Below are 132243 nucleotides of genomic sequence, written 5' to 3' on the forward strand. Positions count from 1 at the left end.
CTGAGGAGGCCAATTCTATGGGATCGCACTGGACGGTGGGAGGCTACCGGTGGCAGTAGATGGTCTCGCAGGTATCCTGGGCCTAAGCAATGGAGCTCTTTAAAGGTCATAATTAGTACCTTGAATCGCACCTGGAAGACAACCAGTGCAGTCCGCCTAAAAGGGGCGCAACATGGGAGCACCTAGGTGACCCCATGATAACACGTGCAGCCACATTCTGGACCAGTTGAAGCCTCCGGGTGCTCTTCAAGGGCAGCCCCATGTAGAGAGCATTACAGTAGATGAAGTTTGTGTATGCGCACGCAACACTTCTGCACATGTCCAGAAGTGTCCAGGTGGGTGGGCGGGGTCTCCCGCTGCCACTACTGCCAGTTCAGCTGAATCAGGCCGAACCAGGAGCAACCCACCACTGATCCTATTGCTTTTTAAATTATCCACGGACAAGTTACTGCTGAAAGAAAGAAATACAGAGCACAACAAAGTGGAATATGGATATCAACAGAAGTGAATGGGGTGTCCCATTGGGTAGTAACCTTTGGCAGGACACTTCATTTATACAAGATTAGAATATCTACCACAGTGATGTTCGGTGAAGTTTATGGCTGGTGAAGCACTGACACAGGGGTTTCAACTTTTTTTAGACTTGTGGACTTCAACTCCCAGAATTCCACAGCCAGGCATGCTCAGTTCTGATTTAAAATGACAGCATTTGTTTTTCTCCTTTGCGAAAAAGTTTTCCTTCATTCTTTTCTTCTCCCTCCCTCTCCTTCCTCCCTCTCTCAAACAGGCACCTCAAACCTCCCCCCTCTCTCACTTACTCAATCAATCAATCTCAAACAAACACAAACACAGAAGTTGGATTGGATATATTTTCCAATGGCTTGAAAGCAGCTCCTCTTCCATACCCCCGCCCCCATTCTCCTGCTGTCTTCCGATCCGAACCTTTGATTGCAGGTGGAGCCACGTTGCCTTTTCAAACTTGTAATCAGTGAAGCTGGGCTTATATACTTTTATCCAGGTGTGTGTTTGTTTGTGTGTGTGTGTGTGTGTGTGTGTGTGAGAGAGAGAGAGAGAGAGAGAGAGAGAGAGAGAGAGACAGAGAGAGAGAGAGAGAGAGAAGGCAATGTAGCTCTGCATGCAATCAAACTACACTTGGGGAGGGATCTACACCTGAGGATGAAGTTTGAATTCCTCCCCCTCCCTCCGACCCACACACATACCTTTTCCAGCTGTTTCAGAGAGGATTTCAACTCTGCTCTTGCCTGCCATGATGAAAAGAAAAAAAATGTAAAAGGAAAAAGGCAAGAACTGAGATCAGGCTGAGCTAGTTGCTGCCAGAGTCACCATGTGGATGACTCGGCTTAACTGTTTAAAAAAGCCTCTTAAAATGCCCTCTACAGGAGGCAGGAGAATGATGTGCCTCATTACGTCAGGAATTTTTCGGTTTTTAACCCTTGCTTAGCTCTGCTTGAGTGATCATAAAGTCAGATTAGATGAGGCACCTCGTTCTCCCGCCTCCTCCTGTAGAGGGCACTTTTTTAGAGGCTTTTTTAAACAGTTAAGTACTAAGCAGAGTCATCCACTGTGACTCTGGCAGCAACTAGCTCAGCCTTTTTCCTTTTACATTTTTTTTTCTTTTCGTGATGACAGTGGGAGGCTCTGTCTCCCCTGCCTCCCTTGACTGCACATCCCTGATCTACCAATTGATTGTGCAGGTTTTTACAGGGATATCTACCTTTTTTTTTTAATGCAATATGGTCTTCAGGAATAATGAAGAGGCCTTAAGTCATACTGGAGTTTCTCCTGGTTCAATGTGTCTTGCAAAAATAGCTCCTTGGGTTCACTCAGGCATTATTTGCTTTAAAAAAACTCACTTGAAAATCACTGCAAGCATATAACTACATTGGTAGCTGAAAATCCCAATGCTGTCTTGGTAATAAGTTTCTCTGGTGGGGCTAAGTGACCAACCCTATATTACATAAGGAAATTACAGGAAAACTTGAAAAGTGCAGGTTACTTCTATACACATACATCTGGTTTTCTTTAGTTTTAATATTATGAAATCCCTTCTCATATGAATGTATTAACATAACATTCACTGAAGGCAGAGCATGCTTATCATGATTTATTGGACAGTTGGGGCCCAGCTTAAGAGGAAAAGTAAATAAGAGCAAAAATCTTTTCTAGGACATTTATTAGCTAGTCCTCCCTCCTGTCCACCCCTCCCCACCCCACAGTTGATTTGTCATTATTTTTCTTTTCTATGCTTTTAGCAGATTATCTTCAAGATATGTGCAATATAACCTTATACCTTTCCCAAACTGGAATGTGAAGCAACAAGATCAGCCTGTTTGTTCAGATTGGCGTATCAGGGATTGAAATCTCTCTCTCTCTCTCTCTCTCTCTCTCTCTCTCTCTCTCTCTCTCTCTCCCTCCCTCCCTCCCTCCCTCCCTCCCTCGCTCCCTCTCCCCCTCCCCATCCCTCTCCCCCTCCCTCTCTCTCCCTCCTCCCTCCTATATTGCATTTTCTTTTTTCATTTATTTACTATTTTTATTACCTTTATTTTATTTTACTTGCCTAAAATTTCTTCAATGAAAATGATATACCTGTATTTTGCGGACTATAAGATGCATCTTTTTCCCTCAAAAAAGAGGCTGAAAATCTGGGTGCGTCTTATACAATAAATGCAGCATTTTTTGCCTCCCGAAGTCCAGCCCCATTTTTTGCCTCCCGAAGTCCAGGCCCCTTCACCAAAATGGCTATGCATATCCTTATGGAGGCTTTCAGAGAGCTCCTGGGGGATGGGGAGGGCAGAAATGAGCAAAAACGGACTGTGAGCCCCCCTTGCAACCCCCAGCAGCACTCTATAAGCCTCCATAAGGCTAGGCATGCAATTTTTTTTGACAAAAAATGGCCCTGTTTTTGTGAAAAACGGGCTGTTTTTTTGCTCGTTTTTGGCCTCCCTCACCCCATAGGAGCATTCTGCAAGTGCTCCCAAGGCTATTCATGCTTTTTTAAAAAAAAAACAGACCCGTTTTCATGGAAAATGGGCCGTTTTGGGGAGGTTTGCAGAGTGAAAACACTTTTTTTTTCCTTTTGGGAAGCTCTTTAACTGATTGATGAGAATTAGATTGATCAAGTGCTGTGCCAGCAGAAACAAAGTCTTAGGTGCTGCAGATCGTCAGCGATTTCATTCTCCAGCACATGGATAAATGCACTTGGAAACATTTACCTACCTACCTACCCACTCTCTCTCCCTACCTACCTACTGTATTTCTCTCTCTCTCTATTTCTCTCTCTATCCCTCTACCTACCAACCTCCCTACTCTCTCTCTCCCCCTATCTATCTACTGTATTTTTCTCTCTCTCTTTATTTCTCTCTCTCTATCCCTCTCCTACCTACCTATCTACCTACCTACAGTCTTTCCCCCCTACCTACCTACTGTATTTCTCTCTCTCTCCCTTTATCTACCTACCTACCGACTGTATTTCTCTCTATTTCTCTCTCTCTCTCTCTCTATCCCTCTATCTATCTACCTACCTACTTTTTTTAAAAAATTGCCTCTTCAAAACCTTGGTGCATCTTAAACTCTGAAAAATACGGTACATATAAAAAGAAAAGCCAACAACTTTGTAACAGTGTAAGCCACCCAGAGTTGCCTAGTGTTAAAATGGGCAACCAATAACTTTCCTAAGTAGAAATAAACTTCAGGAATAATTGGATTTCCAGAAGGCTATTGCATCGAACAAGCATAGTCACAGAGAAACACTACTCCACAAGCCTGCAAAAATGGGGAACCAATAGTAGTTTCCCTTAGGATTTTCAAATTGTGTGGGTAAAATCCAATTGGAGAATATGGTCCTGTAGCTACCTTTTAAACTCTGTCCCAAAGGTGCTTTTTCAAGAGGCAACTGGGCTTTCTGGTTTTTCTTTGAGACATTTCACTTCTCATCCAAGAAGCTTCTTCAGCTCTGACTGGATGATGGGCATAAAACTACAAGTGTCAGGTGCTGCTTCATTTAATAATCAGGAAAGAAACCACTCAGCTCCATTATTGAAATTAAGTGTACTTTTACTAATTACACACGATAAGTAGCAAAGCAAAGCTGAGTCTGGGTAAATTGGTGCGAAAGCAATAGATATCATGTATAGTTCAATCCCCTCCCCTTGGCACCCCATTCCATAGTCCAATAATAATTCACCCAGCTGTCAGGTGGGAGATATCTTCAAAAAGCATCATCAGGGTGGAATGCTGGAGAGTTAGCCTTGGCAGGAAACTCCCTTTCTCCACATGCGCAAAGAGATGGTCAGGACAGCTTCTAGAACACTCCTCCAGGACATCATGATTCCCCTACCAAATACCATGCTCCCTCCTCCCTGTATCAATGGCAGCCGAAGCAGCAGCAAAGCAGAGGCTGACAAGTTTGTGTCAGCGTCTCTGATTACATTTGAACAGTTGCTGTGTAATTGCCTGACAACCTCGTACCTTTCTGAGACAGCTCCATGTAAAACATGGTGCAGTAGTCCAGATAAGTGGTGATGAGGGTATGAATCACCATTCTGAGGTCCTTCTGTTCCATTTAGGCTCACAATTAGTGCACTGGCTGTTGATAAGCAAAGACCCATTAACCATGGCTTCTACTTGTCCATTCAGCCAACGAGAGGCTTGCAAGGAAGGAATCTGCTGTCTCGTGAGTAGTGCCATCCCATCAAGAAACAATTACCAAAGCTGTCAGAGCATCCTGTTGAATGTACAATTTCCATCTTACTTGGGTTCAACTTCATTTTCTTTTATTCCTATCCAAACTCTTATATAGCCTTCAGACATTGGGTAGAGACATCAACAGCTTTGCCTGTCCAGTCTGAGGTAATAATGTGCAATTGGGTATCATCAGTATACTAATGATTCTACACCCCCACCTCCATTCTGCAGTTTCATGTAAATGTTATACAGGATATGAGATAGAACTGAACTCTGCAGCTCCTCAAAGTAACAGCCATTGAGCTAGATAATTTCTCTCTTTTCCCCCACTTCCCAGGAGTTTGAACCACTCTACAACAATGCCTTCAGTCCCAAAACTCTGCAGGATGCCCAAAATGACATCATGATGAATGGGACTGAAGGCTGCCTATTTACAGTACGAGGATGCATAACACTATCCTAATATAGGTGCCAACAAAATTCTTCCACAAGAATGACCAATATTATCTCTACTATTCCATGTCCAGGTTTAAACTCTGTCTGAAAAGGGACCAGAAAACCCAGTTATTCCAGGGTATAAGTGAATCTGAAGCCATATTGAAAAAATGGCATCTAAAATAGAATTATTGCTCAACACTGTCCATATATGTAACCAAAATACTGTAATGGAATTTGGACTGAGTAAATGTGCCACTTTTACCATTACAAAGGTAAATGAAGTGAAAACTGAAGGAATCAAATCTAAACATCTGACTGAGTGTGCAACCAACAACAGCAATACTAATGTCACTGCAGTGCCTGGAGAAACCAAAATAGAAGAAAAAGAACTGGGGAAAAAAATCAGAAAATATATGCTGCAAATAAAGATAGAACAGAGGTGGGTTGCTCTCCGTTCGGCCTGAATTGGGCAAACCAGTAGTAGGGGTGGCGGGAGGCTCCGCCCACCCACCTAGAGGCTTCTGCGCATGCGCGCCTCAACCGTTACTAAAAAAATTGGCAACCCACCGCTGAGGTAAAACAACTATAGGAAAAAAAGTAAAAATAGTACTAATAGCAATAGGCACCTTGGGTGTAGTTCCAAAAATTTGAAGCACCTCTTGAACATCAACAATGGCAAAATCACCTTCAGTCAATTGTAAAAGATAGGCTTACTGTCAGACTTAACCATGAACTGCATAAACAATCAAACTAAAGTACAGTTCTTTATTTGGGTGCACCATATAAACAGAATCTTGCTAGACTAAATCTATACTACCCTAACCTAAAGGATATATCCTGGGAGATTTTATGAGTGGCTATCCTAAATCACTTCCACAATCCAGTTCTGGACAATTGCTGTGTCTTGTCTCGTTCCTTTCCTTGAAATATGTTTCCTCCTTCCTATGAGCCTTCTGCATTACCCTAATCAATCACACTTATTTGGAACAACTTACTTCCTGTAAGTTGTTCCAAATAATATTATTAAGCAACAACGTCTTCCTGTCCTATATCCTTGGGAAGGACTATCTAAAGACAAAAATGCTAAATCCAGCCTAAACATCCGTCTGACTGTGCAACCAACCATAATAATAAAAATAAGGAAAAGCCAGACAATATTTTATTTTAGGGATATGATGGAGGACACAAGACAAAAACATTGGCAACAGTGGACCACTAGTGACCCTATGCATGTAGAAATAGGATGTAGGCATTGAAGTTTTGTCACAGGCTTTAAACTGTGGGCAAACTTTATGTACCTAAAACCATCAAAGAGGTGATTGTGTGGGAATAAATGATATCATTCTAGTCCAGGAGAGGGGTAATTGGGCCAACATTTAAGAATGAATGACCATATCAGGTTCTAATATGTATTCAAGTTTACCTTCTCAAGTTTTCTTAATTCTCATTTGGTATGTACGTTGCATTGTGACTTAGAGTGATTCCCCCTCCCACCTTTTCCAATGTATTCTTCATGTTACAGGTAAAGTAAGGTATGTCAATCTATGCCACCAAATGTGCTGATGCAAGGAGTGAGCCTTGCATGAGGAACATGTTTTTACATATAAGGAGAACTAAAAGGTAAAGGGTCCCCTTGCACATATGTGCTAGTCATTCCTGACTCTAGGGGGCAAGCTGAAGAGCCAGCACTGCGTGAAGATGCCTCAGTGGTCATGTGGCCGGCATCCCACCAAAATGGTCCCTATTTTTCTATTTGCATTTTTTACATGCTTTTGAACTGCTAGGTTGGCAGAAACTAGGACAAGAAACGGGAGCTCACTCCGTTATGCGGGGCTAGGGATTTGAACCCCCAACCTGCCAACGTTTCTGATCGACAAGCTCAGCGTCTTAGCCACTGAGCCACCGCATCCTTCTATAAGAAGAACTAAAAGAGGCTACATCAGAACGAAAGTAGGGGGAAGGCAGTTCCCTATAGACAGAGCTTGGGACTCAATCCTCCACTATCTGGAGGAAGTGCAGTTCAGAGAGCAGCGAGGGGCAGAGACCTCGGCCCCCTTTCAATGATCAAAAACAAAACCCGCCAAGGCTGTGCAATCCCAACCGGGAGGCTCTTGACCCCTTGTCCGCAAGCTTCCTTCTGTCTTAGCTTGACAGCGCCTGCCCCTCCGAGGGGTGATGGAGGGTTTAGGGATGGAAGGAGGGAGCTGGTGGCCCACGAATCCCCCGTTGCCATGGGAACCCATTCAGGGAACTGCAAGCCGCGAAGACAGGAGGGGAGGAGAAGCCGGTCATGTGGCGAGGCAAGATGGCTACCAGAGCTTGAAGGCTGCAGCCTGAGTGGGTGGGAGCAGCAGCGCCGTCCGAAAGGGAGCAAGGCGCCTTTCAGCGCGGCAACAGCTGTCCGCTGCTCTTGAAGTTTTCTCCCTCCGGGCCTCCCGGGCGCAGACCCTCTCTCCGCCCCGACCTTTCCCCCAACGGTTTCCTCCCCCCACGCCCCCCTCGGTCAGCAGGCAAAAGGCGATCGCGGCGATAACTTTTATTGCAAGCGGCTGCTCCGGCTCTTTTGTTGCTTTTCTGCGCGCCGCTAATGGGAGCGCCGCAGAGCTCCGGTCCGTCCGCCGCTCTGGCTCAGTGAAACCTCCGAGGCGACCCCGCTCATAGCGGAGCCGAGACGATGGCTCTCACCTTGTTCGGTGAGTAAGCGCTGCCTCTCTCTCTGTCTCTCACACACACCCTTCTTCCCTCCCTCCCTCCACAGGTAGATAAATAGAAAGGGAGGCAACCCCGAAGGGAGGATGGAAGCGGCTGGAGGGAGCGCTCCCTCCCTCTCTCTCTTTTGCTGGATTCTTTTTTTGGGTTGGCCATTAAGCAAGAGAAAGACTTCCTTCCCTCCTTCCTTCCTTCTTTCTTTTCCTCACCCATTGTTTCTACTCCAAACAGAGCCTGTGGGTGTGTACTTGCTTCTTCAGTCACTGTCGGGGTTTGGTGCTTGATTGGCATTTGCACTATGAAGTGCTAGAGTTCTCAGGCAATCTCTTTCATCTCTTTCATACAGTCCTTCTCCCCATTCCCCAAATCTAGCTTGCAGGGCGTCCATTCTCTTTCTCAAAGCAATAGTAAAACAACACCAGCTAGCTTATAGTTCATTCTCTGCTCTTTCTGGGAAGTCAGAGAGAAGTTGCCCCTGCAGCAAAAAAAGCTGGGTCTTTTTTTTAAAAAAAATGTGTTTCTTCCGGAACAAATGATAATCGATGTGATAAATGGCAAGCGAAGATGCAAATATTAGTATATGATTTATTTTAAAAAATGATTCAAAAAGCATCTCTCAAAAACTAATGGTAAAAACACACTGTTTATTTTTGTGTGCATGCAGACACAGGATGTGGGTTTTCTATCATTTGTTTTTGATTATGTGTGTTTTGAGCAGCGCAAAAATGTTCCTATAAATAAAATATTAATTTGGGCAAGTTTTATATATTGGCACATTAATTTATTTAAATTAATTATTAAGCTTAATGGCACACATCTCTAACTTAGTACAGTAATTAAAAAGCACTTTGTAACAGTAAAGTGAAGCAAAATAATCTTGACACTAACATATCATTTGTGGAAGCAAATTTCATTACATAAATAACTCACAGTATTCTTAACTTGGGATTGCTTCCCACTGATTTATTTTGTGTAATTATAATTTATATTAAATGTGTCTTTATATAAAGTTGTAAAAATACTGTTTGCTATATTTTTAAAATGGATGTGATCAGTTTGATACCATAGTAATGAAGAATTTAATAACAAAGTGTTTTCTTAATCTTTTATTTTCAAACTCTTAACTGCTGCAACAGTTTTTATACATGTACCTTTGCTCTTTATAAGAGTGTCTAGCCTTTTAATTTCACTGTTTACAGAAAGTTTCCAGCAAACTGGGAGATTCCAAATATAACCAAGGAAGTATATTTTAAAATTGTTAACATATTTGGAAATAATTTAGCCTAGGTCTAAGATGGTTATATTAAATTTATTTCATCAAACTTGTATTGTGAATTGATTCTTCAGAGTATAAAGTAATGACCCTGGGTAAGTTTTTTTGTGATTGTAATAAAAGTTTTGTAATAGGTTTATATTGTTACCATAGTAAAGATATTTGTGACACCTTTTTATTGTGGAGTAGTGTCTATTTCATCTAACAACTGGCAAAGACTATGTTTTCTGGACAAAAATGCAGTTGAAAAGGAGAGGAATAGAGGTGAGTTATAGAAATAATTGTTTATAGATAGTGATTATTAATAAAACAATGCAGGTGACTTCTTCCAATCAAGTTTGACATATTCATGCAATTTCCTTGGCAACAGCACAGAAGTATTGTCATTGTTTTTATCCATTATGCTTTTATTTTTTAGTGTAACACACAGCCCCAGTATTCTCTGGTAGTTCTTACACTCAGGTAGGTCTTAGCTTCCAGCCAGGTGCTGCCACCTGTTGAGGCAACAAAATAGCATTGCTTTAATAATGGTCACTAAAGCTTTGAATATTCTTCAATGTTTGAAATATATGGGAGAACATTTTGAATATTGTCCCTGGTTAATTCCCAGTGTGACTTGTGACTATAAAAGCTTAAGTATCGTAAATGTGATGGCATATTATGGTGGCATAATGTTATGCATTGTTATCTTTGCTGGAATAGCCTTCGTATGATTACTGGAAATCTCATTGCTAATGAAAGATCACTGGATTCTTTTCTTTTCTTTTCTTTTCTTCTCCATACCAGTCAGTGGCTTCTTACTGCCTCATAAATCCTGATTGACAATTGTCTCTTGTAAGTGGTGCAAGAAGACAAAGATTGAGATTCAAGCACTATGCTCAATTCAATTTTTTTTATTACGGTCATAGAACACCATTCACTATGCTCAATTTTTAAATCTTGGTTAGTTCCTACCTGTTGCATAAATGGAAAGAGCCAAGCAGAAATGAACCAATAGAGTATTTCAACACATACCAAGGATTTTCTTTCTTCTGGCCTGAAAATTATATATACATTATTTTTACAGGATCCCTGTTATTCTTTTAAATAGTAATCTGTTTAATAACTAAAAAAACAGAAATCATATGCTTCAACTTTGAGAGTCAGACATGAAATCGTAATAATCTTCCAGGGCTTTATTATTTCTGGCCTTCATTCTTGAATTTACAGTTGGGTTACTAAAAGATCTGTAAAGTTTACTGCTGTTCTCTGCTGGATGTGTTACATAAAGCTCTGGGGAGCAGTAAATATTTTAAAAGAAGCAATCATTAACAAAATGTAAGGAAAAAGTTTTTCAGGTGGCAAAAAAGAAATTTAGGCATTACCAAATATATTTAATTGCACTTAGACGTATATATTTATATACTCCCCCATAAAGCTTTACAGCACTCGCTGAGCAATTTGCAATGTCAGCCTATTTCCCCCAACAATCTGGTTGGTCATTTTACTGACCTCGGAAAGATGGAAGGCTGAGTCAACCTTAAGCCCCGTCAGAATCAAACTCCAAGCTGTGGTCAGAGTTTGCCTGCAATACAACATTTTAATCCCTGCGCCACCATGGCTCAACAAATTCTTAAAACTATTACATAGCATTTCTGCCATGGAATAGGACAGTGTTTCTACTATTGAATATGTTGTTCAGAGACACATAAAAGAAAACATGAACAGATGTGGCACAGCAGGCATTGTGCATGAAAACCAGAATAACAAAGGATTTTTCATACATTTTTTACCTTCAGATGGTTTGTTAGGAAAAGTTGAATGTTCTCGAATTGGAATTCCAGACAATTTTGAAAATATTGATGAACATTCTGTAGAAGGTCAAGAGTCTGAATTTCTTTTGCAGTGGGCATGAGGAGAAATGGATATACAGTAGTTGGTTGTGTGACAGACTTCATTTCACTTTTACATTGTTAAATCACATACTTTTTCCGCATCAACCAACGTAACACCTCTAGATATTACCTTTATACCTGTGGCTATCATTCTAGGAAGTGTTACTCTTAGTAAAGTGTCTGATATCAGTTATAAATCAGATGATAGAAAACAAACACTAGATAACAGTGGTGGTCTTGGTCACTTAAAAACAGCTCAAGGAATTGCTGGCTTTCTTAAATCCATTTTGGAGGGGAAATTAAGATATAGATTTAATAATTAAATATATGTAGCTTTATCCAAACATACAGAAGTAATCCTTAGCTTATGTCCATTCATTCAATGATCGATGGTGCTGTAAAAATGGACATGATCAGTCCTTGAAATTCTGACTGTTGCAACACCTCCACAATCAAGGGATTGTGACAGGTGCTCGGACGCCAAGCTCATGATTACAACATTGCAGCAAGCCATGATTATGTGATTGCCATTTGTGACTTTCCCTACCGCCTTCCTACAAAGTAAAGTCAATGGGGAAGCTGGCAGGGAAGGTTTCAAGTCACTCCCAACAAGTCGCTCCTGCTGCTTTTTCTCCTGAGGAACCTGCTAGAGATTTTGAGAGCCCAGGATGGTGATGATTATCTTAGTGCTTGAAGAACTGTGAAAGTATTCTTTCCTAGAACTTGATCATTAATGAAAAGCAATCATAGCAGGGCTATTGCACTGTGAGCAAAGCCTTGTGGTGAAGATAATGGGATGGGAAGATTGGTACTTATTCTAGAATTCTGGAAAGTGTAGTCCCAGTATGTTCAGAAAAGTTAAATTGAAAGAGGCTATCATCAATATTTTCTTAGCAGGTTTGCTTTGGGATGATTGTGCAATGGGACAGTGGTTATGGACACTGTACAGAACAGAAAACTGGTATGAACTTCAAGAGAAGATTATAGCTTAGAAGAAAAGCCAATGTATCAGTGCTTCTTTTCAATTGCCCAGTGCTATAATTGACAGACTCTTTAAACATCCTCACCAATTGCTAACAGAAAGAGCTAACTGATACTGGTATCACTTTTCTTGGCAACATAGTTTTGCATTGGAATTGCTTGTTGAATAGAGGTAGTCCTCAAGTTATTAATATAATGGAGTCTGCAAATTACATTGGTAACCCAAGGATCCGTTGGAGTGAATCACATAAAATGAATGTGAATACGCAGGTCTTTAAGTGCACATAAGGTATCTTAGGATGGGGAAGGCCAAGGGGAGGGAGCTAGTGACGGAACAGGCCATCTGCTTAAGACCACCCAAGGCTTCCCCAACCCATTGAGATACCTCATGGAATTGCTCCCCCCACCACCACAATCCTTCTGTGTGAGGTCACTTACCTTTCAAAGATCTAGTGAGCTGTCTCCTCTCCAGCCTCTTTGCCACACAAGATCATGGCCCTCAGACACTTTCAGTCTCCATGCAAAATGTTTGCAAGCCGACAGCACTCTTTGTTGGAGTGAAATCAGGCTGTCTCAAAGCATCCCGTTGGCTTGCAAATGTTGTGCATGGAGACTGGAAGCTTCTGGGGACCGTGATCTCGCAGCCTGAAGGCCTGCAAGATCACTGTGCCCAGAAGCTTCCAGTTTCTTCCAGTTTCTGCTCTAAATGTTTGTAAGCTGATGGAATGCTTTGAGGCAGTGCGATTTCTCAAGAGAGGAAACATCTTCACATGGTAAGTGAGTCACAGCAGGATAGGAGGGAGTAGGAATTGTGAGGAGTGGGGTGGGCATAGGCAGGGTGAATGTTGCAGGACCTCTGCGGTCATTCATAAGGGTGAACAACTGCTGTGATGCTACAACATTCATAATTTCAGGACTATGTCATAAATACTTGGAGGCTTATCACATAACTTTGAATGGTCACTAAGTGAACTGTTGTAACTAGAGCATTATTTGGTTAGAAGGAGCATGCCAAATTCTGCATCCTTAAAAAGCTTTGTTGTTTTGGATTAAATTTCTCAAGTATGCAGGTAGGCAACTTAATAACTAAATGATAATTTCCATCATTATTAATGGGCATACTGAAATTATGTTCTAAAGGTTCATATCTAAAGCCTCATATCTCTTTAAGCCATGAATTTTAAGCATAAAGGTAAAGGTTCCCCTCGCACATATGTGCTAGTGTTCCTGACTCTAGAGGGCAGTGCTCATCTCCATTTCAAAGGCGAAGAGCCAGTGCTGTCTGAAGACGTCTCCGTGGTCATGTGGCCGGCATGACTAAATGCCGAAGGGGCACGGAACGCTGTTACTTTCCCACCAAAAGTGGTTCCTATTTTTCTACTTGCATTTTACATGCTTTTGAACTGCTAGATTGGCAGATGCTGGGACAAGTAATGGGAGTTCACTCCATTATGCGGCACTAGGGATTTGAATTGCTGAACTGCCGACCTTTCTGATCGACAAGCTCAGTGTTTTAGTCACTGAGCCACCACGTCCCTTTTAAGCATAGGGCAATGGTGGGTTATGACCATTACAGGCGTACCGGTGCCTGCCGGGACCACGGGATACCGTTCTGATACGGTGCTCCGGAGAGCCCACCCCCCATCTTTACCTGTATTTGAACTCTTTGAGCTTACATGCATGGAGCGGACAGCACCTGTGCAACGCTCCGCCAAGCAGCTGGAGTGTCACAGAGGTGTCATGGAGCATCGCAGATGTTAAGTACGCATGCGTGCGCTGCGCATGTGTGCACACGTGCTACACGCATTTGTGTGGTAGATACTGGGCCCCGTTGCACCATACCGGTTGCAACGGGATCCGGAACCCACCACTGGCATAGGGTCATCCTTTAATAGAACAAGAAATGTTACATTTTGCATGGTTGCAAAGTATTTTTTTAAATAGATGTTAGGAATGAGTGCCAAGAAGCAGTAACATTGGCAGTCACTTTTAAATTCATTGGTTGAAATGTTATGCCTATGTTAAGTATTCTGTACTTAATCCTATTATTTTTCAAGTATGAAACTTTTTTCATGAGAGTAGTTTTTTATTATTTTAAAGAATAAAAATAATTCTGTTGGTGCTTCTTTTAATCAGAATCACAGAACTAGAAATTTTATTAGGACTAACAAATTTAAATGAAATGATTCTGAAAATGTATACCTCTCACCAATTATCTCCTTAGAAGAAAAATATAACAATTATTTACAGTTATGTTCAGGTAGCCATTATGGGCATTTTCTTTTGGATTTTGTATAAAACATGTAATGTTGACACATATGAAATTTTATTTACAAGTTGGGGTAAATTTCCCTTGTCCTGTTTCCCTTGTCCCTATGAACTGTTAACATCTTTAAAAGCAATTTTGAAAGATGTTCAGAGATCTTCAGTTAAAATTGTGTTAAGAGCTAGGAAGTAGTTGGCCATTTCTAGCCAAACAGCCAGAGGCTATCCAGAGGGTATAGTTTATAATTTAATGTAATAATTATTATGTACTGTGAGCATATGGAAGTCAATCAAGAGCTCTGTCTTCTACTGTAAACAGTATATCTTAGCACTTGAACTATCTGTGTAACCTTGAGAATTGAATTTGCTCTTCACTTGATGCAGTGAAATGTTTATCTAATTTGAAAAACCTAATGAAGCAAATAAAGAGAGTAACCCTGAACTGCTTTGTTTTGCTAGTGGTGCATTTTCTTGACCAAAATTGAAAGGAAAGCCTTCCTGGTATTGGATACCAAGATCATCCACACCCACAAAACTGTTTCCTTCGTGGTGTGGGGTAGAAATGGGGACACTGTTGTCCTGCTTTCCACTTCTATTCTGCTGCTATTGTGTACACAAAAGCATTAAAGCTGAAATATCAGAAGACCTCTCTTGTACTGCTTCATGCTAATTACTCACAGTATTATTTCCAGTGGCCCTGGAAAATCTGGCACTTTTTGAGATAGATACATAATATAGACTATTGGTGCATCTCTTTATATCTGTTATAAGTATGAGCCTGTTATTCAGGTGTCTTTCCCTTCTCTTGCATGCTTTTTATCTTTTTTGTTGTTAACTGTTGTGAAGTTTGTTGCTGTTTAATAAACATTAAGGAGTGTTGCATTTTTGCTACCTGAAGTGAGTAATATGTGTAAAGTAGAAAATTCAGAGGTACAGAACACACCACTGAGGAAAAGGAACCATGTTCATTGCAGTGTTGGATGCCTGAGGGAACCATGGCAAAGTAAATATTTAGGCTACAAGGCAGAAAATCCTAGGGATGTGATGACTGGCCAGTTTGGGAAAGCTACGCAGGTCTTTGTCCCTATAGCTGGAGATGTTAAGTCAAAAGGCTCTTTCAGGAGGGAAAACAGAGCTGGGAAAGTCCATTGTGAAGGAGAAAGAATATCAAGACCATCAACTGATGGATGATGGAAGGTTGGAGCTTCTCTATATTGCAGTTTGTTTGTTTGTTTGTTTATTGGATTTATATGCCGCCCATCTCCCAAAGGATACATATTACAAAAGTTAAAAAGGAAATTAGATAGAGTATCCAAAAACAAATCCAATTAATATTAACAAAACATTTTAAATTTAGATTAAAATTAACAATTTAATCAATCATTTATTTTATGTTGTTCAGGCCAGACCGGCTTGCTGGAAAAGTCAACTTTTTAGGGTGCGTCAGAAGGACCAGAGGTCAGGGATTATGTGAAGCTCTGGGGGCAGCTCTGGGGGACCCCTCCTAAAGAAGCCATCTTTGGATCCAGCTGTCCTTAATAACTATCGTCCAGTCTCCAACCTTCCCTTTCTTGGGAAGGTTGTTGAGAAGGTGGTGGCCTTTCAGCTCCAGCGGTCCTTGGAGGAAGCAAACTATCTCGACCCCTTCCAGTCAGGCTTCAGACCCGGTTACAGCACAGAAACCGCTTTGGTTGCATTGACTGATGATCTCTGGAGAGCCAGAGATGGAGGATTTCCCTCCATCCTGGTTCTCCTTGACCTCTCAGCGGCTTTCGATACCATCGACCATGGTATCCTTCTGCGACGACTGCGAGAGGTGGGAGTGGGAGGCACCGTGCTGCGGTGGTTCTCTTCCTACCTCTCAGACAGGTCGCAGTCGGTGTTAGTGGGGGGGCAGAGATCGTCCCCTAGGCCCCTAACATATGGGGTGCCTCAGGGTTCGGTCTTATCCCCCCTACTATTCAACATCTACATGAAACCGCTGGGAGAGATCATCCGCAGGCACGGGATCAGATACCATCAATATGCGGACGATACTCAACTGTATCTGTCCGCCCCGTGCCAACTCAATGAAGCGGCAGACGTGATGAACCGGGGCCTGGAGGCGGTTATGGACTGGATGAGGGCTAACAAGCTTGTGCTCAACCCAGAAAAGACCGAGTGGCTGTTGTGTTTCCCTCCCAAGGATTCCACCAATATTCCATCTCTCAGGCTGGGGGGTCAAATTCTATACCCCTCAGAGAGGGTTCGCAACTTGGGAGTCCTCCTAGATCCACAGCTATCGTTCGACCACCATTTGACGGCTGTAGCTAGGGGGGCATTCGCCCAGGTTCGCCTGGTGCGCCAGTTGCGACCCTACCTGAATCGGGAGGCACTCACAACAGTCACTCGGGCCCTCGTGACCTCTAGGCTGGAATACTGCAATGTGCTCTACATGGGGCTGCCCTTGAAGAGCATCCGGCGTCTTCAGCTGGTACAGAACGCAGCCGCGCGAGCGATTGTGGGTGCACCGCGGTTCACCCACATTACACCTATCCTCCGCGAGCTGCGCTGGCTACCTGTCGATTTCCGGATGCGCTTCAAGGTGCTGTTAATCACCCATAAAGCCCTACATGGTAGTGGATCTGGATACTTGAGAGACCGCCTTCTGCCAATCACCTCCCTGCGACCAATAAGATCACACAGATTGGGCCTCCTCCGTATTCCATCGGCCAGCCAGTGTCGGCTGGCAACTACAAGGAGGAGGGCCTTCTCAGTAGTCGCCCCGACCCTTTGGAACGAACTCCCCGTGGAGATTCGTACCCTCACCACCGTCCAGGCCTTCCGCATAGCCTTGAAGAACTGGCTAGCCCGTCAGGCCTGGGGATGAAGATAGTTGCCCCTCCCGAATGATGAATGCATGTTGGTTACTGTTTTTATTATATGTGTCTTTGTTATTGTCTGCATTTCCCCTTCCCTGATTTTATGTGAGCCGCCCTGAGTCCCCTCAGGGAAAAGGGTGGCCTACAAATGTCAATAAAATCTCAAAATCTCAAATCTCAATTCCAGAGGGAAGGCGCTCCCACAGAGAAGGCTCTCCCCCTGGGGATCGCTAGCTGACACTGTCTGGCCGACGGCACCCTGAGGAGGCCAACTCTGTGGGATCGCACTGGACAGTGGGAGGCTACCGGTGGCAGTAGGTGGTCTCGCAGGTACCCTGGGCCTAAGCCATGGAGCGCTTTAAAGATCATAAGTAGTACCTTGAATCGCACCCAGAAAACAACCAGCCACCAGTGCAGGCTGCCTAAAAGGGGCATAACATGGGAGCACCTAGGTACCCCCATGATAACGCGCGTGGCCGCATTCTGGACCAGCCGAAGCCTCCGGGTGCTCTTCAAGGGCAGCCCCATGTAGAGAGCGTTGCAGTAGTCCAGGCGAGAAAGGACGAGGGCATGAGTGACTGTGCACAGAGCATCCCGATCCAGGAAGGGGCGCAACTGACGTACCAGGTGAACCTGGTAAAAGGCCCCCCTGGTCACGGCCATCAGGTGTTCTTCTAAACTAAGCCGCGTATCCATGAGGACTCCCAGATTGCGGGCCCTCTCTGAGGGGACTAAAATTTCTCCCCCTGTCATCAAAGATGGAACAAGGTGCACAAATTGGGATGATGGAAACCCCAGCCACTCAGTCTTGGAGGAACTGGGTATTGACTCCTGGGGGTGCCTGGACTAAGAGCAGCATTGGCACCCAGAGCACGCACCAATGCACTCTGGCACAATGTATTACAGTACATACATAGTTTGATGCTTGGAGCATGGTTGCATCCCTCCATCCATGAAATTATTTCTTCAATGGTGCAGAATAGTGGGGAGATCAGCTGATGTCCCGCTTTTCTTTTCTTTTTTGTAATTTTTATTTTGAAAATAGTAACATAAAAGCAGTTCAAATTTTAGAAAGAAAGTAAAGAAAAATAGTGAATAAAAAAGAAAATAGAAAAAAGGTTTAGGAAGAAGTGGCTTCTGATCTTAACATTGATTATAAATGCATTTATATTTTACTTCCAAATCCAAGATTACAATACAATTTCCTTTGTTCCATAGTCTGTCCTTTCTAATAATCAAAGCTATAACTGAAGTAGGCAAAAACCCTTTCAGAAGTGTCCATGATAATTATCCATAGTAGAATTTCCAGTGGCTAAAGAAAATTCTCTGCCTTTTGATATAAAGAAATACAGCTAAAATAAATTCTTGCCTGTTGGTACTGCATTTTTTGTCCCATTTTGCCAAGTAACTGTTTTTGATGTTTGCCAATCTTTGCTGATGTTTGACAATTTGGTTACAAAAGCTAAATGACTAGAGATCTGAAGAATGAAGCCCATATGTGGTGATAAGAAAATTCAGTAAGGACTGATCAATTTAGTTTTTTGCAAAAGCAGTAAATACAGCTGCTGAGGTCAGGGTAATGCGGCACTGAGAATATTGGAGGGTATGCTAACCTTGTCAGCAATTTACCTCTCAAAATTATCTTCCCATGATATTACTTTCTCTTCATATAAATTTTGATGCTTCCAATAAATCTGCTGTGAGAGAGAAGGGGAGGTTTTTCAAGGGGGTGGAGAGGGAAACAGCAGGTATGAGAAGAGTTCATCACCCTTCTATCTCTTTTGCAGTTTAAAAAAAGTATCTTGACCTTGCACAGTAATCTAAATGTAAAAAGACAAGATTGTTCCATCTAGCTCTCTTATTTACTTTGATAACATAAAGTTTACGAAGAAGTTCTTTACAAAGTGGTAGGACTTGTGAGGACATCACAGACCTATTTTCCTAATCCCCTTGATCCATGGGCTTACAGATGTCTCTCCTTCCCTTTGAAGCAGTTGCAGAAATTTAGCTGTATCAGTTACAGGACTGGTAAAGCTAGTAGATCTGAATTGTGTCCTCTTCAAGGAAAAGAATGGGTTTTAACTCCAAGATCACAAATGACCAGGTTGCTGTTTGTAGAACATCTATCCAGATATAAACTCTGCCCCACCCTCTTCCCCACCTCAGGTAGACTTTCCAAGGTCTCCCTCACCCCTGAGACACCCCATGCTCTGCTTAACGATCCACGTGGTTGTTAATGACCACATCAGGGAGAGCAGGTGGTTAAACAAAATGATTGTGTGAGTGACAATCATGTCTTGCAACACTAAAGAGCAAGCTCCATTACAGTTATAAATCAAGGACTGTCTGTAGTGAGGCTACTCTCTTCATTTTAATCTTTAATTCTTTATGTTGCCTGTAGTGGCCAGTCTTCAAGGTCTCTTATCAAAAGATGTGGTGGTGCAATGGTTAGAATGCAGTATTGCAGGTTAACTCTGCTGACTGCCAGGGGTTCAATCCTCACCAGCTCAAGGTTGACTCAGCCTTCCATCCTTCCAAGGTTGGTAAAATGGGATCCAAATTGTTGGGGGCAATATGCCGATTCTGTAAACTGATTGGGGCTATAAAACACTATGAAGCAGTATATAAGTCTAAGTACTGTTGCTATTGCTGTCATTTTTTTTCTCTCATCAAGGACATTTTCCCAAGAAAAATATTATAATATGTAAACTCAAAATCTTTATATATTTTAATAAGACTTTAAGCAAATCACAGGAAGTATTCTTATAATTATTTCAAAATCTTATTTCCAGTTTATTTGACCTCTTGTTCGGTTTAAAAGCTTTCCAAAATCAACATTCTAATCACCTTGCTACTTATTTCCAAGTAAAAAAGTTTTGCTTTTAAGTTCTAAACATACTGTATATACTCGAGTATAAGCCTAGTTTTTCAGCCCACTTTTTGGGCTGAAAAAAGCCGCCTCGGCTTATACTCGAGTCAGTGAAAAATTTGCCCGAAATGGAGGAGAAAAAGGGGCGGGGCCATGCCGCTGGGTGACACTCGTGAATGGCCCAGCGCCCCTGTGAGTTTCCCCTCCCTCTGTGTCAGTTTGCCGTGCAGCGCGCACCGCACCATCCCCCCTCCTCACGTTCTAATGTAATGCAGGGCTGTCTTATGATTCCCCTTCCTCCCCCTCCTGCCGCTCTGCAACGATGTCCCACCTCCTCCTTGTTATGGCAAGCAGCCACATAGCGATGTCCCACCTCCTCTGGTACAGTGATCCAATGATAGGAATCACTGTGCCGTGTGTCATAGGAGGCGGGACATCGCTCCCGCGGCTGCACGGGACATCATCATCACAGCGGGACATCAGCATCATGAGCTGAGTGAAGTATTTCATTGAATACACCGCTAGTTTACTGTTTTTCTTTGAAATAAATATTCAAAAACATTATTGGTATCTATTTTTATTTTTGAAATTTACCGGTAGCTGCTGCATTTCCCACCCTAGGCTTATACTCGAGTCAATAACTTTTCCAGTTTTTTGTGGTAAAATTAGGTGCCTCGGCTTATATTCGGGTCGGCCTATACTCGAGTATATACGGTATATAAAGCTTGTTTTGTTCATATTGAAAGAAAACCATTCAATGTAATAAATGTTTATCCTTCTGAAAGTTCTTAATATCCAAAAAGCAATCCACAAGCCATTTCCAATTAATGATTAAGAAAGGAAATGGGTGAACCCAGTGTCCATTTGAACACTTCAAACCAAAACTTCAATTAGAGACCATTATTTTACAGTCTCATCATAGGGAGCATCACATTGTTACATGTCAAGGCAATCTGGATGTTTCATATTCATCTCTGCCCATGTCCTCTTCTTGTGGAAGGAGATGATAAGGAACAGACTTGGAGGAAAGGTATGAAAGAGAAACCCAATACACGGATATAACAATTTTTGGAGTGTATAGCAAATCTAAAGGGTAATGGATGTGGGAGAAGAAATCTTATGCCTTGATTTGGCTATTTTTCATTCTTCCATGTTTTTTTCTGTAGAATTCCATCTGTAAAACAGCACAAATACATGTACATTCAGTAAAGTAACTGAATGAGAAGGTTAAATAAACTTGGAAATATTCTTACCTGTCTCTGCATGGAGCTAATGTAGCCAAGAGATTTCAGTATACCTCTCCTAGATTATTGTAGTTTATCTTCATTATGTGATCTGTCCTGGAAGCTCAACTGCAGCCTTGATGCTCAGCATTTTAGATTAATCCATGAGCCCCGGGCTCTGCTTGTTTAAATCTGCTTGTTTAAAATAAGGACATGCAGTATTGAACCCCACAGATGTTTTGGATAATATGTCAGTGATCTCTGCTTCCTGGCAACGCTGCTTGCAGCCATTAGTCACTGTACTCCATTATATCTGGGGACCATTGAGTTACCTACTGCTGAGAATGGAGGATATGTTCCCTACAGGCATCCCAAATATTCCATATTATTTCTGGTCACTGCTGGTCAGAAGCCAACAGTTTTTTGCAATTTACAAAGGAGCATTCTTTATTTGTTTCTCTATCTTGCAGAGACCCTAATTGGAATTTGAAATCACAATTCTAATCAAACAAAATCTTAACACCAAAAAAGTTTGTGCTGAACAGTTTGTGGTGTGCCATATCTTGAGGGATTTCCCGAGAAGTGCAGTATTTTTTTATCTTCCATGCTTTATGTATTTTATGTATTACTATTATTATTATTATTATTATTATTATTATTATTATTATTATCCTTCCTATTACCTATCTCTTCCCACTTATGACTATAGCCTTGTTGTTTCCTAGTATGATTTGATTGCTTATTTAGTATCCTATGACTATCATTATGTGTTTTATCTTATGATTCTTGATGAATGTGGTTTTTTTAATGTACACTGAGAGCATATGCACCAAAGACAAATTTCTTGTGTGTCGAATCACACTTGACCAATAAAGAATTCTATTTGTTTATTTTAGGGAGGGAGTCCTTTTCTCCACACTTTGATGATTAGGTGGGAAAATTCCAAACATCCAGGATTTTCCATCCCTTAAGCCAGGGGTGTCAAACTCAATTTCATTGAGGGCCACATCTGGGTTATATTTGAACTTGGGGGTGTGAGGGGCATGGCCATGGTGGCCATGGCCACTCGTGTCAGGGGTTCCTGTGGTGGCCCAAGCGCTCTGCCAGTGAAAACGGGCCCCCAATCTCCTTTTTGGCTTGAACAGCTTACTGCAACCCTTTGCCAGCGAAAACGGAGCTTGGGAGGCACCGTGGTCCAGTCTTTCGTTGTTTCCAGGACAGTCCTGCAGGTCAGATCTAAGCACCCCGAGGGCTGGATCCAACCATGGGCCTTGAGTTTGACACCCCTGCCTTAAGCCATCACCATCCAGCAAAGAATCTTCCATTCTTCCAGGCAAGAATCTGTAGAGTGAAATGAAATGGTACTAAATATTATTGTAGCAAGAGAGGTGTTGTTTTTCTTAACTCCCCGCCATTGGAATTAAGCAGCTACTTATTGGTTTCTTATAGGCCACTGGAGGGGAGTAGAATTTATCATCTGCTTCTGGCAGGAAGAAACCTTAGGTGTTGCTTGCCTTGGGCCTCTCTGGATGGTTTTTTGCCCAAAGGCCATGATGCCAACTATTTTGTTACTGTGATAACTTTTTTACTACCTTATTTAATTGGACATTATACCTGCTCACATTTGTTGTTGGAGTAAAAAGTATCCTGTCGTACAGGCGTCCCCAAAGCCACAGCCCACTACTGGGCCGTGGCCTGTTTGGAAATGGGCCCACATTAGGCCTCTTAGGGCTTCCCCCACTTCTGAGGCACCCTTGCTCCTCTGAACAACCTGTGTGGTACTTAATAACTGCAACGAGGAGAGCAGGGTTTGTAGCTATTAAGTGAGGCAATTACATCGCCACCTTGCTGAACAACTCCACAGCTGAACCGTAATGGGCTGGCTCCATTACTATCATAAGTTCCTGTAACTTGCAAGTTAGCAGGAAAGCTCTGCCCTCTGGCCAGTTCCACCACTTCTTTGTGATGTTTTTATTTGGGGGCATACAACTTTTTAAAGTTTGTGTGTGGGAGAGACATCTTTCCCCTTTACCTTTCACTAGTAGATCATCAGAAAAATAAACATGTCTGTATTTTTCACTTTTTCTTTAGCAAGTAGAAGAAATAAAATAAAACTGACGGTCGGAAAATGTTTGGCAGCTTTCCATATAGTTGGCCTGGTGATAATATCAAGAGTGCATCTAACATGGAAGCCAGCAGAAAAGTAAATAGCTGATGTAATCATGCTCTTCAGTAAAGAATGGCTTTATAAAAAAAAAAAAATTGAAAAATCTCAAAACAGAGCACTAATTATCTTTTGTAATCTGAAAGTAGAAGCATTCTTGGTTCTCTGTAAATTCAGTAAATTTTGAAACATTAGGCAGCTACTCCATCTTGTGGCCACAAATCTTATAGTGATTATCTTAAACAGAGAAAACCTGGCAGCTTTGAATTATTGGGAGATAACAGCTTTTGTATTCTTCAGCAGATCATGGTACACGATAATGTTCAACACATGTGCTCCAGATAGATGTCTGCTTTCTGAATAGCCTACGTGTAGCTTTTAAAATCTCTTCCGAGACAGCTGACTAATTAGACAGTCGCCTAATACTAGATGTACCAATTTTGATATCAGGAAGATGCACCAGATAATTCTGGAATATCCCAGCATAATTTAACTTGCAGTGGTGTGTAATTGTGCACCTCTTCAGGAATAGAAGCAATTAAATAAAAGAAGAGAGCTAGCACTTTCCATGCAGAAAGCATCACATCCAGTTCCTGGTATCTCCAGATTCAGGTTCCAAGGCTCCAGGTTTACAGGTGGGCTGCTACGGGTTTGCCCGGGTTCAGGAAGACCTGTAGCTAATGTTATGGCCGGTTCGGAGAACCTCCAAATCCCACTCCTGGATGACCCTGCCCTGCCCACCCCTCCCAGGAGTCTCCACACTACTTGTTTTGGTTGTGACGTAAGTACAGGTCCTGTGTGGCGGCTCGGAGAGGGAGAAAAATGGCTCTCCTGGAAACAGACTCATTTCCGGCCTCCAGAGGGCCTTTGGAGCCTGGGGGGAGACATTTTCACCCCCCCCCCAGAGGCTCAAGGAAAGCCTTGGGAGTCTGGGGAGGGCAAAAATGCCCCCCCCCCACCGGGGTACAGGAGGCCAACTAGGCCATGCCCACCATGGCCATACCCACCCAGCAACCAGGCAGAGAACCTGTTGCTAAAATTTTTGAAGCCCACTCCTGTCCAAGTTCCAAGAGTCAGAAGGATCTCTGCCTGTGGTGGAAAGCTGCTGCCTTACCACTGGGAACAATATTGAGTTAGGTGCACCCAAACCAGGTGATTTCTTTTTCTTCTGCTTATATCTGTGGATTGGGGTAAATGAGGTTTTTGTGTTTCCTTAGGATCCTTAGGATCAATACTGCTTTTCAAGGATTTAATTCCTCCTTCCATCTAGACCTCCAAAATATTTTAAACTTTGATTCTTAATTCCTAACATGTTGCACTGTTACATATACAACACTGACCACATGACAGCTGAGCTGCTTTTAGGGAATTATGAAGCATCTTACATTAGGAAATGGTGAATTGTATGAATTTGAAAAATGAGGGAATAATCAAGGGTCTGTGCTATGTTTCTTTTAAATTTGTGGCTGCTGTACGCAAACTTGCCCACAAATGTTGAACCATAAATCCAGACAGGTATTTGTGACAGTTTGTAAAGATTTTAGGAGGAATTTCTGAAAATACTATTAAAATACTATCACAGCAGAAGGTTTCAGTATGCTTACTGCCTTAAGCATGTTTTTGATCCATTTGGCTTTTGGAGTTTTTCATATAGACAGACTACTTTGCATAATTACATTTATACAGTATTGGCTTGCATTTGTTTTAGCGTAGCCAGCAGAGGGATGCAGAGATCTTTAAGAACTCTTGTTTTATACTTAAAAAACAACAACACCCTAAATCTAAGAAAAGAACTGCCAGAGTGCACTCATCCTTATCTAGACTAATGAACACACATTCTGGGGTTGCCACGTAAGGCTTAGTTCCCAGTGTGGCATTGTTCAGCCAGACCCCCAGATACTGCTCACTGCTTTGTGTTAATAACCTGGCTTGTTATATAGCAAAGCAAACAAACTGCAGCAGAATAATAAGCAAACAGGAATTTTAAGTAAGAAACAGTGAGGAAACTTTTATAAACAAAGGCCAGAGTTACATTTTTGTATACAGTATAAATATTGCTGGAGAGGGCAGTTATTTATGTTTAAAGTTTACTCCTGTCTTTAATATGAATTGTTCCGCCGTGAAGCACAATCTGCACTATTGTTGAAAAGGCATTTAATGGTTTGTGTTTTGGCGGGGAAGAGAAACTGTGTAAGATGTTAGAAAAATAAGAGTGGGTTACGAATGGAAGACGATCTAAGCTTTCTCCTGTTATTTGCCTTTCATAATTGTGGGCAGTCAGATTACACGATAGAAGCTTTGCTTAGAATTTCCCATGCTTTTTACAGCTTGTGCTGCCCCACAAGTAAAGGTACCATTGAAGGGTCTTTGAGGATTTTTGATGATCTTTACTGTAGCTTCTTCTCCATTCTTGTCAAAATTCTAGACCTGGTCATTGCTCAGATATAATCTTCCCCTGACAGTTAAGCAGGGAAACACAATTAACTAAGCATTTTTTAAAGTAGTACTTCTAACTAGTATTATATAGGACAAGGTCATTCAACAGCGTGGAATGCAGTATCATCAGTACACTAATGATGCACAGCTATACATCTCCATCCTTGGCTGGAAAGGTGATGCTGTTACAAGGCTGGCTGAGTGCCTGGAAGCTGTGAGGACATGGATGGAGAGGAACCAACTTTGACTCAACCTTGAAAAATAGAGTAGCTTTGAGTTTTGTTCCCACTAACACACACAACACACAACACACACAACACACAACACACACACACACACACACTTCCAAATCTGATAATATGACATCTTGCACTCTGGATAGGGTTGCATTTTCCCACATTGAACTAATGCACAATTTGGGAGTCCTCCTGGACTCACAGCTCCAGTTCAGTGAGTAGGCATTCACCATGGCTTAGTGGGATCCTTTCCATATATTCATCTGCATGAATTTTACCCTTTCCTTTACTGGGAGGCCTTGCTCATAGTCACTCATGCCTTAGTCTCTTGCCATTCAGATTATTGCAATGTGCTTGCGTCTGAATGCGCAACTGATCCAGAATGCGCACAAGAGCTGGAGACTTCCAGATTCACCCACATTATACCACTCCTGCATTAATCCCAGTTTCCTTCTGGGTGCAATTCATGGTGCTGATTATCACATTTAAAGCCCTACATGGTACAGAACCTTATTAGACAGGGTAAATACGCTCTGGGTCACTGGTTGCCATCTGTAGTGAGACTTTACAAGGTGCTTTTTCCATGACTGTACCTATTTTATTGAACATCCTTCTCCTGTCAAGACTTGGCTCTTTCTCCAGGTTCTGGGACAGAGTACGAGTATTCTGGGGGCATTCCAGACAGATGACTAAGGCACTAAGGATTTGGTTGTGTTTTACAGTTTTATGGCTTTTATAGTTTGAAGTTTTTATTGTTCTGAGCCTCTCAGCTGTGTTTCAAGATGGGCAGCCATACAATTCCTTTAAATAAAACAAACAAATAAGTACTCCATCCATGCATAGTAAATTAAAAGGGAATGCCTTGATGCAAAATTAACAGTTGTGATAAGTTAACGTGAATACAGCTGTTCATTAGTATTGCTTTTAAAATCAACACAGATGGATGATTTACAGTATTAAAATCTAAATAAATGGTTCGCAAAATAACAGGATGCTGTGTTGCCACAGGAATTAGTGAAAGGATGAAAGGGGTTGCTTGTATTTCCCAGTTTAGAAAAGTTCTGTTCTGTCAGAGTTGTGTAATTTTCAAGAGGCCAAATTATATATACCCAGAAATTATGAAACAACATTCAAGTGCAAAAATAGAATTGTGAAGACATCTTTTTTTATTAAGAATGTTACAAATGCCCAAATATAGTATTTATCTATAATTTTTGTTTATTTATTAATTAATTTTTATGTCTCCCTTCTCACTATCAAGGGAAATGATGAATATTCACAATTTTATAACTAATGGACTAGTCATATATGAATCCTTTGGGTCCAAAGGGGCTTTTATGTCTAGATTAATTTAAATGTGGATCTTGAATTATTTTCCTACAAATGGAAATGCCTTCTGATCCAACTGGCAAAAAGGGGAAATTGAATTTATTATTTCCTTTCCTTTGTAGTTTTCTTTGCAATCAAATCAATCTGACTGGAGGATCCCCTGTAACAACACAAGCGGAATAGCAAATGGGAGAAAGAATTAGCTTTCATATGGCTGTATTCTAATTGCTGGCTAGGCGCTTGAACCAAACTGTGCTCAGGAAGTGTTTCTGCTAATGCAGCAAAATGATATTCTGCTGCAAATATTTTAGAAACTATGGAATCCTAAAGAAAGTTTAAGTTAAAAAAAAGCCATGCACAATTATCATGCTGACCAGTTAAATGTCCCATTCCAAAAATGTTAGTTAACTATTTGATGATTGTGAAGAAAGAGAAGTTATTAAGATCTGCAAAAACTCCTAAGATTAAACTATTCATTCATTTGCCACTCATCATAGGGTAACTCTAGGCATCTTATATTTACATATACAGTTAAAACATAAAAATCAGACGTTAAAACCAAAGATATATGGGGAGGGCAGGAGCAGTGGTGGGGAGGTGGGATCTGTTATTATTCAATCTGCCATCTCCGTTGCGCTGTTCCCCCACTGGGGGCCCAAGCCAATTGACTAATATAGCTAAAATCAGCACAGCAACCCTATCAAATTGTACTAGAAAGGTGTAGAAGCACCAACTTAGTCCAAATCTTGGATGAACAGGGGATAACTAAAGTGTCATGAAAGCTTAGAAGTGTCATTGACTAACTTAGAAGAGTATAACCGGGCCTGGATGGAATGGCATGCCTCTTTTTGAATTCCCACATAGCATATCCCTGACAGATGCAGCATCCATTAAGTTTTAGCTGACAGCATGGTACATAAGGGAGGAGTCACTTTGTCAGATATTAAAATCCTAAAATTATAAGTTATTAATAAGAGCCAATTAGGTGTAGCAGTTAAAGCATCGGTAGAAAGTGGGAGACCTTGAGTCCTAGCCCCTCCCCCTGGGAATAATATTGTCAGCTGGGTGACCTTGGGCCACTCATTCTCTGTCAGCCCTAGGACGGAAGCAGTGGCAAACCACTTCTGAAAATCTTGCCAAGAGAACTGCAGAGACTAGTTGAAGCAGTTCCAAGGAGTCAATATTGAATTTTAGGGTGCGCGTGCACACACGCGCGCGCACACACACACACACACACACACACACACACACACACCCCAGAGGTGGTATTCAGCAGGCTCTGACCAGTTCTGGAGAACCGGTAGTGGAAATTTTGGGTAATTCAGAGAACTGGTAAATGCCTCCTCTGACTGGAACATACAGTAACAGAGATGGAAGGGACCTTGGATGTCATCTAGTCCAACCCCCTGCTCACGCCAGAGACTCGTCCTGCTCCCATCTATTTGCCTCCCGAGTCCCAGCTGATCGGGAGGGAATGAGGATTTTGCAGCAACTTTCCCCTGGAGTGGGGTGGGAATGGAGATTTACAGTATCCTCCCCCTGCCACACCTGCCAAGCCATGCCCACCAAGCCATGCCCACAGAACCATAGTAAAAAAATTGTATCACACACACACACTTTTTGACTTCCTCTCTGAGGCAAACTGGCAAATCAAACAAGTACCTTTGGAGGAGTACCTACACCTCCCTACCTGAATCGGGAGGCCCTCACAACAGTCACTCGAGCCCTTGTGATCTCCAGGCTGGAATACTGTAATGTGCTCTACATGGGGCTGCCCTTGAAGAGCATCCGGAGACTTCAGCTAGTCCAGAATGCGGCCGCGCGAGTGATCGTGGGCACACCACGGTTCGCCCACATAACACCGATCCTCCGTGAGCTGCACTGGCTACCTGTCGATCTCCGGGTGCACTTCAAGGTCCTACTCACCACCTATAAAGCGCTCCATGGTAGTGGATCTGGCTATTTGAGAGACCGCCTTCTGCCAATTACCTCCCTGCGTCCCATCAGATCGCATAGAGTTGGCCTCCTCTGTATTCCATCCGCCAGTCAGTGCCGACTGGCGACTACTCGGAGGAGAGCCTTCTCTGTTGCGGCTCCGACACTATGGAACAATCTCCCCGCGGAGATTCGTACCCTCACCACCGTCCAGGCCTTCCGCACAGCCCTCAAGAACTGGCTAGCCCGTCAGGCCTGGGGATAAGTTTATTTTTGCCCCTCCCGAATGCTGAGTGAATGTTGAGTTTTACTGTTTAATTTACTTTTGTGCACATTTCTTTTTGTATTGTCCTACACTCCCTTTCCTTTTTGATTGTAAGCCGCCCTGAGTCCCCTCAGGGAAAAGGGCGGCCTATAAATGTCTAATAAATACCAAATACCAAAATACACACACACACAAACACACAACACATGCATAAATATGTATATACACAAACACAGAGAGTATGTGTTGCTTGTGTATTAATTCTTTCTGCAACAAGACAAGTCCGGATACAGACCATGGGCTTCATGCAAAACATAGCAAAGAACATTTTATTTACTCAGTTCCTTTCAAAGTGCTTAAAATATTTCCTCTTTTTAACAATCCTGAGGCAACAGGTAGCTTAGTTTAAGAATGTCTTAATCAAAATCTCAAAGTGATCTGTCTGACAACTGAATCCAGTTTTCCCCGAGTCAACACTTTCCCATTGATAACTTATTGGAGAACGATAATGAAAGACATAAAATTACTCATATTTTGAGTAATTTTATTTTCTCTCCTTGGGTGACAGATTGGAGGAGATCTCAGTGCTCATTTTTGTTTATGCTCAGTGAGTTTTCTGTTGTCTCCTGATACAATTCCAGATAATTTCCTTAAGTGAAAAGAAGAATATAAGAAATCCTGAATTTCCATACAAAAAGCTAGTTCAGACATCACTATAGATTTAAAGTTCCACAAGATGGCGCTTTTCATCTTCCAAGCTTATGAATTTTCACCAGAAATATTCCATAAAGTAGATTAATATGTGTGAATAAGATTGGCTAATCATATATGCACAATACAAACATACACACCTACCTACATACATTACATTCCATATAGACACAAACACAGAGCTAAATGAAACAGAAATGATCCTGCTTAATATTTTTTAATTTTTTCTAATGTCATGAGAATATAAGAGTATTATATGCTAATGGTATGGTATTGTTTATTACTGAACTATATACTTTAATGTTGACCTTATTGCATTTTAAAAATGTGTTTTGATAAATTGCAAGATTCTGTTAATCGGTCTATGTCAAAATTAATGACAATCAATAATTATTTTTATTTTTATATTAAGGATCATGTTTCTATGTATGCTGAAAGCATTACACATTTAGGTATTTCCAATCTATGTAATATTTCCTAAATAATTAAATCTGAATTAAATAGTGATAGTTTGTTATAGATAGAAAATTCAGCTTTTGAGGTAAGGTAAATATTTGTAAAGTGAATGTTATTTCCAAAGTACTTTAATTTTTAAATGGAATTCCCATTCATATTTAAATGACAAATATTTTCAAAAATTATGTACATTTCTATCAGCTATTTCATATTGCTGGTCAAGATTTAAGTATCAATTAAAACAAGAATTTTTTTTTCAAATTTTGAATTATGCAGTTCTAATTTTGGTACTTCTATTAATACCAAATTTTGGAATGCTTCAATTCTCTGTCCTAGGCCCTTTTGGAAGAGTAATTCCATTGCATATTTAGTTAACTTGGTTATTGAGGTTCAGAATATAATAGATTAGATATAAGGCATTTCATAATTACATTAATTTGAATTTTCTATTATACTATTTTTGGAAAACCATTCCAATCCTTTTTTCCTTCCTAAATTGAAGTTATGGGGTAATAATAGACCTTATTAAAAATAGCAGTTATATGCAAGATTTGGATGCTGACATTTTTTACTTTATACTAATTACTGAAGGGCAATGATGACTATTTATTAAAGGTCAAATATCCTTTTGCTGCTTACAGGTAATTTGTAACATCTATTGACATCTTGATTTAGTTAGTGGGATTTTTTAGATTCAGAAGTACTTACAATTATTAGAAGTGTTATCTTATAAGACTAAACATATCACAATGTTTATATACTTGATATCAATAAATCAATTTGATTTGCAATTTCAAAGACTGGATGAAATAAGCAATTGAAAATCTGCATTACCTCTAGACAATGGGAGACTTTTAAAAATTCTGAATCACAAATTTCAATTGTTCTTGTTCTATGGCTTCTTCTATAAAATACTCTTTTGAACTTACTGAGTCCAAATTGTACAAAGAAGAATTGTACAAAGAAGAAATGATTACATTGCATTATTGGAAATGCCATGAGAATAATACATCATTCAAATGCATGATTTTTATAAGATACTCTGAGAAGAAAGCATATGTATTAATTTGATATATTCAGATATCTACTGTCTGAAAATTCATAGCTGGACAGAGGAAATGGATTGTCTGCACTCTTCTTGCTGTTCTTTAACATTGAAAATATGTATTTATGGCCTCAGTGATATTGCTTTATTTGCAACTTATGAATAACTTGTTGATACATAGACTACGAATGGAAACCATTACATTTTACTGGTTATCAGCTTAGAATGTATGTGCGAATTTATATGTGTGTGCATGTGTGCATGCATGGATGAGTTATGAAATCTTTTGTTATTCAAGGCATATAATTTGTTCTTCTTAGTGTAATTAATCATTTGGATAATCTCCAATGTGCAAAGGTGATAGAGACATTTTAATAGGTTTGACTAGATTGCCTTTTGTGGCCTGTGACCTGGCCACAAGTGAGTGAGTGATCTGGTTTTCCAAGCTAACTGCTGTAGTTGGAATTTATAATAATTGGACTGTAATAGTAATCAGATGGAAAGCTACTGAGAAATCCTAGGGCCATATAGGCTAGACTAGGAAATTCAAAATATATATTGGAAGAGATGTCTCTTCTGTATTTTTTTTCAAGAAAACATCATGGATATGACATCACCAAGACTAGGGCTTCATTTGAAGTAGTATTTACTTGTTATTAGGTAAAGAGTATACACATGTTTAGGGTTTTTAAAAAAATACTTGTTCCTTGAGTCAGTGTTGACTCCCAGACAAGTCCTTGAGCATTTAATGATAAGAATTCAGAAGTGGTTTGCCATTTCCTCTTTCCTAGGGCTGAGAGAGTGACTGGCCCAAGGTCACTCAATTGGATTCACATCCAAGGCAGGACTAAATTCATGGTCTCGCGGTTCTACCTTGGTGTCTTAACCAACATACCAAACTGGCTGTTTGTGAGGACAATAGAACATTAAGACAATAGACTCTAGAAAGAGTGCAGAGAAGAGCAACAAAGATGATTAGGGGACTGGAGACTAAAACGTATGAAGAACGGTTGCAGGAACTGTGTAGGTCTAGTTTAATGAAAAGAAGGACTAGGGGAGACATGATAGCAGTGTTCCAATATCTCAGGGGTTGCCACAAAGAAGACGGAGTCAAACTATTTTCCAAGGCACCTGAGGGTAGAACAAGAAGCAATGGGTGGAAACTAATCAAGGAGAGAAGCAACTTAAAATTGAGGAGAAATTTCCTGACAGTTAGAACAATTAATCAGTGGAACAGCTTGCCTCCAGATGTTGTGAATGCCACAACATTGGAAGTCTTTCAGAAGATGTTGTATAACCATCTGTCTGAAATGGTATAGGGTTTCCTGCCTAGGCAAGGGATTGGACTAGAAGACCTCCAAGGTCCCTTCCAACTCTGCTCTTGTATTGTAATTATTATATGGCTTTGCTACAAAATTATTTTCTATATTTGACAAGAAATAATCTTGTTCTTTCATTTACAATAAATATGGTAATATGTAAATTCTAATCTAGAACCTCTTGTTGTATCTTTTAAGATAATTACCTTGCACTCCTAAATCCAGTTTGCACTCCTACTGTAAATAGAATCCCCTGAGTTCTAAATCTATGCTCAATACAGATTAATTTTGATTTTAATTACTATTTAGTTGGAATTGCATTTTAATTGTTAGATGCCTTGAGAGAGGGTTCAGTTCTGGTGGGTAGAATGTAGGAGAACATATTTGATACTACATTTCAGTGTCTTAAAATTTTGTCCCCCCAAGTTGCTTTTTTCTGTAATTAGAATGCATTATTGTTTTAAATTAAAGTATATTCTAAAGAGACGTGTTTATTTTTAATCACTTTGGAAAAAAATTGAAGAGATTATGTGTCTATTTTATACTCTAGCCAATAAAAGTATAGCAAAGCCTTTACAGTTTAAATGCTAATGCTGTATGACATTGCATGAGTTTATTAGCACAGAACTTTCCAATGTTTTAAAAGAAAATTACATATTTATTCCTTAAGATAGGGGTCCCCAGCCCCTGGGCCATGACCCATTACCTGGCCACAGCCTGTTCAAAACTGAGCTATGGGAGAAATGGGCAATTGTAAAGCTCCATTTGTTCGAGCAGCAGACAAGCACACAGACATGCACGACGCTCCACTCAAGTGAACAGAAGGTGCTTGCACTTAGGCGCGAAGCTCCTTTTGTGCGAATGGAGCTTTGCACATGAGCTTCTAATGGAGCTTCATGCACAAGCGCAAGTACCTGCCACATGCATGAAGCTCCATTCATCTGAGTGGAGGGCACATATGCATGCTGCTCAGACAAATGTAGCTGTGCACATTCGCATGTGTCTGCCACTTATACCCTCCCTGTGCTGGGCCAGGCCACCAAACTGGAAAGTCTGGGGACTGCTGCCTTAAGATGCAGGCAGGCAGGCAGGCAGGCAGGCAGGCAGGCAGGCAGGAAGGAAGGAAGGAAGGAAGGAAGGAAGGAATTCTATATTATTGCATAGTTAGAGCCCTAGTGGTTCATATGCCATATTGCAGGCTGACTCTGCCCACAGCCTGGAGTGTGATTCTGACCAGCTCAAGGTTGATTCAGCCTTCCATCCTTCCGAGGTCGGTAAAATGAGCATCCAGATTGTTGGAGGCAATATGATGATATTGCAAATCACTCAGAGAGTGCTGTAAAGCATTATGAGGCAGTATACAAATATATGTCTTAAGTGCATTTGAATAAATTTGGTAATGCCTAAATTTCTTTTTTGCCACCTGAAAAATATTTTCCTGATATTTTGTTAATCATTGCTTCTTTTAATATAGAAATAAAGAAATAAAAATAAAAATTGTTGTCATAAAGTCTTTTAAGCCCTATCTGTGCATTGATTTGAGGCTTTGGAGATCCCCTTATCCATTTCTTTTCAGGATCACAAGGAAACACATGAGATGATCTACCTCAAGGTCTATCAGCAGAATGGGGAGCTCCTTTTGTGCAAATGGAGCTTTGCACATGAGCTTCTCTTTGTTTCCCTAGAATTAGTGGACTTTACAAAACAGAGAGAAGAAAAATCAAAAGCAGAGAGGCAGCCTGGTCATCTAATGTTGGACTTTATATAACCAATCTCTGGTTAGGTGTTTACTACTTTGCTGACTACAGTATCTTATGATTTACAGCAGGGGTGTCAAACTCACAGCATCACATTGTTGTCACGAGGCATATCACGACTTTTCCCCCCTTCGCTGAAATGGGGGTGAGCATGGCCAGCGCGTGACGTATCTGGCCTGTGGGCCTCCAGTTTGACACCCCTGATTTTCAGTGTTTCATGATGAGCAAATGGTTTTGTCTCCTTTGCTGTTTTCATTATTACCATCACTACAAGAAGTAACACTGTTTCTTCAGATCTAGTACAATAGGGTTTTTTTCTCCATAGCTGGCGCTTCATTGTTTTTAGCTAAAGGGGGGGGGGGGAAATTGGTCTAATAACAAGGGCCTAACACCCAATCTTATCTTTCATCTTTTGCTTTGCATCAGAGTATAACATTAGTATAACATTAAAACAAAATTCAAAAATTGTATTGTTATCATCTAATCCTTTAGAAGACAGTGTAAAAGCAATACAGTGCAGCTTTTTCACTTAACTGTCATTGATATATGTTTACTAGATAATGTTTGGTATTTTGTTCCCTAATGTGGATGGCCCAAGGTTACATATACATACAACAGTAAGGCAGTAAAGTATACAGGGAGTATTATAAAACAAAACATTTCTGAACACCTGCATAGCATAAATCATGGCTTCCAGCAGCTGAATTTTAAATATTACATTATATGAAAAGTTTCCAATTTCTTTGTTGAGATTTAATCAAGATGTTTTGACTTTAGTGAAAAATAGTCTTGTTTTTCAGTCAAGTCATCTTCATTTCTTTTAATGAAGATGCATCTATAGTGTTACCCGTCCAGTCAAAAACTATTTGTAATTTTACTGTATATTTATTTAGATGAAGGCATGGCTCTCCCCTGCAATAATTTACTTGAAAATGAATTTCAGTATGCATGTGCTACTGATAAAGAAGAAAACTGTTGTCTATGGAAGTTTAATTAGTAACCATTCAAGTTTCATTAGGTATAAAGCTTGGTTGATATGTGCATACATTTTTCTTGATGATCTTTGGGTTAGATTCACACATTGTGCAAAGTAATGGTTAGTTTAAACCATGATTAGAATGTCCTATATAGCAAAAATTATACTAATACATTATTTATCAACTACACTAGCTGTATTCATATAACACTCTAAATGGAAACTTGGTAAACTGTACCAATAAAGGAGAATATTTGTAGCTCGGGGTTGACATGAGGGGTCCTTGGTGCTCTTTGAGTTGGGTTGTTTTCTTGCAGATGTTTCATTACCCAAACTAGGTAACATCATCAGTGCTAGTCAAACTACCAGGTATAGTGTATCGTGTAAATCCAGCAATAGAATAAAGACTATCCCATTGAAAAATATTGCATCCGATATCGAATGAATATGCCAATCATACAATATCTGCAGTGGTACTTTCTACATATTAAACAACCCACGTCACTGCATTCAGTGAATGGTGAAGAGATCTGTGAGATCTGATCCTGGGATCAACAGGTATTTCCCTTGAAATAAGGGAATACATATCAAAGATGAACAGCATCCTATTTTAGGCTGAATTATGGATTAAAACAGCAAAACACAGAGAGAGCATTTTAACGTTTAATTTTATCTATGGCCCGAGAAATACATAGAGACGTAATTGACAAGTTGCTCCAGATGTTGAGTTTCAGGCAAGGAAAGGTTAGTCTACTAGGGACATCTATCAGGTACTATAAGTATATAAGTATAAATAAGTATAAGTATAATCTTTATTGTCATTGTACTTCAATACAACGAAATTGGTTGCTGTATGTACTAAGCGCTTAAGATCCAGTAACACCCAGTTACATTGGATAGGTTAGATCAGGGGTGTCAATCTGGATTTCTTTGAGGGCTGGATCAGCCTTGTAGTCCGTGAGCTGGCCAGGTGGGGGCCTGGTCTGGATACCTCCTGCAGTACCCTGCCAGCCAAAATGGGGCAAAGGAGGCTTTAAGACAAGAACCAATGAGTGGAAGCCTTAAAGAGGCTTCGGTAAAACATCTCAAAATATAGAGGAATTTCCTAACTATGACAGATATTAAGCAACGGAGTAGCTTGCCTCCTGAGGTTTGGGGTATGTCACCACCGAAACACCCACTGGGGGTTTCCAAGCGAAGATTGGATAGGCGGTTGTCTGAAATAGGCCTTGGCTGTTTGGAACATCTTTCCTGTTGAAATGTGATTGGCTCTCATTCTCCTTACTTTCCATAAAAGCCTAAAGATCTGGCTCTGCCAGTTTGCTTGGGGCCTCTGTGTGGAGACTTTGACACTTGAGGTGGTGGCTTGACTAATAGCCATTCTCCCGCTCTCCTATGTATATTCTCCTCCCTTTCTCCCCATCTTTAGTTTTAACTCATGTCTTATTGTAATTTTAATGTGATTCAGAGGTGGTATTCAGCCAGGTAGTAGAAATTTTGAGAGTGGGGAGAGAATGGGGATTTTGCAGTATCCTTCCCCTGCCACGCCCACAAAGCCACACCCACAGAACTGGTAGTAAAAAAATTTGAATCCCACCACTGATGTGATTGTATATATTAATTTATATTTGTATGGTTTTTTTTAATGTTGTAAGACCAAGGGAGGGACTGAGGAAGATGGATGAATGGATGAATAGAATAAGTATTCCTGCCTGGACAAGCATTAAAAGACCTCCAAAATCCCTTTCAACCTTATAATTCCAAACTAGCCAGAAATTTGCTTCTCAAAGGAACTTTCTGTTGGGGAAGAAAAGGCATTTTGGCACTACCTTTTGATACTCAATCCAATACCAGCACCATTTATGCACTGGTAAATCTGAATCAGCATGATTGCCGGAAGACAATAAGATGGTTCAGGAAACTTCTAACACTTTGCTGCTATCTATACATCATCAAATGTAAGATTAGGCCAAAAATATTCAGATGATGCAGAAGTACGAAGAGGGGTCAGACAGGACTGTATTCTGTCTCCACTGTTGTTTAATATCTACTCTGAGACAATTTTCAACGAAGCACCGGAAAACGTAGATACTGGTCTCAAAGTAAACGGATCAACAATGTAAGATATGCTGATGATACAGTTCTGTTCGCCAGTAAACAGAGTCACAGCAATATCTGAAAAATACGGCTTGAAACTTAACACCTCAAAAACCAAGATCATAGTCGTCAGCAAACAACCCATTGATTTACCACTGATAAATTCGGAAGGAATACCACTAGAAAAAGTTGAAAGGATCACGTACCTCTGTTCTAATTTACATGAAAGCTGGGACATGACCACTGAAGTAAAGACAAGGATAGAGAAAGCTCGAACAGCATACTTTAAAATGAAAAAGGTCTTCTGCAGTCACAACATAAGCCTAAGACTGTAAATGAGGCTTGTCAGATATTACATCTTTTCTATCCTTCTCTACAGAGTAGAGAGTTGGTATCTGACAGAAAGCCACTTGAAGAGACTAGAAGCATTTGAAATGTGGATTTACAGACGGCTGTTATGTATAAGCTGGGTTGACAAAATCAGAAATGAGGAGGTGATAAGCCGCCTGGGAAAGCCAAGGGAGACCATCAAAACCATTAAAAAGTGAAAGTTAGAATGTTTCAGACATGTGATGCGACACCCGGGAAAATATGCCACACTTCACTTATTCCTCCAGGGAAAGATTGAAGGCAAGCAAGATCCAGGCAGAAGAAGAACATCATGACTTCAAAACCGAAGGGACTGGTTTGGACAAAACTCAGCAGCACTTTTTCATGCAGCAATCAATAAAAATTGAATCGCCAGCATGATTGACGGATATGGCACAAGAAGAATAAGAATGTATCATCTAGTGCCATTCCACTACTGGGAAGCAGAGACCAAGAAAGCATAATGAAACAAAATTTATTTTGCTCAATATAAATGATATTACACGCTTAAAATTTCTTAAGGGAAAATTTTTTAAAGTCCCAGATTAAAGTAAAACAAGCAATAATTGAGAAGTCAATGGACGGATGAGAATGAACTATAGTAGTACTATACCTACCTACCTACATACATACATACGTACATACGTACATACGTACATATGAATTTGTGAGGGCCTGCATCTGATCAAGGGACTTTTAATCACCTTCATAAAAGAAGCTATAGGTAGGGCCATAGTTGAAGGGACAGGTATTCCTCAGTTAATGTCAGAAATTGGGACCAGAATTTCCAAAGCTGAGCAATGTGGTGGTAAAATGCAGCGCTATATGACCACCTTGCTTAACATCACTTTCACATTTATTACCATTGTTTAGCAAGTCTTGGGCTGTTGTTAAGTGCACCGTGACATGGTCGCCCCTTGCCACCTCCTATCGATGACTTATCCATTGACTTTGCTTGTCGGAAACTGTCAGTGAAGGCCACAAATAGTGATCAGACGATCAAGGGATGCTCCAATGTCATAGTTGGAAGCTGATTACCAAGCATCCAGATTGCAGTCTCGTGACTATGAGGATGCCAAGGTGGCCATCCCTTCAAACATTGGTCATAAGTACTATTTGTTCAGTGCTGCCGTGAGTTTAAATGGTTGCTAAACGGGTGGTTGTAAAGCAGTGGCCCCCAACCTTTTGGGCACCAGAGACCGGTTCTGTGGAGAGAGGTTTTTCCGCAGACCGCAGGGGTGGCGTGATTTCATATGCTGTCTGCATCCCACGGATGGGACTTCTCTTGTTTGTGTGGACTGGTTTCTGGCATGACTGGTGCTGGTCCATGGACCGGGGATTGGGGACCCCCATTGTAAAGGACTGACTGTATTAGTGAATAATGTCACTTGTAAAGGTAACTTTGGCAAAGCAGCTGCACAAAGTCTGTTACAATTCCATTCAGTAAAATGTTTTGTATTTTTGCATTTTATTATATAATTCAATAAAATGTTGAGAAACACACACATACACACACAAAGGAAAACATTTTGTAGTAGCATGTAAGATAAAAGTATTATGAGTGTTTCCCATTCAGGTGTGAAAAAAACATTCAAGTTGTCTGTTATTACATTTATTTCAGCCAATGTATGAATAAGGTAAATGCTGCGTTTTTTAAAAAAATCTTTTATTTTAAATTTTATTTTTATGCCTTTAAGTCAATGTTGATTCCTGGTGACTCCCTGGAAAAGTTTCTGCCATAGTGCTGTCATAATGATAGTTTCCCTTTTTCTTCTTCTCCCATTTGAACTCTCAGATTTAGGATTTTCTTTAAATGGGAAAAAATAGATGACTTTACATAATCAGTTTTTAAAATGAAGCTGTTAAATGAATCTAAATATTTATTCTACATATAAATCTGCTGAATGTTAATTTTCATTCTGTTTCATATTTTATACAAACTGACTGCTTTCCTGCTGTTTTTTTTCTCCCCAGATACTGATGAATACAGGCCACCAGTTTGGAAATCTTATTGTGAGTATTTGATTAGATATTATCACTGTCTACCCCATTCATAAATCTACCACCCATGATATGGGGAATGTGGGGTGGGTGGGTTCGCTTTTTTTTAAACTCCATTTCTCACATATCAAACCTAAGTTTGTTTCATCCAGTTTCACCTGAACTTGTAACAGTTTTTCAAGCCTCGCTCAATTGTTTATGTGCATTTCTTTGACTACATAGGTAGTCCTCAACTTACAACCACAATTGAGTCCAAAATTTATGTCGCTAAGTGAGAAATTTGTTAAGTGAGTTTTGCCCCATTTTATGACTTTTCTTGCCATATTTATTTAGTAGCACAGTTGTTAAGTGAAAATCTGGTTTTCCCATTGACTTTGCTTGTCAAAAGGCAATCATATGAATCCTGCAACCGTCATAAATGTGAGTCAATTGTCAAGCCTCTGAATGTAAATCACATGATCATGAGGATGCTGCAATGGTTATAAGTGTGAAAAATGGTAATGAGTCACTTTATTCAATGCCGTTGTAACTTCAAACAGTCACTAAGTGAACTGTTGTAAGTCGAGGACTACCTGTAATACATTTTTGCACATATGGTTCTATGAAAAAAATAATTGGACTTTTTGGTTTTTCTTAATATTTGCATTTTTGCCACCATATGTTGCTGTAGCTTCCTGTAGGTCCTAGTGATATATAAGGGGTCAGTGTGGGCAAATATCATCAAATTTTAATGCATGTTTCATTTATTTCATATAAATGTGTCATGAACCAATGTAAATACATTTTTTTGAAGAGGGAGAGAAAAGAGCCTGGGAAATATGTTATAAACTAAGTAATTCAAAAAAGTGACCTACATTGTTTGAAAATCTTTTTGCTTGCCATTTATAAAAAATGTGGATAATCAGCAATATTAAAAATTCATTGCTGCAAAAAAAAAAGTATAGGTATAGTTTTCTTTATTGTATAATAATTATTAGTCAATCCCATGGTCAGACAACTGACAATCCTTTGATTTGATGAGTTATGTGTAGTGGGTACATGTGTAACCAGAATCATATCCATAAACTAATTGACCTCATCTCCAAATGCAATTATAGAACATTAAATGCATTTTAGACCACATGTGGGTTTATGATCAATTCCTGAATTGCATATCTAACAATAGAGTTGTTATAAATAACTGAACAATCTCTGAGGTATGCACAAAAAATTACTTTGTTATTGTATTAACCTTTCTTGAGGATCAGTTTGAAGTTGTTTAATTCTCCCTTGATTTATCAGAACAGAAGCTTTAAACTCATTACCATGGTCATATAGGCAACTTGTGAAATTCTTTCATACAACTAAGTTACTGGCTAAGGAGCCATTGATAATTCTCTCAGAAATTCTTTGTGGAACCTCAAAAGCAGCAGTTGTATCTGGACCAAAGAATCAAAATAACAAAAGTTTAGGTTGAATACACTGTTAATAAAGCCTCTGGGGTAAATCAAATTCATTTTTTTTCCATTTTGAGTTTTAGCTCCCTTAGAACAACGTTGATGCAAAATACTGAACTTGTGAGGAGCTCAGGGTACCCCAAACACATATTTAGGTATATGGACTGAGATAGCTGAAAAACCCTGAGTTGTGTTTACTCACTGCCCTGTCCCATGAAGGCCCAATATTAACTCTACCTCTCCTTGCTCTATAAGTCTTGCTTCTTGGTGGATTTTGTGGGGAAGGATGATACTAAGTATGCATCTTTTTTATATAGTGGTATGATTTGTTGTATATGAATATTAGCCCAAACTAATTTTTGATTTGTTCCTGGCCCTATTACATAGAATAGAATAGAATAGAATAGAATAGAATAGAATAGAATAGAATAGAATAGAATTCTTTATTGGCCAAGTGTGATTGGACACACAAGGAATTTGTCTTTGCCTGAGGTAATAGAAATAAAAAGAAAATTTGGGGCTTGAAGAGGAAGACTATGATCTGATAACTTCAAGACAACTGTGTGAAAAAATAAAAATCCTCAGAAACTGTGCTACACAATCCAGGTTTTTATAATTACATGAAGGCAAAACTCAGAACAATTAAAAATGAAAGCACGGTCATTCTTATTAACTGAGAAATGATAGTTATGTAACAAAGAATGCATTTATTCTGTTTGAAGAAGTAAATGTGGTGGTACATTTTTGTTTTTTTTCATTCTAGGGCATTTGTTTCAACCCAGTACCAAAATCCTAAGATTGATCTATCATCATCAGAGTTGAATTAAACTCAAGTTATGTCAGTTGGGCACCAACATTTATGCAGTGCCAACTTTCATTTTATTTCATTTTCACTCGGTTTCCTTTTGCTGGAGTCTCAAAGGAACAGCCGTACCTTTAAGAATCTTCTGCCCACAGCTGCTCTTTCATAATTGCTATTGTCAGAACCTTTGTCTGCTTCAGAGCTTAAGGGCTCCAGTGTGCAGGTTTTAAGTCATAACTTACTCGATCAGTCACTTGTCATATGCCAAGCCAGTTATTTAATATAAAACCATTAACACACAAAATGACTCGAAGCAGGCTTTTGTCTTCAAAACGATGATTAAAGGATAAAAATTGGCACTCATTGTGTAGCTTATATTAAAGCTCATTAATCACAACAGTCACACATCCTGCAGTTGTCACTTAGAAATGCATGCCCGCTGTCTCCAGTTGCAAATAAGAATAATAAATGGCTGAAAAATAACCTTTTGCAAAGGAAGTGCATGTATGTTCATATTAGGCTATATACCACCTATACTCTAAGGATGTTCGGTTTTTATTATCATGACATCTTGCTGGCAGCTAAAAGATGCTATTCCTTTGTATGTGACTATTTCTAAATCTTCATCATACTAAAGTATGACACACAGTCATACTAAATCAAATGAAATCAAATCAAATCAAATCTTTATTATAGTCAAAAACCATCCTAAGGAAGGAGGGTACAGTCAATTATAAAACATCAAAATACACACACACACACTCACTCACTCACTCACTCACTCACTCACTCACACATATTGGAATAATGAACTAGATGCTCATTATAATTAATTTACGGCCCAGGCCTTCATCTGATGGATTTTAAGCCTGTTGTGCAGATCCTGGAGACACTGTATGTTGTACCAGGGTTGGTATCTGAAAGCAGCAGGGAAGTGTATAATTGTCCTGTGTGCCCTGGATATTTATGTAATAATGGTGAGATGAGCCTAGTATGAATGTCTCTTAATACGGGTGCTGGAGAAACACATGTTCTGTTGTTTCTATCTAGAGTCACGTGCATTGTTTCACTGGGTGTGGAATCTTCCTGTATCAATCTTCAAGGATACCTGAAGGGAGGGCATGGACATTATGCCAAAATAATGGTTCTCCTGTGGTTGGGTACCTTGAGTTTGTCATAGGGGAGGCAGAATACCTGTTGGATTCACTGGCAATAAAGATAGGGGACTATCTGCTAGATCCTGTTGGCACTGCATGTCCACTGCCCGCTGTTAAATGAGTATTTTGGCCAAGTCATATCTCATGCTGACTAGAAGACCTGGAGAGAAGCCCAAGGATGAGATGTTGCTACTGTCTTTTTCTATGCGGCCTGAAAACCATCCCTCATAGTTTGTGGGACAAAGCCAAAGGAGTGAAAAGAATCATTGAATCAATAGTTTAGTTTGATCACCCATACTCTAGGATATATCTAGTCCCTGGGTGGCATGAACGACACGAGATTTGAAGGGCCAACCTCTTGAAAAAATCTAATGGTCCAAAATTAGCGAAGAGGCCCAGTGGGCACCATAAAGAAGTTGTATTATTGGCTTGGTTTAGAATAATTTCAGTGCTATGGGTAAATAGTGGCCACCCCTTGTTGAGGGTTAGGGTTATTTCCTCTGTGTATTTTCAGCAACGTAGTCCCCATTGGGTTTTCTATTGTTGGCAGAATGGAGGAATACTCCCAGATATTTGAAATAAGAGAGTTGCTCAATCTTAAGAGGATTTATGATGTATGCTCTTGGGACTTTTAGCAAATCCCTTGATTGTAGTTTTCTGAGTTCTAGCTTGTCTTGTATTAGTGCTCTGAGAGCTCTTTTATGGCCAATAGGTGTTCTTGAAAGAGTTGCTGCATTGTCTGCATAGACTAGACTCTAAATGTGTCTTCCAGCAAGTTTTGTAAAGTAAAAGTTCATATTGAGCAAATGGCCTACCATGGACTTGATATAGAAATTGAATAAGAGTGGGACCAATATGCAGTTTTGTTTGATGCCTTTTTCAGTTCCAGTGTCACTGCTGAGATGGCCTGGTGGTTACATCTTACTTCAAGTGACGTCCCTTCATGAAGTATAGGTATTAGATAAAATAAATGTTGATCAATCAGGCAGGTCTCTAGTTTTTCTCATAGTTTAGTTTGAGAAATGGAATTAAAAGCTGCTTTTAATTCCATTTCCATTTACCAAAAGGTAAAAAGTGAGGGCAGTGGAGGTCCGGAAGCCTACGTTGTTTTCAATGGTTTTTGGAGAGATTAGGCATTCTCCTGGGAACTTTCCATGGTCATACAGATATTGTAGGATAACTGTTTCTGTTATATTTTATTATTTAATAAATTGATAAAATGTGTATTTATTTCAAAATATGTATCTTATGTATCTTAGCAAATTTCAAAATATGTATCTTAGCTCAGTCTCAGATTCTATGTGTTCCCCTCCCTCATCCTCTCCTTTCCATAGCAGTATCCAAAATACAGAGCAAATTGCTCAGAGGCCTCATTTTCTCCTCATCTAGTAAAAGAGAGACAACTTCTCAGGCAAGGTAGCCATCATCATCAAGAGAAAGCATCATCATCCAACATGAAATGTACAATCATGGTGTCATCTGACAGAATATCGGAGCCATTTTAAAGTGTCTTAACAGGAATTAATTATTTAGATAAGACAAGATTCTTAATGTTCCTTTTTTTCCTCTAAAACAACAATAATGTGAGGTTGATTAGCCCAAATGTTAAGTATTATGAATTGGGATAATAAGACACCTTGCCCAGCCAACCTGGAAGTTTTGGGTTGGTCCTCAGATGTTCTTTTTCAATGTTTGTTAAATTGGTTTCCAAAAGTGTATCTGTGGATTCGTTACACATTTAACTGTAACATATTGTGGTCCCATTAATGGTATCCAATTTTCCCAATATGTTAGCCATTCTTTTTCCAAAACTGAACTTATCTCCCCTCATCCTCAGTTTGGAAATGAATTTACCTTATGCCTCTGACATTTCATATTATTCATTTAGTACCATGAAAAATAGCATTTGTATTTGTTATTGGGAATAGGGAACTTTGTTCTCTAAAGATTCACTCTTATATGATCTGTCAGAAAGGGAATATTGTGAGGTGTGAAAGATGAGATCCATATATGAAAGTCCAATTGTTGCTAATCATGCCTAGCCACAAGAATAGCCTGCTTGGGGTTAGATAAGGGCTAAGGGAACTTAAGTGAGGCTGGACTTAGTTCACTTGTGGCTACGTAGGGATTCTAGGCCAATCTCTCTTTTGACTCCACCTCCAGGTTTTGCCATTCCTTCTCCTACAAATATGATTTGATATCCAGGTATTATGCTTTCATGTAAAGAGATCTGTTTATCCTATGTGTTAGGATATGTCTGGAGGACTTTAACATTTTACTTGAAAAGAACAGAATGATTTTATTTGTATGTCATGATAGACCAAAGAAAGAAAGGCCTGTCCTCAATATTTGTCAGCTGGTGATACCTATTATCCAGGTGTGATATCAAATACTTTTCCACAAATTTGAAGCCAAACTACCATGGCATTGATGACATTTGCTGCATCCCTAAGAGGAGAATTCTATAAAGCTCCAGCATGGACATTGGGTTTGTTTTATTTGAAAGTGTACTCTGTCTCTAGTCATCTCTTAACAATAAGCTGTCACATGCTAGGAAATGTTTTACTGTCCCATTAGTGTGAGGAAAAGCTGGTTACTTATTACTAAGATTCTCTGAAAATTTTTAGTGCACTTGTGCTTTGCTTCTCTGCTAAATCTCAGCAGACCTCTGTGTTACGATGTCCAAAGTGTTAGTCTCAGGAAAACTAAGAGGAATACGTGCTACACAGTAGGGAATAGGGATTCAATTCTGGGAAAGGCTTCCAACAAAATTTTCGGCTCTAAAAAGTTGCAGCAAAGGCACTGCACAGATGCAGAATTCCATCTGTTCCAGTGGTGGGTTGCAGGCAGTATGCCTCAGTACGGGCATACCGGAGCCTGCCCGGCGCACCGGATACAGTTCCAGTATGGTGCTCCAGAGGGCCCGCCCACCCGCCCGAGCTCCTTACCGGTCTTTTTAAGTCTTCGGCACTTAAGCACATAGCGCTTATAGCGCCTGCACAACGTTCCGCTGAGCAGCTGGAGCGTCACGGAGGTGGTAAGACGCATGCGCACACCACATGTGTCCATGTGGACAACACCGGGCCCATTCCAACACCAGGCCCAACCCACCACTGATCTGTTCATTTACACAGATCACTTGAAAAATCTCATGGTAAGGAACAACTTCTTTGGTTATTGTGTGTCTTAGACAGAGAGGTTCTTCTTCATTAAATAAAGAAAAAAGAAACCTACCCCGAAACAAGTCCTTGATTTAAGCTCCTATCTGTGTTAAGACATAAAGTGAAATCTCTTTACTTTTTTTTAGTGTATCAGCTGCAGCAAGAAGCACCACATCCTAGAAGAATTACCTGTACGTCTGAGGTGGGTACCAAGAAAATAAGATATTGCAGGCTCATTGCTGTGATGGTTATTATCTTCGTTTGTTTATCTTTTTGTTTTCAGTCAGAGTTCTATCAGATCTTACGAAGACTGACTCCTTTTTCTCCCCAATTTTTCCCTGTACCCATTTTATTTTCCAATTTTTCATAGTAAGATTCTATTGGTCATATTGTGAGAAATTGAAATAGTGATTGCCCAGTGTAATTTGAAAAAGAACCAGTGGTACCACAGCTAGATGAACTTGCCATCCTGGAGTACAGGTAGTTCTTAACTTACAACCAAATTGGGCCCAACATTTCTGTTACTAAGCGAAACATTAAGTGAATTTGCCCCATTTTATGACCTTTCTTGCCACAGTTGTTAAGTGAATGATTGCAGTTGTTGAGTTAATAACATAGTTGTTAAGTGAATCTGGTTTCCCCAGTGACTCTGCATATAAGAAGGTCACAAAAGGGGATCACCTGACCCCAGGATACTGAAACTGTCATAAAGATGAGTCAGTTGCCAAAGGTCTGAATTTTGATCGCATGATCATTCAACAGTTGTAAGTGTGAAAAAAGGTATAAGTCACTCTTTTCAGTGCCGTTGTAATTTTGAACAGTCACTAAATAAACTGTTGTCAGCCAAGAAGTACCAATACTAATATCAAGGAACTCCCTCACAATCATCCTTAAGGGTCTGATGCATAGCAAGATTGCTGTAAGAGAAGCAGCAAATGATCCTCCTTCTAATCCTGAGTGCTTGTTTTCAGAAACCAGTCTTTTTCCTCTGATATCTTCAAGATATATGGGAAAGTGAATAAGAATAATGCTTCTTATTGTGTTGATTCCCATATAAATATCTATCAATTTTGTGTGGTTTTGTTATGTTTGTTTAATTGTTGTTAACTGCCCAGAGTCACTTGTTTGAGATGGGCAGCTTTATGCAATGAATGAATGAATATAATATTTTTTTAGTCTCATCTCCTTAGATCTAAATTTACTGCAGAAAAAGTTAATTATACATCTATTTGTGGGTTTATGCCAACAGCCTCCTTTACTGTTTAATATTATCACTTTACCTTTTGTTAGATGTCATACACCAGTTTCGACCCACAAATTTGTTATATAGTAAGCAGCTTAATCAGAAAGTTAACATCAATTTTAATTTTCAGCATGTTATACGGCAGGTTTGGACTTGTTATAATGCGGCTCCTGTTCATATTATTAGGTACTGAAAATGATTGAAGTTTTAATTTTATTGCAATGCCTCCATCATACACCCAAGAGAAGAGGAAATTAATCTTTGCAATGCGACTTAAATCCTGAGTGCAGAGACCTGTTATGGTTTTAATAGCTTATATCACTTAGATACCAAACAGGATTAATTTATTGAATTAAATAGGAGCTTCTTTGTGCAATTCTTCCAAATATACCTTAAGCCTTTAGAATGAAGAATAAAACACGAGTAAATATGGAATGCTTTTAAAGAAAGCCCAGGTTGCTGCCAGCATTGCAAGCAGCTCGGATCGGTTCGGGTGAACTGGTAGCTCCGACCATCAGCTGGGAGTAAACCGGTTCACTCCAATGAACCCCTGCGCTTATATCTTTTCAGCTGGGGCGCACGGCAAAGCAGATTGCCGCCCCTCAACTGTTTTCCTCCCCAGGAGTAATGCGGAAGGTACTTTTTCTCAAAATTGTGCATGTGCGTGCAGTGCGCATCAGGCGTGTACGCAATCACTGAACAGGTTATTAAACTGGTAGAATCCCACCACTGATTGCAAGCAGTTTTAATATTTCTCTAACAAACATTTATTCCCATCCATAAAGGTTAAAAGTGATAAGAACAAATTAGCAATAATATTTTGCTCTGCAAGATACTAAGCTTCACATATAACATACTATCTTGTTCATTCCAATTCCCGAATTTCCCACATTAGTAACAATTTAATAGGAATTCATCACAGTAAGTGGTTTGTATTCATTACTCTCAATTCAGGTTAGCAAAAGTGTAGGCTTCCGTGTATATGTTTCTTAACTATAATTAGAATGATATATACTCCTAGATGTAGTGTTCTAGTTTCCTTATTTCAGAGGTTCTACTGAGATGGTATTTGACTCTGCTCAGTTCATTAGGAATTACATCAATAGCCTCTTCAAGGCAGTGATGGGTTTCAAAAATTTTTGGTACCTCTTCTGTAGGTGTGGCCTACTTTATGGGTCCACTGGTGGAACCTCTTCTAACCGATTTGGTAGATTTGACGAACCGGTTCTACCAAATAGATGCGAACTGGTAAGAACCCACCTCTGCTTCAAGGGGAAAGAAGATTCTGTCTGCCAAATGAATGGCCAGTGGTCAATGCACAGACCAATTCCTGGCCAGAAATACATCTGCAAGAATTATATTTTTGCACACTACTGCATAAATAGAAGCTAAATGAGTTACATGTATATCTTATGTGCTGTTAGCGCTTCAGTGACTAGGAATTGCAATCATCTTATGATCAGTTATGGTTGTTAAGGCCTCTATCCATAACTAAAAGGTAGTATCTTTAAATATGTAACCAGAGAGAGAAAGAGAAATGTGGGAATGCAGCAAAAGCACAGGTATATTTTTAGCATATAACAGAAAGCTTTGATAATAGAGTTGGTGATGCTGTTTTCATGGGCAATAGTGATAAAGATAGCTTTTTAATCAGTATATGAATGTTTACTTATCCTTCCTTGTCTATCTGCCATTTTCCTTTCGAGTATTCCAAACATCTTTGCTGTTATCCTACGTCTTTCAACATCAGTTTTACTTATCTTTTGTAGAGACTTTCTGTGAGATCAGTTTCTTGGTGTCTTCTGGTTCCTGTACATATACTTCTGCCTCTTTTTTTATCATAGTGGTAATAGACATCTAACATGGCAACATGAAGACCAGTAATTATTTGATTTTTGTTTTAAACGATAGGACTAATTTTAAAAACACTTGAAGTTTGTACTGGTGGAAGCTGATCACCATTCATAATACATCTCAGAGTCACAGTATCAATTGCACTGAAATTATACAGTTGTTTTATGATGATTTACAGTATGTGTGACATCTGCTGATACCTTGGAGTAAAATGAAACAAAAATCAGTTCTTATTTGGGTATTTACCAGGGGATTTAATGTTCATTCCTATCATAGTGTAAAGTAATACAACTGAACAACTGAGGTGCCCCTAAGTTATGGACCTTTATTGTAACAATGTCTACTATAGTTGTAGAAAAAGATACAAAAAGGATGTTCAAAATGTGCTAAGATGCAGATTAGACTAGCTTCAAAAACCAGAGCTTCATTTTATTTCTGGTTCATGTACAGTCAGTCCCATAGGATTGAAGTCAGGAAAGCAATTAAATGCATACTTATGCAGAAATTGGATTTCTGTAAGCATTAATCTGGAGCGGCCTCTAAATGTGCTCAAAAGCTTAGCAAAGCAAATTTGGAAAGATACCACTTGTTTTGGATATGTAACCTCTAAATGTTAAATATTGGGGTGGTCTCATAAAAACAGTTCAGATGCTTCCTGTTTTCTGCTTTTAAAACATCAGATTGTCACAAGTGAAAGAAAGCCATTTTAAAACGACAATTCCATATCTGTCAGTATAATTCTTTTCATTTATATTATATTTGTTGGAATATTTCAGGAGCTTTAGTGCTGTGGGACTAAATATTCTAATTTAATCCAATAGTTCCATGAAAAGAGCTTTTATGAACAGTATGTAAGGCTAAAACCATATCCCAGTCTTTTTTTTTTTTGACAAAGGACATTTGTAATACAAATCAATATCTAGAATATTTTGCATTAAATAATTTGCATTAAACTCCAGGAAGGAAATAGAATTTGTATATGTACATTTGAATTTGGCTGTTATTAAAAAAAAAAACTTTACAACCCTGAGTCATTCTGGGCAAAGATAAAATAACAATAAGCTTTCTTCAGTTTCTGTTGTAAACACATTTGACCTTTTTGCTTAGTTTTTTTGACCCTTTGCCTAGCAATTAACATTCTTCTTAGAAAGGGGCGAGTTAGCACTGTCTTCTCAAAGAAATGGAATAGTTCCACTCTGTAAATACACTATATTGCCAAAAGTATTCACTCACCCATCCACATAATCAGAAGCAGTTGTGAGCCAATACTTTTGGCAATATAGTGTATATTGGACTAATAATTGAACCTAAGTCAGGGGAAAAAAAACCCAACCCTGGCTCCTTTTTATCCAGAATGAAATCTGTTAATGTGGTGTTGGGGCTATGCAAAGTATTTGAAGCTGTGCTTCCGAAATGACTAAGGTACCCTTCCTTCAGGAAGGTTCTGCATGCCAGGTCACCTCTGCGTTCACCTGCTTCTCTGACAGGGAAGTGTTCACTGTGCATGCAGACACACACATGCAAATGACCTGTTGAAGCCCTCAGAGCTGCTGCAGGACTTCCACTAAATGCTCACCTCAGAGACACCTGTGTGCTGTTTCCAGTGCTGAGAATTCAGAAGGAACATTTGTTGGGCCTGGAGAGACAAGGAAAAAAAATATGATTGCATTTTTAGGGATTGAGTGTACAGTATGTCGTGACTGACTACAGAGGTATGAGTAGAATTTAATCTCTGGCATAAAAAATTATCACAGCAGAGAAGACCTATAAGAGGTAAAGCTGTCACTTAAAGGGAGATAACAGCAAATTTGGGAGTGAATTATATAATGGCTAAATCTTCAAAGTAGCGAAGATATTTTTGTCTCTGGGGGAGATGGGCGGTTCAGAAATGTCAAAAAATAAATAAATAAATCTGTAGGTTATTTCCAGCTTGTCTTTTGGGAGAATGAGGTTATTTTCTAATCAAGATAATTAGGCTATGAGCATCCTCTTGCACGATGCCCAAGGCATTAAATCAGATCACTGGGCAATTCCAGAACATTGGTAAACGTTGAGTTTTAATCCAATTATGCTGTTTCGTTATCAAACATAGCTATGAAAACTGGGCTGTAATGATCATCTGGATTTTTCCAACCCAGATGAAATAGTGCTATCTCAGGAGAAAGAGAATAGAAAATACATAGTATAAAAGTGATAAAAATGGACAGCAGCCGACATTTCCTAAACAACTAATGACCTGATTGTAGTTACAACTGTTTTCATTGCTTTTTAGGGTTTTGTTGTTGTGGTTGTTCTTTAGCTACATACTTCATTGTAGTTGACTTCCCTATATATTTGTCTTCTATATATTCTGCTTCTTACTCACTGCAGTTGTGACTGGAAAGGCATACTTCAGCATTGTTTGGTGTTAATTTTGCCACCGTCTCTTCATACATATATGTGTACACCAGTGGTGGGTTCCTACTGGTTTGAACCAGTTCGGCCGAACCAGTAGTGGTTATGCGGCTTGGGTTGTTGGAACCGGCAGCGACCCAGGACTGCCATACCTCTGAACAAATTCTCCTACGGCAGCACCATCTTGATTTCCAGTTCTGTGCATGCGCAGAACAATTTTCATTGCACAAATTTAATTTTTTCCCCCATTTTTTAAATGTTTTATGTATGCACAGATCTATTTATGAGCCAATGTGCATGCACACAGAGCAAAATTTTTGCGTGTACCGAACCGGCAGTAATGCTTGGAGCAATCCACCCCTGGTGTACACATCAGTGGTAGGATTTTTTTTACTACTGGTTCTGTGGGCGTGGCTTGGTGGCCATGGCAGGGGAAAGATATTGTAAAATCTCCATTCCCACTCATTCTAGGGGAAGGTTACTGCAAAATCCCAATTTCCTCTCAATCAGCTGGGACTCAGGAGGCAGAGAATAGATGTGGACGGGGCCAGTCAGAGGTGGTATTTACCAGTTCTCCGAACTACTCAAAATTTCTGCTACCGATTCTCCAGAACTGGTCAGAACCTGCTGGTACACATACCACCTCTGATACATATGAAAAAAGTTTACTGTTCATCTGCTCACTCTAGTGAGTTACTCCTCAGTTGGAAGCTGTTCAGGTCTGTCAAAGTCAGAGGACAATCCTGGCTTACATAGTTTACCTCTTCATGATCCTTTGTGAAGAGGTAAACTACATGGTGTCCACCGTCAACAATTCCCATGGCTTAATCAGTTTTAGCACAAATGTCTGGAACATCACAGTTATCAGGGAAGATACAATGAATGTCTGAGAAAAATGGATTTGTTTTTGTTATTTAAATAGATTTTATCACTAGAGACATTTCTCTCCCTGTTTACTTGCATCTCTATTTTATTCTTTATCAACACCATTTTGGTTCAGACTTAAATTTGATAGGCTCCCCGCTATGTTCAGTGTGCTTCTGAATGCCGTATATTGTAGGGAGTGGGAGGTGGGAAAGACTTCTTGCCTTTATGTCTTTGCTGGCTTTCAGGAGGTTGGACTAAGTTGTCATTTGATCTGTTTAAAAAAACACTTTTTACCTTCTTCATTGTTTAGAATTAAATGTACTGACTTCATTCCTTTATAACAGGACCACTGCTAGGATTCTTTAAAATCATGATTTGATGAACAAGCCATACAGTCTTGGCTCATATCTGAGTTGAACCATAATGTGGATATACATGTTGGGAGAAACTCAGAGCAAATATTTTTTCATGTGAACCAAGGGAGAAAAGAGGACTCTTCTATTTATTTATGAAAATTATTGGCCATCCATCCTACCACAGAGTAACTCTGAGTGGCCTTCAGTAATAAAAATGTATTTATACAGTATATTAAAACATAAGTTAAAATAAAATATTAAAATATAATGATACATAGGGAGAGTGGGGATGAAATGGAAGAAGGTGGGATCTATTCTTACTTGATCAACCATCTCCACTACATTCTTGCTGCCTTGGAGCCCTAGCCAACTGGTAGAGTCAGGTCTTGAGGCTCTTATGAAAGGATTGGAGAGTTGGGGAACCAATTATCTTACTAGTTTGATTCTTTTCCCCATCTTGTTTCATCTATTGTTTTATCATAACCCACTGGGATGGCATTGCAATAGTTCATATTCACTGTGTCATGCATACAAATAATATGGTTATACAGTGGTAGAATGTGGCTTCTATAGAATTTTCTAAGCACAGATCAGATATGAAATTACTCTTTCATGTTGGTATACTTTTGTGAATAAAGTTGTAGCATTCAGCTTTAGTCAAAGCTTTAATGTATTAGAAATTACCCTACATTTGCCTTTACAGTTGAAATTAACAGCATTAAATAAAACAAGAATTCTTAACATTAATGGTTGGAGAAATTCAGCAAATCACATAACAAATAGAGTTGATTTTTTAAAATATCTGTATATTCAAGTAAAATATTTATTTCCTTTCTTTTTCAATAGGTGGAGAACCGGCCTAAATACTATGGGCGGGAGTAAGTAGTGTGATTCTCTCAATTCTTTGTCTTGAACTGCAAAGCAAATATAAAAAATATGACCAATGGCTACTTTTCCTGTTCTTTCTTTTGTCCGCTTGCTCATAATGTCTCAATTTATCTTAGGCTATTGAGAGAGAGAGAGATGGGATTATTTTATAATTTATTTATGGTTTCAGCATATGCAGTCTTATTCAACCATCAGTAGCTCACAGGATAAAATGTTGACATGTACAATCTCAGTAATCAAATCAGATTTCTTTCCAGTCTGGCTGAAATGTTCCCTGTTTTGGACTTGGAACAATTTTTTTTTACTGAACCCATTTAATTGGCCCCCCAAAAATGAATGTGCTATTTTTAAGAACAAAAGCGGAGCGGGGAGGGGAAACTGTCATTTTTGTTGCTTTATTTTAGAAAAGTATATATAGCAAGCTTGATTTCACACTTACTTTATTCAGCATGTTTGGAAATAAGGCTTCAATTTTCCTATCACCCTGAAGTTAACACTTTTTAATTTTTCATTATTAAAATATAAACAAACTAATATTTTTAAAAACAAAATAGTTTGTGGTACTACCGTGTTTCCCCAAAAATAAGACAGGGTCTTATTTTCTTTTGACCTCCGAAACAACCACTTGGCCTTATTTTCAGGGAGGTCTTATTATTTTTGAGGTGCAGGAGGCAGCAAGTGTGGTCACCTCATGGCTGCTGCTCTATTGCAATATTTTCGGGGAGCGCTTATTTTACCACATGCGCTTAAAAGCCCGATTGGACTTATTATTTGGGAAGGTATTATTTTCGGGACAACAGGATATATATAAATTGAATAGCAAATTAAATGTACATTGATGTTATATATAATGCACTGCAGTTTTATATCTAACCTTTTATTGTAAGAAAGAAAGAGAAAGAAATAATAGCCAAAGAAGGGGGGGGGACTTTTAATTTTTCTCTCTTTTTCAGTTTTTCTTTAAATTCTTGAATTACCACAAGAAAACAAGAACACTCCTAATTTAGATATATTTTCAGCAATAAAAATCAGTATTTTAAAAAATTAAAACCTCCTTGAATGAGAAAATGAATTAGCTCCCAGTTCCTCCAAAAACCTGTTTAGTGTACTTTGTTCCTAACCTTTTTTATTTACTACCAGTATGTTTTTTAACTCAAATCATTTATTTATCTGATTTATTTATATACCACTCTTTTTAAAAAATAAATGTATTTTATAAATGCAATGAAATATTAATTACCAATGTTTAAGCCAATGTATGTGTTCCATTTCTATTTATTTTGTTTCAATGTTTATACATAAATACATATTTATATTTATATTTATATTTATATTTATATTTATATTTATATTTATATTTATATTTATATTTATATTTATATTTATATTTATATTATTTATATTTATATTTATATTTATATTTATATTTATATTTATATTTATATTTATATTTATATTTATATTTATATTTATATTTATATTTATATTTATATTTATATTTTTTATATTATTTATATTTATATTTATTTATATTTGAAATTGTAAGCTGTCCAGAGTCACTTGGTTGAGTTTCGGCTATAGAAAATGAATGAATGAATGAATGAAGTCAAGGTGGCAAACAAACTTAATACTTCTTCTATTTTCCCACAAAAACAATCCTATGAGGTGAATTGGGCTGAGAGAAAGTGACTGGCCAGAGATCACCCAGCTGACTTTCATGCCTAAGGCTGAAATAGAAAATCCTGGTTTATAGGACAGCACCTAGGAATTCTTAATTTTTGTATGTGAATTTTCACATTTACAACATTATATTCACTCCCTTGGCATTTATTATAGTGGTATTTATAAACTTGGAGAAATGTGCTACAAGATTAATTTGCTTTTATGAGTTAAATGCTATCAAACATAAACAGAAGAAATTGTTCATGGATAAAACAAAAAGTCTTATTTGTGTGAAAGAGCAACTATCTAAACCAGGGGTATCAAACTCGCGTAGTCAGGGCAGCGTCATGTCCCTTTGCTAAAATGGGTGGGCGTGGCCAGTGCGTGATGCATAAAACCCATGGGCCGCGAGTTTGACACCCCTGATCTAAATTAAGGGTCTGTGAAGTATTTGAAGGAGGTGCTTTGCAATATGCAGCAGTACATGCAAAGTACTCCTTTTCAAAGCATCTGCATCTTTCACAAAAGTTAAACCGTTGTTTGGAGGACACTCCTTAGTCTCTACATACATACACAAGACTGTTCATTTGCTGGGACTCACAGCGAAGTGGCTCTGCCTCCACATATGTGTAGAATCTGCTGAGGACAGCTTTTGAAGCAGCAGACAAGCCTTGCAAAAGATGCAACTGTTTTAAGAATTTAAAGACAAGTGCTTCATTCCTGCCTCCTAAAGCACATTTTCAGTAACTTTGCATATTACTGGAAAATATATATATGTACATTATGTTACTGAGATAATTTTTAGATTGAACACTTGCCCTTAGGTTCCATTCAGAGATTTTTAAATTTTGAGAAATATATGTAGCCTTGATGTTGGTGTTAAGATTGATGAGAATCAAAGAGAAAATGGACAAGTATAAATCAAGATGATCAGAAGTACCATATTTTTCGGAGTATAAGACGTACCTTTTTCCCTGAAAAAGAGGCTGAAAATCTGGGTGCGCCTTATACACTAAATACAACAATTTTTGCCTCCCCCCCCCCTTTCACCAAAATGACCGTGCATAGCCTCTAGGAAGTTTTTAGAGTCCTCCTGGGGGCTAAGGAGAGCAGAAATGAGCAAAAAACGGCCTGTTTTTTGCTCAATTCCCTCCCCCAGCCCCCAGGAGCACTCTATAAGCTTCCTAAAGGCTATCCATGCCCTTTTTTAACTAAAAACTGGAGTTTTTTGCTCGTTTTTGGCCCTCCCAACCCCTCCCCAGGAGCACTCTGCAAGCCCCCTAAAGGCTATTCATGACTTTGGGGGGGGGGGCATTTTCATGAAAAACAGGTCGTTTTTGGGAGGTTTGCAGAGTGCAAAAACTTTTTTTATTTGCCTCTTTAAAACCTTGGTGTGTCTTATACTCCTGATATAAACAGAATTTACTTAGTCTGTAGGGTGAAAATAAGCAACACATTTTCAGGCTAAGAAAAGAAATTAACATGAATTTGAAAGAACTTTAGTTTTTTTATGCTTTAAAAAAAATCAAGTACAGGTAGTCCTCAACTTACAACCACAATTGAGCCTAAAATCTCTGTTGGTAATTGAGATGTTTGTTAAGTGACTTTTGCCCCATTTTACCACCTTTCTTGCCACGGTTGTTAAGTGAATCACTGCAGTGGATAAATTAGTAATCCAGTTGTTAAGTAAATCTGACTTCCCCATTGACTTTGCTTGTGAGAAGGTGGCAAAGGGGGATCACATGACCCCCTGGACACCACAATTGTCATACATATGAGTCAGTTGCCCAAGCATGGGGATGCTGCAAAGGTCATAATTCTGAAAAATGGTCATAAGTCACATTTTTTCAGTGCTGTCGTAACTTTCAACAGTCACTGAATGAACTATTGTAAGTGGAGGACTATTTATAAGGTGTGTTTTAATGAAAAAATAAGACTTTACTTTTTTTTTCTTATATGGTTTTTTTAAAGAAACATTCTATGGAATTATGCTGATATAGATGGACTTCCCCCCCCCCCCCCCAGGTTTCATGGGATGATATCGAGAGAAGAAGCGGATCAGTTTATGAGCGTAGCAGAGGGAAGTTACCTTATTCGTGAAAGCCAACGGCAACCTGGAACATATACTTTGGCTTTAAGGTTGGTAATTAATATTTCATTTCTACAGTATAAGAATATTTATGAATTCATCTGCAAGGGATAAAATTAAAATTACGGCTTTCTAATTTTATTTATGAAACTGTTTGAAATGGTCAAGATTTAACCAAATTCACTTATTAATACTTAATTCTAATGCATGCTTAAAGTGTTTTAAACTTAATAGGCAGTTGAAACACTGGTGTATTAAAAAATAATCAAGAGGTTAACTTACATCAGACTTTCCCAACTTGGTGCTCTCCAGATCTGAGAAGAGTCACCTAAACTTCTGGAAGGCATCTGTTTGGAAAGCTTTTTTAAATCTTCCTGTCATACAAAAATAACAAAGAGAACTTAACGGCTGAAAAATTAGTGTGTTAGTCTTCAAGGTGCTGCAAGAGTCTTTCTTGTTTTTTGCTGGAAAAGTCTAACATGGCTACCCCTTTGAAAAAAATCTTATTCAATTTCCTCCTCTAATGCTGCTGCTTTTTCTGCTCTTGTCTTTCATCGCTTAAGCTCATTTTGATGCAGGCACCCTTCTTTTTTCTTCTTGTGTTTTCCAGTGAAAAATAATATGCATTAATAGTACAGTCAAAAGGAAAATAAAATAGCACTGGCACTCTAAAATAGCACTCTTTTAAAAAAAGAGGAAAAATTGGTCCTTCCGTGCTGTGTGTATTGTCAGCATAATAACCTTTCAGTTGTCTTTTGATACAATATCTGATTATTTGTGGAGCAGGTTATATGGCTTGTTAGCTTCCCAGTGTTTTGATCCTGAAAATTTAATCTCCTTCCCCTTTCCTAGTAGATATATGCTGGTACTGGGGAAAATTCACACTGATTCTTCCTGAGATTACAAAAGGGAATCCATTATGCTGGGGTTTTTATTCAGTTGCAATGCAGTTACAAAAAATGTAAGGACTGAAATTTTAAATATTAATTAAATGAATTGCATTAGAAAGTTTTAAAATTAAAGGCCAGATTTGTATGCAGCTTTGTTAAATTCAAATAAATGAATTAATAAACATAATAAACTAGATTGGACCTATTTACTTCTGATCTACAATTGTTCAGGGCAGCCATACAATCCCACAAAAAATTATAAATGTCACCTTTGTTCTCCTGTATCTTCTCTTCAAGGCACTTTTTTGGAGCTGAATCTGAACTGCTGCAGAATTCTACTTATTAGTACAGGTAGTCCTTGATTTACGGCCACAACTGACCTCAAATTTTCTGCTGTTAAGTGAAAAATGTGTTAAGGGGGTTTTGCCCCATTTTACAACCTTTCTTGCCACAATTATTAAGTGAATCACTGAAGTTGATAAATTAGTAATCTGGTTAAGTGAAACTGGCTTCCTCCTGGACTTTCTTTGTCAGAAGATTACAAAAGGGGATCATGTGACTCTGGGACACTGCAATGGTCATAACTATGAACCAGTTGCCAAGCATCTGAATATTGGTCACGGGATGATGGGGATGCTGCAAAGGTTATAACTGTGAAAAATTGTCCTAAGTCATTTTTTCAGTGCCGTTGTAATTTTGAACAGTCATTAAATGAACTGTTGTACATCCAGGACTACCTGCACTTGAATATTTGCCTAGAAGACCATTAATGACTAAAGGGATGTTTTTAAAAAATTCCTGAAGGTGGGGGTGGCACACCATTTTTGTATTGTTGCCGCAAGACTTTATATTTTTTGTTTGTTTTAAATAACTAGTCCAATTTTCCATGGGTGAAAGCCAGAAATCTTAATTATGCCCACTTCTTTTAGAACATCCATGTGTGATGTTTAATGTTTTGGTATGCATGCTAAAGAGTCTTGAATAAGTCATTCAGCTGTGTTCAAGTTAAAGTTTTTGGCTTTAGAATTCTTTTCAGTCATCGTTGTTTTGTTTTGTTTTAAACTTGCTTGTCACTGAAATTCGACTCTTGTTTACTGATAGAACTGCCATCTTAAATGAGTCTCATCCTGCTGCATAATCCTGTAATACATTATTTTTCATAACTTACTGTAACTATCTTTGTGCACAGTCTGCCAGGCAATATACGTAGTATTTTTATTTAATTGGCAATATCATATTATTTCTGACACCAAGAGCTGAAAGGAAGATCGGGGGCGGGGGGGGGGGAGAGATTCTATTTGCATTTACCAGAATTCAGTTAAATTTTTCATGGGATTACCAACCCTAATAATGCAAGATTCCTAACTGCTATCAAACATTTACTCTCACTTGAATGATCATAAGTAGGAAATCCATTTTAAACTTGGCAAGGGCAAGAACAGTGAAAGAATAGACAGACTTGTATTCCCTTTCCCCTGTACTTATTTGTCTATCTTGCCCAGTCCTACATTCAAACTGGTCTCTGAGGATAAATTTGTTTCATGATTACCCTGTTTCTTTTCCTGTCTTTCTAAGGTTGTGGGAAAGGGTCTTCTCAAAAGAACCTTCTGAATTTCAGTTGTTTGTCCTGTTATTTTGTCACACCTTTCTATATATAAGAGTGTGTGTGTGTGTGTGTGTGTGTGTGTGTGTGTGTGTTCCAGCATAACTCTTGAACGCCTTGAGCAATTTCAACCCAACTTGGTACACAGATGACTTACTGTCTGGAAACAAATACTGTGGGGGTAAGACACCCCTAACACCCCTCGGGGGGGGGTGTTCTGTTAAGATATAGTCTGTTGTTCCTTAAAATGGCTTCTACTGTACTGCCGTAAAATGGCTTTAATGTACAGCCCAGTGGAATTGCCACAGTACTCCCCAAGGGGGCTTCCTCTGGTAAGGGAGAAAATCCAACATTAGAAATTATGTTTGGTCCAGACATTTCCCCCCTATAAATAAATACCCAGACAACACAGGGTTATCAACTAGTTGTAAAAAATTCAACACACAAATGAACATATTCAGAATGATCTGTCTACATGATAAAAGGTGAGGGGCCAACTTGAAATATACAGGCAGTCTTCCATTAATGACTACCCTATATAGCAAGGCTGGGCAATTATAGCCCGTTTACAACCTGTGACCTTCAACTCCCAGAATTCTAAGCCAGCATGGTATTTTGGGAGTGGAAGTCCACAGTTCATAAAGGGGCCATAGTTGCCCATCCCTGCTGTATTGTCAAAATAATTTGACAATAATATATAATATTATTATTTGTATATATAAATTATATTATTACAGAAATTCAACTCTGATTACTCAGAGTTCCCATAGTGTTGAAAAAGTAACTTTAAAGCCAGTCCTTGTACTTTTGATAGTTGTAGTGTCCCCACAGCCACATGATTGAGGTTCTGCAAACAGTGGATATTGCAACCGTTTCTGTGTCCCACCATTATATGATCCTCCTTCCTGCAGTTCATGACTTCTCCTAAGCAGAATCAGTGGAAAGCTGGCAGTAAAATTATGAGTTGTGGTCATATGATGTCTGTCTTTATGACTATGGGTCATTCATTTAATAACCATGGCAGAAGTAAGGTTGTAAATCCATTGCAATTATCTAATATCTTGCCAATCCCAGTTGTGGTTATTAAGGACAAAACTGAAAATTATGCCTGTTTGCTGCCTTTAATTTTCTCGAAGACGTTCTGCATCTCTGTTAGTATAAAAAGAATGTGATTCATTTTGGAAAAGTCTATGTGTAGGAGAGCTTAGTGCTACATAAGACTTGCTAGCCAAGTCTTCTCATTCCTGTTAAAAAACAGTGATTCCTGAACTAATTCCTGCTCTAAGACAATTAGGCAATGATTTCCCCCTAAGGGATGCCTGCTTTAAAATTCAGGACATTAGTTATATTAGTAGATTGGCAAGCACACATTTCTCTCTTCCTTTTACTCAACCAAACAAAGAAGGAATCACACTCATGTGTTAATATTTTATGATGCTTAACCGCCTTGGGCGGTTTGGGCTCAGTATGGATTTGATGAGAACAGCCCTTCTGGATTTTCTCAAGAAGGAAGGATCACCTGCCCATCACTTTGCTAGCTAGCTGTGAAATATGACTAATTTCAAGCATGTGTATATTATTTATTGTGTACAAATAAACAATTGGCTACCCCAATAGTCCATGGCTTATGACCACAATTGGAACCAGAGTTTCCATTAATAAGCAAGACAGTTGTTAATGTATCGCGCCCCATTTTATGACCTTTGTTAAGCAAATACAGGTAGTACTCAACTTACAACCACAATTTCTGTGAAAAATTTGTTAAGTGATTTTTGCCCCATTTTATGACTTTTCCTGAAGTGAAGATTGCATTTGTTAAGTTAGTTACCTGATTGTTAAGTGAATCTGATTTCCCCATTGACTGCTTGTCAGAAGGTTGCAAAGGATGACCACATGACCCAGGAAAACTGCCACCGTCATAAATGTGAGTCAGTAAATCATGTGACCATGAGGATACTGAAATGGTCATAAGTGTGAAAAATGGTCATAACTCACTTTTTTCAGTGCAGTGGTACTTTTGAACAGTGAGTAAGTAAACTGTTGTAAGGAGTACCTGTATTGACTTCGCTTGTCGGAAGTCAGCTGGGAAAGTTGAAAATGGGGATCACAAGACCCCAGGATGCTGGAACCTTCCTAAATACATGCCAATCATGTGACTGTGGGGATGCCTCAAGAGTCATAAATTTGAGGACCAGACATAAGTCACTTTTTCAGTGCCTTGTAACTTCAGTCTCTAAATGACCGTCCCAAAGGTGCTTTTTCAAGAGGCAACTGGACTTTCTGGTTTTTCTTTGAAGATGTTTCTCTTCTCATCCAATAAACTTCTTCAGCTCTTACTGAATGGTGCGAAATGGAAGGATTTATAGTCCTTGCAGACAGCTGGTCATTTGCGTTCTTTTAGCGGGTCGTTAAGATCATCTGGAGATTTATTTGTGTCATCAGTCTCACTATCATTTATCTCCAATCTACAACACAGTCCTTTCAACAGTTCCAAGAAGTCTCCACACCCATTTGCACCACTCAGGTGATTCTGATGACACAGATAAACCTCCAGGTGGCCTCAACAACCTGCTAAAAGAAGGCAAATGACCATCTGTCTGCAAGGAGTATCAATCCTTCCATTTACCATCATGCAGTCAGAGCTGAGGAAGCTTCTTCGATGAGCAGCAAAACGTCTTCAAAGAAAAACCAGAAAGCCCAGTTGCCTCTTGAATAAGCACTTTTGGGACAACCATGACATGGATGACTGAGAACCTCCATAGACAGTCACTAAATGAAAGAGTATCTGTAGCATAATTAGATTATAAAGGCAACAAAGATTAGATTAGCCCCTCGCTGTTGGCTTTCCATAGGGCCTTAAAGTCCTGGGCCTGAGGGTCAGGAGATGGGGTTATATTGTATATAACCATTATAACCATACATTGGTTATGTTGTCACTAATACCTCAGCTGTTGAGTTATTAGTGTGTGGGGGAGGGGTGGTTTGTAGGGGAGCTTTCTGTAGCAGCCCAGAGTCTTAATTTGCGATAGCCATATAATTTGACCTAAATAAATAATAATTTGCTTTATCAAATGTAGGCCATTTTACTTGCCATCGGTTTACTTCATGTTATTGAACTCTTGTATTCTTGCAGCTGACAGGCTTACCTACACTGACTAAGTGGCTACTATTCTTTCATATATATTTTTTATTATATATTTTTGAATTACAAATAGGTTTGATCTTTGAGCCAAACCCTTCAGCAGCTGGAATGTCCATTTTTTCAAAACTGTTTTTCCCTCCCACTAGAAGGAAACAGAAAGCACCTGCTTTCTTTCAGTGTAGAGCATTTCCCTTCCACCACTTCCCTCCTTCATTCTCTTCATTTGGGAGTCTTATGTGTCCTTTCCTTCCTTCATAAGACTGTGCCATTAAATTATTTAACTAATAATATTGGGAATTGTATTAATAAAATGTACTTGAAAGTGGTGGAACCTAGCAATGCAATCTTTTCATTTCTTATAGATTAAATAATTTATAGCAACAGAAACCTGTTACGATACTAGGCATTTAGACTGTAATGTTATGTGAAAATATGTGTATGCAGTGTGAATAAATGAATATATATTACGAATAAATGCTCTGTTACCATACTCATATGAATATATCTATTATATTTTGATATAAGCAGGTAGACATTCTATAGTACTTTTCTTTCTTTATCCTACTGAATTCCAAACTTGCTTTTTCCCTTATTTCATAAACCAGTCAAATGTAGGCCAACTTCATCATAACTTCAGCTCCCGTGGCTTTGGAGTCTTTTAGGTTTGCTGGTAATATTTTTAGTACTGTTTCAAAGTGAATTTTGAAATGCTGTTTTATGAAGAGTATTTTTTTATGTATTTTAGTTCAGAACTGCCAAGCTTTGTGAAGAACTGGAGTAAAAATGCTTAAATAAATTCAAGTTTCTGCCTATAAAGCCAAATGCTGATTTTAGTTCTATGTACATAAAGCAGCACTGTATCCTCTTTATCCCCAGCCTGTTTTTTAATGTTACATCTTTGTGCTCAGCTCATAGATTAAGTGCTTATTCCACTCCTATAACCAATAGTTTTGAAATGCCAGCTTAGTGTTTTCAGTTATTTATTGTGAGATGGATTTTAGTGACTAGTGTGAGGGAGTTTTCATGGACAGTAGCTTTTGATGATAATAAAGTAGTTTTCCATTTCAGTTTTATGTGCTCTCATATTACAGCAATGCTGTGTTAAAATATGTATTGTATGTCCAAGCGATTGAGTTTAAGCAGATCAGATGGATATAGTAACCATTTGAAAACAACCAAAGAAGAGAAGCCAAATCCACTTGTGGTTGAAAGAAAAATAAGATTGTATTTCAAATAACAGGTTTTATTAGACTAGGTGAGCAAATCTAGTAAGCCTCTTTTGTAGAGAATAGGGTCAGGAGACATGAATATTTGCTGCAAAGTGCATAGATCTCAACATTGCTATAACAGGCTGGATTCAAAGTGAATATAATTTTTATGAGCTCAGATTTCTTCCCCTTAAAGATGATTGAAGCAGGGAGGAGTGAAGTATCTTTTTAGCTTTTAAAAAGAACATATGTATTATTAAATATTAATATTAAATAAGAATATTGCAAGTTAGTGACTGCATCCCAGAAGCCAGGTTTAATAAAAGGGTTTTTTTTAAGACAAAAGAAAATGTAGCCCAAGTACATTATTGCACAGGTATCCTGTGCTAGAAGTGAGAATAAATGCACAAGACAAAACATTTTTATGTAAATCAGAAATTCCTTACAGCTAAAAGGGACAGGAAATTTCTAATTAATTCCAGAGGGTATTAAATCTGCCTTTAAAGTCAACTAAACAGTAGGGCCTGCTTAATGCCAAGGCCTATAACAGATGATAACAACAATAGCGCATCATCTCCAGTGTCAATTTTGTGGTTGGAAACTTGTTTAATTAGGGAGAAGATAAAAAGAAAAGCCAAGAGAAATAGAAGTGGGAAGTATTGAAGGGCAGCTGAACTCTGTTCTTTGGAGATGATGTCTGCTGCTGCTGCCGCCACCGCTGCCACTTCAACTCAACAGTGTTTAGCTGGTTACCATGGTTGCTTTCCCTTCAAGGCCTACGGCTGCGTTACAAGAGGGCGGGGGGGGGGGGGACACTGCAATGTGACATGGGAAAACTCACTTGATTGGAAACTTCATTTGAATTTTTTAATATAAGGAGTACCCTGACACTCAAGACTTATTTGTAAAGAGATTAAAGGCAAGGTGCTTTTATGCTGATTAATTTTTGCTGCAAATGATTCCTCTCAGCTGTTCCCCAAGTGACACGGAATATTAGCAAACAGTAACGGCTGAGGATAGTGATGCAGAGATAGGCTACCGCTGAGTTAAGTAACAAGGCTTGGGCTGGGGAGGAATCCTTTCACGGGAAGAGTTTTAACTGTGTCCTTACACAGACCATGAAAGAAAGGCAGTAGCACCAGTACATATTTGCTACAGAGCTGGAGAAATGAGTCCAGGAAAATAACTCAAGGAGAGGGAATAGAGATTACTTACAAAAGGAAGCTTGGTTTGAAGGCCATCATGAAAGTAAACTCTTTGAGTTCTATGGTTTGGGGTGGGGGAGGGAGGGTGAAAGTAGGAGAACATAACATGAAGATGCAACAGCCATGAAGAGATATTTGCTAGGGGGAATAGAAGAATATTGATTGGGGGGCTGGATAATAAAGTAGGAATCCTAAAGCATGAATTGGGATGTAGGAATCCTAAATCCTAATCCATATCAAAATATATTTGATATGAAAGGTCAAATGTATTTTCCTAAAGCAGCTACTGCTTAATCTAGGAATATTATAGGCAACTACAGTGTTTGGCCATAGTGGTAAAAAAACACCTCTTGATATTTTTAGCTGATATGTCAGGTAAAAAACACAAAAATCAGAATTATATGTCCAGGCCTAAATTCTTTCTCCCAACTGTATTTGGTAGTTGGATGATGTAAAATTCAGAAATGAAAGAATGGCCCTCTGGATGTACTTCAGCAGTTTCTTTCTCACAATATCCAATCCATTCTTCCTTAAGAATTCACAAAAATATATTTCCCCACTTATCTCTTGGGGGCTTCATAAAGCCATAAATGGTCTACTATGTAAGTCAAATTGTATTTTTTTTCCTGAAGGGAACCCAGGAGATTGAAGGTTTATAACTCTAATTTGGCCGGGAAGAACTTGACATACGTTTTGGATTGTTATTGCTGAAGTGTCCCATTTGTGTTACATCTCTGGCATATCTCTTACAATCTTGGATTCCATTTTTATATATTCTAAGTTTCCAACCCTCTAAACAAATGCAGACATGTTTCTTGTATGCAGGAGAGGCTGATGGCTGTTATCACTCATATGGTAACAGCTAATGCTGTAGCCTATATTGCTGATAGGGTAACCCTTCTTACCTGATGTTCTCAGAGGTTGTTCTGTGTCCTCATCCCACATCGTTGGAGTTTCTTTCTTTTTCTCTCAATTTTCTCTTGTCTTTTTCCTCTACAAAATAGCAGAGCCCTAAGATTGTATACCGGGAAGGTAGCTCTGAGGAGACATTAGAACTTAAACATGTCAGATGTACATTGTTCTATGCCAGCACAATACTTCACTAATCAACTGCATAACAAATTCAGTATGTAATAAAAATATATTTTGAAATGCTTAACTGTTTTAGGGGGCATTTTCTTACAAAAAGTACACATTTGTGGCAGTCTCAGATTTGCTACTGTGTAATCTATGAAAAGGCCTTTGAAAGTTCTGTGTGCCTTCCATTCTGCAATATAGAGCTTTAATACTATAGCTAGTATTTTAGCCTGCTTTTGTAAAAACTTTCTGAAGTTGATGAAGAATGAATTGCCTGTCCAGTTATCTCCCTCTGACTACTTTTTCTCTTTTTTCTTCACATGTGATTCTTGCTACATTCGACTCATGTTCTTCTTTCCATTGCTGCTGACACCCACTTCAGTCTGTCATTTATTATAATTTCTGCCTTGTTTCGGCCAGAACTCCTACATCATCCTTTGCTGTTGTGCTAGCAACATACTTCCACCTGCCCCCACATCTTTAGCAATTACTAGCAAGAGATTCAGAGTTTGAATAATATATTTCAGCAGGGCTCATTCCTGCTGAGTTTTTTTTTCTTATTTGCAGAAAAAGGAATATTTCAAAGAAGAAAAGGGCTTCAATCTCTATCTCAGTAAGCATTTAGTAAGCATTTTGACAGTCTTTCCCTTCCTGCTCATGTCTAGCTACGCTGGGACCATTTTGTGAATGTGCATTTGAGGGTTTTTTCCTTTTGTTTTATACAAGGCAAGCTACCTGGCTTCCTTACAAATGTCCATAACATTTAGGACATATTTTATCCAGTTATCCATTCCAGCAAAATAAGCATCTATCTGCCCACTTCAACTGAACTCAAGAGAATTGTATAGCTCAGAGAAAGCTCAAATGGTGGGGTTGCTATGAGGTTTTGGCAACATCACTTTCCTCTAGTAAGTATTTTTGCCAGGAAATACTGTAGTTAGTACCCACAAATGAAAGGAATTGGACTGTAAGGCACCAAGGGACTCAAACCAAAGAATACCCCAGCAACAGAGCCCCAGTTTTACATCATGCCTGCTAAGGAAGCTCTCAAGCAGAAACACCTATTGGCTGGATACTTGTTTTGCAGCTGTGACATACCACAATGGCAGATTGGGTAGAACGCATCAAAGCTGAGCCACGGCATGTGATTAAAGCTACCAACAGGAAACTGACTGCCAGCATATACTTGTGGGTTCAGGTTTGGTTCTTCAGTCTGGTTAAGTTATTTTCAAGAGTAGCTCTACAGAATTTTGTGACATCCTTCATTCTGTTCTTCTCCCCTAGGTTGCCAACTTTTGGAACCTATCTACTTTACTCATCTACAAGTCTGCCTCTGGTCTCTCTGACTTTGACCTAACTTGGTCTAGGCACTTGCTTCTTGCTCTTCCAATTGACTGTGTATGAGGCCTTGACATGGTACTAATTGATATTGCAAAATGATTATTTTTAGTGGGAGCAGCTTTATAGTGTTCCACTGTTCTCTGTATCAAGTAAGAACTCAGAGTAGGTATAGCAGTAATTTTAAATGTAGAATTCATTTACAGCTAGCAAAAAAAGAAGTCCACATTTTTCACATATAGTGTATCTACTTCAGATTTTCAGGAGACTTTCTCTACTTTTGTGCTTTAAATATAATTAATAGATAATTATCAGATAACTAATGAATGCCATTCAAATGAAATGTTTTCTTTTACATTAATGAACATAATAGGACCAATTTACGATATATTGCTATATTTTATTCCTCCCACTTTATTCATCCAAAATGCTTTCTTATCATTTGTAAGGAAAGCATTTTATAAAAAACATTAACACTGTACACAGCCACTAAAGTATGGAAGAGTAGAGAACCTTGTCCTAATATGCACTTGGATTATCAGTATTAAAAGTCTATCAAGGGGATAAAAGTAAGGTCTCTTGTTGCAGAAGCAGCAGCAACTGTTAATGTTTGTTGATTTTGGCCAAAAGAACCAAATAGATTGCTGATTGTAGGGATAGCTCAGAAAATAAAACTGAAGAGACATCATAAAAATACCGCAATTTTTGTCCAGTGAATCGTCTTGTTTTTCCCCATTCTTAACTATTTTGTTTCAATATCAAATAAAATATGGAAAAATTGGGATACAGTACATACCTCTCTCATTATCATGTTGTTTTATTCTGTCTTCAGTTTTAGTTTTCACCAGATTGTCAAACTGACCAATCAACAAATAAGTTTCTTAAAGTTTATATTTCTATTTATGATCAACTGAAAATAAACTGGTACATAAAATACTGTCTAAATTATACTTTTATATGTATAAGACATGTAGAACAATATAATTATATGAATAAACCCAAGTATACAAAACGCAGCTTATATATTTAAAATAGCAAAGTGATCTTAAATCTGTCAGTTTTTGTATGTCATATAATCCATGTTCATGTGCACCCCAATTAGTAATCACAGAATACATTCCAAGCCCTCTTGATGCATCAGTATTAAAATGAGCAACAGTAACTCTTCCTCTTGTTGAAAGCACGATAAGTAATTATTCATTATCTATACCTGGGGCAGCCAGAGTGGGTAAATTGTTTCTTAGCCTGACTAAGCCACTCGGTTGAGAGACCAGACCATAAAACTTCATTCCCCCACCTCTCCTCTCCCTCTCCCTCCCCACTCCTTCCCCCTCTCAGATGTAATTATTGTGTTATAGGAAAATATTGAGGTGTGGGGGGTGGAATACCTCAAGGTTCCTACTTTCCAGTCTTCATGGCATTTAGCAATACAAGTTACAGCCATATCTTACAGAAACAAAAATCTTGCGGGAGAAATACGAAGCACTTCCTCTCTTTTATTCCCATCCTATGGTCAATTTTCTCCCACTGGTGGGAGGAGACTGTAACATTTCATTTCTGTTCTTCTGGCAGGCTTTTTCTGCTGTCATTTCACACTACACTCTGCTCTTTTCCATTGAAATAAAAAGGAATTTAGCAATCACATTGTTGGTCTCTAAATCCTTTTGACTCCCACTGCTTGATCAGAAACTCAAGATCCAAGGACTCAATTTTTTGAAGCCAGAATGCCATTTTCTAACTTATGGACAGTTGTCCATTCTTTTGATTAGCTATAAAAGCCAGGCAGCAATTGAAAGAAAAATTTAATACAGCTAAGATATTCATTTTAACTTGCAAATAAACATACAAGGTGTTCATTGAAAATGTCATGAAGACAATGTCAAGCTCTTTGATATATTTCTGCGATGATATTTTTAACAATCCTTATTACCTATATAAAGTATATACAATTACCGAGGTATATACTTACATTCCTGTTTAATAAACAGAAACTGTCACAATGCTTCTACATTTCTTAAGTGACATCATAAGTTTTCTAAATGTGGAATAGTTACATTTCTTGGTGGCAAAAAAAACCTTTCTTAAATTAATTCAGGTAAAATATGATGAAAACTGATTGGTATTAATCATGGTGAAAATTTGTCAATAATACCAGTAGTAATCTATATTTTATAGTACATTTAATATCCTTATATGTACACATGTGTGTATTTATCATAGATTCTAATCCATTGAATTAATTTAATGCAAACCAATAGTGGATCGGTGGGTAGAAACATCAACTGAGAGAAATTGGGAAGCTAATGCAATCTATTTTATTGTTTCATTATTTTATTTTATTCAACCAGGACACAGTATAACTCTGGGTGACTCAGCATAAAAACAAATATACAAAAGTGTATCGATATAACCAATATGGACAGCAAAACAAATATGCCATAAACCTACAGGAATCTCCAAACACTACAGTCGAATAATTGTCCTGCAATGCCATATCTGTTAAGACATACGTTTTTTCCAATAGATTAATGTTTTGACACAGTTTATTTTACCAAATCCATTTTTATCTTCTTAAAAAGCTAAATCTTTAATCTGAAGATCACAGCAAATTTGCATGCCTGTTTCTCTATTTTAAAAAAATATGTATTTATTTTTTTAAGGAGAAATATAAACCATCTCCCCAATATATATATATATATATATGTGTGTGTGTGTGTGTGTGTGTGTGTGTGTATATGTATATGTATATAGGCTCGATTCTCAGTAAGGGTATGGCTAGTATATAGGCTCGATTCTCAATAAGGGTATGGCTAGCTGATGAGAGCTAAATAGCTTGAAATAGATCTATACTAGTCTTCCTTTATTTATTTATCAGCACAAATATAACATATATATGTGTGTGTGTGTGTGTGTGTGTATACACACACGCACATACATATGCACACATGCAATATATATATATATATATGTATATGTGTGTGTATATATATATATATATATATATATATATATATATATATATATATATATATTGCATGTGTGCATATGTATGTGCGCATAGCCTTGTGTTGGAGTCAGATGCTGTCACGTAATTGTGAGTTGAGAGAGAGTGCTTTTTCCTTCTCTGATTTTATTTTTCATTGCTTAATAGTGCCTCAAATCTGCCACAGTCAGAACATTGTAACAATCTTTTTATGCAATGTTTTAAAAAAATTAAATATGAAAAAAAATATTACCATGCTCATTGACCACAAATTATTCCAGTTAAGGTGATAAGAGTAAAAAGAATACCATGGTAGTATTATCCTTATGAAATAGATTTCTAAACTTGTAAATAATATGTATCTCCAGCCCCTGATATTAAAGGAAACCTCTTAACGGGTTAACAACATCACCTGTATCAATAGCTGATGAAATTGTGCATTCATGACTTGGATGTTGGCTACATTTCCTGAGCCCAGGTTTGGAAATTAGCTTGAAAGTCTAAATCATATTTGCCTTAGTATTACAGACATCACGGATTCTTTTAAAATACAAATGAAAATCTGAATAAGATTTCCTGATAGAGCTTCAAAAGCATATTATGTCCAAATGGAGAAATTTATTCAATAAGCTTACATAGGTCTAGACTTGTGATAGCGAACCTATCGTATGTGTGCCCAAAGTGGCACGCACCACGTCGCCCGTTCCTCTTTTGGCTTTCTGGTGCACATGCACGTGCAACGATCAGCTGGCCTTCATACGTGCAGAAGTGCTGGTAACTGGAAGAGCTGGTCTTCTGTTTTCCAGCATGAGCATGTGCGCCAGCCAGCTGATCGGCGGGCACACATGTGCACCAGTAACTGGAAGACTAGTTGGCCTAACCAGAAGTTCATTTTCTGGCATGCACATGCCCCCTGGGAAGCTCCTCTTCCAAGTTGCGTCCCAGACGAGCGCCTATGTGTGTCTGCGCTCTCTCTCCCTCTTCGGCACTTGGTGCTGAAAAGGTTCGCCATCGCTGGCCTAGACTGTCCCATGAACAGTGTTACAGCATGTTGCTTTTGAACACACTGCCAGAAGGTGACCCCCCATCTATATGACCTTTTTCTATAAAAAGACAACAGGGTTAAACATGTAGATCTACATAAGATTTTTAGCATTAATATTTTGAAACAAAGAAATCTCTATTATGGCAATGTTTGCTTTTACTGAAAAACAAAACACATGTCAATTTCTCTTCAAGCCCATTAAGTAACAAATCACATCTTTTCAGAACCAAACATCTCTCTGACTTTAGGGCCATGATTATAATGAGGTTCTGATTTGGACAAAGTAGCAGAAGCTGATGATTGAGGGCAATGACTAACCATTTTGTATCCTGCATACAAAAACCATAAAGAGAATGTACTAGCCTTAGTTTTTTTAAAAAAAAACAATGTGCCCAGAGTTGTCTATTTTTAATGTATATATGTATTGTTCTATTCCATTGAGGCAGATTTGGAAATCAAACTAGAAACTTCAGACTCTACTATGATGGAAAACACTTTGTTGGAGAGAAACGTTTTGAGTCTATCCACGACCTGGTGACAGATGGATTGATCACCCTTTATATTGAAACCAAGGCAGCGGAATACATTGCCAAGATGACCATAAATCCAATTTATGAACACATAGGATATACAACTTTAAACAGAGAGCCAGCAAACAAGAAGCATCCTGTGGCTGTGAGAGATATGGTTGATGGGAAAGATTCTGCGGGAGACAATGACATAGTAGAAAAAAGAGTAAGTAATTCATTTAAAGTTATACTTTTCCAAGTCTTAAAAATATTTCATCATTTAATTCATCTGAAAGACAGTAAATTCTCCTGCAGGTTACTGAGGATGAAAGATATACATATGTAATCAGATGATAAAAAGAATGAGGAAAAAAACCTGCTCATTCTGACAGCTGCTTTTTAATCACAAAAGCTACATTTTCCTTATTCTTTTTTCCCCTTTAATACTGTTTTATTAAAAGCATAGGATATTGACAGAAACTGACTTTAATAATACTACTTATTAAAAAATAGAAGAAGTAAAGGTGTCCAATATCATGAAGGAAAACAAATACTGCTATTCGTTTTCCATCAAAGAACAGTAGATCCAACAGGATGGTGTTTCAAAACAAGAATTTTTAGAAGCAAAATGCAAATACAGATAGCTTTTGACTTAATGACCATAATGGTGTCTGCTCATTACAGTGGTGAGTTGTGATGGTCATAAAGCAGGACATCACATGACTGACCCAGTTTTCATGATCTTTTTTTGCTGCAGGGGTTAAACAAATCACCATTGTTATTAAATAAATTCTCAATTGATAAGCAAACCCATTGTGTCTGCTATGGGGCATTTTTGGCAAAAAAAATGCCATAAATTGTGATTAGGTGACTGTGGGACACTGCAAACAGCTGTAAATATATGATGTTGCACAACTGCAAGGGGGTGAGGTGGGGCAGAGCTTCAGAACCAAAGGGGAAAGTATTATCTGTGTTTGCCACCTCGAGTTACTTATAAAGTAATAAAGGTGGGATAAAAAGCAAATAAATAAATAAGTTCAGCAACCTGGTGGACAAGTAGAGACCACTTTCCAGGCCAGACAAAAGATTAAGTTAAGTGTCAGTTTGCACCCCAGCATTTCCTCCTTTTCATTCTGCTTCCAATTCAATGATACACCCAGAGGTTGCCCACTGTATTTAAGCTACAGCATACAAAATAAAAAGTGTTAGCCAGATATTACAACTAAGGTTAAACAATTAAAAGACAAGAGAAAGGGAAGCATTTTGGCTACTCTACTAAAAAGGGAAGGAGACCAGAGCAGCACCCAAAAGAAGTGGCTTACATCAGGGGTGTCAAACTCATGGCCCATGGGCCGGATGCGTCACACGCTGGCCATCCCCACCCCCAGGTTAGCGAAAGGGGGGGGGGAGTCTCAATACGTCACATGACGACAATGTGATGATGCAAGTTTGACACCCCTGGCTTACATCATGGACCAGGAAAAAGCTCTTGTGGGCTGGATATCTGGATACCTTCATAATTGGGAAGATGATCCTTTAAAATCATGCAGATGTAATTAATCAGATCTGTGGAGGTGGCCAAAAATTGCTTTCACAAGGAATTTTGCGTTTCAGAGGTGGTGCTGACATCATTGAGATGATGCACGCCCCCGCGCACACACAACACACACACACACACAGAGCACAGAGAGAGTGGGAGGGAGGGACAGAGAGAGTTTTAGTTATTTCTCTGGTACTTCCAGGAACAAAGCAAATGCTTTGGAAACATTCAGTCCTGCTATTTGTAGGAAGCTGTTGCAGGTCCTCCTTGTTGTAGAGACCTTGCCCTTTTTCTTTTGTTCTACTACTACCACTAAATCTTTTTGATGGTATAGAACTCTAACTGATGAGGGAGATATAGATAACACAGATACTTGGCTAGCATATTGACTTTTAACAATTTTCCCGTTATTAAATAACATTTTAAAATGTGTTTTAAAGCAGGTTTGCTTATTTCTGCAAATTATCTACATTTTCTCAACATCTGTCTACTTTGGCCCTAAAATTATTGCTCCTTGAGCATAACTTGAGAGGAGATGCCCAAGTGCTGCCTTCTTTTGACTAGCAATTGGAGCATCCAAATATCACAAAAACAAAGTCACATAATATCTTTCCTTCCGTCTTTAGAAGCAGAAGGCATGTTGCTTTGCCAGCTGCTTCAAAGGGATGTCTCAGTCAAAGCTTTGCCGAAGTGAAGACTCAGTCAAAGCTCTGCCCAGCCCTGTTAGCTAATTATGAGGCACCCTTATCTTTGAAGCTACTTACATTCCAGCTCTGCTGCACCTTGCAGTCTAATCAGCCTTACACTGTTTGTCAGCTGCTTCAAGAGAAAATCTGCTTCATCAAACAGGGCGCTTTGGGGGGGGGGGGAGAGAGGATGAAGCTGATGATATGATCAGGTGTAGGTGTGTGTGTGTGTGTGTGTTTGTGTGTGTGCCCGCGCGTGTATCCCTGTTTAGCATAGTGCTGAGTCCTAGGAAAAGTCCGCCTTGGATCTGGATTCCTGTAGAGTTTAATCTGGCTGGTTCTTATTCAGAGAAATAAGGGGGACAAAAGGGATGCTGCCACTTAAGAAGGAAAAAAAATATTCAGCTGCCAATACTTTTCTGATATCACTTGTTTTCCAGGACTAAAGCCAAAATAGAGTGGGATGGGGTAAGAAGTAGATGCCCAAATCTGATTTGTTACAAAAACATAGAGCTTTCAAATAGAACCAGAGTACTGGAGTAGGAAAGGCCAACATTAAATTCTTGTTCATGCTCTTTTCTTTTAAAAGCAGCGTCCTATTGCATGACCCTTCAATAGGATATCTTCTGTACATACAGAGTTTCCCAATATAATTTCAAACTCTTTGGGACCAAAGTATTTGATACATCAATTACATATAAGACTTCCATAAGAGCCAAATGTTTTCACCCCTCTATCAGGTAAGGGTATTTAAGAGCCTATCAACATATTATACAGGCTCTCACCTGGTCCCCTTGAAATTCTAGCATAGAGATAATTATTTCAGAGAAGGCAGTGGCCATTTCATATTGATATTCCAATAGACACAATGGTTCGTGCAGTTGCTTCTTGCACCATATATCTTTGTTGTCAGCTGCAAAGTCATGTCCGACCCATCGTGACCCCATGGACAACATTCCTCCAGGCCTTCCTGTCCTCTACCATCCTCTGGAGTCCATTTAAGCTCATACTGACCGCTTCAGTGACTCCATCCAGCCACCTCATTCCCTGTCGTCCCCTTCTTCTTTTGCCCTCAGTCTTTCCCAGCATTAGACTCTTCTCTAGTGAGTCCTTCCTAGGCAACATATTATTGACATGAACTGCATCAGTTTTCCATATTACAGGAAGGATTCTTTTCAGAGCATATGACCTGCATTCCCACAAGGCAATAGAATCTGTCTATGGAAGGCAATCATTGACTTGCTGTTTGTAAAAAAGTAATAGGACATAATCCTTCTTCATGTTGGTTGATGACAACTTAAGGTATAATCATTTAAAACAACAGCCATTGGCAAAACTAGATCGTTTCATTGCAGAATGAAAATTTCATACAACACAGAATGGATACTTTTATGCATTTATTTGGGGAAGACTCACTAGCAAATGATAAATTGACTGACTAATTATAAATATTCAAGGACAAAACAATTTTACCTGAACCATTTTAATTACAATACAAATATGTTATCCTAGTTAAGGTTATACGCTTTTGAAAAACACTACAAAAATTTGATATGGGTGAAGCATCTTCACAGGAAAGGAAGATGGTTAGATTTGTTAAATTTCATGGCATTTTTTTAATAATAAGCCCATTTCCCATGTTTAATTTGTAAGAGTTCACTTTGGGGGACATTACTGTTGCTTTCTTGATTTCTGAACATTCAGGATTATTGTGTTAAAATTGCCATGTTATATAGGTGTAATAAGGAATATTTTCAATTTGAATGAAATATTAATTTTTCAGAATTACACTGAGTCTAGATTGAATTACTGCTCTAGGAATAGCATACATACATAAAGCACTAATTGCTGTATTTCTATTTTTAAAGTCCAAAAACCTCTCCCATCTCATATCATCTTCAATTTCTGAAATTATAGCACACAAATAAAACAGAAACTGTTCACTTTTATTGTTTCAAACTAATGAAGCTTCACATATATGTACGTACATACATACAGAGGGGGTGGGGAGATTCTCTCTCTATCTCTTGCATGTACACATCCATCCTCCCAGAATTTTCTTACAAACTCCTTTCTTGTTTATGGCTTTTGCTATAAAGTCAAATTATTTCTGAATTATTTCCAAGCCTTGTTCACACCTTGTGGCTTACCCTCAGACATCTTGTGTAATCTCATTTCTTTTGAACCAGATTTCAAGAGAGTTTATAAATAGAGATGATCATCTTGGGAGTAACTATGAAGAACCTAATGTTGGCTCAAGGGCAAATAGTTTGAAAAATGGATCTGGAAAGGAAAAGTATCCCCACGAAGCAGTCACAGACATTTTAAATCTTGGGCACAGATTTCACACTCTTGCACCAACACATTGTTCTGGTTTCTAACTTGATTTGCTCATGATCTACTTAGCATGAGGTTGAGCCTATCATGGCATATTCAGCTTCAGGGTGGAACCAAATTTGAAGAGAGACCCCCTACTAACTAAAAGAAGAGAAGATTATGACTTTTGTCAATTACCATTTGTCCTGCAGATTCAATAGGCTCATATGCTGTTTCATAGGAGCTGATTTAGCTATGGTGTGATACACTAGGGGAAGTCTTGGTAACAGTGAGTTGCTTCATCTTAGAAATATTCCACTCAAAACCTGTATGTTTCTTGTGAAAAAGTGGAGCAAATTCTGCTTAGCTTTGGACCAATCTCTCCTAGATTGATGAAAGAGCAGTCTCTCCTTACTGGGTTTTGTTGAGGTTTTTTTTTTTTTAGCATTCTCTAAATTTAATTTTCAGAATTCAGAAAACATTTTCTACCAATAAGAGAAAATATGATTGAAGATAATCATATTTAAACAAACAGAAAGGAAAAAAACAAGCAAAATATAAATATACCGTAGTTTTTGCCATGGAAATAAAGGAACCTAACAAAATATTTTATAAAGTTGCTTAAGATATTTTTAAGTAATTTAAAGCATGAAGCCCAATTACATAAATACCTAACAAAATAATTTACTAGTTCCTATTTATCAAATTAGAAAATAGTGTATTATCCTGAAAAATCAGGATAATTTTATGAAACTATGTACAGAGCTAGATAGAAGTATGAATGTGATAGAGAAATTATTATTACAACTAATCTTTATTTTTACCACAGATGAAAGATGAGTTTTACGTCTTTCAGAAAAGGAATGTCTATACTGGACATTCAGATTGCTCAGACATTAGGATATGTGCACACTGGCTGCTAATCAGATGTTTTGAATAATGAGTGCAGGTTAAGGGACAATGTCTGCAGACTCAACTCAAATTCGATAACCATTTGTCTGAGATGGTTAGGGTTTCCTGCCTAAGCAGGAAAGGAGTTTGATTAAGGGGTTGGACTAGAAGACCTCCAAGGTCCCTTTCAACTGTTATTCTATTTTAACCATGATATTCTGTCTGCATCACATGCAATCCACAAATATGCTCTGTACATATGCTTTTACCTAATTTGCCAGCTGCACTGAGCTGAAATATAATTCCCAAATAGTTTACATATATAAATATATAAGTTTCTAATATTTGCATTTGATTAATCAAGGGGTCAATTAAAAAAAATAAAGTTTTTTAAAAAGTTAGATAAGAAATACCATCTGAAAAGAGACAGTGTCCCTTCTATTGTGGTGGAGGTCTGAATTCTTCTGATTGTCCATGTATCATGTAAAAATAAAGAAGAAATTTTGTTGCAGAACTGATTGGAGATTTCACAATTCACAGATATTAAATCATACAGACCTTTCAAACATTTGAAGCTACAATGGACATCCAGAGCCATTACGACTAGGTTTCAATGATCCAATGGCCAAATACCCCTTGTGGTCATGCCATCACATTTTGAGCTGGCATTTACAGCTGTTTGCAGTGCCCCATAGTCACATGACTCTGATTTGGGCTTATTTTTGCTGGAAGCTGACATTTAATTCCAGTTGCCAGCAAAAAATAGCCATTGGGGAAAACGGGCTTGCTTAATGACAAGCAGAGTTCATTTAACGGACGCCACAAAAATGTCATCAAATCAAGCATGATCACATGGTGACAGTTTAATGACTGCCACAATTTACAACTATAATCCCATGTTTAATTCCAGTCATAAATCAAGAACTACCTCTGTTGCTCATTTTTTGAAATTGGAAATATATATAGTGTTCCCTTTGAGTACCTCAGAACCTATTGATAAGTCTGGGGAATTTGAGTCAAGAGTCGTTTTTATATATTTAGTTTGGCTAAATATATAGCAAGTCATAAATCAAGAACTACCTCTGTTGCTCATTTTTTGAAATTGGTCCGCTCTGCTGTGCTTTATATACTATATCACATTAGTTGTAAATGGTCCAGAAATGCCTATCAGTATATTCTTGGATATAGATGAAGAATTAATGAATGACAAAGCCTTAGACTTCCACTTACAATTATTCTTGGCGACAAGGATTAATTTAGAGATAGATATGCTATAAGATATGCTCAGACTCGATTGAGTGTGTTTGGTGTTTACATGAGTACAGAGATTTATTGCATCATTTTCTGCTTTGTAGTCTGGGAGCAGCGTCTTACAATGAGAAAAAAGTATCATCTGACAAAAGCAGATTAACTCTGCATGATTAGAAGCCTCTGACTTACTATGATCAGTGTCTGCACATAAGAATCCTATTGGCAGACAAAGCTCCGAGAACCACACAGGGATTTTTTTTTCATTTAGTGTCCACGTTGTAACAAAAATAACTCATTTCTGTTTGCCCAGTTGGTCTTTTGGATCTCTGTGCATTAAAGCTTCCATAACATCTAACCCTTTCTTTATGAATATATTATTATCCCATTTGTAAGCTATTTTAATTTCTTTTGCTTGCTTGCAAAATAAAGTATTATGCTGCTACCATTTGTTTTTCAGCTCGTTGGAAATATATATAGTGTTCCCTTTGAGTACCTCAGAACCTATTGATAAGTCTGGGGAATTTGAGTCAAGAGTCGTTTTTATATATTTAGTTTGGCTAAATATATAGCAAGTAATGTCGGATTCCTTCTTTCCCATTCTTTTGAATGTATTAAGAATAATTATATAAATGGCTAGGAAAACCACGGCGAAGTCCTTTTTTTATATAACAAAAGGACTATGTGAAGTGCAAGAAAAGGCTGTGAATGTCATAAAATAGGTATACTGTAAACAAAGCAGAGAAGATGACTTCATGTGTGAAGCTATGAATAAGCTAAGAATAGTTCTATCACATTTCATTTAAAATCCACATCATACAAAGCTTTTCAGCTAGCTCTTTAGTGTTAATGTCTGGGGGGGAAAGTGTACTGCGATCTCAGTCTTTAAATGGCAGAGATGCCATTTTCTAATGATGTATGACTCATTTATTTCTCATAATCATCCTGATGATTTTTTTTGTTCCTTTTCTTTTGAGCGAGCAAGATAGCCTTCTGTGGGAGGGGGAATGAGAGAGTTGAGTGGCACGCTGCTTAAATTCTTCTTCTGCTTTTTCATTGGTGACCTATTCTTCTAATCTAACCAATCCTGATACATTCCTGCCAGCATAAGCCCACCTCCTCCCCCCAGCCCCCTTGCTAGACGGAGGTTAGCAAGGACCTATTAACTGGAAACTGATTATATGCAGTATGAGAACATCTTTTGAAACAAAATCACTATCAGGATGGTTGAATAGGAGAGAGGGGAGCCTAGTCCTTCTTATTTGACAATTACTACATGAATTTGTAAATGGATGAAGACACTGTGGGCTGTCTTTTGTTAACAGTGACTCTTGCTGTTCAGACGCACAAGTTTTTCAGCTTAAATTAGAAAGCTTTTTTTTTTAAGTCTAACTGCAAATGAAAAGAAACTGTAGCATCAGCACTACAAGACTCTCTACAGTTTGACTTGGGGGTGATACTGCTTTTCTTTTGCTTTAGTTCTACTTGAAATAAGTACCAAGAGGGCTAGGGTTTTGTGCAGTGATTTCCCCCCACCTCCTCTGTGTGGGATATTCTTCTCTCCTGCATCTTTTAAAATGCCCTCCAAAGAGTCCTGGTCGGGGCAAAAAGCTAATAGAGTTGCTGTTCACAACTTGAAACAGGAGAGCCGTCAAAGAGATTTATTGATAGCAGCCTTGGGAATGCGGCTAGGCTTGCAAAAGTCATCTGTGACAATCTGGCAACCTCTTAAACTCTTTGCTTATTCGCAGCTGACATCCCTTGTCAGAAGAGCGACTCTGAAAGAAAATGAACACATTCCCAAATATGAGAAGGTTCACAGTTTCAAGGTAAGATGCTCAACTCCATCATTAAGTTTCTAGCCAGCCGCATGTTGAAATCTTGTTAAGAAATGTAATGCATTTGCATGTCTCTGTGTTGTCCCTATGCTGAACAAAGTATTCAAGTCAGAAATTATATTAATTCATATTAATATTAAGTAAAAGGCATCAAGCTTGATTTGCTACAGCTATTCTATATTACGTGTGTGTGTTTGTGTGTGTGTGTGTGTGTGAGAGAGAGAGAGAGAGAGAGGGAGGGAGGGAGGGAGAGAGAGAGAGAGGGAGAGAGAGTCTATGTACATACATATACACCTGCTTATAAATGCAAGCTATTCGGAAATATTTTGGCGGAGTTCCTGGTAGATGATTTTATACTTCTCCCCTAATACTTAATCAAACATTCAGTCCACTTCACTACCTTTATTTCTGTAAAATAGTATTGAGTACTGAAAGATATAATCTATGTATTTCCTTCTTACTAATTATTTTTTCCTCTCTATCAATTAATCATCAATATTGAAAATGGCACATTGTTATAACCGTTCTCTTAAATCTGGTAAAGTCTTAAGGAGTCATTCAGTTCTCTAAACACAGGTTTTGCTTGTTTAGTTTTTACTTATTTTTCTGTACTCTATTGTTATTCTACTTCTGTTTTTAAAAAGTGACATTTTCCCCATGGGAGAGATCTCTTACAAAACTACACTTTTTAGTGTTTCTGTTTGTATTGAGCTAATGGTGTTGTAAACATTGTTGTACCCATCTAATTAACTCTTAATTGAATGTGTGTCTGTTTAGCCTGCGTAAGTTATTATAAATAGAACAATCAGTTATCACTGGAGAGGGAATACCACAGCAATCTAATGTTCTAACAATACTGGCCATAATGGTGAGGGTAACAATTTAGCCAACATCTTAAGTTAAATCAAATCTCCACTTTCCTTCTTTCTGAAAATGCTCAGCACTCAATTTTGAAAGTCCAACTCCTGTTCTAGCCATGGGCCTTTCAATATGTTTACAAGAACTCCCCTTTCTATAATGTAACATAAATTTATCAAAAGAGAACAAGATATATAAGTAAACACATACACATACATGAGGATACAGAGAACCACAAATTAGTGATGTGCTTCAGACTCAACTTTCATGTCTTCCCCAACCTGGCTTATTCCAGATGTATTGTAACTACAAAGTCGCAGATTCCTAGCCAATTTAGGTTTGGTGTCGTAACAAACTTAAATGGGGAAGAGTGCCTCATTTGTATTAATGTCTAGAGCAAGAGTTTCCAACCTTGACAACTTTAAGACCTGTAAATTTCACAGCTGTGGAGAATATTTGTAGCTCGTTGTAGATTTTGGCACAAACATATCAAATTAGAACCAGCATAGGAACCAATAAGAAAACTGACCATCCGAACTACCAGTCAATGACAGAACCAACCACCTTCTCACTAATTGAATTTATCACTTCGCAACAATCAGTTATGTGACCTACTGATCACAAAACCACACTGAACCTGTATAAACAGAGAAGGAAATCGAACAAGACACTTCACCCTAAACCCCACTGACAGTGTTACCTAGTGTGGGAATGAAATGTCTGGGAATTAAACAGCAAACTTGGAGAACAATCCACTGCCAAAACCTGTAGATTTCAATTCCCAGAATTCTCCAGCCAGTCTTGTTGGCTAGAGAATGCTGGGAGTTGAAGTCCACAAGCCTTAAAGTTTCCAAGGTTGGACACCCCTGGTCTAGAGGGCTTCATAATTTCAATCTTCACTGTATCAGAAAGTTGCTTAGTAGCCTTAGGTAAGTTACACTATCTTAGTTATCCCAAAATCATAATTGGAAACATGTAGACAATAATATTGCTTTAGGATTATTTTAAGGATTTGTAATCTCATGTTGAATATAGAGTGCTTTAAAACTTGACAGAAATACACATGTTGTTGGTGTATTACCTTTTAAGTTAAAAGGTTGACTTCAAAAAAAAAATCCAGTTTAGGACTAATGCCCTTTGAATTTCTCCAGTGGTGTTCAAGAGATTTAATGCCAATGTGGCCTTTTGTGCTATGAAACTCTCACCACACCTCATACCACCACCATCAGTTAAATCCAATCAGTATTAACTTCCAAATCAAAGTAAGTATAATGAAGATGAAATTGATAAAATTTTTGAACAAAAAATCTGCTAGTTTAATGTTATAAGAGTCAAAGAAGTCTCCTAATACAGTTAAATTTATGAAAACTATACGAAGAATGGACAACAGAGTCTACAAACAGAGTCTATCATCACCTTCAATAATTGTTGTTGGCTCAGTGGCTTGTCGATTAGAAAGGTTGGCAGTTTGGCGGTTTGAATCTCTAGCGCTGCATTATGGAGTGAGCTCCCATTACTTGTCCCAGCTTCTGCCAATCTAGCAGTTCGAAAGCACATAAAAATGCAAGTAGAAAAATAGGGACCACCTTTGGTGGTAAGGTAAGAATGTTCCATGTGTCCTTCGCGTTTAGTCATGCTGGCCACATTACCACAGAGATGTCTTTGGACAGCGCTGGCTCTTCAGCTTTGAAACAGATGAGCACCACCCCCTAGAGTCAGGAATGACTAGCACGTACGTGCAAGGGGAACCTTTACCATTTACCTCTTACAACCCAATTTTCCCCAATCTGGTAATCTTCACACATATTAGATTTATACCTCCTATATCTAGCCAGTCTTTTGAAACCCATCTTATATTAAAGGCATAAGGTTTGTGAAAGCTATTTTAACCTCTTGGGTTGCTTTCTAATATTTCGAAAAGTTTTGTTTTAAATGAATGCTAAAATTAGAGAGAAACACTGCAGCTCTTTTTTTTAAATCTCCCTGGCAACCAAATAATCTGCTCCATTTATTTTTAATGGCAGTTTGAATAATGCTTCCTTTGGCAGATCTTCAAGGCAGTAGAGAATCTCACTCCTCTGATACACAGGAGGCGTTATCAAAAAAATTGCCCTAGGTTAACTGTACAAATTATGATCATTCATGGTGAAGAATGGGTCTCTAAAGATGTGGAGCTTGGGGACTCTGTTACAGCACTCTTGGGAATATTGCAGTCCATTTTTTCTGGGGTAAAAAAGGCAAGAAATGAAAAGCAAATAGCAAGACGTATTTGAACTTAAATAAATAAAATCAGGTCAAAACTCATTTAAATACAGTAATGCACTTTTCTATAATGTGATTTTATAGTATAAACAGTTTAGATTAAATTAGGCTCTCTGGCATGAAGAGTTATTATAGAGTAATGTTTAAACACTTGGAAAGCATCAAATCACAGCCCTGCAAAGGACTCCATAAAGATCTTGGCATGTGGTATTTGTTATATAACTGTGTGTGTATTTCTTGTGCAAACAATTCAGCCAGGCCTTTGTTGGTGAGCAAAGTATGTTTCTCCATCCTTTCCTTGAAGACTGGAGCATCTGTAAGTGCTTGGAGGCTTAACTGCTTGGTGAGCTTCCCAGGGTTTCAGGGCATGCCTGTGCATGCATGCGTTCCTAGGGTAAGAGCAAACAGAGAGGTCCTCATCATGTGATTTTCACAAGTCTAGTAATGGGCGTGCAAGATACAGTCTACATAAAAGGATTAAAAATCAGTTCTTTTCAAAGAAACGTGCAAAAGTGCTAACCCCCACCCACCCACCCCCCGGCACGTTGTTCAAATGGTATCAACTCCTCTTCCATTTGTTCTTCCATAAGCCAGGCCTGTCATCAGTATTATCAGGGTCCTTGTTTATCAGGAAACTAAACAGAGGAGTTTCTGCAGGACGGACACCATTGGAACAACATGGGGAAGTAAATTGATAACCCTTGAATGGAGGTCCAGGTACATGTACATACACAGTTACACACACATTCTTTTGAATACCCCAAATGAACCCACAAGCTGTACTTTAAAAAATAAGGGTGGGTTTTGAGGGGGTGTTTGACTTTTCAAACCACTTTTTGAGCCATTTGTCACCCAGAATTCCCTCCTGTTGTCTTAACTTTTAGGAAGCGGTCTCAACAATCTTTTTGGCCTGAATTGTTCATATAAAGCAAATGTTAATTATTACTCTGTGGAATAAGAGCACAAGACCATTGTAATAGGTTCCACGTGTAATGAAAAGTATGTATGTGAGGGGGACAGATGCTCCCACTGGAGCAAGCTCTGTGGTGACTTAATTTACATTTTCTTTCACTCAATAACATTCTTCATCTGATTTCAGCTAGCTATTTCTCTCTGAATTGCAAGCTATTTTGGGCCCCAGCTGTTCAGGTGATCCAATCAATTGGGATAATCTTACATTTCAGTGATGAAACCATTAAACATGTCCATGATTTAGTCCAGATTCTTTCCAATCATTTTTTATATGGGTAAATTGAATGCCAGATAGTTGGAATTGCCTTTAAGGTGTTTATTAGCTGTAATTGTTTGCATCTCAAGACTGGACCTCAAGACGTGACCTCAAGACTGGACTACTGCAATGCGCTCTACATGGGGCAGCCCTTGAAGAGTATTTGGAGACTTCAACTCGTCCAGAACGCAGCCGCGCGAGCGATTGTGGGTGCACCTCGGTACACCCACATTACACCTATCCTCCGCGAGCTGCACTGGTTACCGATCAGTCTCCGGATACGCTTCAAGGTGCTAGTCGTAACTTATAAAGCCCTTCATGGTATTGGATCTGGGTACTTGAGAGATCGCCTGCTGCCAATTACCTCCCACAGACCCATTAGATCTCACAGGGTTGGCCTCCTCCAGGTGCCATCTACCAGCCAATGCCACCTGGCTATTACCCGGGGGAAGGCCTTCTCTGTGGCAGCTCCGCCCCTCTGTAATGAACTCCCCGCAGGGATTCGGACCCTCACCTCTCTCCAGGCCTTCCGAAAAGCCGTCAAAACCTGGCTTTGCCGGCAGGCCTGGGGGTGATGAGTTCCCTCCCCTCTCGACATGTATGGTTGTGCGACTGTTGTCTACTTTTATTATTTGTATTTTGTCTTTTTATGTTCCCCTTTTTTCTCCCTTGAATTGTTCGCCGCCCTGAGTCCTCCCGGAGAAGGGCGGCATACAAATAATAAAATACAAAATACAATACAAAATACAAATACATCTATACATTTTAGTCTGCAAGGCTTTATTTTGGTCCCTTACAGTTTCAGTTCTTCAATTAATTAGTTAAAGAACTCCTAGAATCTTGAGATACAATTCTCCACAGCCCTTTGTGAAATGAATTTCATAAAGATTTTTTAATGCATATATTTATGACTTTATATACAATTTCTGGGGAAGTGACTGTAAGGCAGGATGGCACTATTTACCACTTCATTTCTTTATTTTCAGTCCATGTATTTCATGTATAACACAAAAGAAATATTCACTGCTTTCCCTCTATTCCAAAATAATCAAAACTGTGAAAATAGACCCACACACAAACACAAACACCAATTAATTAAAACTTCTGTGTTTATCCATATTTTCCTTGGTAAATCTAGCTTTGACACATTGATGTTTTCTAGTCTCTTGCCTTTGCATGCACATGGCTTCCCGTGTGACAAAGTGTAGAAAGATTGCACTGAAGCAGCCAAAGCTCTTGCTTCAAGGACATGATACAGTGTGTCACAGCCTCTTATCTTCAGCAGGATTTTTCCCCCCAGATTAACTAGAGCATCATAGCCTAGCTCAATTCTATTCATATTCAACTTTGCAGTATCCTGTAGCTGTATATTTTGCTACTTGCTGTCACTTTTTTCTTGACTAAAATAATTTGCAGCCTATACAGGAAGTCCTCGACTTACAACAGTTCATTTAGTGACCATTTGAAGTTAAAACAGCAGTGAAAAAGTGACATAACCTTTTTTCACACCTATTTTTATTATTTTATTTTTATTATTTATTATTATTTTTATAAATAAAAATTCAATTGCATGACAGCTGGTTCATACTTATGAACTTTGCTGTGTCCCAAGTGATCAAAATTCAGATGCCTGGAAAGTGATTCAAATTTATGACCGTTGTAGTGTCCCCCGGGTCATGTGATCCTCTTTTGCGACCTTCGGACAAGCAAAGTCAATGGGGAAACCAGGTACACTTAACAACCCTGTTTACTAATTTAACAACTACAGTGATTCACTGAACAACTTTGGCAAGAAAGATCTTAAAATAGAGAAAAATGTGCTTAACAAATGTCTCACTCAGCAGCAGAAAATTTGGGCTCAATGGTAGTTGTAAGATGAGGACTACCTTTATTGTTGCCTGTTTTTTTCAGGAATGGCTGGAAAGTTCATCTGAAAACATTAGCTTCATTAAAAACCCAGCAAATTCGGTTCCACCACAAAACCGCGGACGACAAAATCGCGGTCGACGAAAGCGTGACGAAAACATTGCGCTGTGATCGAAAAATGTAAAAATAAAGCGAAAACCTTACCCTAACCCCCCCAAACCTAAACCTAACCCTAAACCTAACCCTTAACCTAAGCCTAAATCTAACCCTAAACCTAACCCTAACCTAACGCTAAACCTAACGCTAACCTTTAACGTAACGCTAAACGTAACCCTAACGCTCTAACCCTAACCCTAACCCTTAACCTAAACCTAACCCTTACCTTTATGTGAATCGGCTTGCTTTAATTTTATTTTTATTTCAATTTTTAATTTTTTTCATCGCACTGTGATGACGTCAAATGCGCGCTTTCGTCGATCGCGCTTTTGTGGACCGCGGTTTTGACGGGTCACGGCAAATTCAAGGGTCTCAGCTACGTTGTACATTTCAACCCTGCATTAGTAAAACACCATTTAATCCTTAAAAAGATAGGAGAGGGATTCCCATTGTCTTCTATTTCCTGTAGTAGTTTTTTGGGTCCCTTCAGTGGAATACAACTGCCGCTTGTTCCCATTCCTGCTGACACATTCAGTACCTACAAGAAAGTCATTAAGAGCTTCTGGCCTGGAATGAGTTAGAGTTTCAAACAAACTTTGACTATTTGGCATTCAGGTCTGCAGCTCTCCTTTCTGATAATCATGCCGCAGTGAAGGCTGCCAGGTGCATAATGTCCTCAGTGTCCCCTGAACCAAGCAAGTTGTTTAGCCACGATTCTGGGCAACTTCAAGAGGCAGGCAAGCTCAGTCTTGCCTGAAAGAGGCAAAAAGGAGCACAAAGAGTGTTGCTGAGCTTTCCACCACCACCACCACCACCCATGTTCTAACAGATTAGACAAAGTATTTACTATGCTGCCAAATGCTGATCGTTTTAAAGCAGGAATGTGCACCTTTCTCTGAATCAAGAACTGCATTATTTGAGCATTGAGCTGCATATCAGAGACTGGACTCCAAATGAAAAAAAAAAGAGAGTTGAAGCAAGAAGAAATACCAAAATTGACTTTATATCATTTCTATGTTATTAAAAAGAGCAGTTTGCATTATTGCTGTCATCAATACATATAATGCTTTACTCATTCTATCATAATTTAACAGCATTGTTTAGCAGTTTCTGGATATCATATCCCAAAATTTTTAAAGGCACACAGAACTCTGTTGTTTCAAGTTCAGCATCAGGTTTTAGATTGAGATCCCCTGAAAAATTAATTTTTGATATCCTGTTAGTTTTTTCCCTGTGCGCCTTCTTTGATTGGGATTTAGACAGAGACTTCTGTGCTGTTCTTCATGGAAGAAAATAAGGCCAGGAGTTTGGTAGGAGCTTGGCTTTTTATTAAACACGGAAGAACATGGAAGAAAATGGATTGTTTTCTAGCATTTTGGCATGTTTTGAGCTGGCTGAGGGGGGAAAAAATCTCACCCACTCAACTTATGCTCTGTATTGCATTACAGCTTATGCCATGAATGTGACAGCTTTGGGCAGAAGAGAGCCCAAAGAGTAGTACTGGTTCCTGAGTACCTCAGGATATTTATTTAGCCATTGGCTCTTCTAGCTTTCTCCTTCAACCTTCTTTTATAATGCTCCTTTGGCCTCGTTCCCTCGTTCTAATGCTACACAGTCAATGAATCTGATAAGGCTGCCACCAAAAGACATCCAGGGCCACCGGTGTTGTTTTATATATAACTGCAGATCACATGAGAGTAATTTTTCATCTCTTATCCTCATTATTTGTCCTTCCTTTATAACCCAGAGATTGTATGAAGGAGATTAAAGCTGCAAAGGCAGTGCAGTAATCTTATCTAAACAGCTGAAAGAAAAACTCGTATCTGGGAGCATTAATGAAATAGCTGCCTTGGGGAGATGGAAATCTTGGGATATTATCAGGAGGAACATGTTGTTGTTTGCATCCACTGGGTTCTGATGTGCTGACCAGGTTTATCGGTGCATACTGTATTTTAAGCAATGATTATCTCTGTAAGTCTTTTTCAGGAGTTGCAAGTACATGTCAGAGTTGGCTGTGTTAAATCCCTATATCTGACTGGAAGGGGCAGGTTGAAGATATTTATTTGGTGAATATGAAAACATGGACTAGATAACCTATTTAAGGATCCTGGAGGAGGATGAACTCTAGAAAAAAGTTTTGGCCCTCTCTAGTACTATATGGGATGCTGGTCTCCCACCCTAAAGAATCTGAGATTGGGATGTGGGGAGGGAAATCAGAATTTCCCCCCCTTCTTGGTTTCCCCTTTCATTTTCACTAGGGCTAAACTCAGAAAGAAATTATGCGCCAGCCAATTTCCAAAATAAATGCTGCACAATGTGCCAAAAATATCTGAGTATAGTTTTAGGGACGTGGTGGTTCAGTGGCTAAGATGCTGACCTTGTCAATCAGAAAGGTTGACAGTTTGGCGGTTCAAATCCCTAACGCCGTGTAACGGAGTGAGCTCCCGTTACTTTTCCCAGCAGTTTGAAAGCATATAAAAATGCAAGTAGAAAAATAGGGTCCACTTTTGATGAGAAGGTAACAGCGTTGTGCCTTCGGCATTTAGTCATGCTGGCCACATGATCACGGAGACGTCTTCGGACAGCACTGGCTCTTCGGCTTTGAAATGGAGTTGAGCACCACTCCCTAGAGTTGGGAACGTCTAGCATATATGTGCAAGGTGAACTTTTACCTTATAGTTTTAGGAAAAGAATGCTTGATCTCTACCATCTTTTGTTTTTCAAATGAAATATGAAATATTAACTCCCACTCTTTTTTTCAAGCCCCCCTTCCCCCCACTCTTTTTTTCAAGCCTAATTTGGCTTCTGTTCTTTTGTGCTATAATTAGTTCCTCACATGCAGGACAGAAAAACACTCCATTCCCTATATAAGAACAAAGATAACCTCAAGTAGTTAACTATGTAGCACCCCTGATTTGTAATCCTAGGTCAGAAAAGCAGGGAAGCTTAGAGCAGAGTGAAAAGCTTTATCAACCATCTTGCTATGGATGGACAAAGAGCCATTCTAACAATTCTACAGTCCTATTTCTAAAACATACAGAAAGTCAGGCAGGATGCTAAAACAAATACAGTTATCTCTTCTGGCTTATAATGGTGACACATATTTAATAATAAAAAGTATTTTCGATCTGTACAGCAGTGATGCATGATAAGACCCACATAATCTTGGGCTTTATGGCTAGGGGCTAGGAAAATTATTTTCACTGGCATAGGTTATTTGTGAAATTGCAGTAACAATATTGTACTCATTATATATATATTCTAATCCCAGTAAGGGAATGGCTAGCTGATGAGAGGTAAATAGCTTGAAATAGATCTATACTAGTCTCCCTTTATTTATTTATCAGCACAAATACAACACAAATGTAGCAAAGGCAACAGTAAAAAATATTGGGTTTCTGTCTGCATGGTCTCTAGTGACAAGCCGATGGACAGAGAATGGAAGCAGTAGACTTCCTCCCATGTTTGGGCATACCAGGGGTTGTGACTCTAAATACATATATATATATGGAGGAGACCTGTGGCATAATGGCTAAGATGTTTGCCTAAGATGCAATACAGCACAGGTTCGAATCCCAGTAAGGGTATGGCTAGCTGATGAGAGCTAAATAGCTTGAAATAGATCTATACTAGTCTCCCTTTATTTATTTATCAGCACAAATAAAACACACACACACACACACACACACACACACACACACACACACACACACATATATATATATATATATATATATATATATATATATATATATGTACACATATATGTGTTGTCCTGTATTTATTAAAAATAATTTATTATTAATAATAAGTTAGCATAAAGATTTGCCTCGGTGTATTCAGAAAGCTTCTGAATGTGGGATTCTTTGCCAGAACGTTATGGGTTTCATTTTTGTCTGGGAAAGTACTATAATAAAACAATACTGTTCTTTCATATGAAGAATTTCAACTGGCCAAGCTGTACCACAAGAATGCAGTGCAATTCTGCCACATGCTGAATATAATGCCAAGCTTTCTTTTTTGGGGGAAAAAGTCAGTTTTCTAAAAAGCAAAACTAAGTACTAAACATCCCAAGTACATTGCTGAAACCTATACCAGTAGGATCATGAATTCAATTCCATGTTTATAAATAATCAACCCATTTGGGGTCTAATATTAAAAAAATATACAACTGCCATCCTATTTGTGCTACAAAAGTCCTTCTTACACTCTTATTCTGCCCTATTGTTACTTGACTCACAGTAGCAAATGGAAAGACAGTGGCTTTCTGATAAGAGCATACACTGTTGGCATAGATCTACAGTGCCTGCTATCTTCCATGTGAAAGCACCCAGCAACAATAAGTTTTATCTTCCTATGTAGAGAGACTAGGATGTCACAATTGTCAGAGGGAAACATGTGGAATGGCTAGCTAGGCCAACAAGCTGCTCCAAAGATCTGTGTTCTTTAAAGCACAGAGTCACTTAACTCAAATTCAACACTTGCCCTTGTCAACCCTTTAAAATAACTATTCCAATCTCTTCTCTTCCCTTCCCTCCCTCCTTCTCTTAGGTTCCAATCAACTTGCTTTGTTTAGGAAGTAATTTTGTTTCATAAGGCAATTACCATGCAGGTAATAACAAAATTTAGATTGTTACATATTCAAGTAACTATGTTAATTTTAATCCAAGGTGGCGCAGTGGTTAAATGCAGCACTGCAGGCTACTGCTAGATCAGCAGGTCAGCGGTTCAAATCTCACCGGCTCAGGGTTGACTCAGCCTTCCATCCTTCCGAGGTGGGTAAAATGAGGACCCAGATTGTTGGGGGCAATATGCTGACTCTCTGTAAACCGCTTAGAGAGGCCTGAAAGGCCTATGAAGCGGTATATAAGTCTACTGCTATTGCTATTGCTATTGCTATTAATCAAAGAATCAACTGAATTTCAAAAAGATTTGTGTTTGAACAAAATAGGCCTAAGGGAAGAGTATTCCCAACTACACCTTAATCTTTGGTAAAATAAACTGTAGCCTAAAAAAATAATGCCACAAATAAATATTGATTCAAACGGCTTTTAGAACAATAATGTAAGCATATACAGCAAATATACTTTTTTTTTCTTCTAAAAAATGGACTGAAAATGTAGGACTTCTAAGTTTTGGCCAAATCATGACTATTGTTAACCTTGAACAGGATTACTCCAGAGTTCTTTTTGTTTTCTGCTACATATTAACCTGACTTGAATGTCGGAATCAGTTGATTTTATTTAGTAATTTAGCAGAGGCAGAAGAAATGTAAGCTCAGCTTTAATTGTACAGCCTGAAAGATTACGTACTGAATAGCTGAAGTAATGCCTTTCCATGTTAAGAATATTGCGGCACCACAAGAAACTTGGCCGAATGAAATCCACATTAGTTAATTTTGGTTGGAACACAAATTTTAAGAATCTCATCTTAAAATGTTGCTTCCAGCAAGAGATTTCATTTCTTTTATATTAGCCATGGATACTTTGCCTACACAGAGTTTTATTCACTGGAGTGCAATTTTGTCCTACAGAAAATGTGAGATTAGGATCTAAGGAAGGACGATAGGCCTACTTTGGTCTGTTTTTTCAATCATTGTGGAGCATAAAAAAGTGTGAATTTCATATTTAAAGGTTCTTTTTTAAAATATGGGACCTCATTCTTTAACAGCATCCACACTGTCTGGAATTAAACCTTATATTTTCTCTGCAAGGCCCATAATATAGTTAGTGCCATAATATTTTATTACATTAGGTACAGTGGTGGGCTTCAAAAATTTTTACTACTTGGTGGGCATGGCGTGGTAAGCGTGGCAGGGGAAGGATACTGTAAAATCTCCATTCCCTCCCCACTCCAGGGCAAGGTTACTGCAAAATCTACATTCCCTCCCAGTCAGCTGGGACTCGGGAGGCAGAAAATAGATGGAGGCGGGGCCAGTCTATTTACCAGATCTCTGAACTACTCAAAATTTCTGCTCCCGTTTCTGCTACAGTTCTCCAGACCTGGTCGAAACCTGCTGAATACCACCTCTGATTGGGCACTTTTTATTATTGCAGACTGCATGGATTAACAAGTTTTATTAGAAAGCTAGGTATGCATGAAAACATTTGTACTGTGTGTCTGAAGTAATGTTTAAGCCTGCAATTGAAATCCTGTAGGCAGAGAAAAAGGGTCCACACCAGGGACCACCTGATAAAGCCTGCTTATCCTGTCTGAAGGGACTCCATTGCTCCTTTTAAGAATGTAATGCTGGTGCAGGCATAGCTTCATGATCAGCCTCATCTGATCTCTTTCTTTTGCTAATCACAATACCTGATGACAAACTGAAAACAAGCAAAAACAAGCAAATTTATAAAATTGGGTTGGTCTAATAAAGAAAGATACTTCTTTCAAACATTTTCCCCTCATGGCCCACAGAGCTGGTAGCGTTGCCTTTTAATCAGAGTCTTGATTCTTTTCATGTAGTGAATAGTAAATGTGTTTTTATTTATATGACCCAGATTTAAATAAGTGACTCTGGCCAGCTTACAAGAATTAAAAATACACAACTCCAGGTGTCAAAGATAACAATAACCCCACTCACAGGAAAACAACAACAAACCTACATCAACACAACAGAGACAGCAGTTCCCTCCAGATCAAATTGTAATGACTTTGAATCAGCTGACCTTTTCTTCTCCGACGTAGATATAGCTTGGCTTACTTTCAACACAATCAAGAAAGCCCCATCTTTTCCCCCATGAACAGAAATGGGGCATATTCTGGCTTTGGGTTCTCCTGTTGGTCTCCAGACTTCCCTTTCATACGAGGAGTTGGAAGTGGGGAAGAATCACTATGCGGCTAACAAGGTGACGATCCCCCACCATTTCTGCTATTGGAGCTTGAAGCAATCTAACCTGGCACACTCTCTCTTTAAATTTATATTTTGGCATATTTTCCTGTAACAGACAACACATGCCAGCAAGTTTAATTTGTTCTATTATTGCTATAGCTTAGAAAAAAAACAAGAAATCTGGTGTGCTTTTGAAAAATCTCTCTCTCTCTTTTATTGTTTTCTGCTTTTGTTTTTCAGGTTCATACCTTCAGAGGTCCACATTGGTGTGAATATTGTGCCAACTTCATGTGGGGCCTCATTGCTCAGGGAGTGAAATGTGCAGGTAACAATGACTCAGATTGGATGTTTTTTCCCCCATGTATTAACAGAATATGTTGCCTTAATATTTAAACTTAATCTGAAGTGGCAGATATTAAAACTGGATTAAAGATCCTGAAATCTAGCTCTTTCCCAGATAATGTATAATTGTCAGTTGCTAAAACGTAGGAGAGTTGGAAGCGATAGAAGTTTCTGAATTTGCAAAAGCGAAATAAAGATATAAGATACAGTACAGTCAAATCAAGCCTATCTATCCTCATCATAGTCTATATGCAACAAATGAATGTCTAGAACAGTGGCCTCCAACCTTTCTGGCACCAGGGACCAGTTTCATGGAAAACAATTTTTCCACATATCAGGAGGTAAGGTTTCACGCACAATCTAGATCGCACACATGCGTTAGATGAAGCTTCACTTGCTCGCCTGCTGCTTGCACAAACCAGTTCCTAAAAGTCCACTGTCTGGTACTGGTCCAGGGCCCAGGGGTTGGGGACCTCCCTGGGCCCTGGGCAGAGGGGGAAGCAGATCTCATTCTGCAAAACTAAAGATGCTTCAATTGTCTCAATAATTAAGACACTTTTAACTTGGCATGTAGAATCATTTGCTTGCAGAAATTGCTGTGAAACATAGCTATTATTGTTGAAGTGAATTTCTATTCATTTTGTCCCTTTCAATATTTTTTGATTTCTTAAACCAATGTAATTGGTGCATGAATAATGTGCAGTTTAGTATTTAATAGAGCGTAATATATTAAAAAGAGATCCTATTTATTGTTCTGTAGTAGCTAAGACAACAGGCTGGAAACTGGGAAGTCTGTGAGTTCTAGGCCTGCCTTAAGCACAAAGTCAGCTGGATGACCTTGGGCCAGTTACTCTCCCTGTCAGCCCGAGGAAGGAAAGCCAGGGCAAATCACTTCTGAAAACTTGCCAAGAGAAAACAGCAGGACCTGTCCAGGCAGTCGCCAGGAGTCAATGCTGACTTAAAGGCAGACACATCTACACATAATATGTCAAAAAGAACAAAAACAGTCCTTCTTCTTCTAAAATGTTAAATGTTTTCAAGAGCATGGAACAATTGTGTTTCCTAATTATGATCTAAGTGAAAAATAGGCAAGGAAAGTATGAATTATTGTTAGTATTATTATACTTTTATTCATTAAACATGAAACTCAGTCAACTGAACATTTAAAAATGTATCACAAATATCATTGACCGGTGCTGATAGTTGATATAGTTGCTGCCAGCATCCTAGGTATCAACCAAGTATCTTCTTAAAATGTACAGTGTTCCAAGTAGCACAGATTTTTGCAGTTCCATTGTTGTTATTGCAGGAAGATGCAATTTCTTTTCTTTCTTTTTTTTTAGGTTCAAAAGTTTTATTTTCTTTTAAAACAAACATTTCATCATTCCTCAATCAGTAAGACATCGGAGTACATTTTTTTTGTATGTCAAAATAGTTCTAGTTTACCACCAAATTCTTGTCTAGCCTAATATATACAAGATGCAATTTCTTGATGTATTTTGTAACATTCTTGGACATGGCACCAAGTGTTCTGATGACAATGGGTATCACTGTTACATGTTTCATGATTGCGTAGTTTCCATGATTGCGTAGTTTCTATGGCCAGGTCGCAATATTCATGATTTTTTCCAGATTATTATTATGCAATTGTATCACAGCGGCCAGTTATTTCGCCGGATTTGGCATTGGTTACTAGTCGGGCCCCACCCAGGGGCCTAGGACGTTGTAATGTATTTTCGTAATATGCGTGCAGATCCAAGCAGTGCGGCTTTTTGCATTTGACTGATGGTGATTTTGTCAATTTTTAACTGTTTTAAATGTAATTCCAGTGCTTTTGGAATAGCACCCAGTGTGCCAATTACCACTGGAATTACCACTGCTGGTTTGTGCCATAGTCGTTGAATTTCAATTTTTAAGTCCTGGTATTTTGCGATTTTTTCATGTTCCTTCTCAGCGACCCTGCTATCACCTGGTATTGCGATGTCTATGATTGTGACCTTATTTTTCTCAACCAGTGTGATGTCTGGTGTATTATGCACCAGTATTTTGTCTGTTTGTATGCGAAAATCCCACAAGATCTTGACCATCTGATTTTCGGTGACTTTTTCAGGCTGATGGTCCCACCAGTTTGTTGCTGTTTTAATATTATAATTTTTGCACAAATTCCAATGGATCATTTGTGCTACTGAATTGTGCCGCAATTTATAATCAGTCTGCGTGATTTTTTTACAGCAGCTGAGTATGTGATCAACAGTTTCATCAGCTTCTTTGCAAAGTCTGCATTTGACATCATCAGAGGATTTTTCGATTTTGGCCTTAATGGCATTTGTGCAGATAGCTTGTTCTTGTGCAGCCAGGATTAGTGACTCTGTTTCTTTCTTTAATGTACCTGTTGTTAACCATAACCAAGTTTGTTCACTGTCCACTTTATCTTTTATTTTTTCCAGAAATTGGCCATGCAGTGCTTTGTTCTGCCAACTCTCCATTCTTGATTTTATCACATCTTTTCTGTATTCTTGTTTCATCTGTTGTGCCTTCAGTAGTTTTTTGTTCTTTACTTCAATTAATAGATGTTCTTGACTTTCTTTTAAATAATCAGCCAGTGCATGTTTTTCTTCTTCAACTGTTTGCTTCACTTGTAATAATGCTCTGCCACCTGATTTTCGGGGCAGATATAGTCTATCAGTATCACCACGTGGATGTAAACTGTAGTGCATTGTCATTAGTTTCCTGGTTTTTCGGTCCAAAATGTCCAAATCAGCTTGTGTCCAGTTAACTATACCAGCTGTGTATCTTATAACTGGTATTGCCCAGGTATTTATGGCCTTGATTGTATTTCCACCATTCAATTTAGATTTCAAATTTTTCCTAACTCTGTTGGTGTACTCAGCCTGACAATAGTTTTTACTTCTCCATGCTTGATATTATCCAACTGCAGAATGCCTAAGTATTTGTAGGTTTCATTTTCATTGCATTTAATTAGTTGGCCATTGGGCATTTCAAGTCCCTCACATGCAGTGATTTTGCCTCTTTTTATGGATACAGTGGCGCATTTTTCCATGCCAAACTTCATTGAAATATTGGTGCTGAATACTCGGACTGTATTTGTCAATGATTGGATTTCTATTTCTGACTTTCCATAGAGTTTCAAATCATCCATATATAGTAAATGCGAAATTTTTTCAGCTTCTTTGGCTGTTTGGTAGCCTAATTTCATTTTTTTTTTTTTAAGATTACTGATAGTGGGATCATTGCGATGATGAAGAGAAGAGGTGAAAGTGAATCACCCTGGAAAATTCCTCGCTTGATATTAACCATTCCGTAGATCTCATTCCCTACTGCCAACTCAGTTCTCCATTGTTTCATCGCCTTTTCAGTAAAGGATGTAATATTTTTGCTAATGCCAGTTGTTTCTAAGCATTTTATGATCCAACTATGTGGCAGTGAGTCAAATGCCTTTTTGTAATCAATCCAGACCATATTCAAGTTCGTTTTTCTGTTCTTACAATTTTCTAATATCATTTTATCAATTAGGAGCTGATCTTTTGTGCCCCTGCTCCTTCTTTTGTTGCCTTTTTGCTCTACTGGCAAGATGTTGCTTGTTTCCAAATAATCCATCATGTTATCTGCAATAATGCCTGTGAGTAATTTGAAGGTTATTGGCAAGCATGTTATTGGTCTGTAGTTTTCAGGTGTTGTTCCTTTAGTTGCATCATCATTATTATTATTATCATTATTATTATTATTATTATTATTATTACCTGTTGTTTATGAATTTTGTTTTGCTGCAACTACCTTCCACTTTTCCCGTACATCCGTCATTGGGGAACTCATGTTAAATGAAGCTCCAGCTAAATCAGAGAAGCTCAGGTGAAACTGTGGGTTTTGAAGCTGGCTTGTTCACATAGTGAAATTTAAACCGATTGGATGTTGATTATTGGATATTAACTGTGATTGTGGCTAGAATAAAATCAGACATCTGATTTTCTTTTCTTGAGACACAAGACATGAAGACAGGGCATCTGCAAGGCCAGTGTTCGCCATATTTGCTCATGTAACACTCCACCATAATTTAGCCCATTTAATTTTTTTTGATAACTTAGTCTACTAGTTCCTTCAGCGAAAACATCTTTCTGTAGAAAGCAGTATATAAATGGAGTACTCTTGTCTTGTACATTTATCACACTCACTTAAATTCACTACAATATTTTTAAGTTAAGACAGGAAGAAAATGCAGATGTTGAAATCTCTTATGTTAGAGGGAAAATTAAAACAATGTTGATCACTTTTATTAAAATGGATTGACTGCACTTAAAGTTCTTATATTTAGCTGGCTTTTCTGATTTCAGCTTGTAGACCAGTAGTAGTAATTATAAAAAGTACAAAAGAGAGTAAAACCTCCAGAGCAGGTTGGCAGATATTGGATGCAAAGTAAACTAAATATGTTTAGTTAGCCTAAAATTTCCCAGCTTTCAGAAGCATACAATAGATACTTGAAAACTAAGGTTTCTGGCTGATACATAAACCTGCCCTGTTCATGATGCCTTAATGAGAAAAATTTAGTCAGATGCTGTTTTAAACCTGATAACTGTTTCTTTGTGTTGTTGGTGTGCCCTACATCTCCTATGCAGGAATAAAATAAAGAAGACTGTTGGACTACAGAATAAAGCAGCAGAAAGCATTTTCAAGGACTGTACCCAGTTTTACTCCTGCCCCAAAAGCTTATCTTGATTTATGTAGGAGTCAGCCCAAAAGGTCAGAATCAGCTGGAGGTGCATTTCACAACCAGAGCCAAATGTGTACAGCTGAACAGGCTGTTTCAGAAAGCAGTGAAACTGTTGCTTCAGCCATTTCCTCTGAGAAGCCGTGCTAAAATCAGGTCACCACCACTTTGGAATCCATGTCCTCAAGCCTGAAAAATGGAAAGGACAGTTCCCTCTCGAATCAATCTAAGATTAGAGAACTTTGAGGCTTCCTGTGCTCCTTTCAAGTTTAGCTTGAATGTTCTATCTTAAAAAGAGGCTGTTGTTCTATTTGCAAAAGTATGATGGCATAGAAGTGAATATCAAGCACTAGCAACTTAAAAGCAATGCTTGAAACAAAGAGTAACATAAAATCAGCATCATTTTCATCCAGCTTTTGATGGTTCGAGAAGAGTATTTGAAGGAGCACTTTGAGTTTAGAATGCTGCATCTCTTCAGAAATAGAGAGTGTCTGTGGGGGGAGGGGGGAATAATACAGGCAGTCCTCAAGTCCTGACCATTCATCAGCCGTTCAAAATTGCAACAGTATTGACGAAGGGGAACTTATCCCCTGAGTTGCAGCCAATGCAATATCCCCGCAATCACATGATTGTGCTTTCCACTTTTCCCTGTCAGCTTCCCGCAAGCAAAGTCATTGGGAAAGGCAGCAGGAAATTGGAATCACTCTTACTGCCTCTGCTTTTTTTTGCCCAGCTGTGAACCAGACATGCTCAGTAGCATCTCCCTGTGGCACTCCCCCATGCCCCTGCAGTATCTGTGTTCCCAAGTGCCTGCTTGTGGCAACTCCAATAGCACATGCTCTGGAGTGCTTCGTCCCACATGTGCCACCCTGTTTTCCTGGGACTCTGGCTTCTTCCCACTTAATGGCCAATATGGTTCTGGGGTTACAAAAGCCACCAGGAGTGTGGGATTGTTGTTGCTAAGCAATGCGGTCATTTGATGTTGTGTTGCATGACCTCATTGCTTAGTGAGAGAAGTTCCAACCCCAACTGCTAGTTTCAAGGACTACTTGTAGGAAGATTTTCTTATAAGGTATAAGATGTATAGCACAAAAGGGCACTGGTCCTTTTTAAAAGTTTCTTTATAGCTAGTATAATAGGTATCTTTTCTACAGTGCATAACCTACCATGGTAACTAGCCTGCAATTCTCTCCATCACGGTATGTGGGTGGCTTGTCTTGCTTAGATATGGTTTATATAATGTAGTTTCACACTCTATGCATATAGCCACCTACCTTAAAATAATTCTTTAGGGGCATATTTTTCTAAAGCTTTGGGTGGGAGGAAGAAAAATTGAAGGCCCTGATACATTTTGAGCAAAAGAGAGAATAAACTTTAGAGTTCTTTTTTTTTCCTTTTTAGATGCCTTTAACATTTTAGTGATTTGCTTTTATGAGAAACAGTATTTTTTCAGGAAGTAGAAGAGAAACGGGAACAAAAACTGCATACTTGTGCTCAAAGTTGTAAGACCTCTGTTACACATCTCCTCTAATGGAGCATACCAACCAGGTCACTGATTTTCTTTCAGTAATACCAGCAAGCTAAGGAGAAGGAAGAAACTGATGGATATGAGCTACTTTAAAGTATGTGCTAGTCCTCCTACATCACAAACTTAAATTTTACAGGATTGGGCCAAGTGCATTTAATTCTGCTATTTTTCATATAGAATAGAATAGAATAGAATTCTTTATTGGCCAAGTGTGATTGGACACACAAGGAATTTGTCTTTGGTGCATATACTCTCAGTGTACATAAAAAGACAAGATACATTCGTCAAGAATCATAAGGTACAACACTTAATGATAGTCATAGGGTACAAATAAGCAATCAATCAATATCAATATAAATCATAAGGATACAAGCAACGAAGTTACAGTCCTGCAGTCATAAGTGGGAGGAGATGGGTGAGAGGAACGATGAGAAGACTAATAGTAATAGTAATGCAGCCTTAGTGAATAGTTTGACAGTGGTGAGGGACATCAAGGTTTTTCTGTAACTTAGTGCATTTCATGGATTTTCACATTCCTACGTTATCCTTCCACAAAGCACCGCACACATCTCTAATCAGGAATATTTGATTAGAGCCGAGGTGGCGCAGTGGTTAGGGTGCAGTACTGAAGGCCACTACAGCTGACTGTTATCTGCAGTTCAGCGGTTCTAATCTCACCGGCTCAAGGTTGACTCAGCCTTCCATCCTTCCGAGGTAGGTGAAATGAGGACCCAGACTGTGGGGGCGATATGCTGACTCTGTAAACCGCTTAGAGAGGGCTGAAAGCCCTATGAAGCGGTATATAAGTCTAACTGCTATATTTAAGAGGAGAGATTAGCAGCCATTTCCTGCCTTGGACTTGAGTTTCAGATAATGGCTAAATCTAGGTAGGGATTCATACTCGCACTCATTCATTAGATTTGTTCAATGGCTTGGGCAAATCACTTTTTTTTTTTAACAGAATAGTTGTGGCATAAAAACAGTGTGCTGGGTTTCTTGGAAAAGGGATACAAATGGCATAAATGCCTGCAAGACAGTATGGCTGCTTTTAGGTTAACCTCTGATGGATAGAGCAAGGAAACAGGATTGCCAGAACAGTTCACATACACAAAGAGCTAAAGAGTTAGAAGTCTATAAAAAAAGACAAAAACAACCCTCACTGAAAAGATAGATTCATAGGCAGCCTTTGTAACTGATCTGGAAGGAAGTTGAGCTAGATGAAAGTCTTACAGACCAAATAGTTTACTTTACCACTAAAAGGCCAAAATGCTATCCTTTCACACAGGAGAGATTGAATGTGCACAAGATTCTTTTGGTGTCTCCAAGATTGTAGGTCTGTTTCTAGGTGGAAACATCAAGATCGAGGTAAATGAGCAAGACAAATTGTGAATGTCTTCTACAAGTGCTGTTCCTTATTTGGGGTATTCAATTAAAATTGCCTATGCTCTAAAACAGTGTTTCTCAACCTTGGCAACTTGAAGATGTCCGGACTTCAACTCCCAGAATTCCCCAGCCAGCGAATGCTGGCTGGGGAATTCTGGGAGTTGAAGTCCGAACATCTTCAAGTTGCCAAGGTTGAGAAACACTGCTCTAAAAAACCCACTCTTTCTTCTCAGTTAAATGACGTGGTTGTCTTCATTAAATAGCTCCATCACAGTTCAATATAGCTTAATAATCTATTTGCGTTTTTTATTCTACTGAACATTCAAGTCCAAATGATCCTGTAAATCACCAAAGAGAAAGATGGCATATGGAATTGGGCACTGGGATTTATCATGCATCTTGGTGGGTCTGTTAGTAAACTATACATGCTTTGGGTTCCATAGTAAAATAAAGGATGAGAATGTGGGGCAAACAAATGTTATGCTAATATTTAAGTCTTAGGGTTAGGGTCATGTGATCAAATTCAGACATTTGGCAACTGGCTCATATTTATGACAGTTGCTCTATCCCAGGGTTTCTGATAAGCAAAGTCAATGGAAAAGGTAGATTCCCTTTACAGCTGTGTTACTAACTTAACACCTGCTGTGATTCACTTAGCAACTGTGGCAAGAAAGGTCATAAATAGGGGCAAAACTCACCAATTTTTTCTCGCTTAGCAATGGAAATTTTGGGTTCAATTGTGGTTGTAAGTCGACAACTATCTGTATATAGCCTCCTATCTTAAGCATCTGTACTATTACATTTTTACTTTTATAAGTGAATTGTTGGCCAGGCAGATTTCCTGAATTTCATTAATGAAAGGTTGTCCTGTTATTTCAACATGATAATGCAGAGGGTTTTTTTTAGAAATTCTTCTCTAAGATGGCAGCCTTAATACTTAATACTGGGATGTAGGTGAAAATCTGTGTTTTCAGTTATATCTACGGAAGAAACAAAATGTACCATCTTGATTATTCTCATAGCGTTTTTTCTTGAATTGAGATAAGCTCATATAAAGAACAACAAATACACATTTTCCTGTATTCTGAGCAAGTATATGTATTCCCAGATCCTAAATTGCCCTTGAATTGGCCCCGAATGCAGCATATCTGAAATAGCTTATTTCATACACTTAAACCTCCAATCCAATTCTGATTTCACAGCAATCCTAAAACTCTTAGAACTCTCTAGCTGTCTTTTTGAATAGCATATAAGCTTTTTTTTCTCCTCGTTTATGTTAGTACTTAAACCTGACACAGTACTTATTCTTCCCTAGTGTAACTTACAAATATGATGGTTCTGTATTTAACACACTCTGATATTTCTATAATGCATACTGGGCAACTGTATATTTTCATGAATTATAAGTAGGTTGAAGGTTAGGGATGATAAAAATCAAATCAGCAGTAGAAGGGAAAGTGACAGCTCTGCTTATTGTACTCTCAGCAAATATTTGAAATAGATCCTCTTGGGGCAGCCTTAATACAGTGCTTATAGTTCTTGTGTTTGCTCATGCATTAATAAAAGCACATTATTTCAGTTTCATTGGAAAATGCTAAAGTCGATTCCCACCCCCCATCCCCGCTCCTAAATATAAAACCTTTTCTGTGCTGCTCTAAATATGAAAGAGAAAGAGCAGCTCGGCTGAGAGGTTTTAGCTTAATGTATCTGAAAATCCACTTCGCAATGTTTTTGAAGCTTTTTGCCAGCTAATAAAATTAAATATGGTCTAATCTCCTCTGCCTCGGTGGTCTGAGAAAACTACAAAACATTTGGGTAACCTGATAATGAGATAAAGAGGATTGCTGGTTTTAGAGGCTTTGAAGGAGAGCAGCAATGAATTCGGATGATTCCTTTTCATGTTTCTGCTTTGACTCAGATGCATGCACACACATATGGGGGTGGTGTGGGGGAACAAAGGTTGGTGATAAAACATACCCTTTGCATCAAGAAAGGACTGGGGGAGGTTTGCAGAATCTGAAAGGAATTCCAGTAGCAGGATGTTAAGAGCCGAGGTGGCGCAGTGGTTAAATGCAGCACTGCAGGCTACTGCTAGATCAGCAGGTCAGCGGTTCAAATCTCACCGGCTCAGGGTTGACTCAGCCTTCCATCCTTCCGAGGTGGGTAAAATGAGGACCCAGATTGTTGGGGGCAATATGCTGACTCTCTGTAAACCGCTTAGAGAGGCCTGAAAGGCCTATGAAGCGGTATATAAGTCTACTGCTATTGCTATGTGGAATGACCTCTCTTTGGGTGGGGCATTCCAAAATCAATATTGGATGACTTCAACATAAAGTGCCTTTGCAAAACTTGCTCGTGCTGTATGGTAACCGTGGGTAAGCTCTGCCTTGGCTAGAACAGGGGTGTCAAACTCAAGGCCCAGGGATCGGATATGGCCCACAGCATGCTTAGATATGGCCCGTGGGGCATCCCTGGAAACAGTGGACCAGCCCGCGGTGCCTCTGCCAACAAAACTGGAGCTCAAGAGGGCCACAAGCAGCCCTCCCGAATTCCATTTTCACTGGCAAAGGGTTGCAGTAGCCTTTTGCAACCGAAAATGGAGCCCAGGATTCCGTTTTTGCTAGCAGAGCGCTCAGGCCAGCACAAGTGCCCCCAACACGAGTGACATGCTGGCCACACCCACCCTGCCCCCCCCCCCCCATGTCAAAAACAACCCTGATGCATCCCTCAATGAAATTGCGTTTGACACCCCTGAGCTAGAGGATGTTCAGGCAGCTCACTGAGCATAGCTTCCCGTGTCTTTTGGATGTGTCCACAAAATTTATGGTAGGTAGCTAGAAATGTAACCTATTTGTTCTGCTGCCAGGCTTTCAAAGCTAAAAATGTATTTTGCCACTGGCCAAATCACCTAGCTCTAGTTATGAATGACCCAGTTCCCTAATTTTAGTGTAGAATTTAAGAAATTAAACTGGCAGGTATCCCACACCTAGTTATCTGCAATGACTGACATAACGATTAAGTGAGACTGGATTCTGTGCTGTCCTGATTCAAATCCTGCATAAATCCACACAACTCTAGCCGCGTCTTTGGGAGCGTTGCATAGTTTACAGGTATAGTTTCATTGCACTGAATCTCTTGGTAACATTTCTTTTTTGTCTTCTTCTTTCCTCAGATTGTGGCTTAAATGTTCATAAACAATGCTCCAAGATGGTCCCGAATGACTGCAAGCCAGACTTGAAGCATGTTAAGAAAGTGTACAGCTGTGATCTCACCACACTAGTAAAAGTACACTTAACAAAGAGACCAATGGTTGTAGACATGTGCATTAGGGAAATTGAGTCGAGAGGTAAAGCATCTTTAATTGATTTGGTTGCCTTGCTAATCATCCTGTTAAATTGATCGCACTCAGTTGGGGGCTAGCGTTAACTAGTTTTACCCAGGGTGGTCCTAAAATTATCAGTGGCCTTAGAGAAAAACAAATCTAAATTCCATTCATTTAGAAAATAGCAAGCCTATATTACTGTCTTTTCTTTGATAGTACCGAGATAGAAAAACATTGTTCCATTAGAGTTGGATGATATTTATGCTACTGAGAACTAACATTCCTTTTTTTAAATCATTTTTGTGAGAAATATATTTCCTCCTCCCAAGTCTTTCTTCACTATGCTTGTTTGTTACTTACATAACTTTAAATATATGTAAATCAATGCAAGTATCCAATATGTGAGGGTTATTTTCAGATTCTTTCATCTACTTTTCATTCATTCTATTTGACAATCAAATAGAAGGAGGGGGGGCATAGTGAAGAAATGGTTGAGAACCACTGTTCTAATACTTTTATATGCAGGATCCACTGCTCTTCTTGTACTTTTTTTTCACTTCTTTCTTTTCCTTCCATAACCCCTTTTCCCCACGCCCCACTTTTGTCACAAGAATGGTCTCTCCAGCATTCAGACATCTTATATCCTTCACTCATACTTTTACTTTTATCATAAATAATTAGATCAATCATCCTTTTTGATTGATTCTTTTCCTATCTGTACGTATGAATTGCACATAAACAATTATTTCTGAGCAAACACCTCACTGTCAATATTCTCATTCATTTTGGGGTTTCCAAATGGCCCAGTCAGTTTCTCCCCCCCCCCCCTCTGTGTGTTCAGCAGCCTAAAAAAATCTCCCTTTTTACAATCCTATAATTCCAACTGACATCAAATAATATTTTATGTACATTTCAGCCCTTTCATTCATGATTAAATCTACAATTTCGCTATGTATGTATTTATCAGCTGTTTCACAAGCAGAGACAGCCTTCATCACATCTTTTTCTTTTCTCTTAGTTTCAAAGACACACCAAATATCTATTTTGTTAGTTTGTTAATTCATGTTTTTTAACATTCCCTATCTTGTATTGCATCATAATCATTTATATGTCATGGATGTCACCAGATGGGCCTGAACCCATCTTAGCGTCAATTGCACATAATTTCTTGGGCTTAATGTTTATTACTTCTTATCTGTACTTTGTGTAAAGCTGTTTACCTTAAAAGGAAAAGCATGATGAGTATGTGCGTATGCATGTATGGCATCCTCTTTATTCCGGAAACATTATCACAAATATGTTTGCACAGAATAATTGAAAGCTGATTTTAAAATTATGCTGAGTAAGAAAGTTACAGCTTTAAAAAATGAGCTCTGGTTTATGTACTGCTAACCGTAAAGTACATGTCTATCAGAAAACAATTATTGCTTAATCTTGTAATGATTTTAATTTAAAAGGACTCAATTCTGAGGGACTCTACCGAGTATCAGGATTCAGCGACCTCATTGAAGATGTCAAAATGGCTTTTGATCGAGGTATGTTCTTAGTCCTTACCATAACAATTGCCTCTATCGTATTTGCTAGAATCCAGTGAATGAATATTGCATGACTAGTAGGAAGTTGATTTGGTTCTCTGAAAGCTGTCCTCTCAGCAATGCCAAATATGAAGCATTTTTTAACCTGCAAGAGCTTGGGATGCTGTGATATGATGTGCTGGGCAGGTTAGAAATAATTAAAAACAAACTAGATGTATTTCAATTATTGGGCATGCTTTAAGTAGCTGCTTAGATCTCAGCCATTTCACAACTCATTCTCCAAAGAAAAAAGTATGGAGAATTAGGTTTGAGTTCTAAGAGTGGCTTTAAAAAGTTTTCAAAGTGCACAGTTTGTGATTACTTAGTACTACTACAGCTTCCATGTTGGAAACCCCAAAGTGCTTCTATGATGAAAGTGTTTGCTAGTGATGTCACCTTTCCTGGGGGACACCCAGTTGAGGGCTCATTTTGTGTCCCTATACGTTGCCCACCAAAGTACCCATTTATCTACTCATAATCACCCACTTTTGCTCTGCTGGGTCAGCAAGAGCTGGAGTGTGTGACAGGAACTCACCCGCAGCCGCAACCAGGTCACAAACATGAGCCTGCCCAGCCGTCATCAGCCCACCCTTCTAACCTCTTGAGCTACCATGCTCCGATTACTTATAGTCATCTTACTTACTCTTATGAATAATACTAGGAGGTGATTATAATTAACATTTTTTCATCTGTGCTAATTTGCTAATGAGGCTAAAATTTGGTTTTTATTATTCTCCTGTGTGCTGCTCCGGGAATCCAATCATGGGTTAACTTAGCCCTCTAGCCTTGAGACTGAGTATGCAAATATCAAAGTCACGCCTCCTCTGACTGGACTTCCGTTTCCTTTTCAGTTCTATTACTCAGTCCAAAGCCTACGAGACTTATTTTCAACGCTCTCTTGATTAATTGCTAATTTTTCAAGGTTAATGATGATTTACTTGGTTTTCACTGTGGATTTCTTGATGGATTGGAGGTAAGGCGGCAGATTTCTGCCAGCCGATTCCTCCCTCGCTATTTCCCTTGAAGGGATATCTGATCGCTACAGCTGGAGTGGGGCGTTCTCCGCCTGTCCTCCCTTAACTTCAGCGCGCAAGGAAGCTGAGTCTCCCAGCGCTGCCCTCCACGCCGGATAGCACCCGCCCGCGAGCGCAGTCAGATCCGAGGCTGTGGCTTGTCGGAGCGGCCTCCCCCTCCTCCCCGCCTCCCTCCTTGTGCCCTCGCTGGAGCGGCTGCCGGAGGATTACATGGATCGGCTGTTTGGGTATTTCCCCTGCGGTTTCTTTGAATTTCGCGCCTTTGATGCCGGTTGCCTTATTTGGAAGCGTTTTTCACGCATGCGCAGTAATGCCTGGGATGAGAAGGCAGAATTTGCCCGCGCGTTTGGGCTTGCGCACTGCTTCCGCCCCTCCCTTTTCCCTCACTCGAGTTTGCTGACTCAGGAAGGAGGTCGCTTCTCTTGGTCTCTGCTTCCACGTGGCGTTCTTGGCGAGGGCTTTCAATTGCATTCCTTTGTTTCGCTGATTGAGCTCTTTCAAATTCATATCATGGCTGATCAATCGGTAATGCAAGGTACTGTTGGGCCAGTTCCTGAGCCCCGCTCCCCTGGCGAGGGGGGGGGCAGCCCTGGGCCTAGTAGGGCCGCGACCAGGGCCTCTACTAGCAGGCCTCGAGCCTCATCTGCTGTTCGGGATAAGTTGCACAAGCGCAAAGACAAAGCCAAGGTTCCCCCCAAGGCATCTGGGGCTCCCATTTCTTCCCCTCCGGTTCTGGTTCAGCAACCTGTGTCTCCGGTGAGGGTCGTTGAGCAGGGTTGGTCCCCTGATATTCAGCTTCCCCAGGGCCCTACTCCTGAGGTAGGGGTTTTCGGGCCTCGATCCCCCCCAATTATTTCAGAGGCTAGTGGGGCCTTTCTTCGTTCGCCTCCGCGCGCTGGGCCTTCTGCCACGTTCACCCCCACAGCTGCGGGCCTCAGGCCTCTGGAGGGCCAGGATTTGGGCCTGCCTGCTGATTTTTACAGCATGATCTCAGAGGCTATTTCCAGAGGGGTGGATGCGGAATTAGCGCGTAGATCCCAGGCCTCCAGGCCTACTCTAGCCTATTCAAGCCTGGCTCCCCAAGCAGCACAAGGGGATTCTTCCATTCTGCAAACTGATCCTCCTTCCCCTTTACACTCTGTGTTTAGCGCACAATCTCCCTTAGTGGAGGAAGGTGAAATCCAGGATAGGGAACTCTCTGGTGACGAGGGCTTTCCTGTGGACCAGCCTCCGGCCCCTGGGCTCTTCAGGCACACTCTTTTCAAATCCCTGCTGTATAAGGCCAAGACTACCGCCCACATGGGGGAAGAAGTTTCTGCAGAAAGTGCTGCTGTGGGCCTGGATGCCACCGAGCGGCTCTTTGCTGAGCAGGTGGCTCTGCAGGATTTTATTCCATCCCCTAAGCTCTTTCTTGATTTAATCCAAAAGCAGTGGGATGAGCCAACCGCAGTTAAGCCCCCTGGGTCTGGTGATAGGAAGCTTTTCACATCTTCTCCAGAGTTGGAGGCTCTCCTCCAGTTTCCCACAGTGGATGCTCCCATCGCCGCTCTTGCTTCACCGGCGTTAATTCCTTCTGAAATTTCAGAAGGATTGAAGGCCGAGGACCGCAAGGCCGAATCGGTCATTCGCAAAACTCATCAGGCAGCAGCGTGGGCCTTGCGCTCAGCTACTGCAGCTTCCTTCTTTAATAGGACTTCCTTAGTTTGGCTGAGACAACTACAGGAAAGGCTGGACCCGGAGGAACTGCGCCTCCATCAGGATGTCACCAAACTGATAGCGGCCCTAGAGTTTTCCGCTGATGCCACCCTTAGCGCGGCAAAATTTGCATCCCGAGCTGTGGTTTCCAATGTGGCTTCTCGCCGTTTGCTCTGGCTCCGCCACTGGCAAGCTGATATCAAGTCTAAGTGGCGTCTAGCATCCACGCCCTTTAAGGGCGGGGCCTTGTTTGGTTCAGTGCTGGATCCCATTCTCATTGAGACTCGGGATAAACGTAAGGTGCTTCCCTCCACAAGTGCCCGTGTGACCAGGAGACCACAGCCTTATAGTAGACGGCAGCCCTTTCGGTCTGGGGACTCGGGGTTTACTTCCGCCCCCTATGTCCCCGGATATTCCAGGGGGTTTTCCCAGGCACAGGATCACGGCCAGGACCGACCTGGGGCCAGAGACAGGGGGCGCCAGCAGAGTCAGGCGCAGAGTAGACGGTCATTCCGAGGAGCGGGCAACCGATCCTTTCGCAGATATCGCTGACTCGCAGGAGGTAGGGCCCATAGGAGGACGTCTCTTGGCCTTCGCCCACCAATGGGCGGAGCTCACGTCAGACGCCTGGGCCCTTCAAGTAGTGAGTTTGGGTCTCACGCTAGAGTTTCTATCCATCCCCCCGAGAAGGTTCATCAGGTGCCCTGTGCCCAGGTGCCCGTCAAAGCGGCGCCTTATGGACACCGAGATATCTCATCTTCTCACTATCAGGGCCATAGAACAAGTTCCCAAAGGACAGGGAGGCCTAGGGTTTTATTCCATCTTGTTCCTGGTACCAAAGAACTCCGGGGGATGGAGGGCAATCCTAGATTTGAAACAGCTCAATCAGTATATCAAATACCAAAAATTCAAAATGCACTCTCTAAAGAGCATATTGGCTTCCATCCGCCAAGGCGACATGATGACTTCCATAGACATCAAAGAAGCGTACCTCCATGTGCCCATTCATCCGGCACATCGGAAGTTCCTGCGGTTTCACTTCAACAGCCGTCATTATCAATACCGGGCCTTGCCATTCGGCCTCTCCTCGGCCCCGCGCACGTTCACCAAACTTCTGGCAGTATTGGCAGCCTCCCTTCGTTCAATTCCAATACGCATCAATTGTTATTTGGACGACGTGTTGGTGCTGTCGTCCTCGCGAGATCAGGCCCTCCGAGACCTGCGGGTCACGATGGACGCATTGCGAAACCATGGATTTGTCCTCAACCTGCCCAAGAGCCACCTGCGCCCAACCACGTCCCTCCTTCATCTGGGAACCACCATCAACTCGATGTCGTGCGAGGTTTTCCTGTCCCCGGAAAGGAGGCAGAACATATACCACCTGGCGCATCATGTGCTATCTCATCGGCGGATACCGCTGCTGTCGCTGTCCAAGCTGCTAGGGAAGATGATCTCCTGCATCAGCGTAGTACCCTGGGCCAGGTTCCATGCGCGTCCTCTCCAGTGGTTCCTGCTGCCCTTCCAAAGAGCGCATACCAGTCATTCCCACATCAAGGTGCAGCTCCCGGGCAAGGCCAGGCGATCCCTGCATTGGTGGATGTCGTCCAGGCTCCTCCGGGGATGTCCATTCCAGGAGCCAGACCGCGTTCAAGTTACAACGGACGCCAGCTTATTCGGATGGGGGGCCCATGCCCTGGACAAGGTGGCCCAGGGTCGATGGTCGGAGCAGGAGCTGGCGAACAGCATAAACTGGCTGGAGCTGCGGGCCATCCGTCTGGCTCTCCTGGAGTTTCGGGATATTGTATCTCATCGCCATGTGTTGATCTTGACCGACAATGTGGCCTCCAAGGCTCACATCAACCGCCAAGGGGGAACGCAGTCCAGAGCTCTGATGCTGGAAGCGGAGAGGTTGTTCCATTGGGCGGAGCCCAGACTCTCATCGATTCGGGCGGAGCACATCTCGGGCGAAGCCAACACTCAGGCGGACTGGCTGAGCAGAGCGACGGTGGATCAGGGGGAGTGGCAGCTCCACCCCATTCTCTTCCAGGAACTCTCTCACCGCTTCGGCCTGCCCGAGGTGGATCTGTTCGCTCACCCGCACAACGCACAACTTCCCCGGTTTTACTCCCGATACCAGACTCCGGGGGCGGAGGGAGTAGACGCTCTACGCAGCCGTTGGCCGGCCGGCCTTCTTTATGCCTTTCCTCCTCTCCCGATCCTTCCGTCGGTCATTCAGAAGATCTTGGCAGAACAGGCGGAAGTGCTGCTGGTCGCTCCAATGTGGCCCAGGCGTCCCTGGTACGCAGACCTCGTCCATCTGTCCGTTTCGCGTCCTTGGAGGATTCCGGACGACAAGATTCAGCTCCACCAAGGGGCTTTCCTACACCCGGGCCCTCAGCTGTTGCAGTTAGCCGTGTGGCACGTGAGCGGGAGATGCTAGCGGCCCTCCACTATTCGGACGAAGTCATTTCTACAATTCAAGCGGCCCGTCGCCCGTCGACTACCCGTATTTACGAGGCTACCTGGCAGGCCTTCTGCAGGTGATGCCGGCGCACCGGGGTCGATCCCATCAAGGCCTCGGTGCCCCAAGTTCTGGATTTCTTGCAGTCCGGCCTCAACAAGGGGTTGGCACCAAACACACTTCGCCGTCAGGTCACAGCCTTGTCGACGGTGGTCGGGGGTGGCCAAGGCCGCTCCTTATCTCAGCACTCGCGAGTTCGAACCTTCCTTAAGGGTGCTTCCAACTTACGACCGCCGACGGTACATCGTTACCCCACGTGGAATTTGACCTTGGTTCTCAGGGCTCTAACAGCTGCCCCCTTTGAGCCTTTACATTCCATCAGCCTCCGCTTGTTGACACTCAAGACGGCCTTCCTGGTGGCCATAACGTCGGCCAGGAGGGTGTCGGAGCTAGCAGCTCTTTCTGTTCGTGCGGATCTTTGCATCTTCCACCCGAACAAGGTAGTGCTTCGCTTGGATCCGACCTTCCTTCCAAAGATAAACTCATTGTTTCACAGAACTCAAGAACTTGTCCTGCCGGACTTCTGTCCTCACCCGTCTCACCCGCAGGAGCGTCAGTGGCATCATCTGGATGTTCGCAGAGCTCTTCGTCGCTATGTGAAGCGCACGGCGTCGTTCCGGAGATCGGAGGCTCTGTTCGTCTCCTTCCAGCCATCTTCAATGGGACAGAAGGTATCCTCCCACACCATCAGCCGATGGTTGAAAGCTTGCATTGCGTTGGCGTATGACACCCACTCCAGACCGGTTCCAAGGCGAATCACTCCTCATTCCACCAGGAGTGCGGCCACCACAGCGGCCTGGGCGACGCAAGCGTCTGTAGAAGAGATTTGCAGGGCGGCCACTTGGGCATCCCCCTCGCCTTTTATTCGCCACTACAAGATTGATGTCTTCGCCTCGGCTGAGGCGTCCTTTGGGCGGAGAGTGTTGCAAAGGGTCCTTCCGTCTGCGGAGGAGCCTGACCAGCTTAGCTCCCGCCCTGGGAGTTCATTGCTTTGATATATCCCATGATTGGATTCCCGGAGCAGCACACAGGAGAATGACCGTTGTCTTACCTGAACGGTCCTTCTATGGGTGCTGCGAAGGGAATCCAAACCCGCCCGCAGCTTCGGCTGGTCAGGGCTCCGTTTTGATTGTGACTCTGTGACTTGTTACTGACTGGACTTGACTCTGTAGTGCCGGATGACTTGCGGCTTGTTTGAGGATTGACATAATGCTCCTTCGGTGGACTTCGTAAAGAACTGAAAAGGAAACGGAAGTCCAGTCAGAGGAGGCGTGACTTTGATATTTGCATACTCAGTCTCAAGGCTAGAGGGCTAAGTTAACCCATGATTGGATTCCCTTCGCAGCACCCATAGAAGGACCGTTCAGGTAAGACAATGGTCAATTTAAAGAAGTTGATGGTTGTCCTTGAATGTGATTTTGTGCAACCTTTCCTCATCTGACATTCTCAATATATGTTGGACTATGCTTCTCACTGAGTCTAATGGTTGGAGATTATGGATGCCATAGTCTCTCATTGTACCAATTCCATTATAGGGGTAACAAAACAAGAAGAAATCTATTGCTTCATGTCTGACTTTCTATGTCATAGCACTTTTTATTTAAAAAATAATCTTGCATTTGAAACACAAAACACCACCAAAATTCCATTGAAATCAATTACAATTCTGTGAGAACAGAAATTAAAATGGCAATGTAGTCTGCAGCTAAATCACAGAGCCCAGCTATTGTGACCATAGGCAATTTTCTCTATGTTATATTTTATTCTTTGCAGATAAGAATTCCATAGAATTCTTGAATTCTACTGTTTATAAAACAGTGTTTACATTTGAAAATGCATTTTACCTTGTTTCTTCTTTTGTGTTGTATGTACAACAGTGTATGTATTGTCTTAAATATCATTGCAAATTACAAATCCATTCGTTACTATTACGTACATTTTATATTCTGGGTCTCCCTCCCTCTTTATTTATGTACAGATGGGGAAAAAGCAGACATTTCTGTGAATATGTATGAAGATATCAACATTATCACTGGTGCACTTAAACTTTACTTCAGGGACTTGCCAATTCCATTAATCACATATGATGCCTACCCCAAATTCATAGAGTCTGCAAGTAAGCTTTAAATTGTATCATTTCTCAAATGGGTACTTTTATTACCATGAAATTTGTCTAAATTGTTCATGTTCGAAGCAAGGGATATATGTATATTGCAGAGCCAGTTTTTCTCATCTTTAAAGAGCTCTGCCATATTGCAACTTCTGAAGAAATCAGCACTTTTTTTAGTAATAGAAAAAAATACTCTGAAATAGCAAGTCGGTTACCAGTATACACAGTATTGTTGAACAATTGATTATCAGAGATTTTGTGGCAGCATTCTTGAAGGCGGTGAGTTCAATTTATGAAGAACAGCTAGTCCTCTTGTCGTAGCTATATGCTTGTAGCTTTGGTATTTTTAATATCTAGGTCAGCCATTCAGATTGAGTTAGCAAGAAGATTAAATAAGGTTGCTCACATATGTCAGCATATTTAGGTAAATCATACCTCTAAAATACCAGAATGTGTTCAGATTGAGCATTTTTCTGGGCATGGGCATGTATTACTAGCTTGAAATGGAAGGTAACCAAATGTTCCTAAGAGACCTCTCAAGCCATCAAGAAAGCCACCTTCTTTTGACATTGAATATGAAGCTTTCCACTTTTCCTTTCCTGGTGCGGAATTCATTCAGACAATATTGAAAATGTGTTATATCAGGAAACATGGGTCTTGGAAGAGGCTCCTCTAACTTTCTTTTGTGTATCTTTGGGCTTAAAGTTTATCAGGTGTTTCAATTTCAGAAACCACAGATCCTGATGAACAGCTGGAAATACTTCATGAAGCACTGAAGCTACTGCCGCCTGCACACTGTGAAACCTTGCGCTATCTTATGGCTCATTTAAAGAGGTATTATGTGAAAGGGATTGTCCTCAATTCAAGCCCACCAAGCAATTATTTCAGGTTCTTGTGCTAACTGCTCCCATTTTAAAGTCCTTTGGTCTCTACATATATGACCTCTTGCTGAGCCAGGATAGGCATAATGCAACCATCCTAGGTTTTGATCTCTCAGCAACCCTAGAGACTATTAATCATCATATCCTTCCGGGAGAGGTCTGACACAACCCCTGGTTTTCAGAGTGCCTAAAATTTTGATGCTCTCATCTCTCCTATCTACATATCGATGAAACTGTTGGGCAAAGACATCTGTTGACCATCAGAGCATCCAGGATGCTCATCTATATATTTTGGCCTCTGGTTGACCATACCATGCTATGGAAGTTATATTCCAGCTCCTGGAACTTCTTCAGGGATGGATTTGATGAGGAAGAATAGGCTAAAAATCGAACATGATAAGACCAAATGACTATGGATATTTAGCTATCTTGGTTCTGGTGGCCTGGGATTGCACTCCTTCATTCAAAGTTGTATGAAACTTAGGGGTCACCCTAGACTCATAGCTTGTGCTTGATGAACATGTAGCAGCCTCACCAGGAAGGTCTTCACACAAATTGACCTAGTGTGCCAATTATTGCTCTTTCTGGCCCAGACTCCCTTCCTATATTTACTCATGGCTTGTAACTTAATGTAATTGATTGCAACATGGTCTTCATGAAACTGTACTAGAAGACTAAAATTCACTCATATTATCACATATCAATGGGGAACAAATGGTGGAGTGGTGGCAGACTCCACCTCCCTTCCCCCGCACCCCATCCACCTGTCTATCTTTTTTTGTTGTTATATTGATGCATTTATTCTCATTTTATTCCTTTGTTGTTGTTTATTTTATTGTTCAATTATTCCACTTCTGTTTGCATGCCTTTAGTTTTCTTTTTTACTATTGTAGGCTGCCTAGAATAGCCCCACTGTGAGATAGGCATCAAATAAATTCAACAAATAAATAAATATTACCAGATTAACGCCTTTTGATGGTTCATGCAACATCTCCAACAATCTACCTACCGTATTTTTCGGAGTATAAGATGCACCAAGGTTTTGAAGAGGTGAATTTTTAAAAGAAGTCTTTGAACTCTGCAAACCTCCCAAAAATGGCCCGTTTTTCATGAAAATGGACCCTTTTTTTTTCAAAAAAATAAAAGGGCATGAATAGCCCTTAGGAGGCTTCTAGAGTGTTCCAGGGGAGCAAAAATGAGCAAAAAAGGCCCATTTTCTGTCAAGAAAAGGGCATTAGGAACTTATAGAGTGCTCCTGGGGGCTGGCAGGGGGCAAATTTGACCAAAAAATGGCCCATTTTTTGCTCATTTCTGCCCTCCCCAGCCTCCAGGAGCTCTCTGAAAGCCTCCTACAAGCTATGCATGGCCATTTTGGTGAAGGGGCGGGGTTTCAGGAGGCAAAAAAATGCTGTATTCAGTATTAAGACGTACCCACATTTTCAGCCTCTTTTTTGAGGGAAAAGGTGTGTCTTATACTCTGAAAAATATGGTAGCTAGTTTCATACAATAATCTGTCTTTGTACTTGCAATTTTTCTGTCTCATCTTAATTTACCAGATATCTCTATCTGCTCTATTATTAATCTGGTGTGTTGACCAAGTTCATTGGTGTGTTGGCCAAGTTCCGCTTCATTGTTGGAAATAACTTTGTCTTGGGTCTTCCTCATTGTAATTACCATATTTTTGGAATATAAGATGTACCTTTTTCCCCCCAAAAAGAGGGTGAAAATCTGGCTGCATCTTATACACTGAATATAGCATTTTTGGCCTATGGAAACCCTACCCTCTTTGCAAAAATGGACGTGTAGAGGGTTTGGGAGGCTTGCAAAGTGCTCCTAGGAGATGGGGAGGGCAATGAGAAAAAAAACAGGCTGTTTTTGCCCCACAGCCCCCAGGAGCACTGTACAAGCCTCCCAAAGCTTTGCATCCCCCCCCCTTTTTTTTCTTCAAAAAAATGAGACATGTAGAAGGTTTGGAAGGCCTACAGAGTACAAAAACTTTTTTTTTTAAATTTACCTCTTCAAAATCATGGTGTATCTTATACTCCAGTATAAGAGTATAACCGTCTGAAAGATACAGTATTTAATTGTAATATCTGAATTTGCAGTTGGAGGGACAGAACATCTCTCAGTTCTGACTCCGGACCTTTAAAATACCAACTTGGGGAGTCAATTCAGGGCAGAGTTGTCTAACTTCAGAACCCTTTGTTCCCAAGCTGACAGCTCCTGTTTGTCGTTATAGGTGTCTGGCATGATTTAATTCCACATTAAACAGAGCCTCTGGGATAGGTTGTTTTTTTAATGTTTTCTTTATAATTCATGAACTTTCCAATAATGGGAATTTAGTTATTTAACGACTAAATCCTTAATGGCATTTCTCTTGAGCTGTAAATCAGTAATATTCATTAGAGCTTTTGTTTAGTCTGCTCAAAAACTAATTTACAAATGTGAGAGGTTTTTTTTTTCTGGAATAGGCAATTAGCCACCATAAAGCAAATCATAGCCTCTCAAGGCAGCAGTTTGTATGTATGTTATGCCATTAAAGCAGAAACAGGGAGGGGGCAGCTGTTCCTACTGTACCCATTAACTAGATGCAGAAGGTGTGGGATCTGTAGTGGCTTTGGAAGCGGTCGGATTACATTTCACTGCTTTATGTCATAAGTGTAGAAGAGGCAAGGGTAACCTTTTATAAAGGCACAGGGTCTTATTCACTTCTAGACTTTTATCCTTCCTCTGTGGAATTCATAGTGGCACATGAGTCTCAAAATAGCTTTTACTTGTTTATATGTTGCCTCTCCGAACATAAATCTTTTCAAACATGTTTACAAGTAACATCCAAATACATGTCTTAAAACACAATAAACTAAACAACACCATCCCATAAAGAATCATCCAGGTCCTTTCCAAAGTGTAGCGGGAAGTAGATGGCTCTGTGGAGGGAAGAATTCTCCAAGCAGAACAAGGGCAAAAGTTGGAATTTTCTCCCCTTGACCCCCTCCCGCTTCTCCCTGCTTTGTTCATGGCTTTAAAGAGTCTAGTTGACCATATAGAAAATGGGTGTCTGTCTAGTCCCTGCTGTGGTATCAGGGTGCAATCAACTGACCATTGCCGTATTTGGTGATTGTCAACCTCTCACCGAATTCTATTCTGTAAAATTCTTTTAATTTTCATGAATAGGAAGCTACTATGCTGCAAAGCATAGCACCAGTCATAAGAATAAAATATTTCTGGTAATAGCTTGGGTATTAGACTCAAAAACATTGTTAGAAATTAAAATAGTAATTCCTATTTGCCAGCAGTTTGTTTGCCTGCTGGTATATGGGTGCAACACATCTAACCAGCGGTGGGTTCCGGCAGGCACTACTGCCGGTTCACGCATGTGCGTATTGTGCGTGCATGCACAGTTCAATTAAAATTGTTCTGCATATGCGCAAAACTGAAAAGCAGGCGCTGCCGGGTCCAGTGACACATGCTGCCAAACCACTATCGGTTCAGCCGAACCAGTTCAAACCAGTAGGAACCCACCCACTATATCTGATGTTTTGTGAGAATGCCTGTACCGTGGTATAACTGGAACCAAAAAGTTAAAGAACCTTGCACAAGATGGATAGATTAGATAAATAAAGGAAAAGTAATGTTGGATTAAAAAAACCCTAGCTTAGTCTACTTTTTCGGCCACTAGCCAATCAGAAAACAATAGCAATTTTCTGCTATTTCTTACCAACATCCGATCTTCAGAGTGACTTTGCTTCCAATCACAGATAACATTAGCATTGCAAGTACACTAAAAGCCTCACCTGGCATGCATTTGCCCAATCCATACTATCAGTAGATGCAGCGTGAAATATTTTCTTGTATCGTGAAATGTCTCCTCATTCATCTTTCTTCAATGATTCTGAATTCTAGTAGTATTGTACGAGAGGAGGAGGAAAGATCTCCTCTACTAAGACAACTCTACTTACGGTTGATCTAAGAGACACTGATTAATACAAGAAAGACTTGTCCAAAGCAAACTACCATATTTTTCGCTCTATAAGACACACTTCTCCCTCCCTAAAAGTGCATGGAAATGTCTGGCACATGAGAGGACACCTATCTGTGGTTCTCTCAGGCTCCACATGATATATTTTTTTCTTGTTTTCTTCCTCTAAACCTTGGTGTGTCTTATGGTCAGGTGCATCTTATGGAGCGAAAAATACAATACTTCCTATTACCTACAAATAATAGACAGTTGAAGAAATGCTCTGCTTTGTTGACAGTGGTTTGTGATGTGCAAGGACTCAAACATTCTCAAGATTAAGATATACAGTATGTGTGTGGGGGAGGGAGGGAGGGGGGGAGTGAGAGAGAGAGAGAGAAAGAGAGAATGAATCACCCTTTGTTAGCGCCACTACCTTACTCACAAGACATCTAATATTTTATTTTGTTCTTCCTCCCTTCAATCTGCCTTATCGTTGTCATCTTACCCATCTTTCTTTATCAGCCTTATTGGAACATTTCCATAACTGTTAACTAGGAAACACTGAGAATTTTTGTTTTGCACAAAGGCTGTGGTTATGTCTGTTCAAACTACCTTTAATTTGTACTTCACGTGACCCTTTTCATTTCTGGGTCCATGAGATCACGATTACAGCTCGTTCAGGCTTTTGCTGGCTCGCATTTTAATCACGTTCTGTCTTATTCCAGGGTGACTCTCCATGAAAAAAAGAACCTCATGAATGCAGAAAACCTTGGCATTGTTTTCGGACCAACCCTTATGCGAGCACCCGGGCTGGATGCAATGGCTGCCCTGAATGATATCCGTTATCAGAGACTGGTGGTGGAGATGCTTATAAAAAATGAAGATATTTTATTTTGAACTCTGGAGTACGTGTGCAAGGGTTTCTTAGCGGATGGCGAGAAAAATCGGAGGACTGTGAATAATTGAGCCGGCTCCTGCGGCTGAATTTTTATTGTGAGGTTGTGCTGTGTGAAAGGTGTTTCTTATGTTGCTTTTGCCCATACAGAAAAATATTGGGGAGAGGTGATCATATGCTCTACTTCCCAGGATTATAGCTGTGTGGGCTATTTCATCCTAGTTTCTGTTAACCTGGTCTGTTTCTTGCTCACCTCTTTTGTGAGGCTTCTCCTACAAAGGGCGCAGGAGAAGGCGTCAGCATCTGAATTCTTAAATAGTCTGTGACTGTGATTTAGCATGTTTCTCAGTGTCAATCTGTGGTGGTTTCCTGCTCTGTTTTGTCATTGGTCTTTCAGAGGGAGAGGAGGAGCAATCTCCAGAGAACCAGAACCTCTAAATGTTTATTGACATCTCCTGTCATTCTTTTCCTACTTGAAGGATAACTTTTGTTGGATTTCATAACATTTATTTAACTGCTGGAAAATACATATTCATGTACCAGAAACATATTCTGATTGCCATTTTAAGTAAAGCCTTTGAGTGTATTTCCAGTTAGAGATGGCAACATTGAATGAATGAAAATGGCTTTGTGGTTTTCAGTTGTCTTTTTGTACTTCTGCTGGGCATGCATATTAATTTATTAAAGTTTTGCTTTAGAACCTTACCAAGCTTTATTTATAAGGGTATTTTTTGTATAAATAACATACATAATGCTTCTCCCTCCTCTTGTTTTCCCCACAACAACAACACTTGAGGGTTAGGGTCTCCACATAGTTGACTAATTTTCCAGCAGTGCCAGATCATTTTCTATGTTATGAATACCCCAGGATCATCAAATCTGTTACCCACTTTTGTGTCATCAGCAAGAAGACAAACCTTATCTAGCAATCTTTCTGTTGCCCCAAAGGTGCTTTTTTCTGTTGTCCCAAAAGTGCCACCTGAAAAAGCACCTTTGGGACAACCATGACCTGGATGACTGAGAATCTCTACATACCATCCTTCTGTTGTATCCATGAACCATGGTGGCACAGTGGTTAGAATGCAGTATTTCAGGCTACTTCTGCTGACTGCCAACTGTTCGATCACAGGCTCAAGGTTGACTCAGCCTTCCATCTTTCCGAGGTCAGTAAAATGAGGACCCAGCTTGTTGGGGGGCAACATGTTGGCTCTGTAAACCGCTTAGAGAGGGCTGTAAAGCACTGTGAAGTAGTATATAAGTGTAAGTGATATATCACTGAACAAACACATTGAACAGAACAGGATCTAGGACTGATTCTTGTGGTACATCAAGTATTATTGGTCTCTATTCAGACAGAGCCCCATTAACAATCATACACTGGAATCAATCCCTGAGTCAACTTCTATCCACTGAAACATCAAATGGTTAAGCCTTAAGCCTATACAACGTTTTTATGAGCACATTACCTGGGACTGTATCAAATGCTTTGCTAAAATCCAGATCGGTTGTGTCTACAGTACTCACTTCATCCAAAACATTTGTGACACAGTTTTAAAAGTCAATCAGATTAGTATGACATGATCTGCACTCGGTAAAGCTGGGCTACTTTGGGTCCATCAAGTTGTGCATTTCTAAATGTTCATTAATCCTGAGGGTTTTTTTCCACAGGAGTGATTCCATTAACTTTATTACTACAGATGTTAAGATCACTGGCCTATAGTTTCCAGCATTCCGGAAATATTGTAAATCATGTAAATTTAAGGGACTCATTCAGATTACTTCAGATATAAAGGACTTGGTCCAGGGGGCAGCTGGATGCAGATTTTGTCTATAAGTAAACCCCAAATTATGACCTTTTTTTAAGCAACTGCTTGAAGTTACAGCAATGCTGAAAAAAATGACTTATAACTTAAATGTTTGAATTTAAAAAAAAAATATGTTCAAAACATTATACTTTTTCATTTATGAACCAAACCAAACCAAATGAGCCAAAACTACATATTTGTATGTGGCAAAAGGGGTTTTGTGTGTATGTAGGAAAACTGAAAATTCAAAAGGATGTATGTACAGTCTTTTAAATACCACTGTAGGTGGGGTTAAAGAGGCAGGATTTCATAACTTCACTCTGGTTTATCCTGTCTTTGTATTTTGTTAAGTCAGCATACATGCCTAATGCTCCCACCTCCTATTTTTTCCACAACAACAACCCTATGAAGTGAGTTGGGCTGAGAGAGAGTGAACAGCCCAAAGTCACCCAATCAGTTTACATTTCCAAGGGAGAATGACTGTAGAATTCATCATCTCTTCCAGGGGTGGGTTCCGGCTTCTTCTACTGCTGGTTCGCTCAGGGATGTGTTTCGGGGGGGTGCACTTGATGCGCACTATGCACACATGTGCAATATTAAAAATGCTTCTGCACATGCACAGAAGCAAAAAACAAGATGGCGCCGCCTATGGCACCGCCGATACAACTGGTCCTGGGGAATGGCTGGCCAAGTTGCTACCTACTCGGCCGAACCCGTCCGAACTGGTAGCCACCTCTGACCTCCTGGTTTCTAAACCAACGTCTGTGTCACTTCACCAAACTGGCTCTTAGCTGAGTAACATTTGAGCCATGCACAACTGAAGTACTGCATAGTTCTATGAAATAATTAACTAGCTATAATAACAGAACTACTTAATTAAAGTTTGTCCTTCACCCACATTTTAAATCATTTTGTGCGACTCTGCTCCCTTTTGTGACTCAGCTGTTCAAAGGCTGGAATGATCCACTGAAACTTACATTCCTAGAGAAAGATTTAACCCTGGTCAAAATCCCAGAAGGGAGAAGTTGCATTATGTTAGCTAATCAAGTAAAGTAACTCAGGTCCCAGTGGAAGATCAACTCCTTAGCAAGGACACACATTTTCCTCCCCTGCTATGATATTCACCGTAAGCTATCCTTCTCTGCATGCAAGTTCTAACAGCACTCTACTAAATTTGCTTTTTAAGAGGCAGATTTTAGGTAAGAGCTGGATCAGACTATTTTTTCCCCACAGGCCTTGTCAAGAAGGAAAAGACCAGGTAAAATGTAATTGGGTGGCATCTTGCAGTGAGCATTTGATAAACTGAAGGAAGATAAAACTTTCTTTCATCCAGCTTGACCTCAGCTCTCCCTGAGCACGGAAAGGAAATTCTTCATCTGAATATCTGAAACAAATAGCTTAACAGATGCACAAGGGGAATCCTGTGCACAGAAAATTCCATTGGGCTAATGTAGATTTTCATTGAGCTGAAAATATATCAACTATTATTGAATACAGGTTAATAACAGGCCATGGCATTATTACTGCCTTAGGTAAAGGTTCATCCGCACTTGTGTGCTAGTCATTTCCGGCTCTAGGGGTGGTGCTCATCTCCATTTCAAAGTCCAAAGACATCGGTGGTCACATGACTGACATGACTAAACGCTGAAGGTGCATGGAACTCTGTTACCTTCCCACCAAAGGTGGTCCCTATTTTTCTACTTCCATTTTTACGTGCTTTTGAACTGCTAGGTTAGCAGAAGCTGGGAGAAGTAATGGGAGCTCACTCCCTTACAAGGCGCTAGGGATTCGAACCACTGAACTGCCGACCTTCTGATCGACAAGCTCAGTATCTTAGCCACTGAGCTACCACATCCCTGTTACTGCTTTAGACTTCCACAATAGACTTACTATTCTTAAATCAGGCCATCTATGTGTCCCTCCAAGAAAAAGGGTAGACATGTAGTCTTAAGACATTTCTTAAAACCCAGGCTTTGTCTTGTTTTGTGCATATGCACACACAAGTCCTTGAATGACAGGCATTCTGACTTGCTTAACGGGGGCAGTTTTAAAATATTTAGAAAGATTTCACTAAACCTTACTTTCGCCTGACCTCAAAGATTTCTCAAACGGTAGACCAGCCTCAGATTTTCCATTCTTGGGCAATGTGATTGAGAAAGTGAGCACCTCGTAGCTCTGAAGGCACCTGGACGAAATGGACGTTCTGGGTTCATTTCTGGATTTGTTCAGGATATGCTATTGGCACTCTTTTCTTTGCCTTGAGAGTTGACCGATCCCTGGAAGGTAGCTGTAGGGTGTACAGCCCAGCTAGTTTTCCTGGACTTTAACCATGTCCAGGAAACCATGTCCAGGAAGGGGACGACAGAGAATGAGGTGGCTGGATGGAGTCACTGAAGCAGAGGATCGTTATAGGACTGGAAGGCCTGGAGGAATGTTGTCCATGGGGTGCGATGGGTCTGATACTACTTCGTTACTAACAACAACAACAACAATAACAACAACAACAAACCATGTCCATAGTAGCCTACTGGTCAGCATGTCAGGATTGTGGATCAGAATTTTTTTGCAGTTCTTGTCCATCTTATCAGGCAACCCTATGATGTCCCACTAGGTTCTGTCTTCTTCTGCTGCTGTTTAACAACTATAGGAAATCACCAGGGATCCAATTCTGTGGGAATGGGATCTTACTGTACCTTGATGAATCCCCCGCATTATTGCTCTCTAGTTTCTAAAGCCATGGAAGCCATCAACTGTTGCTTCAGTTTGCTAAATAGGCTGGAGGAAGGAGAACAAGCTGAAATTAAAATTGGATAAAATGGAGTTACTGTTGGACACGGACAATGGTGGACTCAAAGACTGAAATGGAAAAACCTTTTGGATGGGACTGTACCACCCCAGAAAGAAACGGATCTGCAGTTGTCTAGTGAAAGCCCTAGTGAGAGGCGTATTGCCACAATATACCAACTGCAACTTTTCTTGAGCTAGTCAGATCTAGCCACAGGTAGCCACATCTTGCTGACATCCATTATTATGTATCCTAACATGCTTTACCTTGGACTAGTCTTGGGATCTGCTTGGAAATTGCAGGTGATACAAAATGCAAAGTCAATGCGATGTTCGTTTTCAACAATGTGAAACTATTGTGCTAATCATACTTTTCCAACAGACTCAGAACTGCTTGCCCAAAGGGTGAGCTAGCTCTTGTTCTCTACAACGTCAGCCAGCGATCAAACAAAGGTGCTTTGGGTTTTTATTTCATCTTCTGGATTCTGGATTACGATCTCTTTTCCCCTCAGGGGGGATCATAGGAGCGGTCTTGTTAATGAATGGAATCACTGTTTAGAGCTCTTCTGCTCCTGAAGCAAGAACCATTTGCCTGAAGCCCCAGCTGGGCATGGGGAGAGAAAAGGGGGCATCTGGTAATAAGATCAGAAGACAACCACCAACCATGGTTGGGAGAAACTCAAGCCTCTCAGCACTGAAATTGAGCAAGCTGCCCAAAGGTAGCGCAGAAAAAATATAGCAATAGCAATAGCACTTAGACTTATATACCGCTTCATAGGGCTTTCAGCCCTCTCTAAGCAGTTTACAGAGTCAGCCCATTGCCCCCAACAATCCGGGTCCTCATTTTACCCACCTCGGAAGGATGGAAGGCTGAGTCAACCTTGAGCCGGTGAGATTTGAACAGCCGAACTGCAGAACTGCAGTCAGCTGAAGTAGCCTGCAGTGCTGCACTCTAACCACTGTGCCACCTCGGCTCTAAATAGAGCAGGGGTGTCAAATTTGCGATGACACCAGAGGTGGTATTCAGCAGGTTCTGACCAGTTCTGGAGAACCGGTAGTGGAAATTTTGAGTAGTTCGAAGAACCGATAGATGCCACCACTGAGTGGCACCACCCCCGTCTATTCTTTGCCTCCCGAATCTCAGCTGATCGGGAGGGAATGGGGATTTTGCAGTAACCTTTTCCTGCCATGCCCACCAAGCCATGCCCACCAAGCCAAGCCATGCCCACCAAGCCACACCCACAGAACCAGTAGTAAAATATTATGAATCCCACCACTGGATGACACGTTTTTGTCATGTAATGTATCGCAACTTTCCCTGCCTTTGTTAAAATGCAGGTGGGCATGGCCAGTATGTGACGCATCCAGCCACGAGTTTGACACCCCTGTACTAAGAGAAACCAGACTGAATTATTCCCTGGAAAGTTTATCTGCTCTCCCTGCTGCCCAGTTACACCCTTTCTTACAATTAATTAATTAGCAGGAAAGAATTTGCTGTACATTCTTGTTGTTCCTTCCCCACTTCTCCCAGCCTTCTCCAGTAGCTAATCATGATTACAAACAAAACATGTCAAGCATGATAAAAATCTTCCAATTTATGTTTAGCACAGGGTAGTGGAAGATTAAAATACTACAAATGTCTTATAATAAATACTCCCCAGCATTTTTCCCCATGCGATGCAGTCAACCATCTGGTTCTCTGCCCTACGGTAAAATAAATATTTAATGTATATAGGCCAGGCCAGCAGTTTCATGTTGAATTAAATCCTGGATTATTATTTTTAACACAAAATGGTATTGACAAACAAGTATTTATGCTAGAAGGCCCACTATTATCTAATCCTGTGTTACTCAACATGGATTACAACCCTCAGAATTCTCCAGCCAGCAAGCTTTGGGGAGTTGAAGTCCACTTAGCAAGGGGTGAAATCAACTGACCTTCGCTACCAGTTTGCAAATGTGAGCACGCTCACTCACACACTATCTTCCTTTGCACGTCCCACCTCTGTGCAGGCACAGGATTTTCCACACACACGCAGAGTGTCAAAAATGGGACATGATGACGTTTGGGCAGGTGGGCGGAGCCTCCTGTCGACATCACTAACGGGTATCCCAAACTGGATAGAACCGCTAAATTGCACCACTGCACTTAGCTTAAAGTTGCAGCAGCTGAGAGACACTCCTCTAACTTAAACTTGGTTAGACTGCGGCTTTACAGGAAGAGAAGCCGGCCGCCTACTTAATCTCCTTTCTCTTTCACCCAATAGACTCCTACTATACAGGTAGTCCTCGACTTACAACAGTTCATTGAGTGACCATTCAAGGTTACAATGGCACTAAAAAAAGTGACATGAGAAATTTTCACACGATCATTGCAACATCCCCTTGGTCAGGTGATCAAAACTCAGACACTTGGCAACTGATTCATATTTATGACGATTGCGGTGTCCTGGGGTCATGTGATCTCCTTTTGCGACCTCCTGACAAGCAAAGTCAATGGGGAAGCCAGATCCACTTAACAACTGTGTTACTAACTTAACAATTGCAGTGATTCACAACAACTATGGCAAGAAAAACTGTAAAATGCAGGAAAATTCACTTAACATTTAACAGCAAAAATTTGGGGCTCAATTGTGGTCATAAATCAAGGATTGCCTGTATATTCTCCCACCAGTGATTACCTTAATAATTGTTCCTTGCTCAAACTCCATCCTTCCTTTTCTCACCATCTCCCTGACAACTGATAACGCGTACCAAAAATTAATAAGAACCGACAAAACCCAACTGTTCCAATTGTCCAAACCCTCTCCCAAGGTCCATTCTTCAGCCACAAGGGGCCACCCACAATCAGGATGATGATATCCCAATGCAAAGTTGTTTTGCCTACGCAGGGATGTCACACGGGTGGCCTGCGGGCCAGGTGCGTCATGCGCAGGCCACGCCCACCAGCTCTGTGAATGGGGGAAATGTCGCAAAACAATCATGTGATGGCAACATGATGCCATGAGTTTGACACCGGTGTCCTAGAAAGTTCTTTGGTGACCTTGTCTTAAAAGGAAAGTTGGAAGCTGATATTATTTTGAGCAACTTCTTGATGGGTGCTGGGTTTATAATTCATCCTTTTAAGTATCAGACTGGGTAGAACCAGAACCATTCCCCGCTGCCTAGTAATCTTTAAAGAGGGAAGAAAGTAAGATTTTTAAAGGAATTTCTTTGGGCTGAGTGATCTGATATTCCCAAATGCAAAGTCTAACTTAGAAACTGCAGGAGAGCAAGTGGTTGATTAAAGTGTTGCATTTCTTTTCTTTTCTGGTGATCCTCAGCTGTTTATTTCTTTCTGCCTTTTCATCTCTGACTTGCAAGGGCACAGCTGTTGTTTATGTTCAATAATATACTTCCCCAAATGGTCACCCACTTGTTCCCTAAGCAAGCATTTTAGAGGCCAGATTGCTGGAAACTTGGGGCATCTCTATTATCAGGATAATACTCTCAAAAATGCTATAATACTGGATGCCTCCTTTGAGAGTCTAGTAAGATAAAGGTAAAGGTTCCCCTCACACATAGGTGCTAGTCATTCCCGACTCCAGTAGGCAGTGCTCATCTCCGTTTCAAAGCCGAAGAGCCAGCACTGTCCGAAGACGTCTCCGTGGTCATGTGGCCGGCATGACTAAACGCCAAAGGCACACGGAACGCTGTTACCTTCCCATCAATGTTGGTTCCTATTTTTTTCTACTTGCATTTTTTATGAACTGCTAGATTCGCAGAAGCTGGGACAAGTAACGGTAGCTCACTCAGTTACACAATGCTAGGGATTCAAACCGCTGAACTGCCGACTTTTCTGATCAACAAGCTCAGTGCCTTAGCCACTGAGCCACCATGTCCCTTTGAGAGCCTAATAGTGTGGTCCTAATAGCTAAGTGGGACTTATTCCCTAATAAGTGTGCAATTGCATTCATGGGAGCTTTAAACGTATCCCGTATTTTCTTGAATGTCTTAATTCTTTTCTGCCAGGACTATGTAAAGGTAATGAAATAGTAATTTGCTTTTGCTGGTTGTACAGTTCTATGCAACTCACATGACTGTATGCTAACTTTCTTATCTATCTATCCTTTCCCCCCAAAAATAAGACCTCCCTGGATAATAAGCCCAATCAGGCTTTTGAGCGCATGTGCTAAAATAAGCCCTCCCCAAAAAATAAGCCCTCCCAGAAAATATTGCAACGCAGCAGCAGCCATGAGGTGACCACGCTCGCCACCTCCTGCACCTCAAAAATAATAAGTCCTCCCTGAAAATAAGGCCAAGCACTTATTTCGATGGTAACAGTGTCTTTCTTTCTTTCTTTCTATCTATCTATCTATCTATCTATCTATCTATCTATCTATCTATCTATCTATCTATCTATCTATCTATCTATCTATCTATCTATCATCTATCATCAAAAAGCTAGTGGTTACTTAACCCAGGCAAATCAATCAACAGAAACCCCTCCAAGGGCCATTAAAGCTTCCAGTTCCCAGCCCCTGGACTTTAACGCTTCGGGGAAGGAAGTTATTGTAGGCACTGCAAAAGAAAAGGCACATTTCCAAAGTTTCCTTAGACAATATTCTTTAATTGAGGGGACTCTGAGTATGCCCGTTTTGTTAGACTAGTCAGTGGGACAGGTAGAAACAACTGTGGGGAGGCAGAGTGATTACGAAAAAGGGGTACTAGGTTTTGTAATTGATTAAACTGTAAAGGTTTAATTCCTTTAAATTGCTTAGCCAGCTTTTGTAGGATGGTAAAAAGATTCTGAATTTCTTTTCTTTTTTTTAAATTTGGGTATAGCTTTTACGTCAGAAAAAAAAAGTCAACCAATGAAGCTAGCAATTTATGGTTTTAAGTCTTTTTTCTTTTGCTGCAATAGCAAAGAAATTGCAACTTTCAAAAGTTAAACATAGCTGGAAAACTTGTGTAATAGAAGGGAATGAAGGAAACACGGGTGGATCTGAGAATAATTATAAAGCTACAAGTGAATCCTTTCTTTTTTTTAACTTTCTTGGCAAATCAGTGTAGAGCAATTAGAGCAACCTGAAGAAATGATAAATGCGATCACCCAATGCGATCACTGCACTTCTGATCATCGATTTTACAGTAATTATTAAATAACTACAGTACTGTAATAGGGGCTAATGTATACAAACAAATGTTCACAGTTAATGTAACTTACAGTTCATAGCTGTTATATTTTGTGCCTTTATATCTTAGTTGTTGTCTATTCAGACCACTTTAATGACCCGCTTAAAATTGGTTCTAGTTTGCGTTTGGCATTTAAGTCCATGCTCACCCTCCTAAACCGCTCCAGAGACTACAGAATCCATCTTGATTTGGCTACCTTTTCAAATTCTACAATTGCAAATGCTTTTAACTCAGGGTGGGGGGGAACAAAGCTGTAGGAAGAAAAAAATATACCACTTAGAGTCCTGCCTACGGTGATAATAAACATGAGACCATTCAGCCTGCACTCTCCCCCACAAGTGCACCATTCTTTATACGCCACATTGTAAGATGGGCATTGAAAAGCAAACAAGTGGATGTGAGTGGGGGAGGGGGGCACAGTAGTGCTGTCTCCAAAGAAAAATTGTCTGTAGACAATACCTCTCATTCTCAGGTGCATCTTAAAAATGAGAGCTGGCCTTTTGAGTCTCGGACTGATAAGGAGTTAATTCCTCACTTTAAAATGTGCTTCCTTTTTTTAGATTGGACCATTTCCAGGTTAATTTCTAGGCCATTACTAGGGAGCGGAATCTGAAAAGAGATTTTCAAGTAGAAGAAAGCGGGGTTTTTTTTTAAAAAAAAAAGATTAAATACTCATTACTATCAAGTAAATAAAATGCACCAATTAGATTGAATCTTCATTACAGCGGAGAGAAAATTAGGTTGATAATGATGTGTAATTACAATCTCTTTTAACAATCTCTGCAAAGTCTAGAATATTAACTGAATTGTTTTAGTATATTTCAGATTGGTTTTTTTTTTCCCTACTACATTTGTTTGGAACTGAAAGGTTGTCTTTCATACATAGTCCTCACTTAATGACTGGTAATTTGGTGGCTGTTAGAAATTACAACAGACATACTCTGAACTACTTGGGATCCCCTTTTAAAGTTCTGACAAAGGAACACCTCCCCATAGTCACCTAATCACATTTTGGACACTTAGAAACCAGCCCACGGTTGCAGCCGTTTGCTGTGTCATGTGGTTGTCATATTTTTTGCCACTTTCCAGCATTTATTTCAGGTTTCTGGGGAGGGGGGAAGCACCCATTAGGAGAAATGGATTCATTTAATGACCATCACGTTTGCTCAAGGATCACTGTGCTTGCTTAACAATTGCCACAAAAAAAGGTTTTAAAATTGGGCACATGACTTATGACCATAATTCTGGGCTCAATTATAGTCATATGTTGAGGACTACCTGTATATTTTATAACACTTTCCTTTTTTATTTCAAATACATATTGCCTAATATCCATTATAACAACACCGGAAGGCTATGATCCATTTTCTAAGAGTTTGTTATAGTTTTATCATATTTTCTAATATATGAAGCATCTGCACGGCCTTGTTATAACCCAGATCATCAAGGCAAAGCAGGCCTTTAGAGAGACCTATATTGCTCTAAGTAAATGTTCCAACGAACAGCCCGTCAACAACCAGTAAGGTCCACCCCACGCTACCCTGAAGGCAGCCACCCTCAATCACCCAAACAACAACCTGTATATAACGA

At 39.8% G+C, this 132243-nt stretch overlaps 1 protein-coding gene across 2 annotated transcripts; it reads left to right on the forward strand.

Annotated features, from left to right (window-relative positions):
* Positions 1-7341: 7341 nt before the first annotated feature.
* CHN1 (chimerin 1) lies at positions 7342-121594 on the forward strand. 2 transcript variants are annotated; one of them, XM_032222994.1, is made up of 13 exons: positions 7342-7835; positions 40267-40305; positions 46996-47051; positions 54410-54441; positions 58139-58252; positions 73140-73428; positions 81635-81712; positions 95164-95248; positions 106072-106245; positions 107679-107756; positions 115024-115161; positions 115884-115989; positions 120720-121594. In XM_032222994.1, the coding sequence occupies exons 1-13, from the start codon at positions 7817-7819 to the stop codon at positions 120889-120891; spliced, it is 1380 nt and encodes a 459-aa protein (XP_032078885.1). In that variant the 5' UTR covers positions 7342-7816; the 3' UTR covers positions 120892-121594. The 2 variants fall into 2 exon arrangements, with proteins under 2 accessions (XP_032078885.1, XP_032078896.1); XM_032223005.1 differs by lacking the exons at positions 7342-7835; positions 40267-40305; positions 46996-47051; positions 54410-54441 and adding an exon at positions 56105-56231.
* The last annotated feature ends 10649 nt before the right edge of the window (positions 121595-132243 follow it).

Source organism: Thamnophis elegans, chromosome 1, assembly GCF_009769535.1.
Source record: "Thamnophis elegans isolate rThaEle1 chromosome 1, rThaEle1.pri, whole genome shotgun sequence".
Classification (NCBI taxonomy): Eukaryota; Metazoa; Chordata; class Lepidosauria; order Squamata; family Colubridae; genus Thamnophis; species Thamnophis elegans.

Excerpts from the sequence above, each read along its gene's own strand:
- CHN1 (XM_032222994.1), top strand. Across the intron at positions 58,253-73,139 it reads ACATATACTTTGGCTTTAAG|ATTTGGAAATCAAACTAGAA; the intron begins GTTGGTAATTAA and ends CCATTGAGGCAG. Across the intron at positions 115,990-120,719 it reads CTTATGGCTCATTTAAAGAG|GGTGACTCTCCATGAAAAAA; the intron begins GTATTATGTGAA and ends GTCTTATTCCAG.